Raw genomic sequence first — 109536 nt, 5'->3', positions numbered from 1 at the left:
TGTGGAGACCATTTGGCAATATTTAGTAGAGTTGACAATATAATTCCACTTATAAACTAATATCCAAATCCTCCCATATTTGCATAAGGAGGCATAGAGAAATATGTTCATTGAAGCATTTCCTTATATAGCAATAATTTGGAAATAACTTCAATATCTGTAAATAAAAGAATGGAAAAATTATTTCTGGTCTTTTTATATAATTGCATGTTACAGAGCTGTGCTCTCCAATATGGTAGCCATCAGCCACATGTGCCACTTAAACTTAAATTTAAATCAATTAAAAGTAATTCTAGGGGAATTCCCTGGCAGTCCATTGGTTAGGACTCGGTGCTTTTTTTTTTTTTTTTTTTTTTTTTGCGGTACGCGGGCCTCTCACTGCTGTGGCCTTCTCCCGTTGCGGAGGACAGGCTCCGGACGCGCAGGCTCAGCGGCCATGGTTCACGGGCCCAGCCACTCCGCGGCATGTGGGATCTTCCCGGACCGGGGCACGAACCTGCGTCCCCTGCATCAGCAGGCGGACTCCCAACCACTTGCGCCACCAGGGAAGCCCAGGACTCGGTGCTTTTACCACCCCCCGGCTCGCGGCAACTAGAGAAAGCCCGCGCACAGCAACGAAGACCCAACGCAGCCAAAAATAAAGAAAGAAAGAAAAGAAAACCCAACACATTATTAAAATTTATAGGGAAGCTTAGAAACATTATTGAATAGAGATTAATAAGTAAAACAATTAGTTTCCTTTATAGCAGTAGCAGATAGTAAGAAAACATAATTGAATAAAAAGCCCTTTACAATACAATGAACAGTTTAAGATAACTAGGAATAAATCAAAACAATGTTCAAGAAGTTTCTGAGAAAAATTACCGTATTTTATTGAAAGATGCTAAAGAAGACCTAAATAAATAGACATATGTGTTAACGGATAAAAAGACTTAATATAACAATGGTGTCAACTAAATTTTTTTAAAAAAAAGATAAAATATCAATCTGTGATTATGGTGTTAAAAGACATCTCATTATATATTTTTATTTTATTTTATTTTAAATTTATTTATTTTATTTATTTACTTTTGGCTGTGTTGGGTCTTCATTCCTGCGCGTGGGCTTTCTCTAGTTGCAGCGAGTGGGGGCTACTCTTCGTTGCAGTGCGCGGGCTTCTCATTGCAGTGGCTTCTCTCGCTGTGGAGCATGGGCTCTAGGTGTGCAGGCTTCAGTAGTTGCGGCACGCGGGCTCAGTAGTTGTGGTTTATGGGCTCTAGAGCACAGGCTCAGTAGTTGTGGCGCATGGGCTTAGTTGCTCCGCGGCATGTGGGATCTTCCCGGACCAGGGATCGAACCCGTGTCCCCTGCATTGGCAGGCGGATTCTCAACCACTGTGCCACCAGGGAAGTCTCCAGGAGTTTGCACTTTAGACTTCAGCAATGAGAGGCAATGCTTCTTAATCCAGGGAGTGATGTGATGGTATTTGCACTTTTGAAAGATCACCCTGACTGCAAAATGGAGAAAGAGTCAGCAGGAATTAGGAGAGGATGGGAGAGGCAGTTGTATGCAGCTGTAGTAGTCCAAGTGAGAGGTGAGAGGTTGGAGATATGGAAGGATGCGCAGCAGGTAGAATCTGCAGGACTCGGAGGTGGATGAGATAGGAGGCTCGCAGTAATTGTGGAGAGAGGGTAGTTGGAGGGAGAATGTTAGATTTCTGGCAAAAGCGGTCAGAAAATGGGAGACAGGCACAAAATGAGCAGCAGTTGCTGGGGAAGCTGTGTTTGGACATGTCGAGGCAGGGTCGCACCTACGGTGTGTGGACAAAGTCTATAAACAAATTGATTGTAAAATATACTACAGGGCTTCCCTGGTGGCGCAGTGGTTGAGAATCTGCCTGCTAATGCAAGGGACACGGGTTCGAGCCCTGGTCTGGGAGGATTCCACATGCCGCGGAGCAACTAGGCCCGTGAGCCACAACTACTGAGCCTGAGCATCAGGAGCCTGTGCTCCGCAACAAGAGAGGCCGCGATGGTGAGAGGCCCGCGCACCGTGATGAAGAGTGATCCCGCTTGCCACAACTAGAGATAGCCCTCGCACAGAAACGAAGACCCAACACAGCAAAAATAAATAAATTAATTAATAAACTCCTAGCCCCAACATCTTAAATATATATATATATATATATACTACAAAATACATTAAAAAAAATAAAAATAAAGGGCTTCCCTGGTGGCACAGTGGTTAAGAATCTGCCTGTCAATGCAGGGGACATGAGTTAGAGCCCTGGTGCGGGAAGATCCCACATGCTGCGGAGCAACTAAATCCGTGCGCCACACTACTGAGCCTGCGCTCTAGAGCCTGCAAGCCACAACTACTGAGCCCACGTGCCACAACTACTGAAGCTCGCATGCCTAGAGCCCATGCTCCGCAACAAGAGAAGCCACTGCAATGAGAAGCCCACGCACAAAAACGAAGACCCAACACAGCCAAAAATAAATAAATAAATTTATAAAAAAATAAATAAATAAAAATACTACAAAATACATAGGCCCAAGTGAAGTATAGTGATATATTGGTGAAAATTTATATTAATGGGTAAAATATGTACTTACATATTTTTTTAACTGTCTGATCTGTACATATGAAGATTTTTTGTGGTTTCCAGGCATCATCTCTTCCCATTCAGGTCCAGGAACCATTGTTTCTTGTTCTTTATTGTTCAATGTACCGTTCCTGGATAATTTCATACCTCACGCCTTGAGGAAATACAATGTCATGGCTCTTTGGAATATGTTTGTATTGGAACAACACAGATCTCTCGCCTTTGAGGTTCCCTCATACTTTTTACTTAATACTGGTACATCATTACCTGGGATGCTGTGTCACGTATGAATCCTGGCTTCCGACAACTCTCTCAACGGTTGTTACGTAGCTTCACTGATTATGACCACAAACGCAAGACTTAGAGTACGCAGGAAAAAGTAAAGGATCATTTGTTTTCTGGTCATGTTAAACGGATAGTTTGGAATTTGTTAATCCACACATACATCAACCCGTGTTTCAACCATATATTCTCTCTGCCTCTCCAGGACACAATCGCTGCCTTCCTGGAATGTGATGGTTTTCAAGGATGTGGCACCTCTGCCTTTTACACACAGCCACCAGCAGGGGGCAGCAAGAAGAGCAGTCTCATTTATATGAGGTCCGTCCATCCCTTTGAGCTGCATTACTAGAGACTAACCTTGGACGCCGCCACATCAGCTGATGAGAAGGGCCGGCCTGCTTGTGGAGCTGAGGTCTTGAAAGTCTGAGGAGGAGGTAGGCAGAGCCACGCCCAGGGGACAACCTGGAATAAGGTGCAGACTGTAGAGCAAGTGGCTGACTTTCCTGGGGGCCAGTGGAGCGGTGCCAACAGCCAGGGACACACATGAGGTGAAGGACACCTTTGACCACCTTGCACCTTTTCCAGCCTCATCTCCCCAGATTGTTCTGTGCTCCAGCCCTGTTCAGTTCTGCGCACTTGAAGAGCCTGGCTCTGGCCTTCCGTGCCCAGTGATGCAGTAACTCATAGTGTTGTACGTGCTGTGCTACGTATGTCACATTGATGATCTCCTAGTTTTTTGTGATTGCCTATCTGCTCATCTGTTTGTACTCCTCACTGGCAAGAACTTCAGAAAAGTCAGGGACCATGTCTGTCCCATTCACTGCTGTATTCCTAGCACCCAGCACAGTGTGGCATGTTGGAGGAGCCCCAGGCTCCATGCTACAACTGGCCCAGGATCAAGAGTTTTTTACACTGAATTTGAGTCTTGCAAAACATGAAGCAAGATGTTAACACTGATTTTCTTTAATAACTCAGTTTTTCTGAGAAGCAGTGACCAAACAAAGGAAGATGATTCCCTAGACTTACTTTAAAGGGCGTATCTTGCCTGGACCTTTGACACTGCTTTTTGGAGTGGCTGTCTTCTGGGATGCCTGTCCTCGCAGATGAAGGGTATGGCAGTAGTGAGTGATGCCTCCTTGGCAACTGTTTCTGGAGACTGGAGGTGGAGGTTTTCATGTCTAAGGCAGGGGTCTCGAGGCAGGAGAGTGTGTGCAGAGACTCCCTGGTTTATTCAATACCTTCCATTTCCCATTAAAGACATGACAGTATGATATAGAAAACCACATTTCTTTCTTCTAACCAAACTTCTAGCCCACTTAAATGACTACTTATTTCTAAGTCCAGATATGAACATTTCCAGCATGAGAAACTCTCCAGGACCTTCATTCATTACGGTTTGTCATAGTGGAATTTTGTGACACATGGTTAGAAATAAGATTCCCGTGCAGCTTGAGATGAAGCACGGATGACACCTGGCTCTGAAGATGCCCTCGAGCCCAGTGCCACACGGCCGTTCTCAGCCACAGTCTTGCTTCTCCTCCTATTCTAGATCTGTGCCTTTCGCTGTAGTTTGGGAGAGCAGGGAGAGGAAGGAAGAGATGGCAAAAGCAGCTCCAGCCATCTGTTTGGAGTTAATGTCAGGAGCTCTCTTATCTTTCTGAAAACTGGAAAGGCACTGGGGAAATTACCTATGGACTAAATATCTCTATTAGTCTTTGGGTAGAAAAATGCAAACTGAAATTTTCCAGCGTCCTCCGTCTGACTTTTGTGTCCTCAAAAACGTCAATTGATATCATTTGGGAGAGGTATCGTCAGTCTCAAGGGAAGCTTTTTTAAAGTAATTTTTTCATATCTAGGTATGAAAACCGTGTTACATGACATATGTAAACATGGTGAAAAGTTTAGCTTTTTATTATTTTTCCCCACTCTTTTTCTCATGCATCCTTTTTTTTTTTTTTTTTTTTTTTTGCTAAATATAATTTTAGTTGTAGTGTATATACAAGATGGTGGTCTTTTTCACTTACCTTACATTATAAATGTTTTCCTTTGTGGAAGATCAAGATATAGTGATGTCTATAAAACTCTTAGAGGAAAACATAGGCAAAACACTCCATGACGTAAATCACAGCAAGATCCTTTTTGACCCACCTCCTAGAGAAATGGAAATAAAAACAAAAATAAACAAATGGGACCTAATGAAACTTAAAAGCTTTTGCACAGCAAAGGAAACCATAAACAAGACGAAAAGACAACCCTCAGAATGGGAGAAAGCATTTGCAAACGAAGCAACTGACAATGGATTAATCTCCAAAACATACAAGCAGCTCACGCAGCTCAATATCAAAAAAACAAACAACCCAATCCAAAAATGGGCAAAAGACCTAAATAGATATTTCTCCAAAGAAGATATACAGATTGCCAGTAAACACATGAAAGGATGCTCAACATCACTAATCATTAGAGAAATGCAAATCAAAACTACAATGAGGTATCGTCTCACACCAGTCAGAATGGCCATCATCAAAAAAATCTAGAAACAGGGCTTCCCTGGTGGCGCAGTGGTTGAGAGTCCGCCTGCCAATGCAGGGGACACGGGTTCGTGCCACGGTCTGGGAAGATCCCACATGCCGCGGAGCGGCTGGGCCCGTGAGCCATGGCCGCTGAGCCTGCGCGTCCAGAGCCTGTGCTCCGCAACAGGAGAGGCCACAGCAGTGAGAGACCCACGTACTGCAAAAAGAGTCATGTACCACAATGTTCATTGCAGCTCTATTTACAATAGCCAGGACATGGAAGCAACCTAAGTGTCCATTGACAGACGAATGGATAAAGAAGATGTGGAACATATAAATAATGGAATATTACTCAGCCATAAAAAGAAACGAAATTGAGTTATTTGTAAGGTGGTGGATGGACCTAGAGACTGTCATACAGAGTGAAGTAAGTCAGAACGAGAAAAACAAATACTGTATGCTAACACATATATATGGAATCTTAAAAAAAAAAAAAAAGGTTCTGAAGAACCTAGGGGCAGGACAGGAATAAAGACGCAGACATAGAGAATGGACTTGAGGACACAGGGAGGTGGAAGTGTAGCTGGGACAAAGTGAAAGAGTGGCATGGCATGGACATATATACACCACCAAATGTAAAATAGATAGCTAGTGGGAAGCAGCCGCATAGCACAGGGAGATCAGCTCGGTGCTTTGTGTCCACCTAGAGGGGTGGAATAGGGAGGGTGGGAGGGAGACACAAGAGGGAGGAGATATGGGGATGTATGTATATGTATAGCTGATTCACTTTGTTATACAGCAGAAACTAACACACCATTGTAAAGCAATTATACTCCAATAAAGATGTTAAAAAATATATAGAGGGGCTTCCCTGGTGGCGCAGTGGTTGAGAGTCCGCCTGCCGATGCAGGGGACACGGGTTCGTGCCCCGGTCCAGGAAGATCCCACATGCCGCGGAGCGGCTGGGCCCGTGAGCCATGGCCGCTGAGCCTGTGCGTCCGGAGCCTGTGCTCTGCAACAGGAGAGGCCGCAACAGTGAGAGGCCCCAGTACCGCAAAAAAAAAAAAAAAAAAAAAAAAAAAAAATATATAGTGATGTGTGTTTTGAAAGCAAATGTGTTATGAGATCTTTTTTTTTTTTTTAACTTATACAGCCCACAAGGAGAGAAACTCGACATTTGGAATCTAACTTGGCAAGATAATACACAGATATGATTAATTATAACAAAATCAGCAAGTTCCTGGCTGGGTTAACAATGGGATAGACAATGGGTTATCAATATAAGGTCGCTATACAAATGTAACTTCATATAATAAATATAACCTTAGCTGCAGCGTTGGAATATTCCGGGATGAGCCGGAAGCCTTCCTCTCCAGAATAAATCACAAGGCCCACTCCTCCCCGGGACTGTCTATGGCAATGAGTGGGTCTCTCCCTCACAGGAGTGGTATCTACCTATGCCTTGGTTGTGTTTTCAAATGGAACTCTGGGATACAGGGAGAACAACTTGGGGGAAATCAACCACCTCTGGCTGGGGACCTCAGCTCCTGTCCTGCACCCACATGTCTCCACCCCTGTGAAATGGAAGCTGCTTTTTCTCTTTACTTTTACTTATCTTGCTGCTCCCAGCTGAGATGAGAACTTCCTCTGGAAATATTTCTCCCACTCCTCACCTCTGAGCAAGGTGATCTGACTCTAGCACCTGTCTTCCTTCTGCCATATGGTAACATTTTATTGTCTGTGTCCCCTTCACTCCCAAACTGGAAGCTCTGGGAGGAAAGAGATGTTTATCTCCATCAGTGTAGCCCAAGAGCCTCGCACAATGCATGACAGAGTGGGCACTTAAGAAATGATGAATTGTACTTGAAAACTGAGTGACATTTTTATAACAATTTTGAGAAATACAATTCATTCTTTTAAAATGTACAATTCATTAGCTTTTAGTATATTCACAGAGTTGGTCAACCATCACCACTATCTAATTTTGGAACACTTTTTATCAATCCGAAAAGAAACCTGTACCCATTAGCCAATCACCATTCCTCCCTCCCCTGGTCCCTGGAACCATTAATTTACTTTCTGTCTCTATGGATTTGCCTATTCTGGACATTTCAGATAAATGGAATCACACAATATGTGGCCTTTTGTGTCTGGCTTCTTTCATTCAGCATAATGTTTTCAAGGTTCATCCATGTTGTAGCATGTATGAGTACTTTCTTTTTATGGTTGCATAATAGTCCATTTTATGGATATACTAAATTTTGTTTATCTAAAGAGTCTCACATTTTTTGGTTTGTTTCTCTGTTTGGTTTTTATCTTTGGAATTTCAACTAGGCAACAACATGTATGGAAAAAAGGTTGCAAGGCAGTACAACAATACGAACAGTGGTTTCTGTGGCTAGCAGAATGATGGATTTGTTTTCCTTTAAATATTTCCATTTTTCTTTAAAAATTTTTTTTTACTTAAGTATAGTTGATTTACAATGTTTTAATTACTGCTATACAGCAAAGTGATTCAGTTATACATGTGTATACATTTTTTATATATTCTTTTCCATTATGGTTTATCATAGGATATTGAATATATAGCTGCCTATGCTATACAGTAGGACCTTGTTGTTTAGCTATTTTATATATAGTAGTGTGTATATGTTACTCCCAAATTCCTAACTTATCCTTCCCCCCCGACCTTTCCCCTTTGGTAATCATAAGGTAACTTTACTGCACATTTTGTCGTCTGCGGAGAGGCCTACAAAGGGCTGGGCAGGGAGAAGGGAATCCGCCAGAGAAACAAGGAAGAGAAGCAGTGGAAGAGGGGACACGGGTTTCAGGAATGTGATTTCCAAGGTAAGAAATCCTCCTCAGCTTGCAGGAGGGATCTCTGGCGAGGGGGAAAGGACCACCAAGGGCAGTCTCACTCATCCTGCTCCTGAGATAGGCAGATGAAAGAGACTCTAGCAGGACCAGGCATCATGGACTCTATCATCCCCCTTAGCCCAACACCAAGGCCTTGGAGAGAACTACATCTTTACAACATCAAGTCTTTCTCTGCAAGTACATAGTATATCTTTTCATTAATTTAGATTTTCTTGAACATCTTCCAATAAGTTTTATCATTTTCTCCACAAAGTGTTTACATTCCAGTTGTTAAATTTATTCCTAAGTAATTTGTATTTTTATTGCTATTGCAAATGGTATTTTTTAATTAAAAATTGTATTGCAGTATAACATAAAGTGCAAAAATCAAGTGCATAGCTTGACTTTTATATACGTATATAGTTATGTAACCAAATGGTACATTTTAAAAGTTACACTTTCTGACTGATGGTTGCTGATGATAGAAATGCAATTGATTTTTTTTCTATATTGATTTCCCACCTAGCAACTTTACTAAACTCACTTATTAATTCCACTTGAATTTTCTTTTAGGGTTGCTACACATGCAAATACTGTATATTTCATCTGTAAATACTGAAATTCTTGTTTCTTTCCAACGTCTATATATTTGCTGTTGTTGTTTATTGGACTGGCTAAAACTTCCATTATTGTATTGACTAGGATTACTGAGAGCAGGTTTCCTTGCCTTGTGTCTCATCTTAGGAAGAAGGCTTTTGGGCTTCCCTGGTGGCGCAGTGGCTGAGAATTTGCCTGCCAGTGCAGGGAACACGGGTTCGAGCCCTGGTCCAGGAAGATCCCACATGCCACGGAGCAACTAAGCCCGTGTGCCACAACTACTGAGCCTGCACTCTAGAGACTGCGAGCCACAACTACTGAAGCCCGTGCACCTACAGCCTGTGCTCCGTGACAAGAGAAGCCACCGCAATGAAAAGCCCACGCACTGCAATAAATAAAAAGAGGAAGGCTTTCAACACTTCACCATTATTGTGATGTGTGCTGTTGGATTTTTGAATATGTCCTTTAACAGGTTATGTTCATTTTTCTTCAATATCAATGGATGTTGAATATTTTGAGTAGTTTTTCTGCATCGATTAAGATGAATAAACTTTTTCCTCTTTAATGTCCATATTTCTCCTAGTTTAACATCTGTTTTTAACTTTGATAAATGTCTTTTTTTTTTTTTTTTTTTTCTTTTGCAGTACGCGGGCCTCTCACTGCTGCAGCCTCTCCCGTTGCAGAGCACAGGCTCCGGACGCGCAGGCTCAGCGGCCATGGCTCACGGACCCAGCCGCTCCATGGCTCACGGACCCAGCCGCTCCGTGGCATGTGGAATCCTCCCGGACCGGGGCACAAATCCGTGTCCCCTGCATCGGCAAGTGGACTCTCAACCGCTGCGCCACCAGGGAAGCCCCAGATAAATGTCTTTTGATATACATTTCTTCTGTTTCCCTTCTCAGTTCTCTTTACCCATCCAGGGTTGGTCTTTTCCAGTTTCCTCCATCACTACTCACTCTTCAAGCTCCTGCTCCGTGTACTTTCCTAGGATTTCAAAGGTTGGGGGATGATGGCAGGGTTTTTAGACGCTGTGTCTCCCCACAGTCTGCTCCCCACCACAAGCACGTTTGAATTCAAGTCAAAGCACTGGATTAGAAGATATGTGGCTTGAGTTCCAATCTCGGTCAATCTCCAATTATGCACCAAGACAAATCCCTTAAGTCTCCTGCCTTTCAGTCTCATAAATAAAATCCCTGCCCTGCCTACCTCCAGGATGTTTGGTAACTAAGAGTAGCAGAACAACTCTGCAAATTATTCACAGGTAAGAGGTTGTTGTTTTTGTTACTAAGGTTATTAGAAGTAGTGTGAGATAACCGATATAGCTTGGTGGGGTCTTTTGTTTTGTTTTGTTTTGTTTGGCCACGCCTTGCAGCATGTAGGATCTTTGTTCCCCAACTAGGAATCGAACCCGTTCCCCCTACAGTGGAAGCACAGAGTCCTAACCACTGGGCCGCCAGGGAAGGCCCATAGCTTGTATTTCGAAACTAGTGGAATCTAGATCCACTCCCAATCAGCAGTGTGACTTTGTACTTGTTAACTTCACCTTTCTGAACCTGGCTCCTTCACCTAGCTTGCAAATAAGAAATGCAAAGCACTTGACACATAGTAAGAGCCCAGTGAATCGAGGGATCATTAAAAGGGATAACGCACGGGTACAGTTAGTCTGAAAAGCATAAAAAATATTCCATAAACGTAAGCAGTAAGGCCTCCATGGGCTCTAGGCTCGGAAAGCCTCAAGCCAGTTCTCTAGCACCAGTAGCAGCGCCCAGGTACGTAGGAGGTAAGGCGAGGAGGCTGACTGGAGAGAAAAATCTTCCTCTCCCGGGCCTCGAATTCCCACCGTCGGGCTTCCATGGAGCGCCAAGCTGTACTCAAGGTCATTAAGTTTGGTGATAAATGCCAAAGAGACCGGGGAATGGGCAGCCTCAGCCACTCTGACATCCGCATAAGGGATCCAGCATCAACTTCCGGGATCAGTTCTAAGCATCTGGGAGACGTCGCGCACCATCCGCAAACACATCGATCCAGTCGGGGCTAACGAGTGCGCTTCCTACTGCCGCCGCTAGGGAGCACTGGTCGCGCCCCGCAAGGGTTCTGTTTGCGCACGCGTGATTCCTTTCCTCCAGCGTCCCCGCCCCTACACGAGTTACGTTAGGGCGGCGTGTTCCCTGCAATTTCTGACGCAGCGAGCGGCGGCCGGGAGCCGAGCGGAAGTCCAGCGCGACTCCCGCTGGAGGAGGGGTGGGGTGAGAAAAGAAATAGTGAGGCCGGAAGTGTGACTAACCCGCCAGCCTCCCAGGGCATGGGAAGCAGGAACGGGAAGGCGGTGGCCTAGTGGGGTGTGGCCTCGGGAGGTGGACGACGCTGCGATTGGCCCTCGGCTGTGGCGGCGGCGACGATTGGCCCCTGAGTGCGGAGCGAGGTGAGCAGGGTGGCGGCCGTTGAAATTCAAAAGTGGCGGGTGTGGTGCCGGGCTGGCAGCGCCGGAGTCCGGGACGTGCGTGTTCTGTGTCGCGAGCGCGCGAGAGAACGCGGGTCCCGGGAGCCCCGGCGCCCTGTCCTCTTCCATTGCGCTTCCCTGCCGTGTGTGGCACGGAGCTGGACATGGAGCCGCAGGTGAGTAGGGGTCGGCGCGGGGACGACAGCTGGTCGCCCCACCCCGCTGTGCTGACGTGCCGGCGGCCTCAGTTCTGCCTGCCTGCAGGGCCAAGGTCGTGCGCCCCCGCACAGTGGAAAGGGATGAGGGGTGGAGAGTGGAGAAGGCAGGGAGCAGCCCCAGGAGTGGGGGTGGGGGGAGTCTGCCTGCCTTCCCGCAGCTTCAGGGAGTCCCCCACGCCCTTGCTCACTTTCATGTTTCCAGGATTTCCCATTTCGAATTCTCAGGCTTGTCTGAACACGTTCCCACCTGTCCATTCCTACTCACTATTGCAGTGTGTGTTCTGAGATGACCACTAGCTCTAGGGAAGTGGTGTCTGAGGCCAAATCCCTGCTGATGTCCTTTCGTGTCCTCTCTCCTCTTTGCGGCCTCTTCGGGGTGTAGGAAGGGGAGAAGGGGAATGGAGTACTGTGAACTGAAGGACTCCTCATTATCTCTCCTTCCCCAGGTTTTGCAGAGATCTCTGCTCAGTGGGACTGGTTAACTTAATTTCTTCTCTCATCAGTGCCCTGCTGCACCTCACAACCACCTGCAACCTCCCCTCTCCAGTGGAGAGAGGTGTGTTTGTGACAGTGAGAGTGGGTTGACTTCCGGTGCCAGAAAAGGCCTCCTGCCTGAATCCTCTGTTTACTAGTATTTCACATTCAGATTTACCCAAAGTCAGGTTTCAACTTGAAGAGATACTCTTTGTATCCTGCCAGCCAGAGAGCAGAGCAGTGTGATGTGACAGTGAAAAAAAATAGAAGGCTTCTCATATTTATTCATCACATATTTACTGAGCACCTATTATGTGCTTGGGATGCGGCAGTGAGCAAGCAGAGATCCCTGTCATCATGGAGCTGCCATTCCATGGGAGACAGGCAATATGTGATAAGTAAATTATATAATGCTGTTAAGAAGGTGATAAGGGCTATGGAGAAAAGGAAAATTTTGAGCAGATTAAGAGAGGGAGGGGAGGCCAGCTGACAAGATAGACTGTTAAATTGGGTTGTCATAGTAAGCTCCGTTAAGAAGGTGAGAGTTGAATAAAGACTTGAAAGAGGTGAGGGAAACAGGCAAGTAGTTATTAAGATCATTCCAGGCAGAGGGAATCCGCTAGAGCAAAGCCACTAGAGTTGTGTAGCAAACCCGAAATGGAATGAGCAACGGGGAAGTTTGTGGGAAGGGATGTCAGGTAGCAGAGGGGGCTGTTGAATGCATTGCTCCTCGCAGGGGCCGTTTTGAAGACTTTGATTTTTTTTCTCTGAGTGAGATGGGGAATCACTGGATGGTTTTAAGCAAAGAGAGACAAGATCTGTCCTACAATTTAAGAGGACCACTCTAGGGGCTTCCCTGGTGGCGCAGTCGTTGAGAGTCCGCCTGCCGATGCAGGGGACACAGGTTCGTGCCCCGGTCCGGGAAGATCCCACATGCCGCGGCTGGGCCTGTGAGCCATGGCCGCTGAGCCTGCGCGTCCGGAGCCTGTGCTCCGCAATGGGAGAGGCCACACAGTGAGAGGCGCGCGTACCGCAAAAAAAAAAAAAAAAAAGATGACCACTCTAGCAGCTGCATTGAGATTAGACTGTAAGGAAGAAAGGATAGAAACAAGGAGAGCTTTTAGGAATGGGGCAGGTTTTCTCAGCTTTCACATATTGACTTCTTATGAGGGGCGGGGGGGATTGTCCTATAAGTTGTCTGTTGTTTAGCAGCATTCCTGGCTTCTACCCACTAGATGACAGTAGCAACCTCCACCTAATCATGACAAAGTGTCTCCAGACATTGTCAAACGTCCCCTGGGAGTAAAGTCATCCCTAGTTGAGAACCATCCCTAGTTGAGAACCAGTAGAGTGTGATAATACAGGTGACAGATGATGGTAACTTGGATCATGGTAGTAGCAGGGGAGGTGGTTACAAGTGGTCCGATTCTGGATCTATTTGGAAGATAGAGTTGGCCACGTTTGCTGATGTTAGACTTTGTGGTACGTAAGAGAATGAGAGGACTTTGGGTGTATTTGCTTGAGCAGCTGAAAGATGGATTTATATCAACTGAAATGGAGGAAGCTGCAAGAGAGCAAGGTTGAAGGAGGGTTAGACGTCAGGAGGTTAAGATTTCAAAGTCTGGGCTGGAGACAATAGTTTGGGAGTTGTCAGCATATGAATGGTGTTTAAAGCCATAGGAGTGGCCTAGAGTGTAGATAGAGAATAGAAAGACCACTGTTAAAGTTTGGGTATATGAAGAGGATCTACCAGCGAGGTAGGAAAACCAGGAGAGGATGGTCTCCCAGGAGCTAAATGAAGCGAGTGTATTAAGGAAGAGAGAGTGATCAGTTGTATTACACGCAGCTGATGGGTCAAGAAACAAAAAGATGAAGAATTGGTTTAGCAACACAAGCAGACTTGTGACCTTGAGGGCAGTTTTGGTGGAATGGTGGGAGTGAAAGCCTGACTGGGACAGGGTTAGGAGAGAAAAACTCTTTTTGGTTGGAAGTAATAATAACATGTATTATATACTGATTGGAATGATCCAGGAGAGAGTGAAAATGATGGTGCAGAGGAGAGAAGGAAGGCTTGCTGGAGCACTATTCCTGTGTGGGTGAGGGTGGGAGCAGATGCTCACGTGCAGGAGATTCCTTAGCAGCAGGGTATCCATCTCTGATCCTGGGAAGTGGGTATAGGAGGGGTTCCATGAAAATCTGTTTTTATAGAAGGTTAAGTGCATATGCTTATTGTGGAAAGTTGGGAGTCATCTTGTCTAGCTTTATAGATGGGAGAAAAATAAATACTGTACTCTTAGGAGTTGTCCTGTATAAACAAACCTTTGAACACATTTTCTGAACCCACACAAATTCCTGGGAGGTAGGCCTTTAGTTGATCCACTATCATAGTGTAGGGAGAACGAAGGCACAGGTAATTAAAAAAATTCAGTGTTTGACCTTGAAATACTTAAAAGAAAAATTTAGTTTTCATACTACATTTGATTAAAGTGAATTAAAATCAGCATTCTTTGTGCACATTTTCTGCAGGTGGCAGGAAAAGAGAACACCACCTCCTTTTTTTTCCCTTTTTATTTGTATAGCAGCCAATGGTTTGGATGCATTGCAGTTTATTTGAGCATTTCCCTGCTGGTGGACATCTAATTTCATTCCTTGAAAAATGTATTGAGGGAATTCCCTGGCAGTCCGATGGTTAGGACTCCGTGCTTTCATTGCCAAGGGTGCAGGTTTGATCCCTGGTCGGGGAACTAAGATCCCACAGACTGTTCGACACTGCCAAAAATTTAAAAAAAAAAGTATTGAGTCCTACCATGTAGCAGATATTGTACTGGGCACTCTGGTTCTATAGTTGTGAACAAAACAGGCATGTTTTTGTGATGCTCACAGTCTAATGTTAGGAAAGACAATAAACCAATAATTTAAAAACCAGGATATCAAATTGTTTCAGAGTTTTCTCTTTAGTGATGTTCTGTGAACATCCTTAACCTCACTTTCCCAAAGTTGAACTTAGCATCTCTTAAAAATTAGCCCTTCAGGCACTCTCAGATCTCTCCATGTTATTTCTTACAACTGCATGTGAATCTACAGTGGTTTTAAAATGAGAAGTTTAATTAAAAAACAAACAAACCCAGATTTTCCTTCTGTGATCTTGGGAACCAGGGCAGGCTTCTTGGAGTCAGCCTGGACTCCATCTCCTTCACTGCCTGACCTCTAGCTACTCCCCCCCACCCCCACGCCAGCTCTGCTTAGCCATCAAACTCTTAGAACATCCCCTCTCAACTGAGTTCCATGAGAATTAAGATCTGATGCCCTAAGGCATCCTTTGTGTCTAATGCATTAACTTCTCTCTGAGGCACCTAGAATGGTAAGAGCTGTTTTTTATATTCTTGGGAGAATTGAGAAAACACATCGTTTTCTGTAGAGCTTAATTCTCTTGTACCCCAGTTTGGAAAGGCTGCCCTAGAAAGTAAGCTCTGGGCAGGCAGGGACTTTACATTCATTACTCTCACACCAGAGCCTAGAAGAGCAGTCATTCAACAAATCTAGTGCAACAAATCCTTGTTGAATGGATGAATGAAGGAATGACGCCATCCCTCTGCTGTGATAACCCTCATCTTCTATTTCCGTTCATTCTTTGCATTGCGCACAGTTCAGTTTTTCAGTAAAGATCGAGTCATACTATTCTCATGTTTAAAAATCATCAGTGTCCCTCTTGTCTTCAGTAGACCCCGGATTCCTTATCACGGCATACCACGGTCTTTCCCTTCTACCTCTCTTTTCCTCTCCCCACTTTCTATGTACATCCCTGTGTTCACTTGAATAGAATGATTTGTCATTCCTTACAAGTCCCTCTCCTTGCTTTCTGCTTGGAATGCTCCTCCTTGGCCCAAGCCCATCAAGCCAACTCTTCCTCATCTTCAAGGCTTGGCCTGAAAATACTTTGTAGAATTGTGTCTGACACTCTCCCCATCTAAACTGGATGCCCACCCCCTCCTTTGGGATCCTTTTATGATAGCACTTGGTAAAGATTTAATCATCTCTTTAAATGCTTCGCTTGCCTACTGTCCTGTCACAATCTTGAGGGCAGGGACCACGTCTGTTACTCCAGAATCCAGATCATTTCCTGGCATGTAATAGGCACTTTGTAAATATTGAATGAATGAAGTAAACTGAAGGGCAGAGAGAGATTGGCCTTGGAATTAATAGTTACCTATAGTGAAAATCAGAAGTTGATCTATACATGGTACTTTCCTGATGGTGGGATAGGAGTAGGGTGACCACTTGTCCTGGTTTGCATAGGAATTACCTGGTTTTAGCACTGAAATGCTGTGTCCCAAGAAACCTCTCAGTTCTTGGCAAACCAGAATAGTTGGTCATCCTACGTAGGAGTAACCATAGGGTGGGCATGATCCCCAGGTACTGAACTGGGCTGCTTAGAGGAGAGGATCTTCCTTTCCCACGCCCCTACCTCATACCTGTACTTCGGTGGTCTCCAGACTGGTCATGCCCCTGCTTCCTCGTCTTCCTCATGCAAGTCAGCCTACTTACACCTCATTATTATTTATTTATTTGTTTGTTTGTTTGTTTGTTTATTTATTTTTGGCTGCATTGGGTCTTCTTTGCAGCACATGGGCTTTCTCTAGTTGTAGTGACCGGGGGCTACTCTTTGTTGCTGTGCGCGGGCTTCTCATTGCGGTGGTTTCTCTTGTTGCAGAGCACAGTCTCTAGGTGCGCAGGCTTCAGTAGTTGTGACTCGTGGGCTCTAGAGCACAGGCTCAGTAGTTGTGGCTCATGGACTTAGTTGTTCCGCTGCATGTGGGGTCTTCCTGGACCAGGGCTCGAACCCGTGTCCCCTGCATTGGCAGATGGATTCTTAACCGGTGTGCCACCAGGGAAGTCCCTATTATTATTTATAATAGGCTCTTTTGTATGTTTTTCACATGCCTGATCAGAAACTGTATCTGGCTCTCCATATATGCAGGGCTAAAGCCTAAATTCCTTAGCTTAGCATCAATGCCCTATGAGACAGTGTGATCAAGTGGTTACAAACATGGCCTCCAGAACCAGACTGTCTAGATTCTAACCCTGGCTTTGCTTTTTATTCACTGATGACTTTAGACCAGCTAGTTTACCTCTCAGCCTTCCTTCCCTCATCTGCAAAATGAGGCTAATAATAGCTCCTCCTCAGTGGGCTGGGAGGTTTAAGTCAGTTGATACAAATAAAGCATTTGAAACAGTTCCCAATAAATGTTACCTGCTCCTCCTACCCAGTCTTCAAACTTATTCTCCCAACTCTCTCCCTTGTTTATAATCTCAGCTTTCCCTAAAAGGGCGTAGTGGTTTCCCAGCTGTACCACGTGCAAGCTTAAGGTTTTGCCTTCCGAAAGGAGTGTTCCTTTTCCCTGCTTTTTTAAGTACTGCCCTTAAACTTAGCTGAAATTCAGCATCTGTCCAGCTATTCCCTTAGGGTTTGTGTCACATCCCACCTCTCTCCATGGTTTTTAGACGGCACATCATCTGCGAGCTGCAGTTTTTGGCACAAGGGGTGCTCATATAATGCTTGTTGGTGGTGATGAGAATTAGGCTGGGGGGCCATAAACGGGAGTTCTTGGGACATTTGGGCCACAAGGTATTGTCTGAAGGGTCTCTCTCTTCCCAGCAGAGGTCCCCCTTGTTGGAAGTGAAGGGGAACATAGAGCTGAAGAGAGCCCTGGCCAAGGCCCCTTCCCGGCTCCCCCTCCCGGGAAGCAGGCTGAAGAGGGGTCCCGACCAGATGGAGGAGGACTTGGAGCCTGAGAAGGTGAGCTGGGTTTGGAAATCCATGTACGTGTGTGTGTGTGTGTGTGTGTGTGTGTGTGTGTGTGTGTGTGTGTGTAAAACCATCAGAGGGTAATCATGGACTCCACCCCCCATCCTTGTCTTTCCCCAGAAAAGGACACGAGGCCTGGGCACCAAAGTGGCCACGTCCCGCCCCAGAGCAACGGCCCTCACCACTGTGCCACAGACACAAGGCCAGACCGCAGGTGGGCTCCAGGGCACAAAGTCCAGTTCTCTTCAACTCACTTCTTTCTTTTTCTTTTTCTTTTCTTTCAATCTTAGCTTATTTTGAATAGGTAATATGTTTTACTTGTTTCAAAATTCCGAAGGCACGAAAGTTGTTATACAGTGAAAAATCTCCCTCCTGCCCATGTTCCCCAGGCACCCAGTCCCCCAACCAGGGGCAACTGTGAGTCCTTCCAGGGATGTTCTGTGGGTTTGCAAGCAAATATGGGCATGTTCCCCAACATGTTTTACACACATGCTAGCGTACTTTACATACACCTGGTTCTGCCCCCTTGCTCTTTTTGCTTGTCTTGGTCCCACTTGTTTCTTGGCTTGTTGGTCCTAGGAAGGATATCTCTAGGAGTTGGTCAGATTTAAGGGAAGAAGGAAGTTATCTTATTTCTTCTAATCCTCTGAAAAAGCAGCTCCTCTGCCTTCGGCCCAGTCAGAGTACATGCCACCCTGAGAATCATGACTCTGCTTTTCTTCTGTCCAATTTCCCGACAGTGCCAAAAGTTCCCAGGAAGACAGGACCCCCATGTTCCACAGCTATCGCCACAGGTAACAGTGCTTAAGACCTGGGGCTGAGAAGGGATTGGGGGTAAAGGGAGAAGGATGGAGGTGGAGGGACCCTGATGCTATAATTCCTTATGTCACCTCCCCAATTCTCTAGTGCTGAAGAATCAGAAGCCAGGCCCTGCTGTTCCTGCCCAGAAGCCTGGCAGTAGGTGACCAAATATAATCCTTGGGTGAGAGGCTGGGATAGGGAAGAGGAGGTGGTGAGTACCTAGAAAAATCCTTTTGGTCTCTTCCCTGTCTGAAGAAGAAGGAGATGGAGGGTCAGGTGTGGAGGCGCTAAAGGCTAGGAGGGAGGAGAGAGCGAGACAGAGCCAAGAGTTCCCTGACCTTTGTCTTTTCTGTGCCCATCTTAGCAACAGCTGCTCCTCCTGTGGTGGGAAGGAAGAAACCCAGCAAACGTCCAGCCTGGGACTTAAAGGGTCAGTTATGTGACCTAAACGCAGAGCTGAAATGCTGCCGTGAGAGGACCCAGATGTTGGACCAGGAGAACCAACAGCTGCGGAACCAGCTCAGGGAGGCCCAGCAACAGGCCACGGCCCTGGGGACAGAGCGCAGGACACTGGAAGAGGAGTTGGCCAGGGTGCGGGCCCAGGCTGAGCAGGGCCAACAGGAGCTGGGGAACCTGAGCACTCTGGTCCTAGAGCTGGAAGAGCGGCTGGGCACGCAGGAGGGCTTAGTGCAAGAGCTCCAGAAAGAACAGCTGGAACTGCAGGAGGAGCGGAGGGGGCTGGCTGCCCAGCTGGAGGAGCAGGAGGTAAGGGCCAGCTTCTCGCCAAATGCTGACCCTTCTTCTAGGTTGCCCGGAAGTCACTTTGGGCTTTGAATCCCTGACCACCTCTCTCTGGCAGTACACCTCTGTCCCCTACCCTGCTCCCCCGTCGCCCCCACCCCCGCCCACTCCTGACTCTGTCTTGCTTTCTGCCCCACTTCACCCTATCCTGACTCTGTTTCCGTATCTTCCTCGGGTCTGTATTGCCTCTACTTCTCTGCCCGCTTTCTTCTTTCTCTGTTTTCCTGATAAAAATTCCCACGGATTCTCTCTCCTTCTCATCCATTTGACTCCTTGGCGAGCACCAACTAGATTGCATTACTTGTAGTCTCTCAAATGACTCGATTCTCAATTCAGGGCATTTTGCATATACACGTCCCTCTTTGTGGAATATTCTTTCTGCACTCCATCCTTCCCTTGGTCCACTCCCATACTTTTTGGGTGTCAGCCTAGATATCATTCTCCTTGTGCCCCTTCTGGATGCTCCCATAGCACTCCCCATTCTAGTACTATGATTCCTATTTCCTTATCTCTTTCTTTACCAGTCTATGAAGTCCTTGGGGGCAGGGCCCAGCCCACCTCCCACCCCCACATCCCATCATGACTTGTTCTTGTTCTTGGTTGCATCTCACCCTCTGTGTCTGCTCTGTTCTGGACAGAGGAGGCTACAGGCATCAGAAGCTGCTCTGTCGGGCAGCCAAGCAGAGGTGGCATCCCTGCGCCAGGAGGCTGCAGCCCAGGCGGACTTACTGGCTAACCGGGAAGAACGTCTCCATGGGCTTGAGATGGAGCGCCGGCGGCTACACAACCAGCTGCAGGAACTCAAAGGCAATGTCCGTGTCTTCTGCCGGGTCCGCCCCGTCCTTCCAGGGGAGTCCACCCCACCCCCTGGCTTTCTGCTATTTCCCTCCGGCCCCAGCGGGCCCTCCGACCCTCCAACCCGACTCAGCCTCTCCCGGTCTGACGAGCGGCGTGGGACCCTGAGTGGGGCGCCAGCTGCCCCCACCCGCCATGACTTCTCCTTTGACCGGGTATTCCCACCAGGGAGTGGACAGGACGAAGTGTTTGAAGAGATTTCCATGCTTGTCCAGTCAGCCCTGGATGGCTACCCAGTATGCATCTTTGCCTACGGCCAGACAGGCAGTGGCAAGACCTTCACCATGGAGGGTGGGCCTGGGGGAGACCCCCAGGTGGAGGGGCTGATCCCTCGGGCCCTGCGGCACCTCTTTTCTGTGGCCCAGGAGCTAAGTGGCCAGGGCTGGACCTACAGCTTTGTGGCAAGTTACGTAGAGATCTACAACGAGACTGTCCGAGACCTGCTGGCCACTGGGACCCGGAAGGGCCATGGGGGTGAGTGTGAGATTCGCCGGGCAGGGCCGGGGAGCGAGGAGCTTACTGTCACCAACGCCCGATATGTTCCTGTCTCCTGTGAGAGAGAGGTAAGTGCTGAGGGCCACTAGCCTGGACACTGGGGAGGCATGGGCAGGGTGACAAGGATGGAGGTGGATGAGCAGGGGGAGGAGAACGCTGAGGATGAGGAAGGGTGAGTGGTGAGGGGTAGGTTGCATATTCAGTTTTGGCTGGTGGGCTATGAGGTGCATCCGCCTTTGTGGAACCAAGGAGTGGAGAGAAGTGATGGGCCTGCTGAAGCGGGTGCCACTGGGCCCTGCCTGTCAATCTCAGGTCTCACCTCTGCCCACTCTTCTTGCTCAGTTCATGACATCCATGCTGGCCTCCCGCCTGTTCCTCAGCCTGCTCGTCACACCCTCAGATCAGGGCCTTTGCACGTGCTGTCTCCTTTGCCTGAACATTCCTGCTCCTCTCCTGGAAGAGCTTGCTCCCTCGCTTAAGATTTTAAGGCATTGAGGCCATCCCTGACCATTCTTTTTTTTTTTTTTTCCCTAACTTGGCTGCACTGCACAGCTTGTGAGATCTTAGTTCCCCAACCAGGGATTGAACCCGGACCCCGGCAGTGAAAGCACAGAGTCCTAAGCACTAGACCACCAGGGAATTCCCGCTGGCCATCCTTTCTAAAATTGCAACCCTCACCCTCACGCACTACTTTTCTGTTTTATTTTACTCCTTAGTACTCTCAGACACACTGTGTATTTTACTTATTCTTTTGCTGGCTAGAAAGAAAGCATCAGGAGGGCAGGTGCTGAGTCTTACTCATCGCCTTACCTGACCTAGCTATGTACTGACTTCTACCTGCCTTTGCCTCTTGCTGCTGTCCATCCCCAGGTGGAGGCCCTGCTCCATCTGGCCCGCCAGAACCGGGCTGTGGCCCGCACAGCCCAGAATGAGCGATCGTCACGAAGTCACAGTGTGTTCCAGCTGCAGATCTCTGGGGAGCATGCTGGCCGAGGCCTGCAGTGTGTGGCCCCCCTCAGCCTTGTGGACCTGGCTGGGAGTGAGCGGCTAGACCCCGGCTTGGCCCTCGGTCCTGGAGAGCGGGAACGCCTTCGGGAAACGCAGGCCATTAACAGCAGCCTGTCCACGCTGGGGCTGGTCATCATGGCCTTGAGCAACAAGGTAGTAATGGGGGTGGGGGCAGGCGGACCCCAGGGAGAGGTTGGGGCTGACCATGCTGAACCCAGCCCTGTCCTAACCACCTGTCCCCCCCAACCCTCTAGGAGTCCCACGTGCCTTACCGGAACAGCAAGCTGACCTACCTGCTGCAGAACTCTCTGGGCGGCAGCGCTAAGATGTGAGGGGAAGGGGTGGGCTGGGAACCACAACATTGGGGTCAGGGTTGGGGAGGCAACACCGTGAAGACCTGGTCCAGGCTCTGCCCAGCCACTGATGCTGGGGCTTGGCCCCCTCTCTCTCCACAGGCTCATGTTTGTGAACATTTCTCCCCTAGAAGAGAATGTCTCCGAGTCCCTCAACTCCCTACGTTTTGCCTCCAAGGTGCGGTCACTATCAGTCCCATCCCTGTCAGACCTCCTGGGGATTATAGCCTTCTCCACCCCTACCCTACTGTCCTTCAGGCCAGGGGGCATGGTTCATCCAGAATGGATGTACATTTGCCAGGCATCTGGGGCACTACCTACCTGGATCCTTTTTTTTTTTTTAACTATTGACGTTTGGGGGTTTTTAATTAAGTTTTTAAAAATAGGTAGTTGAAAGGTCAAAACTATATCAATAGAAAGCTATATACAACAAGTGAGATTTAACCACTGCTCCTGTCCCCATTCTCTCCACTTGCCCTAGTAATCATTTTCATCATTTATCATTTTACTTATCCTTCCAATGTTTCTTTTTGCAAATACAAGCAACATGCATGGGATTTCCCTCCTTATATAAGACGTCTCTTCTCCCCCTCTCATATATTATGTTGTCCCGTGCTTTTTTTTTTTTTTTTTTTTGCGATACGCGGGCCTCTCACTGTTGTGGCCTCTCCCGCTGCGGAGCACAGGCTCTGGACGCGCAGGCCCAGCAGCCATGGCTCACGGGCCCAGCCGCTCCACGGCACGTGGGATCCTCCCGGTCCGGGGCACGAACCTGCGCCCCCTGCAATGACAGGCGGACTCTCAACCACTGCGCCACCAGGGGAGCCCCGGGGAGCGCCCCCATTATTTTTACATCTGCCTAGGACTCCACTGTGTAGATGCACCAAAGTTTATCCACCAGTTCCCTCTACTGGACACTTGGATTATTTCCACCCTTTTACTATTACATACAAAGCCATGTTGGCTAACCTTGTACATTATCATTTTATATTTGTTTAGTTACATCTAACTATCTAGGGAGAGATTCCTTGAAATGGAATTACTGGATCAAAGACGTACAGGTTTTTCAGACTGTTCCAAATAGTGTGAATTCAGGCTCCAATCCCCACGAAGATCAGCTGTGTCCATGGCCATGAATTCTCTAGGAGATTTAAGCTCCCTCTACTAGAGTTAAATCAGGATGTTTCTTTACTGTCTGCCTCCAGAGGGCAATTTTTCCCTCTGGTTACTTGTTTTCCTGAGGGTATAGTCCTACGATGTGTTCTGGCTTTATTCAGGGTCTCTGATCTTGTGTGCCCTTCTGTACTCTTGCTGCCATGGTAGTAGTCAGCCACCTTAGCACCCTGCCCTGGTCTACTTTAATCAGGATTTCCCTTGCAATCTTGCAAGTTCAGGTAAAGTTCTTTTTTTTTTTTTTTTTTTTAGTTTATTTATTTTTGGCTGCTTTGGGTCTTCATTGCTGCACGTGGGCTTTTTCTGGTTGCGGCGAGCGGGGGCTGCTCAGGTTTCTTATTGCGGCGGCTTCTCGTTGTGGGAGCATGGGCTCTAGGCGCACGGGCTTCAGTAGTTGTGGCTCGCAGGCTCTAGGCACACAGGCTTCAGTAGTTGTGGTGCAGGGGCTTAGTTGCTTTGCGGCAAGTGGGATCTGCCCGGACCAGGCCTCAAACCCGTGTCCCCTGCGTTGGCAGGCAGATTCTTAATCTCTGCGCCACCAGGGAAGTCCCCAAGTAAAGTTCTAGCAACATCATTAACACCCAACAACATGAACTCTTTAATATCCTCTAATACCCAGTAGATGTTGAATTTCCCTATTGTCTCAGAAATGCTTTTTATACATTAGGTTTGCTCTGTTCAGGATCAAAGCAAGGGCCGCCCATTTCATATGGTTAAAATTGTCTCGAGTTTCTTTTAAAATTTTTATTTATTTATTTATGGCTGCATTGGGTCTTCATTGCTGTGTGCAGGCTTTCTCTAGCTGTGGCGAGCCGGGGCTACTCTTCATTCTGGTGTGTGGGCTTCTCACTGTGGTGGCTTCTCTTGTTGCGGAGCATGGGATCTAGGTGTGCGGACTTCAGTAGTTGTGGCACATGGGCTTAGTTGCTCCACAGCACGTGGGATCTTCCCGGGGAGTAGGGCTTGAACCCGTGTGCCCTGCGTTGGTAGGCGGATTCTTAACCACTGCGCCACCAAGGAAGTCCGAGTTTCTTTTAATCTATAATAATCTCATCCCCTTTTATAGCATTTATTTGTTGAAGAAGTAGGGTCACTTGTCCTATAGAATATACCACATTCTAGATTTTGGCTGGTTGCTTCCTCTTTCCTTCACAATTTTTGTAGATTTAGAGGCTTGATTTGAATCAGGTTTAAATTTCTTGGGGAAAAAAACTTCGATGGTGTGATACACTTTCTATTGCATCATATCAGGAGGCACCTAGTATCTAGTTGTTCCACTTTTTTTCCCCCTCCCCCTAACTGTTCCACTTTTAATGATATAAAAATTGATCATTGGGGGCTTCCCTGGTGGCACAGTGGTTGAGAGTCCGCCTGCCGATGCAGGGGACGCGGGTTCGTGCCCCGGTCCGGGAGGATCCAACATGCCGCGGAGCGGCTGGGCCCGTGAGCCATGGCCGCTGAGCCTGCGCCTCTGGAGCCTGTGCTCTGCAGCGGGAGAGGCCACAACAGTGAGAGGCCCGTGTAACGCAAAAAAAAAAAAAAAAAAATTGATCATTGGATTAGGGTATTGTCAGCCTGATCTATCCATTTAAAAACTCCCTATCAGCTTTTTCCCCTAGTGATTTTATCAGTAATGCTATCTAGATCTATTATTAGGGAGTTTTTAAATGGTGATTTTTTTTAAATGGTGATTTTCTAATTTTCTCAGTTCTACATTTATTAATCACAATTCTTCTATAAATAACTCCCCTTTGCCATCTATTTGGTTATTCTGAAATTCAGTCCATATAGGTAAGATGGGATAAATGCTAGATTCTTTATCAATTTTCAGTATTATAAGTTGGTATCCTGGCAACTTTCAAAGGTGAACACTGAGTTTTTATCCAGGAGGTAACATCTTACAGATACTTACTTGTACTTTTGGTATATATCCTTTGCGGTCATTATTCATTCTGATGCTCAAATCGCCCATCTTTGGCCAGTAGAAGCTCCAGCTTGGCTCCTGTGTCCTTTAGATAGGTCCCCAGTAGTCTTTACTCCAGATCCATCTTGTACATTTCCTCCCCTAGGCTTGGAATCATTAATTTTCCAAATAGCCTTGGTTCCTAAATTTGTGTCGTTCTTGTTTTATCTAGCTTATTAAGCATTAGTGTTGGGAGGGTTTTGGGGGTGTCTAGTCCGAGGTACTGCTAGAAACAGAAGCTCCTCTCCCTGCTCCTTTGTGGGGCTTTTGTTCCTTCTCAGGCCTTTCCTTCTCTTCCAGACCTAGAATACCTAGTGGGCATGGGAGAACTGAGACCAGCCTGAACTTCCTTTCAGAGCCCTTATTTTAGGATTCTCTGAGGGCAGCCCTAATATTGGGGGTTGGGAGGTGATTTGGAGAAAACTGTTCTTTTGGTTACTCTGAAAACGTTTTTTATTTTGTTTGTCTAAACCCCCTGCCCGCAGGTGAACCAGTGTGTTATTGGTACTGCCCAGGCCAATAGGAAATGAAGACGGATCTAGATTGTGTGTGTGTGTGTGTGTGTGTGTGTGTGACCGACGGGGAAGGGGGGGCGGTGGGGGGTGCTTTATTGGGGGGGGCACTGTGATACCTGGACCTATCAAATAAAGAAGAGGGTTTTTGTGTGTTTTTTTTTAAATAAAGGTTTTATTAGCTGTTGCCCAATAAGGGAGATATTTTTCATGCCTGTAAAGATGGGAACTGTGGATCTTCCATTCTGCCAAGCATTTGTGTGTGTTTCACGGGGTTAGGGGCTTCGGCTTTTCTCCCTAACAGACCATCCCCGGAGTCGGGTGGCCTCTAGCTCCCATACCCTGCCCCCGTCGTCCGCGTCTAGGAGTTGCCCACTAGGTGGGCACTAGGTGTCCACAGTCACTAGTTCTGTTTCCCCTTTGCCACAGGCCACCCCAGCCCGGGGCAGGAACTCCTCTGGCGAGTGTGGGAAGGTAGGAACCCGAGCCCAGGGGCGCGGCTGGCGCTCCCTCCCACAAACTGCTGGCTCTTTCCTCCCGCTCTTTCCCTGTCTTCCCGTTCGAACCGCTGGGGCTGGCCCCGCCCGCTGCCCATTGGCTGGCTCTCGGCGGCGTCACCGCCTCGGTACTAGCCCTCCCGGTCCGTGGACCCGCCTTAGAAGTGCGGGGCGGGACGCAAGCCCCGACTCCCTCGCGCCAACTGCCGAGGGCCACCGCCCCGTAAAGGAGGGGCTGGGTCCTCCCAGGTGCCGCGCGCGCGGGAGGGGTCACGCGTGCGCAGAAGCACGGCGACGGTGGGCGGGGGGGCAGCTAGGCACAGCGAGGGCGGGGCCGGGGCAAAGGCGGGGGAGGGTGGGGCACTCGAGGGAGGAGGGCGTGGCGGGGGCAGTGAGAGGGTGGGTGGAGGGCGGGGTCGTGAACTGGGGCTGGGGGGTGGGACTTGGAATGACACTGAAGGTTGGGGGGGCAGTTAACGGATGTGGCATGGGGTGAGGGCCCGGCCGCAGACCGGCGGCCGGGAGGGGGTATTTCCTCCTGCCCCGAGGGCAGGTCTCCCTTTGGAGGATGGGGCTGCGGGGATTCCCTCTCTCGCCGGGTCCGACAGTCCGCACGCCCCATCCGCGGAGAAGGCGCCGCTTGCTCTGCACCCTCCAGGCCTGTTGGAGGTGAGGGAGGTGGGGTGAGGTGGGGCCCGCCCCCCTACCCCCGGCTCCTCCTTCCCCCCAGTCCTCCCCTCCCACCATCCTCCCCCCGAGCCGGTTTGTCCCTCCCCTCCCCTTCCCTTCCCTTTCCTCCCCTCTCCTCCCCTCCCCTCCCCTCCTTCCCCCCGCCGCCTCCTCCTCCTGCCGCTGCCGCTGCTTTGGCTGCTGCGTCATACGCCCCAGAGCCGCCGGGACGGAGGGGCTGGGCCTGGGGACCCCCCGGTCTCTGCCTGCACGCCCCCCGACGCCCAGACGTGCCCTCCCCGCGCGGGGGGTTCGCCTCGGTCTCCCACGTCTGCCTCTGCCCGGCTCCCGGCGGCCCCAGCTGTCACTGGTAAGGAGGCGGCGGGAGGCGCCCGTGGGGGGGCAGGGAGCCGGGGGTCGGCGCGCAGGGCGCGGGCGGGAGAGCCGCGTCGCCCGGGCATCGGGTCGGGTCGGGCCGACTCAAGTCCCCTCTCGGACTCGCCGTCATGGGGAGTAGAGACCGAGACTGGGACACGCCCCCCTCCCGGGGCACTCAGGGAAGTTATCTAACCCGGGGGCGGGAGCCCCGAATTTAAGGGTAACCTGACATAACCTGGCATCAAGATGATTGTTCTGAATGAGACACGCGGGCCCGGGAGGCAACCGTTTCCACTCTGGAAAACGTCTCCAGAAAAAGCTCCTAAAACACATCTCTGGGAAACAGTACCCCAATTATGATCCCTCTAAACAGCAATAGAAGGTGGTAGTAGAAATTGAGTGGTAACCTTTGCCTCTGCAACCATCGTTTCTGCTAAAATCTCAAGGCCAGCATATAACATCCCAGGGGAGCTCTGGAAGCTGGGAAACTAGAGAACTAGGTTGGTAGGGGGGGTAGGGAGAAGAGAGCCAGTGGTGACTGTGTTGGGAGAGTTGGAGTCAAGAAGCTCGGGAGGGGGGCCCAGTGGTTTCCCATCCAGGTGTCTCAGGGAAATGGAGACTGGGGGCACACCTGCTTGAGTTCTTGACAGAAAAATAGGCAAAGAAAATGGGGACCAGTTCCTCAATATTCATAACTTTCTCCTCCCATCCCACTTCTAGCTAGGCCCCCCCAGGATGCAATGGCACAGCCCCCCCGGCTGAGCCGCTCTGGTGCCCCCCCACTTTGGGACCCAGCTTCCCCTGCTCCCACCTCAGGCTCCAGGCCTCGACTTTGGGAGGGTCAAGATGTGCTGGCCAGATGGACAGATGGGCTGCTATACTTGGGGACCATCAAAAAGGTAAGACCTTTGATCTCTGACTTGTCACCTTTTCTCATTTCCCTTATCTAGTTCTGACTTCCATTTGATCTTCTGTGCCCACCCATTCCAGGTGGACAGTGCTCGGGAGGTGTGTCTGGTCCAGTTTGAGGATGATTCCCAGTTTCTGGTTCTATGGAAAGACATCAGCCCTGGTGAGAGGCCTGAGGGTGTGCATCCCGTGGAAAACAGAAACCTGGTGTGGGGGGCAGAAGGGGCTTAAGGACAGGCCTTCTGACACTGTACTCTTCACAGCTGCCCTCCCTGGGGAGGAACTCCTCTGCTGTGTATGTCGCTCTGAGACTGTGGTCCCTGGGAACCGGCTGGTCAGCTGTGAGAAGTGTCGCCACGGTGAGAGAGCGGGACACCTGAATGGTCCAGCTTGCCCTGGGCTTTCCAGGCTGCCTCTCACCCTTCCCTCTAGCACTGGTCTTTATACCACCTGTCCTGGCCTGAGTCCCCAAGTCACTGCTCTGGCCCATCTCCTCAACCCTGTAACCTCACTCCCTTCCAGCACAGGGAGCGGCAAACATGGGATGGGACATGTGAGCTCTGCAGGCAGAAAGTAGTTCAAATACACCCTTTTCTACCCATGTGACCTTGGGCAAGTCCCTAAACTTTTAAGAGCCACAGCTGCCTCACCTGCTATTAAAATAAAGGTAACACGCCCACCCCAGCAGGACCATGGTCAAGAATGAAGTGAGATGGGTAAGACTCCTCCTGTCCCAACACCTAGTGCAGACAGGTATGCAACGCAATGAGTGGTCTATCAATATTATCGTTATTCAGCTTATCATCAGGACTGCCATGTTCCAAGGGCCCCAGCCCCCGGAGAGGGAGAGGGCACATCCTGGGTCTGCCGCCAGTGTGTGTTTGCCATCGCTACCAAGGTAAAGGCACCTTCCTGTGGGAGCCTCCCACCCCCAGCCTCTCCCGAGTCCTTTCTTCCCCCACCCCTGAGGCCACTTGCCTGTTCCACCTGCAGAGGGGAGGTGCGCTGAAGAAGGGCCCCTATGCCCGGGCCATGCTGGGCATGAAGCTGTCCCTGCCGTACGGACTAAAGGGGTTGGACTGGGACGCCGGGCATCTGAGCAACCGGCAGCAGAGCTACTGTTACTGTGGTGGCCCTGGGGAGTGAGTAGTGAGGGGCGGGGGTTAGGGAATAAGTTGTGGGGGGCGGTGGTGGATGCAAGGAACGAGGGAGAAAGAACAGGGTGGCTGGCTGGAGTGTTGAAGGTGTGGGAGAAGGTGGTGAGCTGGGTTTGGGGCAGTTAAGGAGGGGTATTTGGGGGTCACTGGTCCTGTGTTTCCCCTCAGGTGGAACCTGAAGATGCTGCAGTGCAGGAGCTGCCTACAGTGGTTCCATGAGGCCTGCACCCAGTGTCTGAGCAAGCCCCTCCTCTACGGGGACAGGTGAGCCTGGCTGGGCTCTCCAAGAGCTCTGCTCCATCACCTCCATCCCCCACCCTCCCATCCCAGACCTGGTCTCTTCCCAACCTCTGCAGCTTTGCTTACCTGTTGGCCCGGTCCTTGCTTGGGAGTCCGCCCCGCCCCGCCACAGCATGGTGTAGTTTTCCTGTAAAAAGTATTTTTCTCCCTCTTGCCCATGTCCAGGTTCTATGAGTTTGAATGCTGTGTGTGTCGGGGGGGCCCTGAGAAGGTCCGGAGGCTACAGCTTCGCTGGTGAGCTGGATGGGGCACGACCTCAGCGTAACTCCTCCCTCAACACCCCCAGTTTTTCACCTTACAGGCCCCAGCCCCCCGCCTTGCGACACCCCCTGGGTTTTGTAACCCTTCTACCACCTTGACAAGTTAATGTTTCTCCAGGGTGGACGTGGCTCATCTTGTCCTCTACCACCTCAGCGTTTGCTGTAAGAAAAAATACTTTGATTTTGACCGTGAGATCCTCCCCTTCACCTCTGAGAATTGGGACAGTTTGCTCCTTGGGGAGGTAAGGGGTAGTGCAGCTCTGGGGGTCAGGGTGGACCAAGGAGATGTGGAGAAAAGGGGGAGGGAGGGAATCACTGCTCCCCTGACCCCATTTTCCTTCCCCTCCCCCAGCTCTCAGACACCCCCAAGGGAGAACGTTCTTCCAGGCTCCTCTCTGCTCTTAATAGCCACAAGGACCGGTGAGTTGGAGGGAGGCTCAGAAAGGGATGGAGATATGGTATGGCAGCCTGGGAGGGGAGGGGCTGCAGCCCACCTGGAAGATCACCTCTCTAAAGGACTGAGTAATGGCATAGGAGGGTCCCTTTTCTACGGCACTGACCTTATATTATTTCTCCCCTTACCCCAGTTTCATTTCAGGGAGGGAGATTAAGAAGAGAAAATGCTTGTTTGGTCTCCATGCTCGGATCCCTCCCCCTGTGGAGGCCCCTACTGGAGATGGAGCCCCCACCAGGTCACTGGTCCAGGGGGGATGGGGAAGTTCTCAGGGTGTATGTATGGAGTCGGGGAGGTCTTGGGGTGTCCGGGAGGGGGCTGGGGGGATAAGGAGGCCTCTTACAGCTTCCCTTCAGGGCAGGGCCCTGGGGGAGGGGTCTCACGTCCCCTGGGGAAGCGCCGGAGGCCGGAGCCAGAGCCCCTGAGGAGGAGGCAGAAGGGGAAAATGGAGGAGCTGGGGCCACCCTCAGCAGTGCGCAACCAGCCCGAGCCCCAGGAGCAGAGGGAGCGGGCTCGTCTGCAGAGGGCACTGCAGGTACAAGGGCAGGGGCACCCCGTGGGGCAAATGGTGGTGTGGGAAGAAATCAAGGATTATCTCTCAGTCCTTTGCTCCTTCTAGGCCTCAGTGTCTCCACCACCCTCCAGCCCTAACCAGAGTTACCAGGGCAGCAGCGGCTACAACTTCCGGCCCACAGATGCCCGCTGCCTGCCCAGGTCAGTGCACCTCCTGCCTCCAGCCAGGTGTACTCCCTTGGAACCTCTCTTCCAGTTGTCTACATCTTCTGGACTTTCTCACCCAGAATTCTTTCCCCTCTCTCCCTTGGCTGCCCACTTCTTTTCCTAGAGACACTTAGAGCCAATGTCTGCTTCCCAGTATTCTGGGGACAGGGGTTCCTTGAGGGTAGTGTTTGAGCTCTGCCCTTCTCAGGGGAGAGGGTCCTGTTCCCCTGCTTCGGGTCCTGACTTTCCCCCTCCCCCAACCCCAGCAGTCCCATCCGGATGTTCGCTTCCTTCCACCCCTCTGCCAGCACCGCAGGGACCTCTGGGGATGGTGAACCCCCAGACAGGTGAGATTCTACTCCTTTACCTGTGATACCTCTGTCCTCTTCACCTCTGTGCTCTTAAGTTCCTTGGTCTCTAACCGTTTTTTTTTTGTTTCTCTAATCCACACATGGCGTCCATTTCTGGTCAGTCCTTAATCTCCATCTGGACTGACAATTGCCTTCTCTCCCTAGGTCACCCCTGGAACTTCACATTGGTTTCCCCACAGACCTCCCTAAAAGTGCCCCCCACTCGATGACTGCCTCATCTTCCTCAGTCCCAGCCCCCTCCCCAGGTCTTCCTAGACGCTCAGCACCCCCTTCTCCCCTGTGCCGTAGTTTGTCTCCTGGAACTGGGGGAGGAGTCCGAGGTGGGGTCGGCTACCTGTCCCGAGGGGACCCCGTCCGGGTCCTTGCTCGGAGAGTACGGCCTGATGGCTCTGTGCAGTACCTGGTTGAGTGGGGAGGAGGGGGCATCTTCTGAACAGCCTGCCTCTGCCCACTTACTTCCCCATTCACATACACCGGCACTTTCATACCCTGACCTCTGACCTCACCTACAGCTGGGATGTACCTGCGGCGGTAGGGGGTACTTCGCCCTACTGCCCAGGCTGGAATCCAGGTGGGGGGTTGGGGAAGAGGCTCTCTCTTCTCTACTCCCTTCATGATTCCTGACCCTTCCCCCATTCCTCTTCCCATTTCCTTTGATGTTATTTTGTTACAGCTTTTTAAATATTTTTAAAAATTATTTAACCCCTGGGGACGGAGACTGAGGAGGGGAGGATGATAAAGGATCCTGGGCTCTGTATCGTTGAAATAAAGATAAATAAACTTAGCAGCTCTGAGTCATTCTGAAAGATGAGAACAAAGGGACTAGAAGCACTTCTGATCTTCCCAACCAAATTCACTTTTTGACAAGGAAAAAGGAAAATGACAGAACTAAAGCTTTATTAAGGGTCCAGTCATCACCTGGAAGGCAGGGGGCATTGAAGTATATGAAGGGAACGTGGCAAAAACAAAGGCTCATCACGGTGGGGCTGTGCCGGACTCAGGAACTGACCCTGTAACCTGGCACACCCAATGCAGGTACGGGGAGTTCCCCTGTTCCACAGGCAATGCAATCACCTCGGCCACTTCGTAAGGGTGCACAGAACTGGGAAAAAGATGGGGGATCACTCAGAGATTTACCCGAAGGAGCCCACCCCCTTAGACTGCCCAGCAAGTCTCACCCCACAGGACACACCCTCACCTGTACCCATAAAGTTCTCACCGAACAAAATCTGTCAAAGCTGGAACCAAGGAACTTTGGGTTTTAATCATCTAAGGGGGGGAAGACAGTTGAATCAAAAGGTGAAATTGATTTCAGGATCTCAGACGAGGGACAGGGATCAAAGTAAGTGGTCAGGGAATTAAGTTTTTGTTGGGTGAGGGAACGTTTCTCACCATCAGCACTTCACTGTCCTCCTCAATCTTTCCTTTCCACTCATAGCTGAAAAGGTCAGGAAGAGAGCGTTGTGGCAGCAAAGATTTCCCCCAAGGAAAAAAGACTGCCAGTCAGACCCGAGAGGTAGGTTAACCCCCCAACTTCTATGACTCACATGGATGTAATCTGAGGAATGAGGTTGACGCAGGCTGCCAGGTGCTTCTCCACCACAGCCCTGAAGGTGAAAAGACAGCCCCATTTAGAAACCCCGTGACCCGGATTTTTGCACTGGCAGCCCAGAGACAGGCAGGAAGCAGCGGGAGGGCACTCTTCTCCCCCACCTCCAACTCTCCCTTCCTAAGCATCCTTCCTCGCTCCACACTGAGGTCCCCACCTGGCGATCTCCTTGGCGACCTTCTCGTTGGGGCAGGTGACAAAGGCTGCAGAGACCGAGCCGGCAGCGTAGGCGGAGCCCGAGGCCGGCGAGGGCTGGGACGGGGGGCTTCCTGAAGCCATGGACAGCAGGGCTCGGGGTAGCAACAGAAGGCGAGAGACTACAGGCAGCAGGGCCGGCATCCAAAGAAGCGACAGGAACAGAGCGGCCTGAGAGCAGGAAGTGAATTCTGTGTCTCCCCATAAATACCCCAGGAAATTGCACCCCGGGAACCCTTTGCTTGGATAGACACTCAGGCTCTGCCTTCCCTCTTCTGCACCCCAAAGGAAGAGGTCCCTGAAGCTGAGAGAGAAACTTGGAAAATTAAGACAAAGACTCGGTTTTCACTACCTCCTCCCGGGCCAACCTCTGGGATTTGGGATGCGGGTGGTGGTCGAAGCTTCGAGGACCGGAAGAGGCGGGGCCGGTCACTCACCCCTCCGCCGAGCAGGAATGCGGGAGCCCGCCCCCCCCTCATGCAGCCTCTGCTGGTAGAAGAGAGTTGAACATCAAAGGCCACACGTTACGCCGAGGAAGGGCCCCAAAGCTAGGAAGAGCGGCCTCTTCTTACCTGGGCAGCAGCCACGTGATAAGAAAACAGCGCTGACCACGTGACAGTAGAAGCCGGACCACCCTAACCCCCACAGCCAGCCAATCCTTGCCCTCACGTGGCCCAGTTTGTCCCGCCTCCCAGTGAGGGAGGGGCGAAGAGGGATCCAACCAATCAACAGCCGGGTCTGCAGCCGTGCACGGAAATGGGACACCCGTTTCCGTGTAAACCGGAAACGGCCTATTGCAGGCTGAGGAGAGCCGCAGCGGCGTTCCACTGTCACGTGAGGGGGCCGGTCCCCTCAGGCGGCGGTACCTCAATGAGCTACGCGAAGAGACCAATCGCGGGACAGCCTCGCAGGCCACGTGATGAGAGACCTGGCGCAAGGAAAGGGGGTTTGGAGACCCCGCAGAGTCGATGCGTCAGGTTGTGGAGTGGGGAGTCATCCTTAAACCCCAGAATGTGCTTAGTAACAGCCCCTACACTGTTCCCGAGGCCTTAAGGAGTGGGAGGGTCTTAGGAGATTGAACCTCAGGGGGTGGAGAGAACGCCCCCTGCCATTTTGGTTAGGAGTGACAGATGCCTGAATTGGGGATGCACAAGTATAACCTGAGGAACCAGCTGTCCCTGGGTAGGGGGGAGTGATTAGGCAGACACGGCATGGCAAGACCATGCCTAGGTGAGGTGCATTTTAAAAAGAGGACAGAGTGAGACCCTGTAAATGGGATAGAAGATGATTAAAATGGGGCTGAGGGCGCCCAGCACTCTTAACTGAAACCCCAAAGCTGGAGACAGACTGATGAATCGGTATGGGGTGTGGGGGAAGGGCTGCAGGTTGGGGATATGGAGAGGACACCAGGAAGTAGTGATGGTCCTTTTGTCCCTTATCCCCTTGCTGTTTCACTCTCCGGGACAGGTCTACCTCTCACTCTTGGGTCTCCTTCCCTTAACCCATCCCCCTAGGAGCCAGGACCTGTCCTACATAAACTCTCTGGGGCCCAAGCACATCCTGTGACCCAAAAATGGAGACAGGGGCCAATGAGAGGAGAAATAGGTGGGAGGAGGCAGGGAGAAAAACGCTCTTGCGTCACCCCCTACCCAGTATTCCCCCTTCCTCCTAGGTCTGGGGTCTCTGGTCTGCTCTGTGGGTATGACTGGGCATTTCCCAGGCTGAGTTCTTTCATACCTGCCTCTCTGGGGCTGGGGTCTCCTTGAGATCTCTGTCTTTGGGTTTGGAGTTTATCTCTGAGATCTCTGTGGGGTCTTTCAGTATTTGCATTGGCATCTTTCTCAGGACTGAGTTTCATTGTTTTTTGTTTAGGGGGTTTCTGGGTCCGCGATCACCCTCTCTCAGAGATCTTAGAAACTCTTCTTTATGAGTCTGGGGTCTCTTGAGTTCTGCATCTCCGGGCTAGCTGAGTGTCTCCTGGCCCCGCCCCCACTGCCCCCAGGGTCTGGAGTATCTGTCTCTCGAGTTGTCAGTCTCCGAGTCTGCAGTTTCTTTTCTCTGAGATCTAAGTCTGGGGTCTCATATCTCTCTCTGGGTCTGAGTTCTCAAAGACCTAATTCTAGGTCTGGGTTCTTTCTGAATCTGGGTCTCATCTATTTCTTTGAGTCTAGTTCTTAGGTCTCAGTCCCTGATCACGTCTGAGTCTTGAGTCTAAGGTATCTGTGGCTATGGAGAACCTTTTTGAGACAGAATGGTCAGGTTTTGACCTTTGACCCATCTCTCAGAGTGGGGGGCGGGGGGGTCTGGGGTCTTTTTTTCTGAGACTTGGGTCTCTTTTCCTCTAGACTTTGGGTTTGTGCCTCAGATTATCCCCCGCCCTCCCACCACCCCGGGTGGCAAGGTATCTTTCTCTGTGGGTCTGGGGTCTCCCCATCACAGGGTCTGGGGTCTGCATCTTTAGAACTGCTCCGTCTCTGGTGTGTTTTTGAGTCAGGGGTCTCTCCCTCTCTGGTTCTCACTGAGTAGGGGTGGGGGCTGCAGAGACTCTCTCCTCCTCCTCCTCCTCCTGCTCTTTCCTCTCGCGCTCGCTCCCCCGCCCCCCTCTCTCTCTCTCTCTCTCTCCCTGCTGCCGCTGCTGCCGTTGGCTCCTATTCTCCTCCTCCTCCTCCTCTCTCCTCCTCTCTGCTCCTCTCTGCTCCTCTCCGCTCCTCTCTCCTCCTCCTCCTCCACCTCCTCCTCCTTCTCCCCCTCTCTCTCCCCCTCTTTCTCTCCTCTCTTTCTCCCCCGGCCCCCCCGCCCCCTCCCCCCCAGGCCTGATGAGCAGGTCTCGCGCCTCCATCCATCGGGGGAGCATCCCCGCGATGTCCTATGCCCCCTTCAGAGGTACGGTGGTGAGGGGAGGGGGAGGGCCAGTTGGGGGGGGAGAAGGGGGGAGGGGCGGGGGGGCTGGGCAGAGCTGGGGCCAGGGAGGGGAGCAGCTGAAATAGAAGGGGAGAGGAGGACCGGGAAGGCGGGGATGGGAGCAATGGGGAAGGAGGGATTGGAGGTCAGAGAATAGGGGTAGATAGGGGCCGGAGGAGCCAAGAAACAGGCCTTGAAGGGGGGCTGAGGGGAAAATGATGAAGGGGAAAGAGATCGCCAGAAAGGGTGGGAAGATAGAAGGACAGGGTTGGGGGAAGAGCTGCAGAAATAATTTGGAGGTGGGAGCTGAGAGATGAGGAAAATATCAAGGAAATAGAAGGACAGAGTTTTAGGAGAGGGGCTAGGAGGGGAAAATGAAGAAAATGAAAACATAGGGGTGAAAAGAGAAGCCAAGAAGATGGGGGGAAGAATATGGTCGGGGGCTCAGAGTATGGTAGGGGGTAGAAAAAGACAGGAGATGGAGGGAGAGAAGAAGGGGCCAGATGGAGAGAGAGGGAGGCAGTGGGGGGAGGGGGGAAGAGGAATGGAGGGTCCAGATGGAGGGAAGAGAGGAGAAAGAGAATGGGGAATGGGTTGGGGGAGGAGAGACCAGGGCAGGGGGAGGGCCAAATTCAGTGTGTGTTTGTTGGGGGGGTGGAGGGGGCAATACAAGTAAGACTGAGTGATGGGAGTAGGGGGCGGGTTAGGACCCTGCCCCACACTCTGACCCTCATCAAGGCCCTTGACCATTGAAATGTAATCCCTGGGGTCTTATCCACTTCCTTCACTTCACCACTTTTATCCCCCTCCCCCACCTCCAATCCTTATTTCCATTCCCCCTCCCTCCTCTGGTGTCCATCACCTATATCTTTCCCCCCATATGGTGTCCGTTCCTTATATGAGTCCCCCTTTTGTCCTTCCCCTATATCAGTCCCTTCTCTGGTGTCCATTCTCTTCCTCACTTCTATCTGGTAGCTCCCTTATATCTCTACCACCTCTTTGCCCCCTCCTTCTTGACCCCCTTGTCCTAGTACCTATGAGGTCCACCTCATTTTCTCTGCCCCATGTCCATTTGAGCCCTTCTGGTATATTCCCTTGTCCCTAAAGATTTACCATCATTCCTGTCTCCTTTTCTCTTAGATCCATCCTTGTTATTTCTTCTCCACCCCATCCTCTCTTCCCCACCCCATTCCCCATCTTATCACCACTAGTCTGTGCCTACTCACTTTCCCCAGCTCTTATCACCCATTCCTCTTTTCTTGGCCCCTCTACTTCCTGGGGTGTTGGAGATTTGGGGAGCAAAGACACAGGTTTTGGTGGTTGGAACAGGACCTACAAGAGATCCCCATCTGAGCCTTGTGGAATTGCTCATCCTAGTAAATCTTTCCCCTTTCTCAACTGTGTTTCTCTGTCTCTTGCATCTGCTTCCCAGAATCATCCTTACTTAAGTCCAGACAATATTTGTGTGTGTATATTTCCAGAGTTGCTCCTAAGCTAAGTTCCCCATGTCCTTCCCCGCTCCCGGAAGGTGTCCCCTGAAGTCTTACCTGCCTCCCTGTGGCTGCAGCCTGAACCAGTCCCTCCCATGATGATGATATGTATCAACAGATGTCTCCTCTGGGGGTCCTCAGGGTCTGATTGCAGTGGACATGTTTCCTGCAGTGTCTGCAGTCCCAGAGCCTGGGTTTTGGTAATCTCTGTATCTAGAGGGTATTGGTTAGAATCTCTGAGGTGGCATTGAGATAGTGAGAGTTTCAAAGTATTGGGGTTTCTAGATACCTGTATTCTGGGGGTTCATCTCTGACTCTGACCTGCAGATTGGGTAAATTTGAAACATGTTTATAGACAGAAAGGGGTTAGATTTTTCAAAACTCCTATTCAGAGCTTTCAGTTGGAATGAAGTTCAAAGAACAGTTCTTTTCCTGCAATATACCCATGATTAATTATCCTGTAAAGGTAACAGGATTTTTCTTCCTCTAAACTCTGACTCTGATTCCTTAAGCCTATCTTCTATCACTTTGATGTCACCAATTTGATTTCTGTCTTCTATAGGGCCTGTCTCCTACGTCCCTGTGATGGTGTGTGGCATTGGGGTTTAAAGGGGAAGCAGTTTGCAAGGATGGGGGCATGGGAAGAAGAACAGCAAAGTTGGGGAAGAAGGACCCTGGGTGGGGGTGGGTCTCTGAGCAGGGGTGACCCTTAGTCTACTGTTCTTCTTTTTTAGAAGTTTTGTCCCCAACCCCAGCTTTAGTCTTGGGAGACCCGCTTTATGTCACATGCCTGGATCTTCCATTCTTCCCTCCCCTCTTTCTTCCTCAAGCTCCTCACCGAGCCTTGGGGAGGTTCCTGACTTGTAGAGTTGGCTCCCATCCTGTCTGTGTAGACGCGATAGGACGGGGAGGGGGTGGTGTAGGGGGCAGTATTGAATCTTCCTCCGACCTCCGGGCATGGAGTAGGGGAAGACATCAATTCAGTATTCATTCAAACAGCATATTTCCTACCTCCTCACTCCCCATCCCCTCCACAGCCAGATGCCTACAAAGACCCACTCTCCCCGCCACCACTAGCAGAACCAGATCTAGCAGAACCAGATCTTTCCCCAAAGGACGAGCAGGGTTGGGCTAGGGGAGGAGGGAGTGGAGGAAAGAGGAGTGGCAGGAGGGGAGGCCCTCTCATGACTCTGACTCTGGGAACAGGTAAGTTCCCTCACTCCCTCTCTTTTCCAGATGTTTAGCTCTTAGAGTCTCATGACCCAAATGTCCCTGTATCCCCATCTTTCTTTCCCACAGCTCTGTAGTCTTCCTCTTACTCTCTTGCAGATGGGTGGTGCCACGTCCAAATCCTTGTCTTCTGCAGCTATCTGGATGACCTCCCTCTTCCCAGACACTTGCCACCAACCTCCCTGTGTTTTTCTTCTGCCAGTTTTGCTGCACCCTCCACCTTTTTATTTTTCTGAAGTGGTTGGAGAGCTCCTTCACCTTTCTCTGCCTCAACTTGTACCTTCTCTGTCATGATATAATTCCCCTCTCTGAACCACTCCTCTGTATTTCTTCTGCCAAGTCTCCAGAGTCCCCTGTGATGTGATTCCCCTCACCTCTTTTTCCCCAGATAGAGCAGCTTATCTTCTGTTCCTGTAAAGTTACTGGGGGCCTCACCCCCATCTGTGATCTCCTCAAGGTGGGTGGGTTCCCCTTCTGCCCCTTTATGGACTCTCTTCTTGCCATTTTAGACACCTCTGTCTCCCAGATACATAGAGCCTCCCTTACCGTTTCTGTGTGTCTCTGCCCCCTAGATGTACGGGGACCCCCTATGCACCGAACCCAATACGTTCATTCCCCATATGATCGTCCTGGTTGGAACCCTCGGTTCTGCATCATCTCGGGGAACCAGCTTCTCATGCTGGATGAGGACGAGGTGAGCAGGGTGGGAAGGCTGGGAAAAGACCTCTGGGTAGTGTGGGAAAATGTGGAGAGAAGGCTGGGGAGAATCCTCATTAGCGAAGGGACGCGAGACACAAAGAAGGCAAAGAGAAACACTGGCAAGTGGTGGGAGGAGGGTGGCCACTGAGATTGGGGTTGGGATGTCAGAAGGGGCAGGTGTTCTCTCCCCTTGGCCAGGGGGTCTTTGAGGGCCATGTACAGTGATGGGGAGGAGATATGGTTCTAAAGATTTGTGGGTGCCTCCTGTTTTCGCCCTGCTCATATTGTGGGATAGGTTAGGCTAGGGAAGGGAAACTAAGGGGCTTGGAGGAGGGGTAAAGACATGGGGATCACTTTGGAGGGATTGTCTCCAAAGCAATCGTCAGGACCCTCTCCTCTCCCCCCACTCAGTAAGCCCCATCACTGTCCACTCCCTGTCCTTTCCCTGGCATGGGGCAGAGTACAGGACTCAGAGAGTGGGGTCTCTGAGTGGGGAAACTGGGAAGGGGCTGCAGGGTACCAGGAAAGATAACAGAGGTCAGTAGGTCTGGGTGTGGTTGGCAGTGAAGATGGAGAAGGCTGAGATCAGGGTTTAGAGAGACACTGGGAGGGCTTTCGCCAGGGACATGGGGAAGGAATATAAGGGAAGAGATGCCTGGGGGTGAGGGGAACTGGGAGTATGGGAAGTTGTCTAAAGGAGTAAGAGTGGGATAGGGGCAGGGACTAGCCAGAGTGAAAGACGTGAAATGAACAGAGCATCCTTGTGGGAGGTGGCGGCGATGCAGGGTGATTAGAGTGTGGGTTCTGACTTTGGAGCTGGGTCAGCAGTGGAGGATCCATCAGAGGAAACAAGATGTGAATATGAAGGGTGGACGCCCAGAGGCGTGATTGGGAGTGGGGGTGATTTGGGGATCAGCTTTAGAGAGTGATAGGGCAGCCTGCAAGACCAGAGGGGTGGTGAGAGATGCGCCTCGAAAGCTGTCAGGGAGGGTGTAGCGAGGCAGGGTTAGAACTGGAGTTGAGGTTAACCAGGGTTTCAAGGGATCTGGGGGGCAAGTGAGTGTGGAGAGATGGCTGGGTAGAGAGCTTCCAAGGCACAGAGTCAAGTCCAAGTGTCCAGGGGAGGACACGGTGACTCAAGGGAGAGGTGGTTTGGGGAGTCAAGTTTTAGGCACTGGGGGGCATTTGAGTGATTCATTAGTGGTCACCGGTCTTGACCAAGGGTTTGAGGTCTGTAGGATGAATTGGGGAAACTGGAGACTGTGTGAGGATGAAGAGGGAGGACAGTGGGTGGGGGGATGAACGAATGACAGAGCTGGGGACAGACAGGTCCAGGGGACCAGTAGCCAGAGACTGAAATAGGAAGGGTGCGGAGGGAGGGAGTGGGAAATGACAGAGTATAGGACCACAGGGAGCTGGAATTGGCTGAGTTGTGGAGCCCAGGCTGGGGACTAGTGGGGTGGGTGGTTCTTGGAGGGGTGGAGGTTAGGAAGGAGGTGGCAAGGGCGAGTTGGGGATGAGGCTTAGGGAGAGGTGATGGCTAAAGGGAAGTGAGAGGGGCGATGGAAGGAGATGAAGGGTGGGGGGAGGTGACCAAGCCCTCTGGGGGGTGGGGAGGTTGGGTCCCATTCTGGCCGCAAGCCTGGCCGTGGGAGGGAGACAAGCTGTGGATCCTGATTATAAATGCAGCTTCTGCTACCCCCGTGACAGCCACGGAGGGAGGGAAGGGGGTGAGGGAGGTGGGAGGTTGGGAGGAAAACAGGGAGAATGGAGGAACTGAAGGTCAAGGGGAAAGTGGATTCAGGGAGCAGCGAAGGCCAGAGGGGTTGTGGGAATTCCCTGGAGGGTGTTTCAAAAGAAATGGTGGAAGAAAAGAGGAGGGTGGGACGGAAGGGAATGAAGGAGACAGACTCGGAGGGAGAAGGGAACAAGAAATAGAGAAATCCACTCACCCCGAGACACTTAAAAGAGTATAGAGGGGCGGGGGCAGAAGGTGGTCAGGCCTGGTGGAAAGGCAGGCTCATCCTTCCTTGGTGGGGGAGGGAAAGAGGAGGGACGGCCTGGGCCAGCGAGGTCTGACACCCCCCCCCCCGCATCCCCTAGATACACCCCCTTCTGATCCGGGACCGGAGGAGCGAGTCCAGTCGCAACAAACTGCTGAGACGCACAGTCTCCGTGCCGGTGGAGGGGCGGCCCCACGGCGAGCATGGTACGGCGGCCGAGCAGGCTCGAGCAGGCTCTCGTGCCCCGGACAGTCGCGGGGAGAGGGCTGAAGGTGGACAGGGTTGCATGGGAGGGGGAGTCCGGGAACCGAGGAGCTGTCAGGGGCCGGGAGGAGGCGGAGACAAAGTCTCGAATTCTGCGAGTGGGAACCTGGGCGGAGCAGGCGCCCTCCTCTGGGATCTGAGCGGGACGGAGGCTGTGGGTGAGAGGCCCCAGCGGTCCTTGCTGTTTCGCTCCCTTTTTCCTCTCCAGCAGCGAAGTTTGACTCTTTCCCCGGTGCTTGCAAAAATAGTCTCCTTAGATCTTTAGCTTCCTGTCCGAGTGTAGTTGCCCGTGCCCCTCCCAGCCCCAGGTCTGGGATCTTGGAAAGAATGACCTAGTTCCTGCCCTGCCCCCAGACCTCAGCCCCACCCCCACGCTCCTGATTCTTCTTCCAGACCTTATGGCCTGTGGACCCTCCCTATTTTCTTTACCCTTTTCCCCTCTTCTTATCAGCTCTTTCTGTTTTCTGCAATTCTATCACCTTCTTTCTCTTTCCTCCCCGATTTCTTTATTTTCTCTATCCCTCTTGATTCCTCTGCCTCTCCCCTCTGCTCCCGGTGGATCTCCATCAGACCCCCATCTCATCTCCTTTCTGCCTGTCTGTGGAGCTATGTGCTCAGTCTGTCTCTCCAACTCTCCCTCTCTCCATCTGTCTCTTCCCCTCCCTCCCTCTTTCTGCCCCCCCTCCACCCCCCTCTTTAGTCATTTAAAAAAAGATTTTTGTCTTCCTGAGAAGTTCGCTTAAAAGGTTTCCATGGGAACAGTGAGGGGAGATGAAGGCAGAGAACAGAGATCTGCAGCCAAGGTGCAGAGAGACGCCCTCAGCCCCCCGGAAACCCCCTTGTTACTGCCCCCTACCACTCTGTTCCCCTTCCAGGACCAAGGGTCCAGGTCCTTCATCCCCTCAACCCCTTGTGACCCCTTTCTTCCACCAGCTACCCCTCCCCTCAGGGATCCAGGCTTCCAGTTTCTCTTCCTTGGAGAGAGCCAGTGGCCTGTCTCCATCCCTTGGCTCCCTTCAGCCCTCTTCTCATAGGCCCAGGCCTTACTGCCCTTGGGGGCCAGCTCTGGGACCCTGGGTGGATGGGTGGCCAGGGGTGTGTGTCATTGTCATGGAAACTTCTGACCATGGGGGTGTGTGGGTAGCACATCTCTGTGAGGCAAAGCCAGGTGGTGGTGGTGGAGTGTGTACAGAGAATGTGTGTGATGTCTGTCACATCTGTGTGTGTGAGAGAGACAGAGAGAGAGGGAGTCAGTCATGTCCATGTCTGGGAAAGGTTTGTGTACATGTGTGCATACCTGTGTGTCGAGGCCAGAATGGTCACATGCTTGTGGAGCATGTTTATCATATATCCGGTGGTTGGCGTCTCAGCCCACATATTCGCCTTCTTTCTCCTTACCCTCAGTCCTCAGGGTCTGGGGTCTCTGGTGTGGGTCTCCTGTGTGTTTAGGGGGAGGGCACCCATGTGTGTTTGGAGTTGGAGGACGGTATGTGGAGGTGTTTGTGTTGGAGGTTCAATAGGGGTCGGGAGGGGGTCCAGGGGTATATATATTTAGGGGGAGGGTTTAGCGAAAGAGTTGATAGCTGGTGAACGTTTGGGGTTCTCAGGTGGACGTGGAATGTGTAAAGGGCATGGAGGATGTGCTGCAGGGAACATAGGAGTCTTTGGGGCCCTGGGGACCTGGGTCTGAGAAGGTCTGTGCAAAGGCTGTGGACTCTCGAGCCCAGGAGAGGTCGCCGGACCTTTGAGGGGCATTGGCATCCAGGGCTCCTCCTCTGCTGGGTGGAGCCGCAGCCCCTCGTTCCCTCCGAGGTTTTGATGGGGGGTCCTGCTCAGGAGGATGGTGGGAGGCCCGGTTGGTTTTGGGGGTCCCCTCGTCCCCCTCCCGTGTCTCTATTGCGCTGTCTCCGGGCGACGGGGCTCGTGACAGAGGCGGCCACGGCAGCAGCGGTCGCCTAGCAACGGCGGCGGGGCCCGGGCAACGGCGGCAGCGGCGGGAGCGGCGGCGGAGGGAGCCGTTCCCGCGGCCGTCACCGCTCGGCTGTCCCGGCCGTCCCGGGCCCCGCCGCCGCCCCCACCGCGCCGGGCGGCGCGAGCCGGGCCGCGCCGCCCCCTCTACCGCTGCACCCCGCCCCTCCCCCGCGCAGGGGCGGGGCCCCTCCCCCACCGGGGACATCCCCCCCGACCCCTCCTGGGGGCGGTGCGAGGTAAGGGCGGGGCCGGGCGGACGAGGAGCGCGCGCGTGGGGGGGCGCCGCGCTCTTGGGGGCGGGGGCGCGTGTGTGCGTGGGCGCCGGGAGGGGGGTGGGGAGGCCGCGGCGGCGGCGGCGGCGGCGGCGGCAGCTGCTCCCTCCGCATGTTCTCGCTGCATCTTCCGAGTGGGGGGAGTTATGGTAACTGGAGGGGGACAGCGGAGGTCGGGGGGTCGGGGACAGGCCTCGTGGGGGCAGGGTCTCGAGCGCGCGGGGGCGGCCGGTGTGGGGTGGTCTTGGAGACCCTTGGTGGAGGTGGCAGCCCGGGTGTCCGCGTGTGTGTCGCTGTCCAAGCTCGTGTCCCCTGTGTGTCGGTGCCATGTGCACACGGGGGCCCAGTTCCTCGTGCACACATGTGCAGCCAGCGGTTTTCAAGTCTGTCCTGTCGTATCTTGCCTCTGCCGGCTTCCTGCCTAGGGGGCTGCTGGGCTGACCACTGGCTTGTGGGGCAGCTTTTGGCCTTACTGGTACCTGTCACCTCTGACCCTGAGAATGCATGTTCCTTGCTGGGGCTCACCTCCTATCAGTCTCCTGTGTGTGGGGATGTGTGGCTGCATGAGAAGGATTTTCTGTGTCCCTGGTGGCAAGTGTGTGTCTTTGCATGTGTGTTCCATCATTGGCCTGGGTATCTGTGTCAATCCCAGCATGGGTGTCCAGGGCGTGTCTGGATGTGGGTGGTGTGCAAGTGGGGGGAGAGAGTAAGTGTGTGAGCGTGTTCCTTGGAATCCTACCATGTATGAAACACCTTTGGGCTAGCAGGTGTGAGCCCCTGCTCGGTTAGGGAGTGGGGACAGAAAAGCTGAAAAGGGAAAGAGCGGGGTAAAGAGGAAAAGTGGGGAGTTGGGGGAGAGGAGGAATGAGAGAGGCTTGCAGAGGAGAGAGAGCTCAGGAGAGAGAATAGCTGGAGAATAGCTGGGAAGGTGGGAGATAGTGGAGCCAGATTTAGAAGAGAGAGAAGAGGTTTTAAGATGGGGAACTGGTTGGAGACAGCGGAGAAGGGGCCTGGAAGCTGGGGAGGCAGCTTGTGGGGCAGAGAGAGTCAGGCCTTCGGTAAAGTGATCTCAGAGGAGAAAGGGCAAGATGGGGTTGGGATTTGTGTAGGCCGTGTAGGATCAGGCTTGGTTGGATCAGGGGAGGCCATCATAGAGGCTGGCTCACAGTGAGGCCTGGCATGGCAGGAACTGCTGTTAGAGGTTCCTGTTTCCAGCACAGAGTTTGCCCCTCATTTCTCTGCTCTCTGTCCAACTCTGTTCCTCCACCTGCTTTGGCAGCCTCCCTTTGTGGCTCCCCTTGAGAGCTGCCAGCTGGGTGTGACAGGGAAGAAAGGCCAAAGGGAAGGTTAGGGATTTGGGGGATTGGAGGGCAAGGGGAGATTCTGTGGGTGATGGCAAGATTAGAGAGATTGGAGAGGCGGGAGTCTAAGCCCTCGCTGTGTGTGTGTGTGTGTGTGTGTGTGTGTGTGTGTGTGTGAGTCCAATTGTGTGTGTATACAGGGTGTGTACATGTGTGGGTGTGTGCACAATGCCTGTGTTACGGGTCTGTGTAGGTGGCTGTTATGCGTGTGCATGCGTGTATACATCGTGCAGGGATGGGACATGGAGACCCAGGATCGTGGTGTATGCTTATCAGGTTTGCTCTGTGTGTGGACATGGGCGTGTGCCTGTTTTCTGCACATGTCACTGCATGCAGCACTAATAACAGGATGTCCTGTGATTCTGTCACTCCGCCCCTTTTCCCTCTGTGTTTCTGCTCTGTTTTTCACTGTGGCAGTGAGGGTCTTTGTAAGTGTATGTGTATGTGGCCTCCGTGTACCTCTGACTTATATGGGAGTTCTTGGATCTTAGTGCTTGGTTGTACGTATAACGTTATATTACTTCAAGAACCAAGCAAACCAATTAGCAAATCCGTTCTCCTTCTGTTAATTCTTTAGTTCCAAAATGTAATTTTAGTGGATTTGAAGTTAGACTTTCTGCCTTTATTACAGGAGCTTGCCAATGGAAATAGTGGCTGAGCTACATTCCATGGCATGAGACAGGCAGCTAGACCTGAGAAAGGCAAAGACTAGGAAGGAGATATTCTGAACCCTTAGATGCATTGTTGAGTGTGTTACAGAAGGGTAATTAACACGTTTGCTCCTTGGTCTGTCTGTATTCTGGTAGCAACCACGGATTCATGTGTTGGAGTCAGGGAAAGGCTGGGGGAGAAGAAGGGGTTGTCCTGAGACAGTGGTTGTGGTTGTACTTCTCATGTGAATGAAGGATGTTTGTGCTTTGGGGATACAGGGATACCTTGATGTGGTCAGGATCATGGTATACTCAAACATGTGTTTTAGAGGTTAAAGTGGCTCCCCCTGTGTGGGGGCCCTGTGTGTGTCTCTGGGTTAAATGTCCCCTTCTGTAACGTGCTGCCCACATGACTGCCCGAGGGACTCGGGCCCCACATCCACACTAGCAGCTCTCATGTGAGTGTCTGGGTCCAAGTATGTACTCCCCTGTTGCAGTGCTCACATATGTCTAAGCATGTATACTGTGGGGTATCTGGGCCCCAGGGTCTCAGAATGTGGACCCGTGGCACCCCCCCCCCATTCTCACAGTTGCCTGTATGTCTCATAAGCACCTAGATCCCTTTTTTATTTTTTGTATCATGGGTCTTATGTGCACGTACCCCCCACAGCTCGGTGTATGTTTTTGTGCTTTACACATGTGTTCCTGAGGGACTAACAAGGGTTCCTGTGTCATGGGAGCCACATTTTTGTGTGCACATCTCCTAACACCCAGGTTTTAAAGGCCTAGGGAAGCTGGAGACTGATTCTAGGGCAATTTGCAGGCGATTTGCAATTCAGGAAGCCGACAGTGAACGTGTAGCTGTGGCCCTCCCTTGTTTTGGAAACTAGAGGGTTAACAGGCAGCTCTTCCGGTCCACCCCCCCCAGCATGTAGCTTCTTGTTGCCATGGAGATAGTAGCCCCGCCCCTGATGCAGCACCTGCCCCCCCATTGGCTGCAGTGGTGACTGTGGGGCTGAGGGGGGAGCCCAGGCCTGGGCAGCCATTCTGGAGCTGGAGCCCGAGCTTGGCATCCCCCCACTTTCATTCTCCTCTAGCCACTTGGCCCCTCTAAATTCCCTGGCAGCAGAGCCTCAGCTTCCCTCCTCCCAGCTGCCACCCTTCTTGACTCTGAGCAGTCTGAGCTTCATCGGCATTCATCTCCCCTCCTCCTCCTCTCCCTGCCCTCACTTGGGAGTACCCCGAGTCCCCATTGCCCATCTTCCCCACTCCCTGCCCGTTCCCCTGCATTCTTCTCTTTTCCCCTTTCCCCCTTCACTTCTGAGTCCCTGCCACTGCAGTGCACGTGGAACCAGCCCCTTCTCCCCTCCCCCCCATCCCTTCCTTGAATTTTCTGTCCCCAGGCTTTTTCCGCTTCCACTCCTCACAGGTCCCTTCCAAGACTTACCCCTCCAGTCCAGGGAGGGGGTCATGGGAGGTAGCTCTGGCCCTCCAGACAGAGAGGGGTTTCAGGAGTAGGGGCCAGGTGGAAGTTGTACCCAGCTGAGGGAGGAGGAAGGCCTGCCTCTGGTCAATGACCTTTAACCCGACTTTCCCCACCAGCTCGCCCCTTCCTGGGGGGGTGGGCACCAAGGACCTAGGTTCTGTGGATCTTCGGTGTCCTTTATTCCTGGAGTTTTACTGACCCTCTCAGCCATGCCCCTTTGCTGACTGCCAGGCCCAGCCCCAGTCATGGGCCTAAGGCCTCCCACCCCGTCCCCCTCCGGGGGCTCCGGCTCGGGTTCCTTGCCCCCTCCTTCCCGCCGCCAGCTTCTCAGCCGCCGCTGCTCTTCCTGCTGCTTTCCGGGGGGTAGGTGAGGCTGGAGCTAAGGGGCAGAGGGAGGTGGGCGAGTGTGCTGGGGCCAGGGGTGGAAACCTGGGCTAACGGCAACCCCCTCCCCAACTTCTGTTCCGGCCCTCTTCTCCCCTCCAGAATACCACTTGGGTCGCTCGAGGAGGAAGAGCGTCCCAGGGGGGAAGCAGTACAGCATGGAGGCCGCCCCCGCTGCACCCTTTCGGCCCTCGGTGAGTGAAGGCGCCTGCCAGATGTGGCTCAGCTGGGTCCCCTCCCCTCCAGCCCCAGCGGGAGCCTGAGGATTATGAGAAAGGAGGAAGGAGGGGAGAGAGAGAGTATGTGTGTGTGTGCCCCCACCTCTTTGGTTTCCCCCTTCTTGGCTCTGCCCCCCTGCTTCTCAGACCAGCCCTCCCGCCTTCTCCAGGCTGGTGTGTGTGTGTGTGTGTGTGTGTGTGTGTGTGTGTGTGTGTGTGTGTGTGTGTGTGTGTGTGTGTGTGTGTGTGTGTGTGTGTGTGTGTGTGTGTGTGTGTGTGTGTACACTCGCATCCATGAGAGCACAGGAAGACAAACTGGTAGCAGGGCTCCTATCCCCCTTTCCTAGCCTCTAGAGATTTCCCTTTTCCCCCCATCCCACCTTCATCCAGGGACTCTTTACCAGCTGAGCGGTGAGGAGGTAGAACTGACCCTACCCCAAAACACACCTATCCCCATTTCCCCCCCACCCAGCAAGGCTTTCTGAGCCGGAGGCTAAAAAGCTCCATCAAACGTACGAAGTCACAACCCAAACTTGACCGGACCAGCAGCTTTCGCCAGATCCTGCCTCGCTTCCGAAGTGCTGACCATGACCGGTACAGGGCTTGGAGCGGTGGGCTAGAGCGTGGTGGGATGAGTTGGATGCAGTGTAGGGGCCTCCAGAGTGAGGCTGGAGGGGTGGGGGTTCTCAGAGTGTAGAGCTTGACGGCTTCAGATTGATTGAGAGGTGTGGTGGGACAGGGGTCAGAACAGAGGAGCAGCAGGAGAGGGGCTTGGTGCAGGGTGCCCAGAGAGGGTGAGCAGCGGGGCAGGAAAGGGGGTGAAGGTGAAGCCAAGGAGGGATGGACTCTTCTGACCGTCAGAAGGATGGGCTCCAGCCCAGGATGGAAGGAGCTGTACAGAAGGACGGAGAAGGAGTGACGGAGCCTGGGAGGAACATTTAAGGAATCCAGGGAAGGGGCGGTGGGCTGGTTGGTAGGAGGGGAGAGTGTGATCCAGGTAGAGGGTATGAGGAAAGGGTGGTAGGGTGGGGTGGGGCTGGCAGGTATTATGGAGGAGAGAAGGTGCAGCGTAGAGCGTGACAGAGAAGGGGAGGTGGCACGGGTATGCAGGTCAACAGACTGGGGAGGGGAGGTTGGAGGGTTAATCCATGGACTGAAGCCTGAGGAAGAAGCCCGCAGAGAAGTCCAGAGGGCACTGTCTCCGAGGCTGGGCTTGAAGGAAATCTTGTTTGCTCCTGTGGTCTGCTCTTTGGGGTCCCTCTTTGGGTTTCCCCCTCACCCAGTCCACCCCCCCCCCCGCCCCAGGGAGAACCCTGTCCTTCCTTTCCCCCCGTGTCTGGCCGCCCCCGGGATGGGGCAGGTAGGGGAGGTTGGGATAGGTGAGTCACACCTTCCCCTCCCCCTTCCCATGTCACCGGAGCTGGATTTGGGGAGGGGGGGTGTGAGGGCCTGGTATTCCTGGCCGCGGGGGCGGGGGGCCGGGGGAGCGTTGTGCTGACGGCAACAGAGCCCAAGATGACGGGGCTGCTATAAATAGCTCCATGGAGGCTCCCACACCCGAGCTCCCCCTCCCGCTTCCCTACTGCTCTCTACTCTTCATCCCCTAGCCGGCTCCGAGCAAACTGTCCTGTGGTCCCGGCCTCCACTCCCCTCAGTTCCTTTCACCTTCTGCCTTCCCTGTGGTCCTGGCCTCCACTCCCCTCAGTGCCTTTCACCTTCTGCCTTCCCTGTGGTCCCGGCCTCCACTCCCCTCAGTGCCTTTCACCTCTGCCCTCCTGCACTAATTTTCCCAAGTTCGTCCCCCCCCAACCCCGTCCCCCACCTCTGTTCCCACATCCAGCTCTCCAGTGGCCTCTCCTCATCTTCTCCCATCCTGTCTTTCTGCGCACACCTTTCCCTCCTCCTTTTCTCCTTCTCGCCTTATCTGTTCTTCCCCAGTCCCCATTTTCAGTCCCTTATCTCCGTTGTCACTCTTCTGCCCAAAATCCTTCTTCTATTTTTTATGATTTTCCCTCACTCTTTCCCATGATTCTGCTAAAACTTGTCCTCTTAGCTCGTTCATTTTTGGATTTATTAAGTGCTTTTTAGGCACTACCTGTGTGCCAAGGCCCAGACCAGCATCTTTGAACTTCTGCTTCTTTCTTTTTAAAATTATTTATTTTATTTATTTATTTTTGGCTGCATTGGATCCCCGTTGCAGTGCGCGGGCTTTCTCTAGTTGCGGAGAGTGGGGGCTGCTCTTCATTGCGGTGTGCCAGCTTCTCATTGCGGTGGCTTCTCTTGTTGCGGAGCACAGGCTCTAGAGCGCAGGCTCAGTAGTTGTGGCACATGGACTCAGTAGTTGTGGCTCACGGGCTCTAGAGTGCAGGCTCAGTAGTTGTGGCACACAGGCTTAGTTGCTCCGCAGCATGTGGGATCTTCCCGGACCAGGGCTTGAACCCGTGTCCCCTGCATTGGCAGGCGGATTCTTAACCACTGCACCACCAGGGAAGCCCCTGTACTTCTGGTTCTTTACTCCCACCTTTTTCCCCTTATACTGAAGCTGTGGTTTTGGCGGGGGAGGTGTCACATAGAAGTCCCACCTAGAAGTGTCCAAGGCCCACCTGTTCTTTTTTTTTTTCTCCCATGGTCCCTTTCTGGGTTGAGATATTTCTAGGTGTCCCCAGTCCTCACAACCCCTTAGGTGGTGGGCTGAGGGGAGGGGATTTCTTAAAGTGTTCTCATTTCTCTCACATCCTTCATGTCCTTCCCCGGGGATAGGCTGGGTTTCTTTCTGTCTGTGTCTGTGTCCATGTGGGAAGTGGGTTTAGGAGCCCCTTTCCCCAGGTCTCCATCCTAGAGTCAGGTTGGTGATGCAAGCCTGTGAGTGTGTAAGCAGAGTGGGGCCCTGATTCTCCCTCCTGGACCCCCGCCTGCTAGGGCCCGGCTGATGCAGAGCTTTAAGGAGTCGCACTCTCACGAGTCCTTGCTGAGTCCTAGCAGTGCGGCCGAGGCCTTGGAGCTCAACCTGGATGAAGATTCCATTATCAAGCCAGTGCACAGCTCCATCCTGGGCCAGGAGTTCTGTTTTGAGGTACTGGGTGTAGGGGGCTGGGGAGGGCCAAAGGGCAGGGGTCACGGAGGGGGAGGGCAGAGAGTCCTGGAGAAAGCGGCAGAGGTGGGGACATCAAGGAAACAGAAGCCTCTGGGGCTGAGAGAAAGGAGGATAGGCCGGGGAGGAAGAGATGGTGATGGACTCTCAGTCCTTGGGAGTCATCACCCCTCTAGAGCTCCAACTGACCTCCACACCCCTCTCTAGGTAACAACATCATCAGGAACAAAATGTTTTGCCTGTCGTTCTGCGGCCGAAAGGGACAAATGGATCGAGAATCTACAGCGGGCAGTAAAACCCAACAAGGTATTGGGAGTACAGGGTACACAGACAGCATGGGCAAGGCAAAGGTCAAGCTGCAGGGGAAACTGGGGGCCTAGGGGAGAAGGGGACCAAGGAGGAGGGGACCCCCATTTTCCTCTGAGTCCCCCATTTCTTTTTCCTTTCTTTCTACCTTATGATGTTTCCCTACCATAGAAATCATAGACTTATGGAACTGATGGGGCTCTGGAAGTCCTCTGGTGCATCTTCCCTGCAAGCAGGGATGTCCCACTAACACCCTGACAGGTGGGCGCCCAGGCCCAGCTTGCAGTGTTTCTGCAGGACACATAGATTTGTCAGGTAGATGAGTCTTTAGACCTTGGTTTCCTCTCTGTATGACTGGTAGGAATGGGGTTGAACTACACAATCTATAAGGACCCTTTGGCTCAAAAATTCTGAGTTCGTGTTCTTCCCAGGAGGAATGCTCCCAGTTCCGTGAGCTGTTCTCTTTTTCCCAGTTTCCAGTGAGCTCACAGTCCTCGTGGCCTCCTCTGTGGGAACCCTTGTTTGTCAATGTCCTTCTTAAAAACTAGACCCAAGATGCTGTATGTGATCTGCCCCATGCAGAGTATAAACACCAGGCTCTTTTCACACTGCAGCATCACCTGAGCCTCACTGGTCATTGTCATCCTCCAGGCCCTTTTCACACTAACTGTATAGTCTCACCTGCTGCATTTATGCATATTTTGCAATTATCTTCCGATTGTCTTTAAAGGACTCCTCAGTTATCCTGTTCAAATTCCACCTTAATATTTTGGGTTTATTATTCTAGCTTTCAAAATCTTTTCTCAGTACGAATTCTGTCGTCTGATGTATGAGCTCCCTCTGTATCAGTTTCCTGTGGCTGCTGTAACAAATTACCACTCTCTGGATTGCTTAACACAACAGAAATTTATTCTCTGACAGTTCAGGAGATTGGAAGTCAAAAATCAAGGTGTCAGCAGGGCCTTGCTCCCTCAGAAGCTCTAGGAAGAATCCTCCCTTGTCCCTTCATATCTTCTGGTGGTTGCCGGCAGTCTCAGGCATCCCTTGACTTCTTGCTGCATCTGTGCACTTTCTGCCTTCATCTTCATATGGTCATCTCCCCTCCTGTGTCTCTGGTCTCCAAATCTCCCTCTCTGTATAGACCCCAGTCATTGGATTTAGGGTCCACCCTCATCCAGTACGACCATGTCTTAAGTGACTATAGTCACTTAATGTGACTATGAAATATGAATTCTGGGGTGACACGGTTTAATCCCGCACATGCCTTCTCAGCCCTGTGATTGCTGGTGTCGGAGACTATCTGGCTTTTTCACCGTCTCTCCTCTTTTGGTGTCTCTGTCTCTCTGTCCCTTCCCCTTCATCTGCCGCACCCGTCCTACCCTGGCAGGACAACAGCCGCCGGGTGGACAACGTGTTGAAGCTGTGGATCATAGAGGCACGGGAACTGCCCCCCAAGAAGCGGTACTATTGCGAGCTCTGCCTGGATGATATGCTGTATGCACGCACCACCTCCAAGCCCCGCTCGGCCTCGGGGGACACCGTCTTCTGGGGCGAGCACTTCGAGTTCAACAACCTGCCAGCCGTCCGGGCCCTGCGGCTGCACCTGTACCGTGACTCAGACAAAAAGCGCAAGAAGGACAAGGCGGGCTATGTCGGCCTGGTGACTGTGCCTGTGGCCACCCTGGCTGGGCGCCACTTCACAGAGCAGTGGTACCCCGTGACCCTGCCGACAGGCAGTGGGGGCTCCGGGGGTATGGGGGGCTCGGGAGGGGGAGGGGGCTCAGGGGGTGGCTCAGGGGGCAAGGGCAAAGGAGGTTGCCCGGCTGTGCGGCTGAAAGCGCGTTACCAGACAATGAGCATCCTGCCCATGGAGCTGTATAAGGAGTTTGCAGAGTACGTCACCAACCATTATCGGATGCTGTGTGCGGTGTTGGAACCCGCCCTGAATGTCAAGGGCAAGGAGGAGGTCGCCAGCGCGCTGGTTCACATCCTGCAGAGTACGGGCAAGGCCAAGGTGAGTACTGGGCCCTCAGGACAAGGTGACCTGGGAGTGCACACTCGGGATAGTAAGGGTAGGGCACATCTGTCTTCATCAGCTTGGGTTGGACAGAGGCTGACCCTTGGCTTTTCCTGGCCCCCAGGACTTCCTTTCAGACATGGCCATGTCCGAGGTGGACCGGTTCATGGAACGGGAGCACCTCATATTCCGTGAGAACACGCTCGCCACTAAAGCCATAGAAGAGTACATGAGACTGATTGGTCAGAAATACCTCAAGGATGCCATCGGTATGGCCTACCCACAGGTGTTCTTCCTAAACCTGCCAGATGCCCACCCCAGCCCTAAGTGTAGCTACTCCAGACCCCAAGTCCACCCTGCCTCAGCTTGATGCTTCTGGGCCCAGAGTCCCCTCCAACCTGATTCCGAGATTCCCCAAACCTTGGCAGCCCCTGTCCCTGCCCTTCGAAAGTGTGACCGCCCTCCGCTGTGCCCCCATCTCCACAGGGGAATTCATCCGTGCTCTGTATGAATCTGAGGAGAACTGTGAGGTGGACCCCATCAAGTGCACGGCGTCCAGTCTGGCAGAGCACCAGGCCAACCTGCGGATGTGCTGTGAGTTGGCCCTGTGCAAGGTGGTCAACTCCCATTGGTGAGACTGGGAACCCTGGGTTGGGGGGACAGGGTTGGGGGAGTCGTGTGTTCATCTGTTCATCCATCTGTCCATCTTCAAAGAGGACTGAGCACCAGTTATGGGCAAAGCATTGTACTTGGTGCTGTAGAGCAGACAGAGAGCCATGAGGCTTGGCCCCTGCCCTCAGAGGACCTGCACCAGAATGAGTAGGGACAGATTAGATACACAGAAAGCCACAGAACGGTACAGTATGTGTTAAGTTCCAAGTGAGGGTACCCCCTCCCCACACCTCCGCAATGCAACACAAGGTCAGAGAAGGCAGATCTTTGACTGAGATAAGCAGGGAAGGCTTCGTGGAGGAGGTGCCCCCACGGCTGTGCTTGGAAGACTAGGTCAGGTTCTGATGTATAGATATGGTGGGCTGAGAAGACGTTTCGGGAGAAGGCTGTGGAACAGGCCCACGCGTGAAGGTGAGAGGTCCTGGGACAGCAGGCAGAGGTAGTTTAGTGGAGTGTGTGGCTCACAGTGGAGAGTGATGGGAGACGTGTCTGGACAGGGCGAGGAGAGTTAGAATCTGAAGGCCTCCGCTGCCAGGTAAAGGAGTTGGAGCTCATTGGTAGGTCGTGGGATGCCAAGCAGTATCATGATTGAGAAGGTTAATTCTTAAATGGAGGTGGGTGTGGCAGGTGGCTGGAGTAGGGACAATGAAGTCCAGGCTAGTTGGGGATTGTTGTTAATGGTTCAGGCATGGAAATCATAGCCTGAGTCAGGATGGTAGCAGGAAAAGTAGAAAGGGGCTGCTGTAAGGACCCTTTGCGGAAAGGATCACCAGGAGTCATTGGGTAATTGGAAAGGAGGGGGCATGTCTGTGGGGAGCAAGGACAACTCCCAAGGCCATGAGGCTGGTGGTTGGGAGACCACGGTGGCCTCACTGACAGAACTGGGGAGTCAGGAGAGGGAGCCCAGTGGAGGTTGGAGATGTGGGGAGCGATGCTGAGCTCACTTTACACCAGTTAGAGTTTAAGGTGTCAATGGGACATTGAAGAGGAGGACCAGGGAGGTGGGAAGAGTGAGCTCTGAGCCATTCCAGGGACTGGGGATCATGCCTGGGACACCTCCATCCCCATTTCCCTGGAATCCAGAAGAGTTGGGGGGTCCGAGCTCCCTGTACCTCGAGTGACCCTCCATCTCTCTCCCATCTCTGTCTCTCCCTGGTGTCTTTCTTCTCCTCCTCTCCTTGTCTCTCTCACACTTGCCCCTGTCTCTCTCCCGCGTGTCCCTCTCCCCTCACCTCCTCTCCCCTGCATTCTCTCTCCCTACCCTGTCTGTCCCCTCTGTCCCCTCTGCCATAGCCCTCTTCCTCCAGCAGCCTCCTGTCCTCCTCCTGCGCTCCCGCCCTCCCTCCCTCCCTGTCGCTCTCACCTCTGTGAGGGTTCCACACCCTCACCTCCTTCCACCCCCCTCAGCATGTTCCGTGGAAGCTGAGGGTCTCTGGGGCTCAGTCCCGGTCTCTCTCTTTCTCTCTCTCTCTCTCTGTCTCCCCACCCCGTCCCCTCAGCGTGTTCCCGAGGGAGCTGAAGGAGGTGTTTGCATCTTGGCGGCTGCGCTGCGCAGAGAGGGGCCGGGAGGACATCGCAGACCGGCTGATCAGCGCCTCGCTCTTCCTGCGCTTCCTCTGCCCGGCCATCATGTCACCCAGTCTCTTTGGGCTCATGCAGGAGTACCCAGATGAGCAGACCTCGCGAACCCTCACCCTCATCGCCAAGGTCATCCAGAACCTGGCCAACTTTTCCAAGTGAGGGAAGCCTCAGGCTGGGTGTCAGACGGGGCTGGAGTGGGCAGGAAGGGTCTCCCGAGTCCCTAGAGACAGGCGTGGGTTGGAGGCTTTCTGGGTGTGACCTGTACCTTCTGGATGCTTTGGCCAGGTTTACCTCAAAGGAGGACTTTCTGGGCTTCATGAACGAGTTTCTGGAGCTGGAGTGGGGTTCCATGCAGCAGTTCCTGTACGAGATCTCCAACCTGGACACACTGACCAATAGCAGTAGCTTTGAGGGTTACATCGACCTGGGCCGAGAGCTCTCCACGCTGCACGCCCTGCTCTGGGAGGTGCTGCCCCAGCTCAGCAAGGTGAGCATAGGCCCCTTGGCCCGTCCTCAGGTCGCCAGAGGCTCCTGTGGCCCGGAGACTACCCCCTGCGCAGATTCTTCCCCCCTCCTGTTCCCAGACATGTCACTGCCACTTCCAATGCCACTTCCCCAGCTCAGACTCCTTCTACCTGAACTCTCTGAGGCTCCCTTAAAGCTGGGCTGTTAGCCCCCAGGTAATAGCCTCCCCATTCCAGGAAGCCCTCCTGAAGCTGGGCCCACTGCCCCGGCTCCTCAACGACATCAGCACAGCTCTGAGGAACCCCAACATCCAACGGCAGCCAAGCCGTCAGAGCGAGCGGCCCCGGCCTCAGCCTGTGGTGCTGCGGGGCCCTTCAGCCGAGATGCAGGGCTACGTGATGCGGGACCTCAACAGGTGAGCACCCAGGACCCCAGGCCTGTGCCCTAGGCGCCCTTATGCTTCTGTCCTGGATACACTCCACTGGGCCCCATGTGCCTTTCTCGAGGGCTTGAAAGAAAGGAAAGAGAAGCGTTTTCTCAGAGAAAACGGTAAGGAGACAGGTCCAGTCAGTAGTTAGCTGCAAGCCAGAGGGAGCAAGGAATGTAGAGCCCCCCAAAACATGCTGAGATTCCGCCAGCTCCAGCCTGGCATAAGCTTAGGAGGTCCCTCTCCCTGCTCAGAGCTGGTGTTCAGCCTGTACAGTTGGACCAGCCACCTGGTGTCAGAACATTCAGGTAGCTCTGTATTAGTTGGTAAAGCAGCACCATCCCCAGCCCCGCCACCAGCACCCCTCAGACCTTGCCCCGATTCAGCACTACAGCAGTAGCCCCTGGACCCCACCCCGCAGAGCCTCCCCACCACAGCCTCCAGGCTGGGAGGCGCACAGATCCGCAGCTGCCGCTCGTTGTTTTGATGACCATCCTGCTCATTCCTCTGCCCGCATCTCTCCCTCCATGATACCATACCCATCCCACCATCCCCGCCTCTCCTTCCACACATCCCCAACTTCCACCTGCCTCTCTCCTTCTCTCTGTCTGTGCTCGTCCCTCTTCCCATCTCTCTCCAGCTCCATCGACCTTCAGTCCTTCATGGCTCGAGGCCTCAACAGGTGAGGGGCTCTCCCCTCCCCCGCCCTCTCCTCTCCTGTCTGCTCCCCCGCCAACCCCGACTCCAGTGGCCATCACCTCCCTCCGCTCCTCTTCTCCTCCATGCGCCCTCATCTCCTCCACATCTGCCCAGACCTGCCCCTCATGCCTCCTCCTGCTGCCCCATCTCCCCTTCTCCAGGCCTCCCTCCCTTCCCGGAGGGGCCCTGTCCCATCCTATTTCCTTCGCATCCCCTCCCATCCCCCCAGCCTGCCTGCCCTCTCCCGAGCTGCAAACGTCAGCTCTCAGCCCTTCCCTGCGGGTCCCACTCTTCACCCCAGGCCTATGCTGGACCACAGAGGCTCTACTGCTAGTAGCCTGGGTCTTACCTCCCACTCGTGTGCCCGCTTCCCTTCCTGCAGCTCTATGGACATGGCTCGCCTCCCCTCCCCAACCAAGGAAAAGCCCCCCCCACCGCCGCCTGGTGGGGGGAAAGACCTGTTCTATGTCAGCCGCCCACCCCTGGCCCGGTCCTCACCTGCGTACTGCACGAGCAGCTCGGACATCACAGAACCGGAGCAGAAGATGCTGAGTGTCAACAAGAGCGTCTCCATGCTGGACCTGCAGGGTGATGGGCCCGGTGGCCGCCTCAACAGCAGCAGTGTGTCCAACCTGGCAGCCGTAGGGGACCTGCTGCACTCGAGCCAGGCCTCCCTGACTGCGGCGTTGGGGCTGCGGCCCGCACCTGCTGGCCGCCTCTCCCAGGGGAGCGGCTCATCCATCACGGCGGCCGGCATGCGTCTCAGCCAGATGGGCGTCACCACGGACGGTGTCCCTGCCCAGCAACTGCGCATACCCCTCTCCTTCCAGAATCCTCTCTTCCACATGGCTGCTGATGGGCCAGGCCCCCCAGGGGGCCACGGAGGGGGCGGAGGCCACGGTCCACCCTCCTCCCATCACCACCATCACCACCATCACCACCACCGAGGTGGAGAGCCCCCAGGGGACACCTTCGCCCCATTCCATGGCTATAGCAAGAGCGAAGACCTCTCCTCAGGGGTCCCCAAGCCCCCCGCTGCTTCCATCCTCCACAGCCACAGCTACAGTGATGAGTTTGGACCCTCTGGCACTGACTTCACCCGTCGGCAGCTCTCACTCCAGGACAACCTGCAGCACATGCTGTCTCCTCCCCAGATCACCATTGGTCCCCAGAGGCCCGTTCCCCCAGGGCCTGGAGGTGGGAGCGGCGGTGGGGGCAGCAGCGGGGGTGGCGGGGGCCAGCCGCCTCCATTGCAGAGGGGCAAGTCTCAGCAGTTGACAGTCAGCGCTGCCCAGAAACCCCGGCCGTCCAGCGGGAACCTGTTGCAGTCGCCGGAGCCAAGTTATGGCCCTGCCCGTCCGCGGCAGCAGAGCCTCAGCAAAGAGGGCAGCATTGGGGGCAGCGGGGGCAGCGGCGGCGGAGGGGGTGGGGGGCTCAAGCCCTCCATCACCAAGCAGGTAGGTGGGGGTGGGAGGAAGGCCGGAGGGGTGAAGAGCAGGGAGGGAAGAAGGAAACGGGTTGGGGGAGTGGTAGAACAGAGACTGTGGTTTGAAGTTACAATTTTCTCACTTCCCTTCATTCATTAAACAAATGTTCATAGAGGGCTTGCTTTGGCGCCACGTGCTGTTCTAGGCACTGTGCACTTGGCATTGAACGACAGACAAAACTCCCTGCCCTCATGGGGCTCCTGAGGGGAGATATGATGAATAACTAATATAGCTTTCACGAGGTGATGGGTGCTAGTGCAGGGGACAGGCTGGGGACTCTCATCTAGTGTGGGGGACAGGAAGGGGACTCTCGTCTCTTTGGGTAGTGCTCCCTCCCTCTAAAAGCACTCTGCCTCCTCCCACCTTCCCTCTCTCCTTCTGCCCCCACCTCGCCCCGTCCCAGCATTCTCAGACGCCATCCACACTGAACCCCACGATGCCAGCCTCCGAGCGAACGGTGGCCTGGGTCTCCAACATGCCTCATCTGTCAGCTGACATCGAGAGCGCCCACATCGAACGGGAAGAGTACAAGCTCAAGGAATACTCGAAGTCCATGGACGAGAGCCGGCTGGATAGGGTACGCAGGGCTCTCCCTGCCCCAAACCCCGTCTTACCCTTTACCCACAGGGAAGGCTTCTAGTGCCTTCCAAGGGCAACATCTGTGGTCAGGTAGTTACGATGAAAAAGAAAGGACAAAGACCCGATGTCTTCTCCTGAGAAGCCCTCTGTCAGGGGAGGCCAGATACAGTCCATTGAAAAACCCATTTCAACTGTGTTATTTTGGGTTACACACATCATAGACTGTCTGGGGAAAAGCATGCTCTATATTAGGCTGTCTCTGTGTTCTTCCCTGGGGAGAACATGTTGAAGCCCTGGCTCCTGTGACTTCTCAGACTTCTCAGGAAGAAGTCAGGGGAAGGTACTTCACTAGCAGTGGGAGCTGTACATTGGGCGAGGGGCAGAGTGGTCGTACCAGGACCCATGCATGGCTTACCCAGTCACTGTTCCGTGGGCATCGGTGACAGAGGGTTGGTGGTTAGGGGGAGGGTGGTGTGTATTGGCCCACGTGTGGAAAGACTGTCCAGACTCTCAGCTGGTGGTGGTCCCGAGCAAAAGTCAGCAGGAGCTCTGGCCTTCACACACTTAGCAGAAAGTTCCTTGGGAGCCGTTGCTGCGAGGACCCTGAAGAAGAGGGTAGCTACAGGGTTAGATTATATATACAGAATACATGACTGCAACTTGGGGAAGCAGAGAGGCTTTTGGGGAGAAGTGGTCTCTGAGCAAAGGAAAATGTTGGGATTGATGTAGATGGACTTGAGCTAAGAGAATCTTCAGGCCTTATAATAAATTATTTCCAGCACCATTTAACAAGCTGAGGCCAAAATGCATTCCACGTGTGTCCATGAGTCTGTCCAGGCTCCTGTGTGGGTCCTCCTGTGTCCAGATGCACATGTGAGGGCATGTGTGTACCTCTAGGGTGGGGGAGTCCACCATTTTGCTCCATCTTGAGGGAGCCTCAGCCCCATGGAAGGGCCTTCTTAAAGGCCAGTTGTGTGTGTGTGTATGACCAACAGGCAGAGAAGGGCTGGAGGAGGCTGGTGGGGTGTCCCTCACCACATGGTGGCTGTGCTTGGCAGGCAGGGGTACAGGCTGGGTGGTGGGGTCAGGCACAGCCCCCCTCACAGTGCGGGGTCGTGTGCCCGGCGGGCAGGTGAAGGAGTATGAGGAGGAGATCCACTCACTGAAGGAGCGGCTGCACATGTCCAACCGGAAGCTGGAAGAGTATGAGCGGAGGCTGCTGTCCCAGGAAGAACAGACCAGCAAAATCCTGATGCAGTATCAGGCCCGGCTGGAACAGAGCGAGAAGAGGCTAAGGCAGCAGCAGGCAGAGAAGGACTCACAGATCAAGAGCATCATTGGCAGGTGAGGGGCGGCCCGGGGAGGAGTGGCAAGGGAGAGCCTGAGGCTGAAGAGGGCCAGCGAGCTCCCCCCAGCCCCCAACCACCATCCCCCATCCCCCAACGCAGGACACCAGGAGGAAAGCCCACCACCTTCCTCCCAGGGTTGTCACCCACTCCGTCATCACCAGATGGAGAGAAACCTCCCGCTTAGTGCATTAAATATCCTTTTACTAAACCCTGATCTCTCTCCTAGTAGAGTAACTTCTGAAGCCCTTGGAAAATGTACCTCTTACTGTCCAACCATCTCTCTCTGTCTGGACCTGGCCTAGCCTGGGACTCCCCCACTGGTTATTCTCAACTCAGCCTGTAATGTTCACCCCAAATCTAAGCAGGGGTCCCTTGGCCATAGTAGCCCCTGACCGTCCCATCCTGGGCCCACCCTCCTCTGCAGCCGTGGAAAGGTATTCCATCAGAAAGTAAATGATGCTTGTTATAGCCTGTGCTCTGTCAAGCCCTGGGCTCCAAGGAGGTGCCTCAACAAGGGGATCAGTTAGCTTGAGAACTGGGTAGGACCCCCACTCCAACCAGAGCCAGCTTCATTTCCACGCATTCTAAATGTATTTTTGAGTAAGATTAATTAGAAGAAAAAGGTTTGACTGGAAACCTTTTTGAAAACCACTGCTTTGATATCCTTTATGAGAAGTTACCTTGAGAATCTTCACAGAAGGCAGGGAGAGTCCGGGAATTATGATTGTAGAGACCCCTCTTGGGCGAGGGGTGTCTAGGGGCTGCCCTGGAGATGGCCTAGTTTCGGTGAGGTGGGGTGGGGGATGGAGAAGCCAGGTCTTCAGCCACAGGGTCTGAGGGACGGCACGGTCCTGAGTGGGAGCGCAGAGGGCCGGGGTGCCTGGTGGTAGGTAGGGGGTCTCTGAGGCACAGAAACCCGTACTTAGCAGGGAGATGCGAGCGTCCCTGAAAGGAAGGTGAATGACAGGGCGTCTTTTGGAGTCAGAACAATGGAGGGATTCTGAGCGCGGGGGAGAAGGATGCCCAAGGCTTTTCCAGAGAGCTGTGGGGTTCCCCGGGATCATGAGCTCCCCAGGCAGGCTCCGCGCCCGTGCCCGCCACTAACCCCACTGAAGCCCGTCCCTTCAGGCTGATGCTGGTGGAGGAGGAGCTGCGCCGGGAGCACCCCGCCATGGCTGAGCCGCTGCCCGAACCCAAGAAGAGGCTGCTCGACGCTCAGGTGGAAATTACAATGTCATTTATCTTCTCCGTGTCCCATCCCCATCCATCCCACTGTCCTTCGTGCAGTCACTGCACCAGCCACCCCAGCCCCATCGCCATCCGTCTCTCCCATTGTTCTCCGTTTGTCCACTGGCTGCTCCCGGCAGCCCCCAAGCGACCCCATTTTCATCCCATTGTCTGTGCCTTTGTCACTCCCAGCAGTGTCAGCCCCCCTCCCCTGCCGTGCCTCCCCACCCTGCCTTTCCCACTTCTGTTTGCGTTTCAGGACCTTCTACCAGAACCTCAGACCCCACCAAGTTCCTGGACCCCTGCCCCTGCTGGGCCCACCCCTGTGTGAGTCAGGGAGTTTGGCCTCCTCTGAGCTCCTCTTGGGACAGGAGGGCCAGAGGCTGCAGTTTGCTAGAACAGAACCCAGGGCAGTAGGAGCGCTAGTGTCCTCAGGCTCCGGCTGGTGCCCTGGGGACTTGGGGTACTCGTCACCGCTGTTCTCTGGGCCCCCCAATCCCCATCACTCCTTGACAGCCGCCACTGGGTCTCCTCTTCCCGACTCCTCAGATCCTGAAAGCCCCCTGTCCTGTAAGCTCTCCCTTCCTTCCCTCGGTGTTGAAGGCTTAGCCACCTTCTTTGGCCTGCCTCTCCCTGTGGTCCTCACTCCTGACTGGCCTCTCCAGCTCCTGGCTGCTCGCCCTCTCTCTCACCAGCCAACCTTTAGGACCTCCCTCCTGCCCCCTTAACCCCTCGTTCTCCCCCAATTCTGCTCACTTCCCACCCATGCTCCTCTTTCCTCTGCTCTGACCTCCAGGCTTCCCCCCCAGCACCACCAAGGCTCCTGACCCCATGACCCCACTCTCTCCCCCTGCAGCTCCTCATCAGGTAATTCTCCTGGTTCCGCTTTGACCACGGGCGGAGGACACAGGGGGAGGTGACTCCGGACCACTGCAGGTTGGTCGTGAAGCCCACTCCCCTCTGACTCTCCGGAGCCTCTCCCCTGCTCACTGCTGCCCCCCACACCCGAGGACCTCTACAGGCCCGACCCTCCGGACACCTCCTGCACAGACCTGTCTCCCCAGGCATTGTCCCAAGAGCACTTCCTGCCGCCTCCCAGAACTCCTGACCAGTACCAAGCACCTTACCCTAGATGGCCCGCACATCCCCCAGATCACACTCCCCTTCCTACACACCTCCCCGTGGCCTCCTCCTGACTCTCAGTCCTCCTCCTCTACCTCTCCAGTGTATGTCTGTCACCCCCCATTTCACCAAAGCGTCCTTGGGGGTTGGGATGTTGGGGTCAGGGTTTGTTAAAGGGGTGGTGGTGATGCTGGGTTGGGGGCCCCTGGCTAAAGGGGCTGTGCTGGCTGCAGCAGGTAGGCTGGGGTTTCCTCTTCCTTCTCCCACACCTTGGTTCTGTAGAGAGCCCTCCTTCCTCCCACCCCTCACCTGTTTCTCTCTCTTTCTCCTTCCTTACATCTGTGAGGTAGAAGGCATCTGGGGTTCCTATTCAGCCCCATTGGGTGGGAATTAAGAGTGGGTAATTAATTAAGGGAGACTTTGGGGTGCTGGGAAAGGATGCTGTTCAGATGTCGGGACAGTAAGGGTGAGTGGAGCAAGGAGGAGCGAGAAAGGAACCTTGACAGATGTTAGGATGTGGACTGGTGCATGTGGCATTGGGAGTTGGAAGTGGAGGGAGGTGTCCTCCTAAATAAGATCGTGGGCTCTGTAGCCATGTTGATTCCAGGCAGAGATGCCAGAACCAGCAGATTAAATAACCTCTCGTCAGTGCTTACAGCCCTGGGCTGCTAATGTCACTCACTCCCCCTCTCCCGCCACCCAGTGGCCTTGCCGGACACAGAATCCTACCTGAAAAGCCAGTAAATGGGAAGCAGTCAGCCACTGACATCACTTCTGAGATGCTTTATTTTCTGCGGGATTGATCTGCAGTGGGCAGTGTCTCCTCACACTGTAATTTTAACTCTCTGCCTGCCCGGCCTCTCTGTCAAAGTAGTTGGTGAGTTAAAAACAGATGCTGCAAGGCACCAGGGGACCTCACCATTTAAAGGACTCCTGTGGTGAATTCTTTTGTAAAGTGAATAATGGCACCCTAATTTATCTCCTTTCTAAATTTGGGTCCATGGGGGTGTTGGGGGCATGCCTGTGTGCTGTTGCCAGCAGACAAGCAGAGGGAAGGGAATCTGAGGTTTCCTTCCCCTGCTCTCCTGCCACACTCAGGATACCCTACCAGACAGGATTTCCTCTCTTGCTGGCTGTGGAAAGTGTGGGAGAGGCAAGCTAAGAGGGTGGCTTTGCTTAAATCTTGGGTTTGGGTGACCTTCTGAGAGATGAGGAGAGGTGACCTGGGAGCCTCTGCTTGGAGTGTTTTTATATCTTTTAGAGATTCTGTCAGACACAGCTAGGTTGCCAGGATTCAGTGCCCTATGGTCCAGGAAATAATTTGGACACATTCTCTAAACCCCTTTCAGGTATTGGTCCCTCTGCAACTCAGCCATTAACATAAAAATTAATTATGTGCCTGTATTTTTAAAAGCCTAAGCAAGCAACCCAAAGTGTAGAACACATGGCTTTCTTCTCCTCTCCCAGCAGAGGAACAGAAGCCAGAGCTGAGGCGAGGAGCCAGGAGTTGGTCCAGGAGGGGTAGGAAGGGGTAGAATAGGACCAGGGGTGGGAGTAGGGTTTGGTACCCCTCACCCTCTAACTGGGAGCCCAGGGTGAGGGAATGAAAGGAGCGTGGGGGTGGAAAGGAATGAAGCCCTTCTGTTTCCTGGGGATGCAGAGCTCGGGGCATGCTGCGTCTCTGCAGAAGCTCCTAGTCCTTACCTTCCTGCCGTTATTGTGAGCGAGAGGCGGCCCCTCCCACAGTGTTTTCTCCTTCCCACATCACTTCCCTGAATCCCCTTCCTTTCCCCCCAGTACAGTTAAACCTCTCTAATTTGGAATGTTATATTTGAGAAGCTGGCCACTGTGAATAAGTGACAAAACTGAATGACAGTGTCTATTTAATGAAATGCATGTCTTCATACTATATACAGTAAGTAGAACTCAATGAACGAGGCTTTCCCACTTGAGGCCCTCAGGGAGCATGTGTTAATGAGTAGATAGGATTGAAAAGTCTGTTTTCTGGTATAGGTTAAATATTCCCTCCCACATACACGTTTCCACTATTAATTTTGCTTAGCACACCCTTTCTTCACAGATAAAGGAAAACTCAAGCCCAGTTTTTGTTCAAATTATGAAAAAAAATCCCAAATCCATGGGGGTTTGGATTAATGAGGTTTTGCTGTACTGCTTCCCCTTGTTCCCTCTACACAAAGTTCCCACCTCTGATTGGGGGTGGCCTGGGAGGGGGGGCACTGGGCAGGGGAAGATGCAAGGGTTAGGCTGGGGGTGAGATAGGAAACTTACTTCTTGTGAACTGGGTTCCTGATGTGACTCCCTGGGTTGAAGGCCCCTGTTAGGAGTCAGGGGTGAGATTCTCTTCTCCCTGATCCCAGAAGATGTAACTTCTCCTACAGGTGAGAAACAAAGGAGGAGGATGCGGGTGGGGGTGTCCTGGGGGAAGGGGGTGGGATGTGGTTTGTGGAGTGGGCCAGCTCTGGGGGAGGCCACTGCTAGGGAGCTGGCACCCAGGCCCCCGCGAAGCGTCTCAATAAGTCCGCGCTCTCCTCTTTGGTGTCTTGCAGGAGAGGCAGCTTCCCCCCTTGGGTCCAACAAACCCGCGTGTGACGCTGGCCCCACCTTGGAACGGCCTGGCCCCCCCAGCCCCACCTCCCCCACCCCGGCTGCAGATCACTGAGAACGGCGAGTTCCGAAACACCGCAGACCACTAGCGCACCTTGCATCACAGACTTCCTTCTCCCTCCCTGTGCACCCCACCTTGGAACGGCACCAACCACCAGGACTGGACGTCGCCGAGGGACAGCGGGATTGCCTCCCTGAATGCCTCGCTGGGGGGCACCAGTCCCCCACCCCCACTGCACCATTTCCAGGAGGGAGAGCAGGGACCCTCAGCTGCTCCCTTTTCCTTCCTGTTGGGGTGCTTCCCCCTGTGACCCCCAGGAACCCTTGCCCCAGGACACCACCTACCCCACACAGACCCCTTCACTCCGGGGTGCTATCCCCATCCTCTGCCTCATCGTTCCCCTGAGCACTGGGGGACAGACCCTCACCCCACCGTGGGGGTGCGGCACCTCCAAACTTTCAACTTCAGGGTGATTTTTTAGCAGTAACCAGAGCTGACAATCTAACTCCCCTCCACCGCCCCATTTTGGCCTCCCCTGTCCCCCTTGTTATGGGGAGGGGACCCCAGGTGAGGGGGCCCTATTACCCCTTGATTTCTCAGGAGCGTCTGGGGGGGCTCAGCACGCACAAACTCCTTCTCCTCCTACCACTCTTAAATTTACTCCCTCCCCACCCAGAACCCAGATGGGGTGGAGGGGCCACCGGGGCAGGGAGGGGGTGGCAAGGGGGGAATGGGAGTTGTCTCCCCTTCTTCCCATACCTGATCTGCTCTTGGCTGGTCCCAGAGCGGGGTGAGGGGGCTTGTGCCCCCCCCTCCCCCAGTGTGTTGGGTGGGGCGGAATTGAGGTTTGGGGGAGGGGTTAGGGTTTAGGAGCGGGTGTATGTTGGGGAGGACAGACTAGTTGATCTGCCCTACCCTGACACACACAGCCCCGCTGCCCCTCCCCTCTCTTTTCTTGGTCTCTACTCCCAGGGGGAGGGGGGAACTTACTCTAGGAAAAGCCATGCCTCTCTCCCCCAGGGTGGGGGGACCTGTGTTGGAGGAGGGGTGTTGGGGGCCCCCTTCCATGACTCTGTCCCCCGGGGGAGGTAGGACAGGGCTGGGCTTCCCTCTCATCCTCCCCCCCCCTCCCCAATCTCCCTCCACCTTCCTCCCTCCCGCCAGGTCCACAATTTTTCGGTGTTTCTCTGTACATAGCTCTCTGGCGGGATAGGGGAGGTAGGATGGATGGGGTTTGGTGTGGGTAGGTCACAGGAGGGGAGAAGCCCCTCCTTGGCACCCCCTCTTCCCTGACTGCTGTTCCCTACCCAGCCTTGCCCCCTCATCCCTTCTTGCGTTTGGTATTGAGACTCTTCCCAGACTCGACCCTTCTTTCTTTTGTATGGACAGTTCCCCTTCAGTCCCATCCCACTACACACATACACCCAGCCGGGGCCAAATTTATACTTATATAAAAGTTGTAAATATGTGAAATTTTATCCCTGTGCCCTTTCCTTGCTTTCCCAACCTCAGACCCTACCCCTGGACTCCCTTTCTTCTTCTCTTCTTTGGCTGTTGTAATTATCTGGGGTTTGTACTGTACATATCCAGGGTGTGTGTGTGGGGGCTGGGGGCAACCCCTCTGTACAGAGCTTCCTGGCCCCCTCCCCCTCATGCTTCCCTCCCCCGGCCACCACCTTAAGGGTAGGGAGATGTTCTTCCTACCTGTTTTATTTTGTTTTCACGTTCTCCCTCCCCACCCTACCCCACTCCCAGCCTACTCTATCCCCAGCCACTGTACCTTTTTCTCCACTCCCAGCCCCATTTCCTTTTTTTCTGGAGTGTGTGGTGAAACAGAAAAATCATGTTTAATAAACGGAGATTGTTCTTTTATCGCTGTGCTTACTTTCCTAGGCTGGGACCTCCAGGAGGACCAGCAGGGTGACGAGCTGCTTTTTGAGAGGAAGCTGACAGCCTAGGAGAAACTGTATATCCTTGTGTGGTGCCGTAGTCTTCACCCTAGAATATCGCTGTCCCGACCAGCGAGGAGATTTATTGTTTTAGTTAGAGTAGGGGTTTTGCACTGGCCAAACTTACTCCGTCTATCTCTCCCCTCACCACTGCACCACTTAACCCGAAGGAGTAAAGAGGTCAAGGAACAGCAGCATTAAATAAATAAATAAAACATTTTTTTAAAAAAAAAGGAACAGCAGCATTCTCTGATAAAAGATTCCAAGTATACATCTACGTGTACCTTAAAAATAATTACCTAATTGGTAAAACTACATTTGTGAAACATCATCTGACTGGTGAATTTGAGAAGTATGTAGCTACCTTGGGTGTTGAGGTCCATCCCCTTGTATTCCATACCAACAGAGGACCTATTAAGTTCAATGTATGGGATACAGCTGGTCAGGAGAAACTTGGTGGACTGAGAAATGGCTATTATATCCAAGCTCTGTGCCATTATGATGTCTGATGTAATATCGAGAGTTACAAGAACGTGCGTAACTGGCATACAGATCTGGTACGAGTGTGTGAGAACATCCCCATCGTGTTGTGTGGCAACAAAGTGGATATTAAGGACAGAAAGGTTAAGGCAAAGTCAACTGTCTTCAGCCGAAAGAAGAATCTTCAGTACTATGACATTTCTGCCAAAAGTAACTACAACTTTGAAAAGCCCTTCTCTGGCTTGCTAGAAAACTGATCGGAGACCCTAACTTGGAGTTCGTCGCCATGCCTGCTCTCGCCCCACCAGAGGTGGTCATGGATCCAGCGTTGGCAGCGCAGTACGAGCACGATCTAGAGGTTGCTCAGACAACTGCCCTCCCGGATGAACATGATGACCCGTGAGAAAGTGAAGCTGGAGCCCAGAGTCAGAAGTCTAGTTTTATAGGCAACTGTCCTGTGATGTCGGTGGTGCAGGGTGTTTGCCACTTTATTATATAGCTAAGCAGAACATGTGCTTAATCTTTGGGATGCTGAAGGAGATGAATGGGCTTCGGAGTGAATGTGGCAGTTAAAAAAAAAACAAAAACATTTTTTTTGGGACCTGCATATTTGTGTTTTGGAACACAGTTGTTTCCTCCTTGAGTTTCAAATATAAGAGTGCTACAGTCACATCACAATATTCAGTGGTGGAATCTTGTTTGTCACCGTCATTCCCATTCCTTTTCGTTTAGAATCAGAATAAAGTTGTATTTTAAATATCTAAAAAAAAATTACCTAGAAATGAAGTTTATTTAATTGCTAGAGGAAAAATAAAAATTAGTTTAAATGCTCCCGTGCGGAATGGAGGAAAGAACATGGTGCCTCAGCGATGTGCGGTCCAGCCCCAGGGCCACCACTTGCCATCCTCGGTTTCCCCCGAGGAAACGGGATGGAAACACCTACCTCGCTGGTGGCGGAGCCCGAGGGATACAAGGTGATGCGGTCAATACGTAGCCCATACAGTAAGTGCCCGCTTAATCTCGCCTTGTCAGCACCTACTAGAGGCGGGGTCTAAGTTTAATCACGGGAGCGCACGCCCACCCTTTCTGCGGCCCGGCTGGGGCCAGCGGCTTCTCGCCAGCACCGCCTTCTCACCCGCGCAACCAATCAACATGAGGCTTGTAGGCCGGCGTCCCCCGATTGGCTGCCTCTCTGGCACCGCCCAGCGCCCCGGCATCCGCGTCCGGCGGGGAGGCGGTGGCTTCCGGCCGGGGCGGTACGGTTGCTGCAGAGGCGCTTTGGACGCCGGGCCGCGTGTGTACTCTCGGGGGCGTGGCGGCGGGAAGGGCCGGGCGGCAGGCGCTGGCGGTCTCCGGGTGGCCGCGCCTCCCCTGGAGCCGGACTCTGCGGGCACGTGAGTGGGAGCGGAGCGGCGGGGAGAAACCGACCCGGCCGGCGAGGTCCGGCTCGCGGCTGAAGGACCTCCTAGTCTCCACAGGCCCTGGAAGTTCAAGCCTCGGTTGGTGTTTTGTTGTGGTATGTTTTCGTTTTTTCGGCGGGGGAGTGCGTGGGACTGATCTGCCCGAACAGCTGCCGACTGAAAAGTTTTCACACGTTGGGGGGCAGGGGAGGCGGGCGTTTGAGGAGACACGGTTCCCCTTATCCAGAGCTTCTGTGACCCCGTCCCTTTCCTTCACAGCCCTCTTCCCGCGCGGGCTCTACCTCACCCCTCACCTCCTGTACTCGACCCCTGTGGGGTTTCTCTCTTCCCCAGGAGGCCATGGATACCTCGACGCCTTTGCCTCCCGTAGCCCCCTCCCCGGCCTGCAACCCAGCCCCACGGACGATCCAGATCGAGTTCCCTCAGCATAGCTCGTTACTCCTGGAGGCCCTGAACCGCCACAGGCTGGAGGGAAAGTTCTGTGACGTGTCCCTCCTGGTGCAGGGCCGCGAACTTAGGGCCCACAAAGCGGTGTTGGCTGCCGCCTCTCCTTACTTCCACGACAAACTACTTCTGGGGGATGCACCACGTCTCACCTTGCCCAGCGTCATCGAAGCCGACGCCTTCGAGGGGCTGCTCCAGCTCATTTATTCCGGGCACCTCCGTCTGCCACTGGATGCTCTCCCTGCCCACCTCCTTGTGGCCAGTGGTCTCCAGATGTGGCAAGTGGTAGATCAGTGCTCAGAGATCCTTAGAGAACTAGAAAACTCAGGTGGTGGGATTTCAACTCGGGGAGCGACCCCTTTCCACACACTTCTTTCCACCACATCCTCTCCAGGAGACTGGTGCATCCGCTCTTCCCCTTTCCAGACTGTGGCGCAGTCTTCCGCTTCTACCCAGAGCCGCGTTGGAGGGGAGGGGAGTGAACTGGGAGATATGTTACAGCTTCAAGTTGAAGAAGAGGAGGAGGAGGAGGAGGAAGAAGAAGATGAGGAGGACCAGGGGTCAACAGTACCCTCTCAGACTCCTCAGCCTCAGAGAGGGTCAGGGGGTTTTCCCCGCTCTCCTGCATCCCACGCCCTACCCACATCCACTACTCCTTGCAGGCTTCCAGAGAGCGAGAGTGCTCCACCTGAGCCTCCTGCCCCTCATACTGTACTGCCTCCCAAAATCTTCTACATTAAGCAGGAACCCTTTGAGCCCAAGGAGGAGATATCAGGAGGCGGAACTCAGTCTGGAGGAACAAAGGAGGAGACCAAAGTGTTTCCAGGAGGGAACACTGAAGAGAATGGAGAGCTAGGGTTCTTGCTGCCCTCAGGAGCAGGGCAAACATCTGGAGGAGGTGGTCCATCCTGGAAACCAGTGGATCTTCATGGGAATGAAATCCTGTCAGGGGGTGGGGGACCTGGGGGAGCAGGGCAAGCTGTGCATGGACCTGTGAAGCTAGGCGGGGCACCCCCTGCAGATGGAAAACGCTTTGGTTGTTTGTGTGGGAAGCGGTTTGCAGTGAAGCCAAAGCGTGACCGGCACATCATGCTGACCTTCAGCCTTCGACCCTTTGGCTGTGGCATCTGTAACAAGCGCTTCAAGCTGAAGCACCATCTAACAGAGCATATGAAGACCCACGCTGGAGCCCTGCATGCCTGCCCTCACTGTGGCCGCCGGTTCCGAGTCCATGCCTGTTTCCTTCGCCACCGGGACCTGTGCAAGGGCCAGGGCTGGGCCACTGCTCACTGGACTTACAAGTGACTACTGAGGCCATACACGAATTTCCAGGACAAGGGAGCCACTGCTGCTGTTGGGTACTTACCCCTCACTACCATGGCACTGCAATCCTGTATCTTGTTAATTATGCCAAGAGGATAGCTATATTATGGACCTCTTGTTTTTGGGTGTGGGCTTCAACCTGACCGATTTGGAAACTGATTTCTCATCTCACTCCAGGTTTTGGCTAACTACCCTACAGGAAAGTGGTTTACAGGCCATACGTAAATCGATCAGTTGCCCATAATAGATATTCTTTTCATACAGGAAACTGGAATTCAGATTAGAAGTTTATATGATGAGAGACGAGTTAGCAAGAAAAATTATGATAAATATTTCATTCAGTCTCTGTGAGTAGTTAAGGGAGCTGGTCTCCATCTAGAGATATGTTTGATTCAGAGTTCTGGTAATCCGGAGACTAAGCTCTAAGCTTTACTCTCCCTCATCATTGCTGAAATTATGTGAGTAGAGGTCTTCTTATATACTTTTGTTAAAATTTTCCAGAAACCCTTCAGATTATAAATTGCTTTCTCACTAGTAGGTAATTTTACAACACCTTTTTTGTTTTATGTTGTAGTTGAGCACTTTAACAGATTGCGCATTCCATGTGTCACTTAGATCCCTCTTTAATAGAGGATCTTAGTTCCCGGACCAGGGATCTAACCTACGCCTCCTGCAGTGGAAGCACAGAGTCTTAACCACTGGACTGCCCAGGAAGTCCCTCTTGTCTACCTTTGACCACCACTGATCATCCATATTGATCACACTGACTGGAATGTGACCAGTGAACTCAGGAGATGGCCACTGACCTAAAATACTCTCAGGGTAGAATCACCGCTCTGAAGAAGTGGCTATGGTCAGAGGGACTCAGGGCTGAGACGGCACATGCTGAAAACTAGAGAAATAACTGCACAGTGGGACCACACCCCCTCCCTTTCCATCCCTACCCACACTTGACAGCCCCTTGGTCGACACATAGAAGGATAGATGTTGGAATGGGGAGATTGTCATAAGTTTCTTAATTTCTTCAAATAAACTTTGCTGTGAAAGCTAAGCTGACAGTGGACTGAATTGAGTCATTTATATGGGAGAGACGATGTGAGAACAGAGTTGCAAAGACTTGGACATATTCCTTATGCGGCTGGGTTATGTTGATGGGGGAAGAATCGGATAGTCTCACACTGCTGCAGAGAACACTGTCCTGGATGTCAGTGGGCCAGATTCTCAGCCCTGACCTGCCCCTGAATAACTTCTGGTAAGTTGCCTTATTTTTCAGAGTCTGAACTGTTTTGTTTATTTTTTTATTAATTTTTTTTTGGTGGTGTGGTATGTACCTCCTAACTCGTTCTCTGTCTTCTTTTTTTTAAGGGGTTGTTCACATTTTTACCTATAATATTCCCTGACTTCATGTATTATGTTTTTTTTTTTTTTTTGTTTTTTTTTTTTTTTTTTTTGAGGGTCACAGTCATTTATTTTCACATTTTTCTCCCTCATTACATTGGGCTAGGAAAAAAGAAGTCATGAGTGTATAGAATTGTGCTAGTCCATTGTCTGTCCTTCGAATCAAACTGGGATTCAGGTTCCAGCTGTAAGTTCTCACTCTGACTCATTGTCAGAGAGAGTTGACCACTGTTGCTGGGGGCCAGGGTGTAGGGAGAGAAATGCAGGAAAGAGGCATGGACTTGATTGTGGAAGGTTCATGTTCCAGGGTTCCCATCTGGGTACCTGAGGATTCTCTATGTAGATCATATGTGGGGGAGCCCACAGCAGCTCCTCAAAGCAATCAGGGATGGCACACGCAGGGGGCTGGTACTCAGGTGGTGGGACATCAGCCACTTCTGAGAAGTCCTTGTTCTCCCCTCTGTGTTCTAGGATCCTGTGAAGGGCCTCTCCATAAGGACATGGCAAGGGTTCACTCCTTGGTCTCTGGTTGGCTTCATGAACGGCCCAATATAAGTCCTGCATGTTCATTAGCATCTGGAGACATTTTCTCCTGCTCTTATTTATGCCCCTTTGCTTGAGATGCCTGGCAATTATTCTTGATGCTACGTGATAATTCTTCTTTAACTCTTCACCTTCAAGGAGTTCCCATTCTTGTAGGAAACTCCTAATCTCATGGTTGCTCCAAGGTTTAACACACTGGTCTGAGGGCAGTTCTTCTCCCTGGGTTTCTTTTACCTTCTCTACTTCCCGGAGGTGTCTAGTAATTTCAGCCTGAAATGTCACTTTCTCCATTTTTATTCTGAGTTTTCTCTGCAGCCTCAGGGCCTAATCCAGGAGCTGAAGAGAGCTGGCACTTACTCTGCTTTGCTGGAATTCAGGAGATTAGGTGGTCTCCTGAAATGTGTCTGGTCCTCTCTGCTTCTGGTAGTCTCTCATGTATTATGTTTATTGTTTGGTTTGTTCTACATTTGTTGCAAAGCACTGTACTAGACCCTGACTTATACTCTACCCTCAGAGAGTTCACAGCTACTACCGAAGCTAGACATAATGACAATGTGGTATGGTAAGTCCATGATGGGTGACAGTACAAGCTACTGTAGTGGCACAAAGGAAGCTGAGTAAAGACCTATGATGGTTCACCAGAGGTTTCACAAAGAACTCCATTGCCAGAGTGTGGTAGTGGGTGTGGGCGGCTGAATTGATGTGGAAATGGTGAACATGAGTTGAAGTCACAACTATAGAGCCAGGAGTGACAGCCTTTGCCAAAGCACGTTCCTCTAAAGTTAATAGGTATGGAACCTAAAGGGGCTAAAAAATATGACTTTATGGCTGAGAAGGTGAGTTGTAGCTGGGATCTGTCAGCCTTTCTAAAGAGCCTTGCCATGATACCATCCCCACTGTAACGACTGTGACCACATTGGATAAGGGGTCAGGGATGGAGGCTGCCAACCTTGGATCTACTACCATCCCATCCACCTGTCATTCTTTTGGCACATGTTCTGTAGCTGACTATATCTGTTGGCCAGGATCCTTGGGTTTCAAGCGGTGGAAACTGGCTCTGACTAACCTTATCAACACAGGAATCTGAAGGATGTGGGGTGGCTCCTGGAATGGAAGGAAGGGCTAAAAGACCAGCCTTTGGAAGGACAAGACCTGGGTCAGCTCCAGGGGTTGAGGGAACAGGAACTGGGGAATTTTTCCAGTCATATGTTTTGGGATGATGACCCAGTTAATCTTATTTCTTCTGTCACTCATCTCAAGATAAAATTTCCAGGAGAGAACTCTGGGCCTCAGGGCCATCCTCTGACCAGAGCACCTTGATCATATGTTCCATTGAGGTGACAAATCCTGGAATCCTCAAGGGAAATTGAAGTTCTGGGACAGAAGAGTGGGGAATGGGTGCTGGCCAGCCCACAAGAACAGAGGCCCACCCATACAATCTTCATATGTTGCCCATCTTGGGATCCGTAAAGCCTCAGGTATACCTGACACTTAATAGGTGTCCAAACTTAGGGCAGAATTGCTTCCTCCCTCTCCTTAATCCCCATAGCACTTTACTACTTCTGTAAAGCAAATTAAGACACCATGTTAGAAGTTTGGGTTTTCTTTCCAAGTTATTAGGATTATAGGGAACTTGAGTTCCACGATGAAAGATTTTGGTTTAAACAAACGTGCACCTCTCTGCTTTTGTCCTTTCCTCCTTATAGTGGAAGAGATGTCCCTTCTCCTGTCCAAGGCTAGCCCCCTTCACAGAGCCTTTGCTCTTTTAATTATCCTTTCTGTCCTATATCTTCACTCTCTGTCTCTGTAGTTTCTCATGAGCATTTATTATGTTCATAGGGTTGTGAGAATTAATACATGTAAAATGCTTAGAACAGTGCCTTGCACTCAGTAAACTCAATAAATGTCAACTGTTATTATGAGTGAGAACAGTAATTCCCCACACCTTTACAGGGATCGGTTCTCTCAGGGAAGGGTCACATACATAAAGGGAAAATATTTTCAACTAAAAGGGAAATGAAGCATACAGCACTCAGTAAGGATTAGATGTTATTGTTTTAATTATTACCTTTCTCATAAATGCTAGAGTTTTTCAGAGCCCTTTCCCCCATCTTCTAACTTGATAACACTCTTGGGTGATTTTTATCCACTCTCCTGAGTTAAAGCATTTATTTATTTATTTATTTACTTACTTACTTATGGCTGTATTGGGTCTTTGTTGCTGTGCACAGGCTTTCTCTAGTTGCAGCGAGCAGTGGCTTCTCTTTGTTGCGGAGCACAGGCTCCAGGCATGCGGGCTGCAGTAGTTGTGGCATGCAGGCTCAGTAGTTGTGGCTCGTGGGCTCTAGAGCGCAGGCTCAGTAGTTGTGGCACACAGGCTTAGTTGCTCCGCGACATGTGGGATCTTTCCGGACCAGGACTTAAACCCGTGTCCCCTGCATTGGCAGGTGGATTCTTAACCACTGCACCACCAGGGAAGTCCCCTGAGTTAAAGCATTTAAATACTGATGACCCTTAGTTTTTTATCTCCAGTTTTCCTCACCCCCAGACCCACTTAGATTTCTTCCCTCTTTCCTGCCTTCCTTCAGCAATAAGTGTCTTCTGTGTACCAGGCACTGATGAAAAAAGCAGAAGGTATCACAGGGATTGGGCCCTGGATTGTCACTTTAAGAGACAGATGTTTAAACCAGTTATGTAGGTATTTCATAGATATATCAAAAGGGAAAGGAAATAAAACAGGCAATAAGGTGGAGAGTAACAGAAAAGGAAGGCATACTGTACACATTTATCTAGTATTCCAAAGGAAAAGAAAGACAGACATGCAAAACAGGGCAAGGAAAGTGGTTCTAGTAAAGTGTTCAGCAGATGTAAAGGCCAAGGAAGAGAAAGGGAGGTATATTTGATGAGACCAGTGGACCTGGAGAGGAATGAGATGTTGTCTTAGTCCATTCTGGCATCTGTAACAGAATACCACAAACCGGGTGGCTTATAAACAATGGAAGTTTATTTCTCACAGTTCTGGAGGCTGGGAAATCCAAGATCAAGCACCAGAAGATTCAGTGTCATGAAGACCTGCTGCCTGGCTCATAGACAGTCATCTTGCTGTATCCTCACATAGTGCAAAGAGAAAGGGAGCTCTCTGGAGTCTCTTTTATAAGGGCACTAATCCCATTCATGAGGTCTTCACCTTCCTGACCTAATCACCCCAAAGCCCCACCTCCTAGTAACATCACATTGGGGATTAGGATTTTAACATAATTTTGAGGGACATAAACATTCAGTTCATTGCAGATGTGATTGAAGAGGTGGGCTGGGCTATATAGAGCCTTGCACATCGTGATGAGGAATGCGGATTTTATTCTAACTGCAATGAGAAGACAATAAAGAGTTTAAAGTAGGGGAGTAACGATCTTTTCACATTTTAAAGAGATTCCTATAGCTATAGAGCGAATATTGGATCATTAAAGGGCAAGATTCTTGGAAGAAAAAAAAGGGGGGGTTGCCAAGAGTGGGAGCAGGGAAACAAATTAGACTGTTTCATTAGTGCAGACAAGAGGTGAGTAAATGCAGCAGATATGCAGAGAAGGAGATGGATTAAAACTGTTATTATATTTTGAGGTAGGACTGACAGAACGTTTTAACAGATTAATATAGAGATTGTGGGAAAATAAAAAATCAGGGATGACTTCTAGAGTTTTGGCTTGAGCAGTTGAATTGGAGGCCCGTTAATGAGTGGGAGACAGGAATAGAACTTGGGAGTGGATCAAGGGCAGACACATGTATTGACCAGGGTTCTTCTAGACCAGGGGTTGGCAAACTTATTCTATAAAGGATAAGATAGTAAATATTAGGCTTTGCATGTTAAGAAGCAAAATCAAGGATATTATGTAGGTACATAGAAATTAAGGAAAACAAATTTCCATGATTCCTTTGAATTTATTGACAAAATTCAAATTATAATAATTAAGCACAAATTTTTGTAGTACAGGTCTGTTGCTTAAATGGGGTTCAGACTTAGTGTTTCCTATCATTAAAATCAATTGCAAATGTTCATCTGTTAGTGCTGATCTATAATAAAATGTTATGTATTTCATCTTTGAAAATGTCTTCACACAGATAGTACTGCCAAATACTGGTATCAATCCCAAGAGCATATGATTTTAACTGAGCACATTCATCACTTGAAAGGCATTTATAGAATTCTGTAATTTATATTCTCTTCATACTTGCCTCTTACCACATCATTACATTGTAGATCAAGCACATCCAATTGAAGGTTAGGTGGAAGTGCCACAATTGCACAGTTAGATGAAATATAGAAATTTCCTTTGCACTTGCACTGAGGTCTGAAAAACATTGCTGGAACTGTAGTTTGAGCTCAGAATATGTATCTGTTGCAAATTTGTGTGGGAATGGAGATCTTGCTTCTTGTTCTTGACTCTACATGCAATTAAAACAACTTTAATGATTTTGCTGCGATGTATGTTTCCATATAAGCTTTGTTTTGCTTTGTAATTTTTGGGCTTGTAAGAAACGGTACCATGTCTGTAGCATGTCCACTGGCCAATGTATGGACGAACAAAATGTGGTATTTATATACAATGGAGTGTTACTCAACCTTAAAAAGGAAGGAAATTCTGACACATGCTCCAACATAGGTGAACCTTGAAGACATGCTAAGTGAAATAATCCAGGTACAAAAGGAAAAATACTGTATGATTCCGCTTATATGAGGGACTTAGAGCAGTCAAGTTCATAGAGACAGAAAGTATAATGGTGGTTGCCTAGGGGCTGGGGAGAGCAGGAAATGGGGAGTTATTGTTTAATAGGTACAGAGTTTCAGTGTGGAAAGATGAAAAAAGTTCTGCAGATGGATGGTGGTGATGGTTGCACAACAACATGAATTACTTAGTGCCACTGAACTGTACACTTAAAAATGGTTTAAAACATGCTTTAAATTATAAATTTTGTTATGTATATTTAACCACAATAAAAAAATAAATGAACCACTAATGAGCTAATGGATCTAGGCGTTGAGCATCAGTGGCTGCTAATAGCACAAAAAAGAAACAGACTTTATGTGCTTCTTATGGAAAACACCACCACCACCTATTAATTAGTCTGGCCAAAAATACTGAACTTGAATGTGATCAAGCCTCAAGATATAACTACCGGGCTTCCCTGGTGGCGCAGTGGTTGAGAGTCCGCCTGCCGATGCAGGGGACACGGGTTCGTGCCCCAGTCCAGGAGGATCCCACATGCCGCGGAGCGGCTGGGCCTGTGAGCCAGGGCCGCTGAGCCTGCGCGTCTGGAGCCTGTGCTCCGCAACGGGAGAGGCCACAGCAGTGAGAGGCCAGCGTACCACAAAAAAATTAAAAAAATATATTAAAAAAAAAAAAATATATATATATATAACTACCAATTCACAGAAGATGCAGAAGGCAGGGAAACATGTTAAAACGTACCACAGTGATGCAATCAGCAAAACTGAGACTGTAAGAAATTCTGGGGAATAAATAACCAGTTTTCTTCCAAAAAAAAACTGCAAGGGGAAAAAAGCAATGGAAGGTAATCTGTAGTTTAAAAGATTTTAAAGGACATTAACCGATCATAATGCGTGGACCTTACTTGGATAAAGTTTTTTAAAAAGATTTTTTTTTAATTTTATGACCTTTATGAGACAACTGACTGGACATCTGATGATATCAGGAGTTATTGTTATATTGTTAAAAATTTTAGTTGTCATAATGGTATTGTGAGTTAAGTTTAAAAAGAGGGGGAGCCCTTGTGTTTTCATGGCATTGGTTATTTATGGATAGATATATTTATGCATAGTTGTGGACTGAATAAAAATGCCAAATACACATATGAGCTCTAGAGAATTGTATTAATTATAATTTGAGTATTTATATATAGTCACTTTTTTAAAAGATTGAGAAATAAATTTGGAAATAGTTATATACAGTAAGAACATCTAATCAGAAATTTTATATTAAACATTCTGGTTTGTGTTCTGGTCCAAGTTAATAAAACTTTCTACTTGAATCTTGAAAACAAAATAATCAGTTGCTCTCTGTATTGATTTAGAAAGCTCTCCAGCATATATATTTTTAAAATTTATTTATTTTTGGCTGCCTTGGGTCTTCGTTGCTGCATTCAGGCTTTCTCTAGTTGCGGCGAGCGGAGGCTACTCTTCGTTGCGGTGTGCGGGCTTCTCATTGCAGTGGCTTCTCGTTGCGGAGCAAGGGCTCTAGGTGCGCGAGCTTCAGTAGTGTGGCTCGCGGCCTCTAGATCACAGGCTTAGTAGTTGTGACTCACGGGCTTAGTTGCTCCGCGGCATGTGGGATCTTCCAGGACCAGGGATCAAACCTGTGTCCCTTGCATTGGCAGGCAGATTCTTAACTGCTGTGCCACCCAGGGAAGTCCTCCAGCATATATTGTTGAGTGAAAAAAGCAAAAGTGCAGAACGATATATATAACATGCTTTGTTTTGTATGAGAGACAGTAAGAGTAGGGAGGAAATAAGAAAAGTATGTTTGCAAAAAGAAGCACTACTGGGATAAACAAGAAACCAATAAAAATGGGAAAAGAAGTTGAGCTAAGGACACAAACAAGACTATGTGTGCTTTAAGACTCCTTTATGTATGTAGTGGAATTATGTAATTCCACTAACTAAGCATGGCTTCTTGGAGAAATTGCTGATTCCATGTCTAGAAGCAGACATTTTTCAAAGTGCACCTGGGATACCTTTTCATGTTAAGAAGCAAGAAAGCTTTAGAAGATAATGTCATGTCAAAAGGACACAGGAGCCCATATGAAAGTGTCCCCACTGAACAAAGTTGTTACAACCTTAGCAACTAAAAGAATAATGATTGAGTTTAACACTGATTCAGTGAAATTCATTATTCTATGATGATACTCAAAATGAGAGTAAATCAAGAAAGTCTCAATGGTTACTTTTGTTACCAAAAGTTACCATTTGGGGTAACTTTTAAAACATTTACTTTGAAAATTGGTAATTAAAGGGAAAATATTAAGCGTTATTTTGCTCTTCCGGTAAAAATTTATTTTAGGATAACCAAATAGTCCTAGTTAATGAAGAAGCCTTCACAGAATTCTTGTAAACAATGTGAAAGAAACAAAATAATTAGAAAAACATAGTTTCACAAACTCCAATGAAATTATTGATTCAGGCAAGGATTATCAACTGGTGTTAAAACCAATAGTTGAGGGACTTCCCTGGTGGCGCAGTGGATAAGAATCCGCCTGCCAATGCAGGGAACATGGGTTCGATCCCTGGTCCAGGAAGATCCCACATGCCACGGAGCAACTAAGCCCGCGAGCCACAACTACTGAAGCTGGCGGCCTAGAACCGGTGCTCCACAAGAGAAGCCACCGCAAGGAGAAGCCCACACATCACAATAAAGGCTAGCCCCTGCTCTCTACAACTAGAGAAAGCCCACGTGCAGCAACGAAGACCCAAAACAGCCAAAAATAAATAAAATTAAAAAAAAAACCAATAGGTGATTGATTGTTGTAAACATTCATATAGAGCCAAAGTAACACCACACAGATTACTTTCCAATCTGAAGAGGGAAAGTGTTAACTGTAAGTTGAGTCATCAATTTTAGCATCACTAGTGGTTGATTATATGTGTCCTCTAATGAAATGTAATATTCACAACAATATAATAATGATATGACTTTATTCTTTCTAGTACCTCATATTCTAATTCAGGCGTCCCTCAGAGGATTTAATCCATTCTTAAAAACATGTTGGACAGTGAATTTTTAGGTAGTGGGAGTCTGTGCATCATTATTTTAAGTAGAAAAAAATATATATTCCCAGCACGTCTAAAAACCCCAAGCAATTTCTTTCAGTACTTGAAACACTCTAAAATATATATACACACACATATATATAAAACAATCAATGAGGTTTTTCTGCTTAAGATAAAGCCTTTAGAACACCCACTATCTAATTGTTTAACACTTAATTAACTCACTAATGACTTTATTTGTGCAGTAACCCTATAGGGTACAAATCGTGTTTTCCTTTTAACTGTAACAAACGTGTACTGTAATGTAAATGAACAGTGAAATAATATGTTAAAGACACATAATGAAGGCAGGTAACACTTAGCAATAATAAAATAAACAAGGCAAGTTTTTAAACATGATTACTGAAGATTGCAGTGCTTCCTGAGTGAGGTTTGGAGATGAGAAGGGAGATATGGAGGCTGTAGTCACTGTTGGTGTCTAGGGGTGGAGGAAGGTGACGAAGAACGAGCTTCGGAAGAAATGAGTGAAACAGTAAATGTCTGAGGTTCATCCATGTCAGATCCAAGAAGCTGGTGGATAGTCTGCTTTCCTTGGCAATGGAGTCATCAGAAGTGGATGATTGTGAATCAGCTTCTGAAAGTATTGACAAAGCATGACCAGAAACTCAAAGTGTACAGGTGTTAACATTCCCTTTGCTTGTGTTATGCAGCTTCTGATAACCCTAGACTGTGCTGGAGATTGCATTTTTGAATGTGATTTTTCTACACTTGTCATGATCATGATCTCTTGTAATCAATAGCAGCCATTCTGTCTACATGATATAAACTTTCCTTTAAAGATTTATTGTCAAGTATTAGTGGCTCTTTGTATTAGTCTTCTAGGACTGCCATGACAAAATACCACAGGCTGTTGGCTTAAACAAGAGATATTTATTTTCTCACAGTTCTGGAGACTAAGTTCAAGATTTAGATGCCAGCAGGGGGCTTCCCTGGTGGCACAGTGGTTAAGAATCCTCCTGCCAACGCAGGGGACACGAGTTCGAGCCCTGGTCCAGGAAGATCCCACATGCTGCAGAGCAACTAAGCCCGTGCGCCACAACTACTGAGCCTGTGCTCTAGAGCCCGCGAGCCACAACTACTGAGCCCCCGTGCCTCAACTACTGAAGCCTGCATGCCTAGAGCCCATGCTCTGCAACAAGAGAAGCCACCACAGTGAGAAGCCCGCGCACCACAATGAAGAGTAGCCCCCGCTCGCCGCAACTAGAGAAAGCCCGCACAGCAACGAAGACCCAATGCAGCCAAAAAAAATAAATAAACAAAATAAATACATTTATTTAAAAAAAAAAAAAGATGCCCGCAGGTTTGGTTTCTCCTGAGGCCTCTCTCCTTAGCTTGCAGACTGCTGCCTTCTCACTGGGTCCTCACATGACCTTTCTCTGTGCACATGCACTCCTGGTGTCTCTATTCTTGCAAAGACACCCCTCATACTAAATTGGGGCTCCACCCTTAGGACCTAATTTAACCTTAACTGCTTCTTTAAAGGCTTTATCTCCAAATACAGTCACATTGAGCATTAGAGTTTCAACATATGAATAGAGGAGGGCACAATTCATTCCATAACACTCTTCTTCCTCCAACTTAGTTCCTTCCAGCATTATTCCTTCCAATTGAATGTGTTTCTTGGAAGGAACATGGTAAAGTTTTCCAAATCAACATTTTTAATAATTTGTCTTTATTTTCTCACACACAGGAAATAGGATATTCATAGTAAATGGAAAGGTATGAATGGCCATATATCCTTTTATGCTTTCACCTCTTAATATACTTTATCACTCCCAATATACATGCTTCTAAGGGTTTTATAGTTTTAGCTTTCACTTTTAGGTCTTTGATCCATTTTGAGTTAATTTTTGTGTATTATGTGGGGTAAGGCTCCACAATCATCATTTTGCATGTAGATTGTCTAATGTCCTTTCATTTCAGCCTGAAGGGCTCCCTTAGCACTTCTTATAGAGCAGGTCTCCTAGCAATTAACTCCGTCAGCTTTTGTTTATCTGGTAATGTCTTAATTTCTTCTATATTCTTGAAGGATAGTTTTGCTGGATATAGAATTCTTGGTTGACAGGTTTCCTCCACCCCCACCCCAGCACTTTATTTATTTATTTGGCCACACCACTCCCCCACCAGGGATTGAACCCAGGCCCACAGCACTGAAACACTGAATCCTAACCACTGGACCACCAGGGAACCCCCATTTTTTTTTCACCCCAGCACTTTATGTCATCCCACTGCCTTTTGGCCTCCATGGTTTCTGATTAAAAATAGGTTGTTAATACTTACTGGTAATCTCTTGCACATTATGATTCACTTCTCGCTGCTTTCAAGATTCTCTTTATTTTTGGCTTTCAGCAGTTTGATTATATGTCTCAATGTGGATCCCTTTGAGTTTTTCCTACTGGAAGTTCATTGAGCTTCTTGGATGTATATATTCATGTCTTTTATCAAATCGGTTTGGGGGTGGGGGTTAGCCATTAATTCTTCAAATATTTTTCCTGCCCCTTCCTCTCTCTCCTCTCCTTCTTGGGACTCACATTATGCATATGTTGGTATGTCTGATGGTGTCTCACAGATCTCTTAGGCTCTGTTCATTTTTCTTCATCCTTTTTTTTTTTTTCCTGCTCTTCAGACTGGATACTTTCAGTTGGCCTATTTTCAAGTTCACTCATCTTTCCTCTGCTCAAATCACCTATTGAAACCTTCTGGTGAATTTTTCATTTCAGTTATTGTACTTTTCAACTCCAGAATTTCTGTTTGGTTTGTTGTATCATTTATATCTCTTTATTGATATCCTTTTTTCCTCCATGAATGGGCCATACTTTCTTGTTTCTTTGCATGCTTCATAATTTTTTGTTGAAAACTGGATATCTTGAATATTATGGGGGGAAAAACAAAAGAAAGAAAAGGAAAGGAAAATTACTCTCTAGGTCTTTCCAGATCGGCTCTGGGTTGGGAAAACTCCTTCAGTGCTTAACCAGGCCATTTACAACTCTTTTTTAGCCTGCATTTCCTACATCTGCGGCAGATGCCTTGTAAGTGATACCTGCCCTCTTCAAGATTTGCCCCCAAATTCCTCCGTGACTTCTAGGCTAATAATTTGGATCTTTTATTATGGCTCAACTGGGGAAATACTGACTCTACTTTGGGAGAAAATAAATTATTCACCAAAAGAGTTGCAGAATCCAGTTAATATGTACCAGTAGTAACTGGGAGAATGTACCGGGGGATGGGGATCTTGAGGGGGCTGGAACAAGGGGACTGGAATATAAGACAGATAAGGAAGACATAATAATATAAGGACACTCCTTTGTGATATAGGATTTAATATCCTAGCAAAGACACCTGGAACTGATACTAGTACATCACTGAGAAAGCTCCTTAAAGCTTGGGAAAACAATACCCCATAGTGAGAGAGGTGGAGGTGCTGGAACTGCCTTGGAAAAGTTAAAATGTAGACATGCTAGGGACTTCCCTGGTTAAGACTCTACACTTCCAATGCAGGGGGCCTGGGTTCAATCCCTGGTTAGGGAACTAGATCCCACATGCGGCAACTAAGAGCCTGCATGCTGCAACTAAAAGATCCTGCATGCCGCAACTAAAGATCCCACATGCCACAATGAAGGTACCTCATGCCGCAACTAAAGATCCTGCATGCTGCAATGAAGATTCCGTGTGCCACAACTAAGGCCCAATGCAGCCAAATAAATAAATTAATTAATTTAAAAAAAAGGAATAGAAGGAATTGTCTTTAAAAAAAAAATGTAGACATGCTAGAATAAATTTACCTTTAAATCAAAAACTCGTCAGTTGACTGTGTTCCCTGGGAGGCCAGAGGACACTCCCCTCAATAAAACAATAAGAAATCCGCTAGATATGAGCACTGACATTGTTGGGAATATCAGTAGTAGCTGTTCTATGAAAGCTAGGATTCATCATAGAGGAGGCTGATATGGAACTGGAGTCCATAGTGTCAATGGAGATGATAGGATTTTGAAAGAGTAGAGGCCCTGACTTACTTGTCAGGGGCAAGGCAGACATAATTACCATAATAGGCAGCAAAGCAAGAATGGCAACTAGAGGGAGGAGACGGAGATCTGTGGCAATGGCTAGTAGGCCAAGGTATTCCCAGTACAAGGTAGATAGAAAGCCAGGTAGGATATCAACTCAACCTATATAATCAAAAAAGAAAAAAAGATCAAGAGTGAATGAGCCAGGGCTTCCCTGGTGGCGCAGTGGTTGAGTCCGCCTGCCGATGCAGGGGACACAGGTTCGTGCCCCGGTCCAGGAAGATCCCACATGCCGCAGAGCAGCTGGGCCCGTGAGCCATGGCCGCTGAGCCTGCGCGTCCGGAGCCTGTGCTCCGCAACGGGAGAGGCCACAACAGTGAGAAGCACGCGCACCGCAAAAAAAAAAAAAAAAAAGAGTGAATGAGCCAAAGGCTGATGTTTGCTACTGAAAAGAAGAATCATATCCCTCACTCAATTGCTAGACCAGAGCCAGTTCTCAGACCCAGAGAAGACTGAATTATCTTGACGAAGGACTCTGTGACAGCACGGTAGAAGTTCCTCTAATCCTAAAGGGACCCCTGTTGTACTTTACTAAGGGAACTGTACACAGGAAAAAAGAGGAACCACAAGATCTTTTGTGAGATGTGGGTTTTAGAATCCGGAATGATACTGGTATCAGGATACAAAAAGCGACATCATGGCCCTCCTATTAAATGGTATAGGGAAGGTGGGTGATAAATGGAGTTCTGACCCAAGTTTTTTTCACAGTAGGTCGTATGGGTCTGTGGAACAATCCTCTGGTAATATCCCTAATTCCCAAAAGCATAGTAAGAATGGATCTCTTTAGACTCTGATAGAACCCTCCTAGTAGTTCCCTGATCTATGGAGTAAGAACCATAATGGTAGGAAAAAAAAAGTAAAAACCCCCAAAACAGTCTCTCCTACCTCCACCAAGCCAAGATCAATCAGAAGGAGTTTTGCATCCTACATGGAATGGCAGATATTAATATCATCCTCAAATACTTAATGCAGTTGTTATATTTCCTTTTTTTTCACTACTGTGGCTCCTGTAAAAACCAGATTGTTTATGGTGGATGGTGGTGGACTATTTGATAATCCAACATAGCCTCTGGTTCTTGGTATATGGCTTTTGATCTGGTACTTGTATTCTTTTCTATCTCTATCAGGAAGGAAGTTCAGAAACAGTTCACATTCACACGGAATAGACACCAGTGTACAGTCATGGTCTTTCCCAGGGCTACTCCCTTGCACCCTCTCTTGCTCTCTGTCACAATATAGGCTAACATGACCTTGATTACCTGGATAGTCTCCAGAGTATTATACCGATCCACTATATTGAAAACATCTTAGACCAGGGAGCAGGAAGTAGCAAGTACCCTGGATGCTCCCATAAGACACAGGTATACCACAAGGTAAGAGTTAAACTATACACAGATTCAGGGGTATCGCATATTGGTGCAGAATTAGAAGTCCAATGATTTCGGACATGATGCACCTTATTGCTGATGTGGATAAAGTTTCTGTGGTCTCAGTAGATCAAACCAGGTATAACATTCCCTTAAACCAAAGCCTAATCCACAGCAAGGCCCTAACTCTCTTCAATTCTGTGAAGGCTGAGGGAGATGAGGAAGCTGCAGAAGAAAGTTTGAAGCTAGCAGAAGTTGGTTCATGCAGTTTAAGAAAAGAAGCCATCTCTGTGACACAAAAGTGCAAGGTGAAGCAGGAAGTGCTGATGTAGAAGCTGCAGGAAGTTAGCCACAAGATCTAGCTAATTCATAAAAGTGGCTATGCCAAACAACACATTTTCAATGCAGATGAAAAAGCCTTACATTGGAAGAAGATGCCATCTAGGACTTTCATAGCTAGAGAGCAGTAGTCAATGTCTGGCTTCAAAGGACAGGCTGACTCTCTTGTTAGGGGCTGACGCAGCTGGTGACTAAGTTGAAGCCAGTGTTCATTTGCCCTTCCAAAAGCCCTAGGGCCCTTAAGAATTATGCTAAATCTACTCTGCCTGTGCTCTGTAAATGGAATTACAAAGCCTGGATGACAGCACTTTTGTTTACAGCATGGTAAAGACAAATACTGTATGATATCACTTAAATGTGGAATCTGAGAAATAAACTAGTGATTATAACAAAAAAAGAAACAGACTCACAAATACAGAGAAAAAACTAGTGGTTACCAGTGGGGAGAGGGAAGGGGGTAGGGTCAAGATAGGGGTAGGGGATTAAGAGGTACAAAGTACTATTTATAAAATAAATAAGCTACAAAGATACATAGTACAACACAAGGAATATAGCCAATATTTTATAATAACTGTAAACGGAATATAACCTTTAAAAATTGGGAATCAGGGACTTCCCTGGTGGTCCAGCGGTTAAGACTCCATGCTCCCAATGCAGGGGGCCCGGGTTCCATCCCTGGTCAGGGAACTAGATCCCGCATTCCACAACTAAAAACAAAAAGATCCTGGATCCCGCAACAAAGATCCCACCTGCCACAACTAAGACCCGGCAGCAGCCAAATAAGTAAATAAATAAATAAAATATTTTTAAAAGAAATTGTGAATCACTATGTTGTATGCCCAAGACATGTAATAGTGAACATCAACTATATAGTTAAAAAAAAAAGACTATATAGTATAGTGTAAACATAACTTTTTTTTCCTTTTTTTGGCCACACCCTGCGGCAGCCCCTTAGTTCCCCAACCAGGGATCAAACCCGTGCCCTCGAAGATGGTTATTTCGAGACTGTAGTCTGCCATCTTCTTGGTCTGCTGGCTTTCTGAATAAAGTCGTATTCCTTGCCTCAAAAACAACAACAACAACAAAAAAAAACCCATGCCCCCTGCACTGGGAGTGTGAAGTCAAACTGGACGACCAGGGAAGTCCCTGTAAATGTAACTTTTATATGCACTGGAAAAACGAAAAGTTTGTGTAACTTGCTTTATTGCAGTAGCCGCTTTTTTGAGGTGGTCTGGAACCAAACCTGCGATATTTCCGAGGTATGCCTGTATTAGTGGGGGGATCACCTACACCCTTGAAAAGTTCTGTGGTTGCTGTCCATTGTAGGCCAGTTATGCATGTAGGAGATGCCTGATTTCAATGAAGATGATGATATTCCATTGTAGCAGAGGCCAAGTGTAAGCACTAAACCATCACCCGTAAAGGGCATCACAGGTATTTCAGTAATCAGAACATTCTGGTCTGCAAAGATCTTTAGTGATACCTAATTGATCATGGTGTCCCTAGGAACAAAATAGATAATCAGCCTACTAGAATATTGCTTGATCTATATAACAGGAAAAACTCTAGGTCTGGTAGCCCAAAAACTTAACTTGAGTCACCATAGTGGAGAATGATGCCCTCTAGCCCAGTCCGAGGCTTAAGTCAGTTCACAGACCCAGAGCCTTTTGAAAAGGCCAGGTTCCCTTGAGGAAGGACCTTGCACTGCTGCCACAAATAAACACCTTAATCTTCCTCCAAGCATTTCCCGAAGGGACCTATAGCCATTTACTAGATGACTGTACACTGGGGAAAAAGAAATATCCAGACCTGTGGTTATTTCCCTGGTTACTGGAAGTATAATTGGATTAGATATATTTGGCAGCTGGATGAATCCCCACATTGCCTCTGCCCTATGGGATCATTATGGGGTCAACTGTGGTAGGGAGGGCTAAGTGGAAGTCTCTGGAACTTCCACCCCTTACCAAGATAGTGAACCAGAAGCAATACTGCATCCCTGGGGGAAATGCAGGGGTCGTGATTCTTAACCCTCCCCACTTAATTCACAGTTTGGCCTCTACAAAAGTCAGGTGGATCTTAGAAAAATCATTGTGGACGATCATAAACTTAATCTGGTGGTTAACCATATATATAATAATCTCTTTACTGTATATATAATCTGCATATATAATCTCTTTATATATATATAATCTGTATATATAATCTGCATATATAATCTGCATATATAATCTGCATATATAAATTACTGCATATATAATCTCTTTACTGTAGTATCTTTTACTGGACCTGTGACTCATCTAGAAATTGTGTGTCTGTATTTCAAATTTATAAAAATATGGAGCTTTAAAAATATCTTTAAAAAAATAGGTTTCTAGCTTAGTTGCTTTGTGGTCTAAGCATATGGTCTTATATGATAATAACCTTGCAATTTGTTAAGACTTATTTTGTGTCCTAATACATAGTGAATTTTTGCCGTTTTTGTAAATGTCCCATGTGTACTTGATAGGAATGTAAATTCTATAATTGTATGCAAGTTTGCTAATCTATGGTGTGCTAATATATTTCTTACTTTGCTTGATCTAGAAATTTCTGAGAGATATGTTAAAAATCTCCCATTGTCGTTAGAAATTATAAACGTCTCCTTATAATTCTGTCAGTTTTTGCTTTTTATATCTATAGACTATGATTTTGTGCATACAAATTAAGAATTATTAATTCCTCCTTATGAATTTTATCATCTGTGATTATGTAGAGATTCCCCTTCATTTCTTTTTTTTTTAAATTATTTATTTATTTATTTATTGGCTGCGCTGGGTCTTCGCCGCTGCACGCAGGCTCCCTCCAGCTGCAGCGAGCGGGGGCCACCCCTCGTTGCAATGTGCACGGGCCTCTCATCGCGGTGGCGCCTCCCGCTGCAGAGCACGGGCTCTAGGCGCGTGGGCCTCAGTAGTTGTGGCACGTGGGCTCAGTAGCTGTGGCGCACGGGCTCAGCCGCTCAGCGGTATGTGGGATCCTCCCGGACCAGGGATCGAACCCGCGTCCCCCGCATTGGCAGGCGGACTCCCAACCACTGCGCCACCAGGGAAGCTCCTCCCGTTCATTTCTAATAATGCTTTTTCTTTTGGTTAATTTTTGTCAATTTATTTTCAACGTTTCTGTGTGTGTGTGTGTCTCTCTCTCTTTTTTTAATGTTTATTTATTTATTTATTTGGCTGTGCCAGGTCTTAGTTGCGGCATGCGGGGTGTTCGTTGCCACGTGCGGGATCTTTGTTGAATAGATCTTTGTTGCATAGATCTTTGTTGCATACGGGATCTTTAGTTGCAGCATGTGGGGTCTTTAGTTTTGGCATGTGAACTGTTAGTTGCAGCATGTGGGATGTAGTTCCCTGACCAGGGATTGAACCCAGGCCCCCTGCATTGGGGCATGGAGTCTTAGCCACTGGACCACCAGGGAAGTCCGACTGTGTCTCTTTATTATTTGTTTATTTATTTTTAATAAATTTATTTATTTTTAGTAAATTTGTTTATTTTTGGCTGCGTTGGGTCTTCGTTGCCGCGTGCGAGCTTTCTCTAGTTGCGGTGAGCGGGGGATACTCTTTGTTGTGGTGCGCGGGCTTCTCATTGCGGTGGCTTCTCTTTGTTGCTGAACATGGACTCTAGGCACATGGGCTTCAGTAGTTGTGGCACGTGGGCTCAGTAGTTGTGGCTCGCAGGCTCTAGAGTGCAGGCTCAGTAGTTGGGGCGCACGGGCTTAGTTGCTCCACGGCATGTGGGATCTTCCCGGACCAGCGGTCAAACCTGCGTCCCCTGCATTGGCACGTGGATTCTTAACCACTGTGCCACCAGGGAAGTCCCTGCATTAGTTTCTTTATTGTGTCCCTTAAGCCCCTTCTAATTTTGAACAGTCGTTTTTTTCATGACACCGATAAGCTGAATAGACAAGGCTGGTTTTCCTGTGAAATAGCCCACCTTCTGTTCTGGTCTGATTGCTTCCATGTAGTGGTGTTTAGCACGTTTCTCTTTCCTCTAGATTTCCTTTAAACTGCAAGTTAGATCCAAAGGCTTGATTAGATTTAAATCAAACTTTATTGGCTAGATCACATCACAGGTGATGCAATATTCATATCAGAAGACAGTAATATCTTACTGATCCACTTGTTATATAAGTATTCTTGTACAAAGTTATATGCTAAAATTGTGTCCTTTGTTAATAGTTTGCTTCAGATTTTTTCTAGACAGAACTTCTATTGATAGATTCCAGTGAGGATACAATGAAAAAGAGAGTGGGAAGAGTATTGGAAAAACGCATGCTGAAGATGGTGGACATATACATTTAACTTCTAACTAGGGACTTCCCTGGTGGTCCAGTGGGTAAGACTCGGCACTCCCAATGCAGGGGGCCCGGGTTCTATCCCTGGTCGGGGAACTAGATCCCACATGCATACCAAACTAAGAAGTCCGCATGCTGCAACTGAAAAAGCATGCCACAATGAAGATCCCAAGTGCTGCAACTAAGACCCAGCAGAGCCTAAATATATAAATAAATAAAAACCCTTCTAACTAGCATGAGTTGGGACCACATAGAATATGCCTCTGCACGGGTAGGAGAATTTTTCTAGGATATAAATCTAAAGAGTAGTACTGCTGGGTAGGAGGCAATTTCATCTTCAGCTTTTCCAAATTACTTGATACCGAATTACTCTCCAGTTTGCCCATTTACACCTCCACCAGCAGCAGCTAGATATTTCTTTTTCCCAATGCTTGGTATTTTCAGATTTTTTTTTTTTTACTTTTGCCAATATCATTATGTGAAATAATATCTCATTGTGGTTTTTTAAAAGTTATTACACACATCATGACATTTTGCCCCTAAATTCTTGAGTATTCATTCATCTTATGAAAATAAGGACATTTCTTACTTAACCACAATATCACTATCACTAATAACACAATAATTCCTTACACCATCTAATACTAAGTCTATATTCATATTTCTCCAACTGTCTAAAAAATCAATAAGAATTTAGGTAAACCTGAACAGGAGTAGACTGTATACTGGGGGTTTGTTCAAGTCACCTTCATTGTCGAATGATGGTTTAGCTTAGTCTAATGGTCTAAGTTGCCAGATATTTCCTCCAAGACCTATGAAGATAGTAGTGCACTGTCTTTTGGTTTCTGTAGTTGCTGTTGAGAAATTTGCTATTTGTCTGGGCTTCACTGCTTTGTGGAAAACATATGTTTTCTTTCTGCTTTCTTTTCAAATATTCCCCCAGTCTGAGTTCTTCAGTTTCTTTCTGATGTATCTGGGTGAGGATTTAGTGTCTCTTGGGACTCATTTCCTGACACTGAGAATTCTTGTCCAAAATCAGTTCTGGATGATGATCAACCATGATCTGTTCTCATCATGTCATTATCTGTTTTAAGAGCCTAAAATAGTGCCTGACATACATTAGGTGCTTATAAATAGTTGTTGAATGAATCTGTAAATAAATGAGCCTTTTTCTCCACTCCCCCTCATTCTCTCTATTCTCTCCTGCTCAAAATTTTTTCAGGCATTTGTTAGAACATTTCATTCTATCCACCATGCCTCTTCCTCTCTTTTACACATTTTTCATCTCATTATCTTTCTGGTCTACATTTTAGATACTTTTGTCAGATTTATCTTTCAATGCCCAATTCTAACTTCAGCTACTTCTAATCTTCTGTTTAACCAATCCATTGAGTTTATATTCGTCATTTGTAATCATTGATACCTGGCTAATCTTTTTTATAGCATTCTGTTTATTTCATGCTTTTGATTCTTTGTTTCTGTTTCTTTTTAATTTATTTTAAATTTATTTTATTTTTGGCTGCACTGGGTCTTCATTGCTGCATGCGGGCTTTCTCTAGTTGTGGTGAGCAGGGGCTACTCTTTGTTGCGGTGCGTGGGCTTCTCATTGCGGTGGCTTGTTGCGGAGCACAGGCTCTAGGTGCATGGGCTTCAGTACCTGTGGTGTGTGGGCTCAGTAGCTGTAGCTCGCAGGCTTAGTTGCTCCACGGCATGTGGGATCTTCCCGGACCAGGGCTCGAACCCGTGTCCCCTGCATTGGCAGGTGGATTCTTAACCACTGTGCCACCAGGGAAGCATGATTCTGTGTTTTATGACTAATCATTTTTAATCATACTTATAGCTTGAATCTTGTAATTCCATTGTCTGAAGTGCTTGAGGGTCTAATTCTGCTGTTTGTTATGTAGGCAAACTCTCATTCATTGTGGATTATTTCCTTGTAGGTTTTCTGATTTTGGATTGTGAGCTCATGTTGATGACCTTGAGACAGACCTTCATAGGCTATTGTGAAGATCAGATAAATTAACTCATATGATGGTGTGTCTCAAGACGAGGTGAGAATAAAATCACATTGAAAAGAATACATAAAAGGGCCAGAATGATCCACCAGGTCATGCCGTGTAAAAATAAACAAACAAAACAAAAAACCCACCAGAGTGACATGCTTAAGCCATCAAACCCTGGCAAGAATAACACAAGGGAATAATATCAAAAACTTCTTCCATGTGCCAAGCACTTTACTCATATTATCTTTAACCTTCATAACAACTGCAAGGAAGGCGATAGTCCTATTTTATGGAGCAGAAACTGCAACAAGGTCATTAATTTATAGCTAATTGGGGAACCCTAGTTAAAACCCAGGTCTGGATGATTGTAAAGTTCATGCTCTTGCAAATTCACTCCATTATCCCTCAAAACTATTATTAGAAAAAAAGAATTATCATTTGGACTTCATATGTATTTTTTCCCAGTTTCAATTTTAATTCAGGCCAGTTACCCCCATGGATCATAAAAATGTGTTAAATAATTAAAGAAGAGGGAAAAAGAATGCATAAAACTATGAAAGAATTGCATTTTAAGCAGAGAAATTTTAGTTTTCATTTTTCCAATTTGGGATTTTGTTTATGTACAAAAAAGGCAATTAGCTTACTTATGAGAAACCCCTAGAGCTCCCAGAATCGAATAAAAATGTATCTGAGCTGAGCATTCCAAATCCAACAAAGCAAACAAGTGTAAATTTAATTCCTTAATAAGGAATTTGCAGATGTAGCCTCAACATAGACAATTTTACATCAATAAACCGGGAAGCATTAAAGCCAATTGGTAGCAATAAGTTTCAGTGTTTGCTACCCAGGCCCAGACAGGCTGATGGGATGGGCCCACTAGGAACATTAGGTTCTGGGCCCACCCCTCCTGCCTGTCAAGCTCTTCTGAGGGTCATCTTCCAGGGAAGAGCCAGGGATGTTCAGGAATTACCAACTGTTTTAAATATTGTCAACATAAATTGCACCCAGCATTTGGGGTTAGGGAATCTGATTTTGATAAGGTAGACTCAATTCACTATTTAAAATATATGGTATGAGTTTATTTAAGGTACAGGTCTGGGTCTCTTGATTTAATCAACAGTCCACCAAAAGTTGGTACTTGTCATTTGATATAAATTTAATATATAATCTTCATATCCCAGATTTGGCTGTAGGTTACATTTTATTATACAGACTTTAAAAAGTATAATGCTGTTAAATAATTAACTAAATGAAGTTAATCAACTTTGCAAATGTATCCACAGAAAATGGAAAGATGATTTTGTTAATGTACTTAGCAAAAATAGATGATGCAAATAACTGAAGTCACTGGGAGATTAACTCTCTCCAACTAATGGTCAGATTTGCATTTTGGCTGTTTATTTTTACCAGACTCTGTGAGAAGACCAACCACCATTACAAAAAAATACTGACATTATAAAACTATTTTATTTTTCTAAAACAGCCATGCTATATAATCTGGATTATTTCTTCTATGACAAATGTGTACTGACTTTAACAAAACAAATTAGATGATTTTAATACTATGACAGCAATACAAATAAAATATTTTAAAACTGAATTTTGTAATCGTCTCAACTAAAAAAATCACCTTGGCTTCCTATTGAGTTAGAGCCTCTTAAAGATAAACCTTCTTCCTTTTTCAATTTCCACAGGCTACAGAGTGAATTATCCCAAATGAAAACCTTCTTTCCACATCTGCCTTAATAAAGCCACTGCCAGCTGCATGAGGGCCGTCATCCCAGCTGCTTGCAGCCCGTGCGAGGCTGGGATGGCGGCCCTCATAATTGTCTCTGCACGGGCCTGTGCAAGGGTTTCTCTGAGCTCTGACCCTAAGGTCAGGACTGTTAGGTGACAGGGGGTACACACGCCACTGCACAAAAGCACTATAGGTGCCTCTCTAGAAGGTAGTACTCTATACCTACCCGCAAGCATTGCCCAAGATTCCCAGCTCCCTGAATCCTGCCCAATGTTGAGTACTTCCCTCCTTCTAACTTTTCTCTCTCTGATTGGTAGAGTGGTTATCTCACTGACATGAGTTTCTCATCACTTACTGCATTTATCATTTCTAGAAGTTCAATTTGGTTCTTTTTCAAACCTGCCATATTACTTTTTCTAGTTTCCTGTTTCCTGCAGATATACTCAACCTATTTCTTTAAGATCATATACCTCGTTATTTTATAGTCTGTATCAGATAGTTTCAATATCTAAAGTCTTTACATGGGGCTGCCCCTAGGCCATAGGACACCTTTAAGCAAATTAGAAAAAGTGGCCCTCTTCAAGCATATTTTTGGAAAAATTAGAAGATTATCAGAAAACCTGACCAGCTCTGTCAGGGAAAGAACTTTCCAGCACTCTGGAGGCATACACATGCACCCACACTGTCACCCCCTCACACAGTCCCTGGGTGCTGGACACACAGCTGCTGATGGCCACGTACTCTGTGCCACCCTTGCCACCAGGTGTCAGATTTGGAGTCTAGCAGCCACAGAAATTGGGCTTCTAGGGCAGTGGGCTGGAGCCTAATTTCCTTGTGCCCCAAGGTTATCTTTGACTATATGCTGGTCATTCTATTTGAAAAATCATTTGTAGGGATAATTTGAGGGCGAGGATGAAGGTAATTTCCTCCATAGAGAATTTGTTTTGCTTCTTCCAGGAGCCTGGGTACATTGTTGGTACTGAGCTACCCAGAGTCAAGTCTTGGGATACCCTGGGTAACCCAGGCAAACAGAACCAGGCTGTCATTCTGGCAGGTTGGTCCACTTCTAGTTTACCCTCATCCTGGCTTATTGGGGGGAAGGCGTCTCCTGTTTGACTTCCCACCAGGGCAGGTCCTGGGCTGTGATGGAGACCCATTCATCTCTAGATGCCATCAAAAGGAAAGTTCAACCCTCCCCTAGTGGGCAAAGGTCCTTCCATCAAAAGGAAAGTTCAACCCTCCCCTAGTGGGCAAAGGTCCTTCCATCAAAAGGAAAGTTCAACCCTCCCCTAGTGGGCAAAGGTCCTTCCTTAGCGGGAGAGCAGCCTCTGGGCTCCTCCCTCTTTGGTTCTGGTGACCTACAGAGTGATGCTGTCCCATCTTGTCAGTTCTTTACAGAGGATGTTTTCAACATTTTATCCAGCTTACTTAGTTGTTTTCAGCAGGAGGGTGGCTGGAGAGAGCTACCCTGCTATTACCTGAGAGAGAAGTCCTGTTGTTTTCATCTGCATTTCTTTGATTAGTTGTGAATCCCAGTATCTCTTCTGACACTGGAAGCAGTTCAAGTTTCCTTTTCTGTGAAATGCCCTCTTTTCTCACGGCCTCCTGCCTTTCTCTTGTTGATTTGCACGTGTTCCTTAAACACTGTAGGTATTAATTCCTTGCTCGTTTAATGTAATATCTTTTCCTAGTCTGCTCTCTATCCTGTCAGTACCTTGATGGTGTCCTTTATTAACAGAAATCCTGGATTTTGGTGTGGGCAAATTTACTGTACTCTCCTCCTCTAGAAGGCTTGCAATGTGTCATTATCATCCTTCATGACTGTTGTTCAGACAGAGCCAGTTCTCCCAGCCTCCTTTGACCTGCACCAAGTAGAGGGGCGCTGCCTCAAGCTTGCATTTTCACAGGCTAAGTCTGCAGCGTCGGCGACCTCACCACATTGCTGCTTCATTTGTTAGCTTCCCATAAAAACCCCAATCCCTCACATGTGTTCCTGTTAAACCAGATACCCCCTCATCCTGCGCTTATGAAGTTAAGTTTTAGACCTTCAGGCAGAATACAGATCTCTATTATTTTTCATCCTGATTCAGCCCACCATTCCAGGCTGCTAGGTTATTTTTGGAGCCTGATTCTGTCATCCGGTGCTTTGGCTGTCCCAGTTTTGTGCCACCTGAAACTTTGATAAATATGTCATCCATTCCCATGTCCAAGTAACTGGTAAGAATGTGGAACATGAGGGGACTTAGGCCAGAGCCCTGGACCATGTCCCTGGAGGTCTCTTTCAGGCAGATATTGACCAATTAATGATCACATTCCACCAAGAGTGACTGAGGAGCATTTAAATGCCTGAGCCTGGGCTAAGCGCTGGGAGTACAGAAGTGGCAAATGAAGTAAGTTCTCCACCCTCAGAGGGTTCACATTCTAGTGGAGGAGACAGATGCAATTAAATATTATATAGGGACTTCCCTGGTGGCCCAGTGGTTAAGACTCTGCGTTTCCAATGCAGAGGGTGCGGTTCGATCCGTGGTTAGGGAACAAAGATCTCACATGCCATGCGGCCAAAAATAAAATAAAATAAAACCATTAAAAAAATGATATAAATTCTAAAACATTTGTTCACTGCTTTTGTTTTTAGAAAGAACTCCCTCATGGACTATCTCCTTTGAGCCCTGTTTGGGATAGGCAGCCAAATGGGAGTAAATTTATTTAACCAAAAACCATCCTACATTTCCCAAGTTCTCCATGATGCTGTTAGGAAATTAGTCCAACGCTTTGCTGAAGTTCAGCTGTATACAGTACTAGTAGAAGTATTCCCACCAGGACAGAGACCTGTTTCTTGTGAATGCATGCAGTGCCCCTTTATAACTGATTATTATTTGTTCCTAATCCACTGCCAGTTTCCTCCGTGGCACTTCCTCAAAGGTCTCCAAGGCAAGTTCCCTCATTCTGCTGGAATGTAATTCATCAGGGCCAGGAGATTCAAGACGACCTTACAGTCCTCACATCCTCACTGTTTATCTGAGGAGGGTATTTACCCTTCAGGCCAGCAATTCAAGGGAGCCTGGCAAAGCCCTCTTCAGGGTCCACTCCAGCCCCTCTGCTGCTGGGAGGTAGTAACACAGTGTTTCTCCAGCTGGGGGGTGGGGGTGGGGGGCTGTCCCTTTAGTGAATTATGAAGTGCATTAAGCAGGTCGGGACCAGCATTTCCTTTTAAATAAAACGGAATGCATAGAAAAGAAAGAAGGGTACACATTTTATGAAATTTTCCTTTCAGTTATATATTATATGTATGTGCTCTGGATCTAAAATACATCCCTTACTGTGGATCCAAAAAGTTTGAAAGTTACTGGCATAGTTATTAAACTGGTCCTGTTGAGTCAGCGATGTGACTTTGGGCAAGTTAACCTAAGAGAATTTTCTCATTGATTAAACAAGATTGTAACCCCTATCTCCTTGGGTTGTTGTGAGGATTAAATGACATAAGAAGTGCAAATTGCTTAGGTCAGCACCCGGAATGTAATGTGTCCAGAAGATGCTTTAAAGATACACGTGCATGGCCTCGTTCCTCTCTCATCCCCAGCGCTATTAATTTCACTTCCAACTTTTTATTTTCGGCAGTTTGGAGAAGAAAGTCTGTGGCTTTCTAGCAATCCTGGATTTTATAGATATTATCTCTCTCATCTCAGAGGGTTTCAGGGCTCATAAACCTGCTTCTCCCGCGGCTCGAGGCCGGCGCCGTGTGCAGTTTGTGCGCGGATCTGCTGGCCCCATACCACCCTCTGCCGTCGAAGATCGGCCTCCCGGGCCCATCTGGTTACGTGGGTGGGGGTGGGGATGAGGGTTTTGTTTTCAAAAGCAGGCTCTCTCCTTCCTTTCCCTCTGAGGGAAGGAAACCTTTTCCCTGCCTGTCCTCCCAGCCTTGTAAGCTTTCTCACATCCCGGGTTCGAGGTGATTCTCCTCTTCCTTGCACCCCGGCTCCTTGGCCGGGGGTCGAGGCGCGCTCACCCATCGCCCCGCCTCATTCTGGCGTCGCCCCCGCCGTTCTCGGGCCGAGGGTGCTGGGGCCATCTGCCCGCCTGAGTCTGGGGGGCCGCCCAGCTGGTAACCCCGTCTCTGGGCCCGGGTCCAAGGGGCGGGACGGGTAGACTGCGGAGCCCACCTCCTCCCAGGAGCAGGCACCTGGTTGGCTGCTTTATGGCCACGTGAAAGCACGGCAGGCCTGGCTCAATTCAATCCTCATTCCGTCAGGCCTTCACGTCAAGTGCTGAGGATACGGAAATGATCAAGTATTGGTCCCTGCTTTCAAAAAGCTCCGTCTAGTCCTATGCCTTTAATGCCACCCCTCAAAAAATTCTTTATCAAGCAGCAGGTGTGGTGGGGAGAAACTCTAAGAAGGTTCTAACAGGGTAAATTAACCTATCTTAATAATAAAATTTAAAATCAAATATGTAATGAGTTTATAAAGTAAGGAACAGAATAGGATCAAGGAAATTTGAGGGATGAAGCAAAGTTTGATTTTAAAAAAGACTTCCCATTTCAAGGGTTTTCCTCTTAAATTGTCTATAAAACAGGAACCATCCTCGTTTTTATTTTCAGATTACATATTTGGTGCCATGTGTCGAGAGGGTAGCAGGATACTGGGACATCACTTTGAGGCCGTGCTGAATGCAGCATCGCACCAGCAAAACCCTGGGTTATAAAGAAGTCCACTCCACTTGTGGAGACAGGTCCCTAAGTGACTGTGGGACGTTCCCCTCTCTCCACAACTAGCAAAGAAACATCACTTAGAAAAAACTTCACAATTGGTACATAAGTAGGCAATGAAATGGATACTTCTCAAATGTTCCAAGGTTATACACCCTTTTCAGCAATCCTATTAGAACTAGCCTATAATCTTTTTTTTTTTTAATTAATTAATTTTTGGCTGTGTTGGGTCTTTGTTACTGTGCGCGAGCTTTCTCTACTTGCAGCAAGCAGGGGCTACTCCTCGTTGCAGTGCGGGCTTCTCATTGCGGTGGCTTCTCTTGTTGCAGAGCATGGGCTCTAGGCATGCGGGCTTCAGTAGTTGTGGCAGGTGGGCTCAGTAGTTGTGGCTCGTGGGCTCTAGCGCACAGTCTCAGTAGTTGTGGCGCACGGGCTTAGTTGCTCCGCAGCATGCGGGATCTTCCTGGACCAGGGATTGAACCTGTGTCCCCTGCATTGGCAGGCGGATTCTTAACCACTGTGCCACCAGGGAAGTCCCTTTAATTTTTAAAAATGACTATTTGATTATATAGAAACTATTTTTCTACAACCCTCCTTTAGCCAAAAATAGGTTATAAATTTTTTTAAACCTGTGCTTTACAAACCATGTGGACTTTGTGTGTCAAATTCAATTCCAAAAGAAATTGATGTTAAAAAAAAAAAAAGAAATTGATGTTATGGGAAGATCAGTTGAGCAGAGCCCTAACCCTGAAAACATTACAGTTGCGTGTCCGGCCCATCTTATCCACAGTGAGAAGTGTATGTAAAACAAGCAGAAATGTTTGCTTCCATCGTATGGTTTGAAGTACATCTGACAATGGGAGGATGGCAGGAGATACGGGGCTCCTGCTGGTGTTGGGGGTGACACTGCCAGCCCCCGCAGCGTTTCTTCAGCTAGGGTTGGCTGAAAGAGGCAGAAAGGAAAACGAGGTTGGGGGGGGGGGGTGACTCAACACTTCGAAACACTTCGATTTGGCATTCCTCAGTCTGGGGATGAGGACAGAGAAGGGGAAGAGCTGGGAGGTGATGAGCAATTGCTGGGGTGACGATAGAGGCCAGCGAGGCAAACCTATGGAGGGAGGGTTGCATGCAGTCCAGCCTCAGTGAGTCCAGGAAAGGGCCAGGCACCCTCCCTCTGCACCCCTCCCCCACCCAGTGCTGTGCAGGGGGCAGAGCTCAGGGAACAGCTCCTGCAGGTAGCAAGCAGCAGTGGTCCTCCTAGACATCACCTAGCAACTGCTCAGAACGAAGATGCAGGAGACAGCTGATTATTTCTCCCTCCCCTTCTCCTCCAGTTCATTCCATCAGCTGCATTAGACAGGATGCTAGCTAGTCCCTGCCATTGTGGAGCTAACTTTGTAAGCTGATGACCCTGAACAAGTGAGTTGAAAGAATAGGGCACCCAACTTCTTTAGGGTGCCTTGGAAAACCTTTTTGAAAAAGTTATGTTTCAACTAACCTGAAATACATCCTGCCCCCCAAGCCATCTTCCTCCAGGTGCTATCCCTTTCCAGTGAGTCATTTCATCCTGGCATCACCATCTTTTGTCTGCACATCAAAATCTGGCCTACTCTGGCCAATGCCCCTTCTCTTTTGTTCAAGGCTGAGATTGCCTCACCCTACCATTCCCCAGAGCACACCACTATTTGTGTCCCTGTCTAAGCAATCCTATGGGAAAGAGCTGGGGCGGACTTTTGCCATTCATTGGAGATCTGGGCACTGGCCTTAATGCCAAGCGTAATGTAGGTGTCCTGCATGTAGACCGCTTCTTTCTCCTGGAAGCTGGGGGATTGGATTTGGTCTGTGAGGACAAGTCTCTCATGGCTGCAGGAGGACATGCAATTTATTTTATGGATGGCTGCCTCAGTACCAAAGGTAGCCCGGTCTCTGAAAGCCTTCAGCGTAACCTTCAGGGCTTCCAGAGGTGCCCACAGGAGCTCGGGCCATTATAAATGTGTTCTCTTCTAGCTCCTGCCCACCTGCTTTGGCAATGCTGTCCCCTCAACCCCCAGTTGCTTGTGTTGCTTCCAGGCATCTAGAGACCTGACGCCCACCGCAGTGGCTGATTCCAGAAAGGCCATGGCTGTGTAACAGGAATGCTGTGATACAACTCCTTCCCCACCTCCTCCATCTCCTCCTCCTGAGAACGTGTGTGTGGGGGCGCTGCATCCGACACGGAGAGTTGGGTATAACAGGATCCTTGCTTTCATCAGGCAAGTGTGACTCAGTCTTACCCTCTAGCTCTACACATGCTTGCCGTCTGCACTCCCTCTGCCCCCGTTCTCTCCAGAACGGGCTCACATGCTTCCTTACCGTCCCTCCACCGACTAAACCTGTAGTGAGTGGGTTGATTGGTGCCTCGCAAAAGATATGTCCACATCCCAACCCCAGGAACCTATGAAAGTTAACTGATTTAGAAAAAAAGGTGTTTGCAGATGTAATTAAGAATCTTGAGATCGTCCTGGATTATTGGGCGATCCCTAAATCCAATGGTGAGTGTCCTGAGAGACACATAAGGAGAGATACAGACAGAATAGAGGGCCTTGTGAAGAAGGAGGCAGAGAATGGAGTGCTCCAGCCACAAACCAAGGAACATCTGGAGCCTCCAGGTGCTGGAGGAGGCAAAGAGTGATCCCCTAGAGCCCTTGGAAGGAGCCCAGCCCTGCTGGTACTATGGTTTTAGACATCTGGCCTCCAGAATTGTGAGGATAAATTCCTGTTGTTTCAAGCCACCAGCTGGTTGTCATTTGTCATGGTGGCCCCAGGGGACTAATACACCACCCTTGGACAAACCCAGTGTCCCATTCCGAGTTCCGCTCTTGAAACGGAACCGGACCCTATGGTCTATGCCCCCCATGTCCTCAGCTTGCCTTTTGTTCGTGGAAAAACTTTTGCCAAAGAATAAGTTTAATCAGAGAAGTGAGACAATGCAGAAACAAAGGAAAACTGTCAAAGGAGACCAAATAATAATAGTTTAGTCATTAAGCATAGTCAAGGACTTTTAGTGCCTTCTTAAGGGCTACAGATAATATTCTGAGCCATATCCTGTGAGCTGTCTTACAGATACTGAAACCGCCACCAGGTTGAAGAAGTTTGGCTGCATTGGGTCTTCGTTGCTGCGCATGGGCTTTCTCTAGTTGTGGCTCGCGGGGGCTACTCTTCATTGTGGTGCTCAGGCTTCTCATTGCAGTGGCTTCTCTTGTTGCGGAGCATGGGCTCTAGGGTGCATGGCCTTCGGTAGTTGCGGTGCATGGGCTCAGTAGTTGTGGCACACGGGCTTAGTTGCTCTGCGGCATGTGGGATCTTCCCAGACCAGGGATTGAACCTGTGTCCCCTGCAATGGCAGGAGGATTCTTAACCACTGCACCACCAGGGAAGTCCATGGGTGGACTCCTTGACGGACCCTGAGAGTCCACTTTTGGCTGAAGGCTTTTCCACACCGTTCTTAAGCCTTCTTCACAGAATAAATACGCTGATGGACCGTGACATGGGGCCGATGCCTGAAGGCTTTTCTGCACTCGCCACACGTGCAAGGCTTTCCCCAGAGTGACTACTCAGAAGAACCAAGTGTTGGGAGCTTTTGTACCCATGGGGCTTCTCTCCGGTGTGAACTCTGCAGTGAACAGAGGTTAGTGTGATATACACGACAGCTCTTCCACACTTGTGGTGTGTACATGGCCCACCTGGGATGTGAACTCTGGTGTGTAATGAAGTGTGACCCGTCTCTGAAATCTCTCCTGTATTCTTTACGTTCTATACAGCTTCTCTCTAGTGTGGACTGTTTGACCAACAATAACAGTGGCCTCCTGGGGACTTCCCTGGCGGTCCAGTGGTTAAGACTTCGCCTTCCAATGCAGGCGGTGCAGGTTTGATCCCTGGTCGGGGAGCTAAGATTCCACATGCCTCACTGCCAAAAAAAACAACATAAAACAGAAGCAATATTGTAACACATTCGATAAAGACTTTAAAAATGGTCCACTCAAAAAAATCTTTAAAAAAACAAACAGACAGTAACAGTGGCCTCCTGAGAAAAGGCCTCTCTGCACTCCTTACAGATGTATTCCTTCCCATTCTGTATGCTCATTGATGGGAAGAAAGGGCCTCACATCTCAGAAAGTTCTTCCATGCTTGTGACGCCCATGGAGCTTTCTCTATCATGAAGCACTGATGAGCTTGAGCGGTGATTCTGATCCTTTCTTCACACCCTCGGCACTCAGACTTCTCCCCGCGTGGTGTAAGCTGGGGACTAGGGCTATGATTCTGCCACGTTGCTCACGCTGTTGGGCCTTCTCTCCACAGGGGATGGTCACAGCACTAGACTCGAAGAATTCCCCATACTCGCTGCGAGTGTGGGGTTTCCCTCTGGCGTGAGCGCCCTTATGTATGAGAACATGGGTCTGTTTCTCAGCGCTTTCTCACACACTTTACATCTACGAGATTCTTTGCCAGTGGAAGTCCTCCGGGCTGCAGCAACAGGTGAGAGCAAACCTTTCTCCAGTGAGGATTCTCTGCCAGGCAGCAAGTTGTGACTTCCTGGTGGATCCCTACTGCACGCACTATACCTGCAGGATCCTTTCTTCTAAGACCTTTTGTGGTTTCTTGGGATCCACGAGATTCTACAAAATTAGATCTCTGGAGCCTAGCCTTTGGGAGTCCTCACAGTGCCTTCCCTCCATACTTCATGTCCTCAGAAAGGCCCTGCCTTATAGAGTTGATTCCTGGTTCTGCTCTCACCATCTGACAAATAACACATGACTTGATCTGCATCCTGAGCAAAAATTAACCTGAGGGGGGGAAAAAAATTAACCTGAGAAGAACAGAATAATCAAGTGCAACAAAGAGAGAATGACAGCATCCAGCACTTATCTCCACAACCCTGAACAGTTAGGACCGGGAAGGGGACCAAAACAGAAACTTCCAAGAGCCAGCAGACAAAGAGTGTACTGGTGCTACGTGGAGAATAAAAGGGAGGGAACAGAAGACAGGACAAAACACTGGGGAAGAAACAGGGATGTAGGGCCCCAGCCGGAAAGGGGTGAGAAAACAAAGCAGCAGGTAAAGGGGAACGGCTGAGGGCCGAAGGTCTTTGGCGTCTTCACCGCACACAGACTGACCAGGCGTTGGGCCACTGTCCCCTCTGTGCAGGCGGCTCACCCAGATGAGGGGAATGCACGGCGAGGTGTTAATGTGAGGGTGTCCATCAGATTCTCACGTAGTGGCTTAGGGACCAAGCGAAGACGAGGACTCATCTGAATCAGCACTCCACCTCGGATTCTTCAACATTATAAATGGCACAAGGGAAGGAGCTGTGTAACAAGGCGGGGGTGGGGGGGGTGCTAGTGGACTTCCCCCCATCACCTGTGAGTGAGTCTTCTGTCCTCATCTGCCTGCAGTTGTGGTACCCAGGATGCTTCCCTTGTTCCAGGAGGATGATCAGATTAGGTTGGAAAAGTGAAATTCTGTTCATAGCACCAAAAACAGGAGAGGGGAGAGAATAGACCAAAACCAGCCTTAGCCCTTCTGTCAGTGGGAACCAGATATGGCTGGAGACACAACTGGAGAGCTTGCTGGGAAGCACAGACAGGCAGGACGACCATCTCAGGACAGAAGTAAAACTCCCACAGGCAGGGCCTTCAATACACAGGCAGATGACCCAGGTGCCAGGGAGGTGGGGGTAGACTCAGAGCACAGGAAAGCTGCCCATTTCCAATGAGGAAAACATGAGAACTGAATATTAAGGAGAAGCAGAAATAGCCAATTTTTCATCAAAAGGGACCATACAGTTTGCAAGGAGTCAGAAACTAAAACTAACTAAATGGAAACCTTCAGACCACATCACTAACACATGGGTGGCAGCAATGACTTGGTTAGCAAGGAATGAACTGAGTCAGATCACATTCCCCAAATTCCCCATCACATCCTAATGGAGATTCCTCTCGGAGGGGTCAGCGCCTGTCCCCATGGGTGAAGGGTATGGTCACAGCCTCACTCATCCTCAAAGGTGATCCTGAAGCACGTGATTTCTACCTCATCAGGAGAATAATCCCTGAGGGGCACGGACAGATTCAGCAGGGTAAGGGGGAGGCTTTGAGTCTTGTGTTTATGTCTGATGAGCAAGAAGAGCTCTCCAACAAGAGGCCGGGGGTCAAGTCTAGGGAAACTCTGCAGCTGGGAAGGGCGTGGTCATGTCTGTGTGGTCAGCAAATGTCTGAGCAAAGGAAGTGCAAGAGGAAAATTCTACTTTCCTCCTCTACTCTCAATACTTCTAGTCACCAAGTGCATGTGGGGGGGGAGGATTGGGTGGAGTAGGGTGTTCCTACACCAAGCAGTTCTCACCCCACAATTTACTTCATTTCAGACACTCTCTACCTGGAGCGTCGGACCCCACAGGTCAAGGGCTCGGTCCCAGAAGACCGCCCCCACTTCTGACAACAATCTCAAGTCCAGGTTGTCTGTCATCTGGTTGTCTGACTGACCAGCTTTAAACCAGAGGTTCCCACGACCCCCTCTCAGGTTGGGTTAATTTGCTAGAGTGGTTCTCTCAGAACTCAGGAAAGTGTACTCACTCCGGCCAGTTTATGACAAAGGATATTAAAGGATACGAGTAAACAGCCAGATGAAGAGCGCTTCTGCCCTGTGTGGACCTAGGCTGTGCCACCCTCCTGGCACGTGGGCACATTCTTTTTTTTTTTTTTTTTAATTTATTTATTTATTTATTTTTGGCTGCCTTGGGTCTTTGTTCCTCGGGCTTTCTCTAGTTGCGGCGAGCGGGGGCTACTCTTCGACGGGTTTCTCATTGCAGTGGCTTCTCTTGTTGCAGAACATGGGCTCTAGGTGCATGGGCTTCAATAGTTGTGGCACGCAGGCTCAGTAGTTGTGGCTCGCAGGCTCTAGAGTACAGGCTCAGTAGTTGTGGCACACGGGCTTAGTTGCTCCGCGGCACGTGGGGGTCTTCCCAGACCAGGGCGTGAACCTGTGTCCCCTGCATTGGCAGGCGGATTCTTAACCACTGTGCCACCAGGGAAGCCCTGGGTGCATTCTTGTTCACCAGCCCCAAAGAGCTCATCAAATCTCATTGTCCAAGAGTTTTTTAATAGAGGCTAAAATCCAGCACCACCCCCTTCCCAGAGGTCGGAAGGTGGGACTGAAAGTTCCAGTCCTCCAATCACTTGGTCTTTCTGGTGTCCAGCCCCATCCTGAGGCCATCTAGGGCCCCACCCTAAGCCACCTCATTAGCATAAACTCCAGTGTGCTCAAAAGGGGCTCCTTACGGCTAACAAAAGACACTGCTATCATTCAGGGAATTCCAGGGGTTTTGGGAACTCTGTGCCAGGAAATGGGGACAAATACCAAATATATTTATTATACCACAGGAAGGAATGCAAACCTTGTTTGAGTGGCAAGGCAAGGTCTTGGGAAAGAAGCAAACGGAAGCAGGCTTACCAGACCCAAGTGCTAGGGCTGGAGTGGCCATGACCAGAGGGTGGATACTTTGGGGTCACAACTGGCAGAAGCTAGAGCAAAAGTTTGAATTTGGACCAAAAAAAAAAAAAAACAGGCAGTCCCCCTGCTTTGTGCCCTGACCAACTCCCATGACCAGGGAGGGACCACACACACAAGGCAGGAATATTTACAAAGGGAGGAGTGTGCACAGCCCTGCAGTTCTGAACCTGCATCCAAATCCACTTCAGAAACCAGACTCTAAGGGTAATAATGCATCCCACCTCTCTCAAGTGGGAGAGTAAGCCACCTAGGCTTCACTTTAAGAATTTTAAAATCTACCCATACATACCCTAACCTTTTTTTTTTTTTTTTGGCTGCACTGGGTCTTAGTTGCGGCACACGGGATCTTTAGTTGAGACATGTGGGAATCTAGTTGCCTGACCAGGGATTGCCTCCCTGCATTGAGAGCGTGGCATCTTAACCACTGGACCACCAGGGTAGTCCACCCTAACCATCTTAACTTGGGCTGCTAAACAAGTAAACAAAAGTATCATAAATGATAAATCTCCATTGGCCAAAAAGATACGGCATATCTATTGTACATAGTGAAATACCACGCACTGTAAAGTAGATCTATATAGAAAGACTTGGAGATGTCTTCATGATGCAGGAAGTTGCTGTAAGTGGAACAAAGTTCAGCTTGATCCTTTTTAAAACATATATTCATACATAAAATCTGGACAAATCTATTCTAAACTCTTGAAGGAAAGAATTGAGAGACGTATTCGCTTTCCACATTTTTTTAACATAAAGAACCTGTATTACTTTCATAATCAAAAAAAGTTTTCTTTCAAAAATTTTTATTATGGTAAAATATAAACATAAAGTGTATTCATTTTTTAAACAATAGCAGAGATTGATTTGTCACTCATGTTACATGAGGGCTGTAATTGGCTATGGCTTTGCTCCAACGCATCCAGGCCAAAAGAACAATCCCAAACAAGACTTTCTCATGGCTGAACCCAACCAGCAATCACTCTTTTTAAAAAGGTTGTGGCAAAATGTGTGTAACATAAAATATATCACTTTAATAATTTTTAAGTGTACAGTTCCATGGCGTTAGGTACATGCAGTCTGCTAGGGAACCATCACCACCATCTATCTCTTGTAGAACTTGCTTCATCTTCCCAAACTGAAACTCCATACTCATTAAACTTAACTCCTCATCCCTCTTTCCTCCTAGGCCCTGGCAACCACCATTCTACTTTCTGTCTCTAAGAACTTGATTCCTCTAGGTACCTCATATAAGTGGAATCAAACAGGATTTGTCCTTTTGTGATTGTCTTATTTCATGAGCATAATGTCCTCAGAGTTCATCCATGTTGTAGCATGTGGCAGACTTTCCTTCATTTTAAGCCCAAGTAACATTCCATTGTGTGTGTATATATATATAGAGTATATATATATATATATATATATATACTCACAGTGTATATATATATATACACACACCCACAATGTGATATCTATATATCTATATCTATATATCACAATATACATATATCGATATATACCACACTGTTTATACAGTCATCCACTGAATATCTGGGTTGCTTCCCCCTTTTGGCCATTGTGAATAATGCTGCTATGAATATGGGTGTGTAAATATCTACTGAAGTTTTCAGTTCTTTTGGGTATATACCAAGAAGTGGAATTGCTGGATCATATGGTAGTTCTATCTTTAATTTTTTAGAGGAACTGCCATAACATTTTTCATAGCAGCTGCACCAGCAATGCACAAGGTTCCAATTTCTCCATAGCCTCACCAACACTTGTTATTTTCTGTTTTTTTCATAACTAGCCATCCTAATGGATGTTAAGCGGTATCTCATTGTGGTTTTGATTTGCATTCCCCTAATGATTAGTGATGTTGAGCTTCTTTTCATGTGCTTATTAGTTATTTGCGTAACTTCTTTTAGAGAAATGTCTATTCAAGTCCTTTGCCCATTTTTTAATGGAGTTTTTTTACTGTTGTTGAATTGTAGGAGTACTTTATATGTTCTGGATGTCTTTCAATTTTTAAAAACTTTCTTAGAGGGCTTCCCTGGTGGCACAGTGGTTGAGAGTCCGCCTGCCAATGCAGGGGACACGAGTTCGTGCCCCGGTCCGGGAAGATCTCACATGCCGCGGAGCGGCTGGTCCTGTGAGCCATGGCCGCTGAGCCTGCGCGTCCGGAGCCTGTGCTCCGCAGCGGGAGAGGCCACAACAGTGAGAGGCCCGCGTACC

The 109536-nt window shown here is 49.6% G+C and overlaps 6 protein-coding genes and 1 pseudogene across 22 annotated transcripts; 5 read left to right on the top strand and 2 right to left on the bottom strand.

Annotated features, from left to right (window-relative positions):
* Positions 1-11317: 11317 nt before the first annotated feature.
* Positions 11318-25796, top strand: KIFC1 (kinesin family member C1). 2 transcript variants are annotated; one of them, XM_060021331.1, is made up of 11 exons: positions 11318-11445; positions 17621-17758; positions 17888-17981; positions 18508-18561; positions 18674-18724; positions 18933-19333; positions 20008-20787; positions 21590-21880; positions 21982-22055; positions 22183-22258; positions 25702-25796. In XM_060021331.1, the coding sequence occupies exons 1-11, from the start codon at positions 11434-11436 to the stop codon at positions 25744-25746; spliced, it is 2016 nt and encodes a 671-aa protein (XP_059877314.1). In that variant the 5' UTR covers positions 11318-11433; the 3' UTR covers positions 25747-25796. The 2 variants fall into 2 exon arrangements, with proteins under 2 accessions (XP_059877314.1, XP_059877313.1); XM_060021330.1 differs by having other exon boundaries at positions 17618-17758.
* A 1242-nt stretch (positions 25797-27038) lies between these two features.
* On the top strand, positions 27039-32237 carry PHF1 (PHD finger protein 1). Of its 4 annotated transcripts, XM_060022010.1 has the most exons (15): positions 27041-27264; positions 27993-28171; positions 28263-28344; positions 28445-28540; positions 28979-29079; positions 29175-29323; positions 29507-29602; positions 29804-29872; positions 30017-30140; positions 30251-30318; positions 30486-30590; positions 30698-30887; positions 30972-31066; positions 31339-31419; positions 31588-32237. In XM_060022010.1, exons 2-15 carry the CDS (start codon positions 28013-28015, stop codon positions 31874-31876), a joined length of 1704 nt encoding a protein of 567 aa, XP_059877993.1. In that variant the 5' UTR covers positions 27041-27264; positions 27993-28012; the 3' UTR covers positions 31877-32237. The 4 variants fall into 4 exon arrangements, 2 of the variants coding, with proteins under 2 accessions (XP_059877995.1, XP_059877993.1); XR_009520835.1 differs by lacking the exon at positions 31339-31419 and having other exon boundaries at positions 27039-27264; positions 30709-30887; positions 31588-31721; XR_009520836.1 differs by lacking the exon at positions 31588-32237 and having other exon boundaries at positions 27039-27264; positions 30709-30887.
* Positions 32238-32323: 86 nt separating this feature from the next.
* On the bottom strand, positions 32324-33911 carry CUTA (cutA divalent cation tolerance homolog). Of its 7 annotated transcripts, none has more exons than XM_060022014.1 (7): positions 33820-33893; positions 33600-33736; positions 33210-33369; positions 32991-33050; positions 32836-32881; positions 32663-32712; positions 32324-32545 (listed from the first exon to the last, which is right to left on the bottom strand). In XM_060022014.1, the coding sequence occupies exons 2-7, from the start codon at positions 33724-33726 to the stop codon at positions 32419-32421; spliced, it is 570 nt and encodes a 189-aa protein (XP_059877997.1). In that variant the 5' UTR covers positions 33727-33736; positions 33820-33893; the 3' UTR covers positions 32324-32418. The 7 variants fall into 7 exon arrangements, with proteins under 7 accessions (XP_059877997.1, XP_059877996.1, XP_059877999.1 ...); XM_060022013.1 differs by having other exon boundaries at positions 33600-33733; positions 33820-33867; XM_060022016.2 differs by having other exon boundaries at positions 33210-33418; positions 33820-33836.
* A 2144-nt stretch (positions 33912-36055) lies between these two features.
* On the top strand, positions 36056-67581 carry SYNGAP1 (synaptic Ras GTPase activating protein 1). 6 transcript variants are annotated; one of them, XR_009520833.1, is made up of 20 exons: positions 36056-36130; positions 39441-39562; positions 41671-41776; positions 48061-48152; positions 48649-48770; positions 51096-51249; positions 51475-51573; positions 52961-53587; positions 53715-53859; positions 54077-54221; positions 55762-55998; positions 56129-56330; positions 56545-56723; positions 57376-57417; positions 57817-58891; positions 59325-59498; positions 60633-60844; positions 61978-62068; positions 62933-63012; positions 65766-65892. XR_009520833.1 is itself a non-coding variant. In XM_060022007.1 (19 exons), the coding sequence occupies exons 1-19, from the start codon at positions 36064-36066 to the stop codon at positions 65910-65912; spliced, it is 4038 nt and encodes a 1345-aa protein (XP_059877990.1). In that variant the 5' UTR covers positions 36056-36063; the 3' UTR covers positions 65913-67581. The 6 variants fall into 6 exon arrangements, 4 of the variants coding, with proteins under 4 accessions (XP_059877990.1, XP_059877992.1, XP_059877991.1 ...); XR_009520834.1 differs by having other exon boundaries at positions 61965-62068; XM_060022007.1 differs by lacking the exon at positions 62933-63012 and having other exon boundaries at positions 65766-67581.
* LOC132431905 (GTP-binding nuclear protein Ran-like) lies at positions 66891-68945 on the top strand (annotated as a pseudogene).
* A 634-nt stretch (positions 68946-69579) lies between these two features.
* Positions 69580-93330, top strand: ZBTB9 (zinc finger and BTB domain containing 9). Of its 2 annotated transcripts, XR_009520774.1 has the most exons (3): positions 69580-69769; positions 70008-72693; positions 93263-93330. XR_009520774.1 is itself a non-coding variant. In XM_060021329.1 (2 exons), the coding sequence occupies exon 2, from the start codon at positions 70014-70016 to the stop codon at positions 71421-71423; it is 1410 nt and encodes a 469-aa protein (XP_059877312.1). In that variant the 5' UTR covers positions 69580-69769; positions 70008-70013; the 3' UTR covers positions 71424-73032. The 2 variants fall into 2 exon arrangements, 1 of the variants encoding a protein (XP_059877312.1); XM_060021329.1 differs by lacking the exon at positions 93263-93330 and having other exon boundaries at positions 70008-73032.
* LOC132431903 (putative uncharacterized protein MSANTD5) lies at positions 73035-73673 on the bottom strand. The gene has a single exon (XM_060021643.1). It carries the CDS (start codon positions 73671-73673, stop codon positions 73035-73037), a length of 639 nt encoding a protein of 212 aa, XP_059877626.1.
* Positions 93331-109536: the final 16206 nt, after the last annotated feature.

This window comes from Delphinus delphis, chromosome 10 (assembly GCF_949987515.2).
Source record: "Delphinus delphis chromosome 10, mDelDel1.2, whole genome shotgun sequence".
NCBI lineage: Eukaryota > Metazoa > Chordata > Mammalia > Artiodactyla > Delphinidae > Delphinus > Delphinus delphis.
This window is presented reverse-complemented; position numbering and strand designations above follow the sequence as displayed.

Bases quoted from the DNA above. Each gene is read 5' to 3' on its own strand.
- KIFC1 (XM_060021330.1), top strand. The intron at 17,759-17,887 runs GTGAGCTGGGTT...GTCTTTCCCCAG, and splicing joins AGGACTTGGAGCCTGAGAAG to AAAAGGACACGAGGCCTGGG. The intron at 18,562-18,673 runs GTAACAGTGCTT...CCAATTCTCTAG, and splicing joins TTCCACAGCTATCGCCACAG to TGCTGAAGAATCAGAAGCCA.
- PHF1 (XM_060022010.1), top strand. From the start codon at position 28,013: ATGGCACAGCCCCCCCGGCTGAGCCGCTCTGGTGCCCCCCCACTTTGG. The intron at 28,345-28,444 runs GTGAGAGGCCTG...TACTCTTCACAG, and splicing joins ATGGAAAGACATCAGCCCTG to CTGCCCTCCCTGGGGAGGAA. The intron at 30,141-30,250 runs GTAAGGGGTAGT...CCCCTCCCCCAG, and splicing joins ACAGTTTGCTCCTTGGGGAG to CTCTCAGACACCCCCAAGGG.
- CUTA (XM_060022014.1), bottom strand. From the start codon at position 33,726: ATGAGGGGGGGGCGGGCTCCCGCATTCCTGCTCGGCGGAGGGGTGAGT. The intron at 32,713-32,835 runs GTGAGAAACGTT...TCCCCCCCTTAG, and splicing joins AGGACAGTGAAGTGCTGATG to ATGATTAAAACCCAAAGTTC. The intron at 32,546-32,662 runs GTGAGAACTTTA...TCTTTTTCCCAG, and splicing joins GCTTTGACAGATTTTGTTCG to TTCTGTGCACCCTTACGAAG.
- SYNGAP1 (XM_060022006.1), top strand. From the start codon at position 36,064: ATGAGCAGGTCTCGCGCCTCCATCCATCGGGGGAGCATCCCCGCGATG. The intron at 55,999-56,128 runs GTGAGGGAAGCC...TGCTTTGGCCAG, and splicing joins AACCTGGCCAACTTTTCCAA to GTTTACCTCAAAGGAGGACT. The intron at 56,724-57,375 runs GTGAGCACCCAG...ATCTCTCTCCAG, and splicing joins GTGATGCGGGACCTCAACAG to CTCCATCGACCTTCAGTCCT.
- ZBTB9 (XM_060021329.1), top strand. From the start codon at position 70,014: ATGGATACCTCGACGCCTTTGCCTCCCGTAGCCCCCTCCCCGGCCTGC.
- LOC132431903 (XM_060021643.1), bottom strand. From the start codon at position 73,673: ATGGAGAAAGTGACATTTCAGGCTGAAATTACTAGACACCTCCGGGAA.